We start from the raw sequence: 110,806 nt of genomic DNA on the forward strand, positions 1-110,806 counted from the left end.
CAAGATGTATAGGATTTATTTATTTAATACCTTCTCTACCTCTCACATCACACCACACCGCCCTAAGTTAAGTTTTGTTGTACCCATCCAAGTTTAGATAGCTGGCTAGACTAAATGACCAATTTAAAAATGTTAGCTGACATGGGCTAATTGAGTGACTGTCAGTGACTGACATAACAAGAGAAAATTTGCTGATGCACAACAAAATTCTAAATTGCACCTTGTGTATTCTATTATTCTACTATACAAACTCTCAACATTCATTTTTTAATTTGAGACCCGACAGAGTTCTTTTAAAAATACAAATACAATTTGGGGGGGGAGGTCCCACTACCGGCCGTGGGGCCTGAAGCGTGACAGCCATCACATAAATCAACCTTTGACCTTTGAGCAGGATGCTGAACGTTTATCTATTCAACAACACCAAACAGTGACTGGAATCATGAGGGGTGGAGCAGGTGTCCTATTAAAATCAGTATTCCAATTAAACATAGTATGTTATGAGCATATATAACAAGACATTGTAAGAGATTCACCCAAGGCTACTGTAAAGAGGTCATCTTGTGACAGCTAGATATTGTTCCTTTTGTGGGACCTCCTCCTTCTGGTCCTTCTGTCATGGCATAGCCATTCCTCTTCCACATTTAGAAAACCTATCTCATGGTTACCTAATGTGTCCTGTGAAAGTATGACAAGGTTATCCACCACCCATAGATCATGTAAGGCACAGGTAGGCCCAACTAAAGTTGAAAATAAAAGAGAGCCGCACACTCTAGGAGCTCAGATGCAAATATTTAATTACCAACGTTTTGACAGCCAAGCTGTCTTCATCAGGGTAATCAGCCCAACTAAAGACATCAATATAACAGTGGTGTTCTATGTAGCTAAATACAGTTGAAGTTGGACGTTTACCTTTGCCAAATACATTTAAACTCAGTTTTTCACAAATCCTGACATTTAATCCTAGTAAAAACACCTTGTTTTAGGTCAGTTAGGATCACCACTTTATTTTAAGAATGTGAAATGTCAGAATAATAGTAGAGAGAATGATTTATTTCAGCTTTTATTTCTTTCATCACATTCCCAGTGGGTCAGAAGATTACATACACTCAATTAGTATTTGGTAGCATTGCCTTTAAATTGTTTAACTTGGGTCAAACGTTTTGGGTAGCCTTCCACAAGCTTCCCACAATAAGTTGGGTGAATTTTGGCCCATTCCTCTTGACAGAGCTGGTGTAACTGAATCAGGTTTGTAGGCCTACTTGCTCGCACACGCTTTTTCAGTTCTGCTCACACATTTTCTATAGGATTGAGGTCAGAGCTTTGTGATGGCCACACCCAATACCTTGACTTTGTTGTCCTTAAGCCATTTTGCCACAACTTTGGAAGTATGCTTTGGGTCATTGTCCATTTGGAAGACCCATTCGCGACCAAGCTTTAATTTCATGACTGATGTCTTGAGATGTTGCTTCAATATATCCACATATTTTTCCCTACCTCATGATGCCATCTATTTTGTGAAGTGCACCAGTCCCTCATGCAGCAAAGCAACCCCACAACATGATGCTGCCACCCCCGTGCTTCATGGTTGGGATGGTGTTCTTCAGCTTGCAAGCCTCTCCTTTTTTCCTCCAAACATAACGATGGTCATTAAGGCCAAACAGTTCTATTTTTGTTTCATCAGACCAGAGGACATTTCTCCAAAAAGTACGATCTTTGTCCCCATGTGCAGTTGCAAACCGTAGTCTGGCTTTTTAATGGCGGTTTTGGAGCAGTGGCTTCTTCCTTGCTGAGCGGCCTTTCAGGTTATGTCGATATAGGACTCGTTTTACTGTGGATATAGATACTTTTGAACCTGTTTCCTCCAGCATCTTCACAAAGTCCTTTGCTGTTGTTCTGAGATTGATTTGCACTTTTCGCGCCAAAGTACGTTCATCTCTAGGAGACAGAATGTATCTCCTTCCTGAGCGGTATGATGGCTGAGTGGTCCCATGGTGTTTATACTTGCGTACTATTGTTTGTACAGATGAACGTGGTACCTTCAGACATTTGGAAATTGCTCCCAAGGACGAACCAGACTTGTGGAGGTCTACAATTTTATTTCTGAGGTCTTGGCTGATTTATTTTGGTTTTCCCATGATGTCAAGCAAAGAGGCACTGAGTTTGAAGGTAGGCCTTGAAATACATCCAAAGGTACACCTCCAATTGACTCAAATTATGTCAATTAGCCTATCAGAAGCTTCTAAAGCCATGACATCATTTTCTGGAATTTCTGGAATTTTCCAACTTAGTGTATGTAAAATTTGTGGAGTGGTTGAAAAACAACTTTTAATGACACCAACCGAAGTGTGTGTAAACTTCCGACTTTAACAGTATCTTGTGCTGATAATATATTAGAAATGTATATAGAAATGTTTTTCTAACCGATTTTGTTTTGTTACAGCCTGAATTCAAAATGGATTAAATATATTTTTGTTCTCACTCATCTGCACACAATAACCCATAATGACAAAGTGAAAACATATTTTGCAAAATCTTGGCAGTGGTGGAAAGCAGACTGAAACAAGTTTTCCTCTGGGATTTTGCCTGTGCTTAGCTCCATTCCATTTATTTTTCATCCTGAAAAATTCCCCATTCATTAACGATTACAAGCGTACCACAATGCTTGAGAATATGTAGAGTCGTAAACAATAATGTGTTGTATTGGATTTGCCTAAAACATAACACTTTGTATTCAGAACAAAAAGTGAATTGCTTTGCCACGTTTATGAGGTATTACTTTAGTGATTTATTAGCAAACAGGATACATGTTTTGGGACACTTTTATTCTGTAGAGGCTTCCTGCTTTTCAATTAGCTTAGAATTTTGGACTTCGCTACAGGACAGTTTTGCTATCACAGACTGGAATATGTTCCGGGATTCTTCCAATGGCATTGAGGAGTACACCACATCAGTCACTGGCTTTATCAATAAGTGCATCGAGGACATCGTCTCCACGGTGACTGTACGTACATACCCCAACCAGAAGCCATGGATTACAGGCAAAGTTTGCACTAAGCTAAAGGGTAGAGCCGCCGCTTTCGAGGAGCGGGACTCTAACCCGGAAGCTTATAAGAAATCCTGCTATGCCCTCCGACAAACCATCAAACAGGCAAAGCGTTAATACAGGGCTAAGATCGAACCGTACTACACCGGCTCCGATGCCTGTCGGATGTGGCAGGGCCTGCAAACTATTACAGACTACAAAGGGAAGCACAGCCGAGAGCTGCCTAGTGACACAAGCCTACTGTCAGGATTTGGCCAGGGTTGTTCCGGGTTTTGGTCACTAGATGCCCCCATTGTGCTTTTTGACCTTATGTTTTTTCCCTTGTTCCCCATTATTATTTGCACCTGTACCTCGTTTCCCCTGATTGTATTTAAACCCTTAGTTTCCCTCAGTTCTGTGCTCTGTGTTTGTATGTTAGCACCCAGCCCTAGTGTTCTGTGTTTTCTTGTCGATTCCGGTGGATGCTCTTGTGGAATTCTGTTTTTGTTTTTGAGTGTCTCTTGAGGCTTTTTTGTGCTATTCCTACCACCTTTTGGATTTGCCATTTTTGTATTTAAGGACTTCTCCTTTTTACTTTATTAAATACACCGTCTTAAGTACTGCTGTGTCTGCCTCATCTTCTGGGTTCTGCTGACTATTTGTGGCTCAGTTGGTTAAGTGACTGTTTCTCACTCCGGAGACCCAGGTTCGTAACCGGGTCCTGACAGAAACACAGAGCCAAAAATGAACCCAGAGGCAGCCAGTTCCCAGGACCTTTTTGCCATGCTGTCCCACCACCAGGAGACTGTCCAACGCCACGAAGCCGCCCTGGTTCAGCAAGAGGCCTTAATGGCTAGACATTCTCATCTTCTGTCGGAGATGCTGACTTCCATTAAGCAAATATCTGATCGTCTTACCCTGGCAACAGTTCCCGTCCCAGTACCTCAGATTCACGTACCCATGGCAGTTAACCCCCTGGCTGAACCTCGTCTTCCACCACCCCAACGGTTCTCAGGTGATCCAAGTGCTTGTAAAGGGTTTCTCACCCAATGTTCTCTCTCCTTTGAGCTACAACCCTCGTCGTTTCCCACCGACCGGTCTAAGATCGCTTATATCATCACCCTGCTGTCGGAAAAAGCCCTGGCCTGGGCTACTGCTGTGTGGGATGCCCATAGTTCCTGCTGTGCCAGCTACTCTGCCTTTGCTGAGGAATTCAAACGAGTGTTTCAAGGCCCAAGCAGTGGTTCTGACTCAGCCAAACAGCTCCTGACTCTCCACCAAGGTTGGCGCAGCGTGACGGACTATGCCATCCAGTTCCGCACGGTGGCAGCAGCAAGTGGCTGGAACAACGAGGCGCTCACGGTGTGCTTTCTGAAAGGCCTTTCCGACACTATCCAAGATGAACTGGCCACTCGGGAACCACCGGACAATCTCGAGTCCCTGATCAAGTTGGCCTCACGCATTGACCAGCGTCTGAGAGAGAGAACTCAACCGTAGACCTCTAGCCCCTATCAGTCCCTGCTCCGAGTCCCCACCTTTATCCTCGCTGGCTCCATCGGAACCCATGCAGATTGGACGCATCTCCCAGGCTGAGAGAGACCGCCGGATGAGGGAGCGACGCTGTCTATATTGCGGCAAACTGGGCCATTTCCGTTCCACGTGTCCCGGGCTCCAGGGAAACGCTCTGTCCCGTACAGACCGGGGGGAACTGTAACGGGAAACATAACCTCCTCCCATCCGTCCAACTCCCGTCTGCTCATTCCAGTCACCCTCTCCTGGGACAACCACAAGCTTCACCTTCAAGCCTTGGTAGACTCTGGAGCCGCAGGTAACTTCATGGATGGTGTCTGGGCAAAGGAGAATGGCGTTCCCTCTGAACTTCTAAGTGAACCCATGAGGGTCACTACATTGGATGGAAGCCCTTTGGGATCAGGACTTGTCACTCATGTCACTACCTCCTTGCGACTTTCAGTTTCACAACACCAGGAATTGATGAACTTTCATTTGATCTCCTGTTCCGAGTTCCCTCTCGTCCTTGGATACCCCTGGCTTCACAGCCATAACCCTCACATCGACTGGTCTGTGGGCACTATCAAGCAGTGGGGTCCTACGTGCCAAGCTACTTGTATTTTCCAGAATTCCCAGAGTTCTACTCCCGAGTCTTTAGAATCCCTCGACCTGACCCGAGTTCCCGAGTGTTACCATGACCTCAAACTGGTGTTTAGCAAACAGAGGGCCACCATGCTACCACCCCATAGACCTTACGATTGCCCCATCGACCTGTTTCCGGGCACTTGCCCCCAGGGGTCGGATCTTTTCCCTATCTCCACCCGAACGAGCTGCTATGGATACCTACATCAAGGACACTCTGGAAGCAGGCCTCATGCGTCCATCCACCTCCCGGCGGGAGCAGGGTTTTTCTTTGTGGCCAAGAAAGACGGTGGATTACGTCCTTGCATCGACTAACGGGGACTCAATGCCATAACCGTCCGTAACCGTTACCCGCTACCCCTTATGGCCACAGCCTTCGAGCTGCTCCAGGAAGCAGTTGTTTTCACTAAGCTTGACCTGCGGAACGCATACCATCTTGTGCGGATCAGACCTGGTGACGAGTGGAAGACCGCTTTCAACACGCCTACTGGTCACTATGAATACTTGGTGATGCCCTTCGGCCTGACCAACGCCCCAACTTCTGCCTCCTGGTCCGGGAACAATGGAGGAGCATAGCCAAACTGACACTCGTGCGGGGACATACCAGTGGAGGAGGAGCGCAAGGTGTTGTGCGCGTATTCGGCCCAAACAATAAAGGATGACCATGTGGACGGGTTGTCACGAGTCATACATCGGAGGGTGGTTTCCAGCTCTTGATTCATCCTCTCTGTTTGGCCGTTGGACTCCGGATGGTACCCTGAAGATAGACTGGCAGTTCACGTGGCAGCCCCTCTCTCAGCTTTAACCAAGGGTGGCAATGCAAGGTTTTTGTGGGGAAGAGAAGCTGAGACGGCCTTCCAAGGACTCAAGCAGCGCGTTCTCTCTGCTCCCATCCTGATACTACCGACTACGGATGAACCATTTGTGGTGGAGGTAGACGCATCAGAGGTTGGTGTTGGAGCTGTCCTGTCTCAGAGGGGTGAAGACAAGAAGCTTCATCCGTGCGCTTTCTTCTCACACCGGCTTACCCCGACTGAGAGGAACTACGATGTGGGGGATCGTGAACTCCTAGCGGTTAAGATGGCATTGAAGGAATGGAGACACTGGCTCGAGGGGGCTTCTCACCCGTTTCAAGTGCTTACGGACCACAAAAATCTGGAGTATATCCAGCAGGCGAAGCGGTTGAACTCTAGACAAGCTAGATGGTCTCTTTTCTTCAATCGATTCCAGTTTATCCTCACCTATCGGCCCGGGTCGAAGAATCTCAAACCGGATGCCCTGTCCCGAGTCCACGCTCCTGCCATTCGAGATGACACGGACATGCCTGTCCTTCCTGCTGCTAAGATTGTGGCTCCGATTTCGTGGCAAGTTGAGGATACCGTGAGACGTGCTCAAGCTAGCGAACCGGACCCGAAAGGAGGTCCTGCCAATCGGTTGTTTGTCCCCAAGGCAGTGAGGACTCAGGTCCTTCTGTGGGGGCACTCCTCTCGCCTCACCTGTCATCCGGGCGTAGGTCGCACCTTGGAGTTCATCCAGCGTAAGTTCTGGTGGCCTACCATAAGAGAAGACGTTGCCACTTTCGTCAATGCCTGTCCCGTGTGCTGCCAGGGCAAATCTTCTCACCTCCGCCCTCAAGGACTCCTTCACCCTTTACCTGTTCCCCACAGACCCTGGTCCCATATCTCATTGGACTTTATTACTGGACTTCCTCCATCCCATGGCAATACTACTATCCTAGTCATAATCGACAGGTTTTCAAAGGCGGCCAGGTTCGTCCCTCTGACTAAGTTACCTTCTGCCAAGGAAACGGCTGAGTTGGTAATTAATCATGTGTTCCGAGTCTTCGGCATTCCTCAAGATATGGTTTCTGACAGAGGTCCCCAGTTCGCCTCAAGGTTTTGGAAGGCCTTCTGCCAACTCATGGGGGCTTCTGCCAGTCTATCTTCAGGGTACCATCCGGAGTCCAACGGCCAAACAGAGAGGATGAATCAAGAGCTGGAAACCACCCTCCGATGTATGACTCGTGACAACCCGTCCACATGGTCATCCTTTATTGTTTGGGCCGAATACGCGCACAACACCTTGCGCTCCTCCTCCACTGGTATGTCCCCGCACGAGTGTCAGTTTGGCTATGCTCCTCCATTGTTCCCGGACCAGGAGGCAGAAGTCAGAGTGCCTTCAGCCTTGAAGTTCGTCAGACGCTGTCGGCTTATGTGGAGGAAGACCCGTCTTAATCTTATGCGTTCCTCACAGAGGTACCAACAACAAGCCAACAGACGTCGCGGTCCCGGGCCTACCCTGCGCCCCGGCCAGAGAGTCTGGCTCTCCACAAGAAACTTAACTCTACGGGTGGAGTCTCGCAAGCTGTCCCAAAAATACATCGGTCCCTTCAAGGTTGCCAGGAGAGTTAACCCAGTTTCTTATCGCCTACACTTACCCAGATCCCTTAAGATTAATCCCACATTTCACATTTCATTGCTAAAACCTGTTGTTTTTTCTCCCCTTGTCCCGGCAGACAGACCTCCCCCTCCACCAAGTGTCATTGGAGGCCAGCCGGCTTATACCATCCATCGGATACTGGATTCCCGCCGGGTGCAGCGGTCCTGGCAGTATCTGGTGGACTGGGAAGGCTACGGTCCCGAGGAGCGCTCCTGGGTTCCTGCCAAAGACATCCTGGATCCTGACCTCATTCGTCAGTTCAGGGCCCTCCACTCTGAGAGAGCTGGTAGGAACGTCAGGAGCCGTTCCTAGGGGGATTCTGTCAGGATTTGGCCAGGGTTGTTCCGGGTTTTGGTCACTAGATGCCCCCATTGTGCTTTTTGACCTTATGTTTTTTCCCTTGTTCCCCATTATTATTTGCACCTGTACCTCGTTTCCCCTGATTGTATTTAAACCCTTAGTTTCCCTCAGTTCTGTGCTCTGTGTTTGTATGTTAGCACCCAGCCCTAGTGTTCTGTGTTTTCTTGTCGATTCCGGTGGATGCTCTTGTGGAATTCTGTTTTTGTTTTTGAGTGTCTGTTGAGGTTTTTTTGTGCTATTCCTACCACCTTTTGGATTTGCCATTTTTGTATTTAAGGACTTCTCCTTTTTACTTTATTAAATACACCGTCTTAAGTACTGCTGTGTCTGCCTCATCTTCTGGGTTCTGCTGACTATTCGTGGCTCAGTTGGTTAAGTGACTGTTTCTCACTCCGGAGACCCAGGTTCGTAACCGGGTCCTGACACCTACCAGACGAGGCAAGTAACACTGAAACATGCATGAGAGCACCAGCTGTTCTGGACAACTGTGTGATCACTCTCTCCTCAGCCTATGTGAGTAAGACCTTTAAACAGGTAAACATTCACAAGGCAGCAGGGCCAGACGAATTACCAGGATGTGTACTCCGAGCAACTGGCAATAGTCTTCACTGACATTTTTAACCTTTCCCTGTCTGAGTCTGTAATACCAACATGTTTCAAGCAGTCCACCACAGTCCCTGTTTCCAAGAACACTAAGGTAACCTGCCTAAATGACTACCGACCTGTAGCTCTCACATCTGTAGCCATGAAATACTTTGAAAGGCTGGTCATGGCTCACAACAACACCATTATTCCAGAAACCCTAAACCCACTCCAATTCGCATACCACACCAACAGATCCACAGATGATGCAATCTCTATTGCACTTCACACTGCCCTTTCCCACCTGGACAAAAGGAACACCTATGTGAGAATGTTATTCCTTTATCCTCAACACTGGGACCCCTCAGGGGTGTGTGCTCAGTCCCCTCCTGAACTCCCTGTTCACTCATGACTGCACAGCCAGGCACGACTCCGACACCATCATTACGTTTGCTGAAGACACAACAGTGGTAGGACTGATCACTGACAACGATGAGACAGCTTATAGGGAGGAGGTCAGAGACCTGACCGTGTGGAGCAAGGTCAATAACCTCTCCCTCAACGCAATGATTGTGGACTATAGGAAAAGGAGGACCAAGCACGCACTCATTGTTAAACAATATTTTTTCATACAGAGTGAGTCCAGGCAACTTATTATGTGACTTGCAAATGTTAACTCCTGAACTTATTTAGGCTTGCCATAACAAAGGTGTTAAATACTTAATGACTCAAGACATTTCAGATTTCAGATGTTTTTTACATTTTTAAACATGATTCCACTTTGATATTATGAGGTATTATGTATAGGCCAGTGACAAAAAAAACTAAATTGTATCTATTTTAAATACAGGCTGTAACACAACAAAAAGTATAAGAAGTCAAGGTGTGTGAATACTTTCTGAATGCACTGTATAATAGCTTGCTGCAAGATAAATTAACCTGATGCTGTGAATACCAAGAGAAAACGCAAGTGGATGCTATGCTCTTTCACCCTCACATTGCTACCTTTACAGGAAGTGTGTAGTGAGTGACGGAACACTCTTGATGGGTCTGAACTCAGAGTGCAAATTTTGACGTCACAGCCTGGGCACATCTCTCTAAGCACATTTAGCTTTCTAATGTGTTGAAATACCAACGACTGTCTCCAAGGAAATGTTCTCCTTGCCAAAGTTACCAATAAATAGTCTGTGGATGGGTTCCATTGAGCCTTTGCTTTTGTGGTGGTCCAACAGCACTTTTTCATTTCAAGGCCTCATATACCCTTTACATGCTTGAAATAAATAAACAGCCTTGTTTCTATATTTATATGACAGCCAGAGACAGTAACTCTAGGTAATTTGAGGATAGCAAAGCTCTGTTACGTACAGCAAAAAAAATAAAGACATCAATATCAAAAACTTTCATCACATCCCAGGTTTCTGCAGTTAGTAGATGAATAGATAGAGATTTAATTGAAGTAGACCCTCTTGTTCAGTGTCATGTCATGGACAACCATGGAATAGGTTCAAAAGCAGTGTGATCAGCAGGGCCCTTGGCAGACAACTGAAAGCTGAATTAGTGGTGAGTGTTGGTGGAGGTGTCGTCATGCAGATGCCTGCACTGAAGGGGTGACATCAACATCAATAATGAAAGTGTCTCATCAATGACCAGGGGAGGGCTACTGTATAAAAAGGAGAGATACTCTAAGCACTTATAAAAGACTGATCAACCAGCTCGACTGGCCCCTCCAAATCATTACAGAAAAACATATCTAAACTTTGTGGAATACACTCAGGCAGAAACTGGTAAGTAAAAGTTTGCAATAAATGTTGTAATCTGGTATTGACAATCTAAGATACATTTAATAACGGTCTTAACGTTATGTTAAATGTGTAGCATTGTTTTACCACAGAGTTAAAGAGATAGACATGTTACTGACCTTTATGGAAAACAGATTACTAGTAATGAGTTAAACAAGTTCATAGGAAATTGCTGAGATGTGTTCTTAATTTTTCAGGCAATCAATATGCTTTCCATCAAATCTTTGGACAAAATTGTTTTAATAATTGTCCTCTGCAGTTTACACACAGAGGCGAGACCAATGAGGTAAGTTGACCAACTTATCTGTCGAAATGCAATTTTGTGTATTGCGTTTCATACCATGGTTTATTCTTCAATGGTATTTCATTGCTTTGTTGTATCCTGTATTCTAAGTCACCTCAATTAAAACGGGGTGTAATGGTTATTCTCTGACCAACAGAAAGAGGTCCATCACTGAGGTCCAGCTCATGCACAACGTGGGAGTACACAAGCAGGTGGGGGAGAGACAAGACTGGCTTCAGCTGAAGTTAAAGGATATAATTGCAGCTTCACACGCCAAAGCACAACAACATGGACAATCAGGGAAGATCCAGAGTCTGCTTCCTGATGATCTCACAGGACTGGGCCTGTATACAAGATAAGCCTCAGTACTGAGGGTTTGTCTTCTCTTCAGTCTTACAGAAGTGTTACCTCGTTTAAAAAAAACAACAACAAAGTTTTCACTGTAAATGTCATTTTGGTTTTAGACATTTTAAAAATTATTATTCTAATTCTTTTTTTATTAATGTAATTACTGTTTATTTATTTATTTATATTTTATATTTTATATATATTTCCTGGTTTTACTGCATTTGAATAAATAATACATTTTGTTTATGACCACTACCTGGACTAAAGCACACAGAACAGTATATTTTTTTTACATTGTTTTCCCACCTTATGTGTCAAATTACCGTTAACAGTGTCAAAAAAACGTTTGCTAATGTCTTTGATATGTCCATCTCTTTGACATTGCTTTATTTCAGTGTAAAGCACTGTTTACTTTAAATAATGTTCACAATGAGGACCATCTTGGTTACTGTTTGTACCGTTATAATCATAATGACATCACTGTTTACTACACTCACAGATGCTTTGTAATTTCAAAATAAGAATTAATGAAAAGCACAAAATGTAAAAAAAAAAAAAAAAAAAACATTTCTAGGTGAATATCATGTGAGATCATTTTTATATGCATTAATAAATAGAATGTTTGCAAAACAATTGTGCAGGTCTACATTTTGTGGGTTGGGAGCAGAGTTGCAGGGACTCAGGGACACCCTGAATGAGACATGTGTCCCCCTAAATGCAACAAAGTCAGACTTTAGGGGGCTGTAAATAATGCTAATTATATATTAATTTTATGCTGTTTGTACTGCTATAGTAGTAAATATTAAAGTAAAAGCTTATTCCAAATTAAATTAACACCCCCACCTCTGTGTCATGCTTGAAAAGAAATTCTTCCATGTATCTGAGCTAGCCATCCTGGGACAGTCCCGTGGCTCAGCTCCTTTCAGGTGTCCCAGCTTTTATTTCTACAAAATAATGTCCTTTTGACAGCAAGACATCAATTAATTAAGGCTACAATAGTGTATACCCAACGATATTCGCCGAATGTGTTCATGACAAATTAAAAGGTAATAAAAAGATGTCTTTACTATTAAGCCCATACATATGAAGTGCGTGCACACATAGGAGGACCGAATGTTACGGTATAATTCACACCCTTGGTGGAAGTAAGACAAGGAGTTGAGACACTGGAGGAAGAAGAAGAGTCTCTCCCTTCTCATGTAAAGTTAGACTTTGTGAGATACCCTAGATTATGTGCACAAACCCCTTCAGTGTCACAAATGCAAAAGATTGTCATGTGTCACGTGTATGCTGAAGGGAAGAATATTGTATGCCAGTGGAGGTGACAGTGGCTTGCGAAAGTATTCACCCCCTTGGCATTTTTCCTATTTTGTTGCCTTACAACCTGTAATTAAAATATTTTTTTTTATTCAGCCCCCCAAAGTCAATACTTTGTAGAGCCACCTTTTGCAGCAATTACAGCTGCAGATATCTTGGGGTATGTCTCTATAATCTAGTCACTGCTGCAGCTCCTTCAAGTTGGATGGGTTCTGCTGGTGTACCGCAATCTTTAAGTCATACCACAGATTCTCAATTGGATTGAGGTCTGGGCTTTGACTCGGCCATTCCAAGACATTTAAATGTTTCCCCTTAAACCACTTGAGTGTTGCTTTAACAGTATGCTTAGTGTCATTGTCCTGCTGGAAGGTGAACCTCTGTCCCAGTCTCAAATCTCTGGAAGGCTGAAACAGTTTTCCCTCAAGACTTTCCCTGTATTTAGTGCCATCCATCATTCCTTCAATGCTGACCAGTTTCCCAGTCCCTGCAGACGAAAAACATCCCCACAGTATGATGCTGCCACTATGGTGTTCTCGGGGTGGTGAGAGGTGTTGGGTTTGCGCCAGACATAGCATTTTCCTTGATGGCCAAAAAGCTCAATTTTAGTCTCATCTGACCAGAGTACCTTCTTCCCTATGTTTGCGGAGTCTCCCACATGCCTTTTGGCGAACACCAAACATGTTTGCTTATTTTTTTCTGGCCACTCTTCCTTAAAGCCCAGCTCTGTGGAGTGTATGGCTTAAAATGGTCTTATGGACAGATACTCCAATCTCCACTGTGGAGCTTTGCAGCTCCTTCAGGATTATCTTTGGTCTCTTTGTTGCCTCTCTGATTTGTTGCCTCAGTATTTCTCAAGTGGTGTCAGAAGTTCCAGAAAACCCAGCCACAGTGAGGAGTGCATGCATGCTATAAGATGGAGAAAGGTGACGTGACGCTCGAGTTGGTGAACACTGCTTATGACTGGTTCTGGTGGATGAGCACAGAGAAGGCCCTGTTTGAAGGGTCCTCTATCCGGTCATCAGGGCCTCTATCCATGAATTTCCACAGGCCGGGCAGCACTGGGCGGAGCTTACCTGGCCGACTCACCGTTGGAGCAGCTCTTCAAGGTGCAAAGGTTTCTACTGGAGGTGATGGGGGGAGGCCTGTGTCCGGGAAAGGAGCTGTGCGTCTGTGATACCCGCACCCCTAAGATAAGGTGTGCATGTGACTGTGGCCATGACTGGGAAGTCTGCCCTGGTGGCAAGGCCTTGTGTTATCACTGCAACAAGCACAGGCACGTAGCTACCTGGCTACCTGCGTGTTCCACCAGACGTGGAGGTCCGAGGCATCGGCTGATTCGCCACCTGTTGTAGAGGCCCCACACTCAAGCACTGTTACCGACGAGGAACTGTCCACTCTGTTCTGCGGTGCGCTCCTGGAGGAGAGTATGAGCTTTCCCTGTCTGCTGGTGAGGTCCCTGATCTATCTGTCCTTGATCTTCTGCTCCCTGCTGGGGGTGAGTTCGAACTGCAGGCTGGGGTGCCAGAGACTCCATCGGAGCTGCAGGTTTCTGATGCTGTTGATGAGCTGGTGGCTAGCCAGCTGCCCATGGCCAATACTGCTGAGCTGATGGATGGCGGTGGGGCGGAGTCTCTGCCGGTTGCTGGTAAGAGTGGAGAGCTCTCACACGCTATCTGCTGAGACTGATAATACTGAGTTGTGCCCTAGGCCTGAAGCTGGGGAGGGGTCTGACCCTGCCCTTGGTTCTGCTGGGTTACTGGCAGTCAAAACTGAACATTTCTTTCCTGATTCACCTGACTCCCCTTCTCTACAAAAGGTGTCTGTGCCGAGAAGGGTGGACACACCCTCAACAACCAAGCAGGTCAGCGAAGACCTGGGAGTGAAGCTGGTGGTCAAGATGTTCAAGATGAACAATCATACAGAGTGCAAGTTCTCATTGTTTCAGGTGATGTTGTTCATTCGTGTTTACCTGTGTAGGACTACTGCAATGCAATGTCAGGACTCTGGTCAGGTAAAAACCCAGCAAGCTCCGATTATGGTTCCTGTTTCTGTACATTCAACTTGGTTATGTAAATCCCCTGTTTTTGTGTTTAAATGCTTTTGACAGCCTTCTTTTCAAGGGAGGTTGTAAACCTATAATGGTTTAGTGCTTTTTCCCCGCACTTCGTGCGTCAAGGAGAATGGGGAGTAAACATGACACTTGTCAATATGTTATAGGTCACATAATCTAAATTCTTGCCTGATTATGTATGTCCAGACATTGATTAACACCTGTTTATTAGGCAAAGCACATTTATTGACTGTTAATGATGTGGGAAAATGTATCATGTGAATATATTACCTGAATGTGTTTGCATGTCATTGGCATACCTTTTATTGAAGTTGATTAACAATTAGGTAATTGGTAGGGTTTGTGATGCGTTCTGGGTAATGGGTGTTGCTACAATAAACATGTCTTGGCTTTGTTTGGGAGACAGGTCGGCATGTTTTGAAGCCTGGGTTTTCATTTATTAGGTCTACTAGCTATATCCACTTGCAAGTAAAAAGCCTCACATAAGCAAAATAAAAGCACATCTTCCTCGTATGCCTCCTCACTGTTAAAATCCTACCGCATAGTAAGCTTTAGTAGAGTCTGCACCAGTGAATGGGTTTGTTTGATGTTACATTAGACAGAGCAACCTTGGATCATAAATAACTACTCATTATTATTTGTTGATCAGTCAGTCACAATTTAACCATGACACATTACCGTTTTTCATCCTCTCGAACACGGCTAATGTTTCTCAGCAACTGAGGGATCATGTCATATTGCGTGTGAAAAAGGTGAACTTTGTATCAATAATTGCAATGTTCATAAACTGCACACCACAAATGGAAGGAATCTGAGAAAATTGGAAACATTGTGAGTGCAGCTGAACACTTTGGGACTGATTTTACAGCAGAAGCCTGCAGGGAATCCTGTTGAAGAATGTTCCACCATCACAGGCCCCCGAGCCTGTAGTGATGTGACTTGAATTGGATTGTGACTGAAGGAGTGAGATGGGGTTTTAATGTGTCTACTTTTTTATATTATGTCTGGGTTTTTTCTGCAATGTTTTATTTGTTATTCTATTGTTCACTACCCGGTACAGTAGGTGGCGGCAATACATCTTATAGGATGTAGTCTGCCTCAAACCTCAGATAAGCAGTGTGTAGGAGGGAGATTCCTAGATTTTATAAGTATGCAGGAGGACATGAGACAAAGGAATGTGTAGTATCAGTGTGTGTGTGTGTGTGTGTGTGTGTGTGTGTGTGTGTGTGTGTGTGTGTGTGTGTGTGTGTGTGTGTGTGTGTGTGTGTGTGTGTGTGTGTGTGTAAACTGTAGGGGTACCCATGGTGCTGGAGATCAGAACTGTGTCCGGTGAGAGAAAGGCAGGTTCAGGTTGCCAGGATCAGAGTAGTGCAGAAGGTGTTGTATGCTAAGGCAGTGAAGAGTAGTAGAGGAAGGTGGGTGTGGGATCCTAAGAGGATCCCTGTGAGTAGGCCAAGGCCAATGGAGTGATAGGAATGACGTGCTTCAGTAAGGTTGTTCTTTTTGGCGTTCAAGGCCATGGTTGTCAATTGTACTGCAGGGATGGAATGTAAATCACAGATGATAGATGATGTGGTAGCAGCTACTGAGAAGTACTTGGGTGTAGGAGATTTTACTGCCAAAGCGTTAATGTTTTTGAATTATAGTGTCCCATCCTCCCAGACTGCTGGCCTAAAGTAGGATCAGATGGGGCCAAAGTAGTGGACTAGTAGTGAGGTTTTAATGGGCGTAGGGTTAGTTGGAAGGGCAATTTTTTTTCACAGAGTGTAATGAATTCATACTACAACAAGTAGTACAACAGTAGGTGGCGGTATGCACTATTGATATTTGTTTGCGGACTGCCAAGAAGAAGAAGAAAAAAATGTGAAGAATTTTGTACAGCCAAATCTCGCGAGAGCGTCTGAGTAGCAGGGACAACATCACTTTTGCCTTTTAGGGGAAAATGCCAAACCAAGATCCATTATTTTACTAACGGATTGGACTGATCCTTTGAATTCCGTGTATATGTTTTGTATAGGTTATATGCTAGAAATGCGACTCACCGCAATACGTATAATTTAAAAGGTAAGACTTATTTTGGTGAATGTAAGTGTTCCTATGTCTGAGCTTGCTAGCTAACGTTTGACAGCGAGCAAGCTAGTTTACTGGTAGTTCCTCTGCAAATATAGCTTTTTGTAGCTAACGTAACTATTGCTTATCTATCAATACCCCGAACTAATGTAGCTAGCTAACTTGACATGAAACTAGCAAGGTTTTGTTTTGTCCAGTTAGCCGACGAGTCAATAGCCAACTGTTAGCACATCATATTTGCTCAGTTTAGCCACTGCACCTATGTGAAACTAGCCACAATAAGGATCAGCCACTATAGTGGAATTTTCTGTATGCCTTCAAAATAAAAGTCCCCAATTGACAGTGATGCAAACGGAAACAAAGTGGTAATACAATTATTAGTTATTTTGACAAAAAAAATCTAAAGTTAATAGCACTGTGGATGTGTTAAGAGTTCAGAATTGCATTGGGGGCATACTAACATGCACGCTACAAGCCTTACCCCATTTCGTGAACCCAAGATCCATAGGTAAGGCTGTACATTGCAATATGAATGTCATGGTCAATTCAAATTGTATTAGTCAAATATTCTGAATACAACAGGTGTAGACCTTACCATGAAGTGCTTACTTACAAGCCCCTAACCAACAATGCAGTTAAAATAAAACCCACATGAGAATAAGAAATAAGTAACAAGTAATTAAAGAGCAGCAGTAAAATAACAATAGCGAGACTATTTACAAGGGGGTGCCGGTACAGAGTCAATGTGCGGGTGCACCGGTTAGTTGAGGTAATATGTACATGTAGGTAGAGTTGTTAAAGTGACTATGCATAGATGATAACAACGGAGAGTAGCAGGGGTGTAAAAGAGGGGGGAGGTGCAATACAAAGAGTAGGGGTAACAATTTGATTAGGTGTCTTATGGCTTGGGGGTAGAATCTGTTTAGAAGCCTCTTGGACCTAGACTTGGCGCTCCAGTACCGCTTGCCATGCGGTAGCAGAGAGAACAGTCTATGACTAGGGTGTCTGGAGCTTGGCCCCAGTGATGTAGTGGGCCATTCGCACTACCCTCTGTAGTGCCTTGCGGTCAGAGGCCGAGCAGTTGCCATACCAGGCAGTGTTGCAACCAGTCATGCTCTCGATTAAGCAGCTGTAGAACCTTTTGAGGATCTGAGGACCCAGGCCAAATCTTTTCAGTCTCCTGAGGGGAAACGGTTTTGTTGTGCCCTCTTCACAACTGTCTTGGTGTGCTTGGACCATGTTAGTTTTTTGGATATGTGGACACCAAGGAACTTGAAGCTCTCAACCTGCTCCACTGCAGGCCAGTCGATGAGAATGGGGGTGTCTTTTACCTGTAGTCCACAATCATCTCCTTTGTCTTGATCACGTTGAGGTAGAGTCTGTTGTCTTGGCACCACACGGCCAGTCTGTCTCATCGTTGTCGGTGATCAGGCCTACCACTTGTGTCATTGGCACACTTAATGATTGTGTTGGTCGGAACAGGGAATACAGGAGGGGACTGAGTACACACACCTGAGGGGCCCCTGTGTTGAGGATCAGCATGGCGGATGTTGTTACCTACCCTTACCACCTGGGGGAGGCCCTTCAGGAAGTCCAGGATCCAGTTGCAGAGTGAGGTGTTTAGTTCCAGAGTCCTTAGCTTAGTGATGAGCTTTGAGGGCTCTAAGGTGTTGAACACTGAGCTGTAGTCAATGATTATAATCTCACATAGGCATTCCTTTTGTCTAGGTGGGAAAGGGCAGTGTGGAGTGCAATAAAATTGCATCTGTGAATCTGTTGCAGTATGTGAATTGGAGTGGGTCTAGTGTTTCTGGGATAATGGTGTTGTTGTGAGCCATGACCATCCTTTCAAAGCACTTCATGGCTGAAGACTTGAGAGCTACAGGTTGGTAGTCATTTAGGCAGGTTACCTTAGTGTTCTTTGGCACAGGCACTATGGTGGTCTGCTTAGAACATGTTGATATTACAGATGTGGAGAGGGAGAGGTTGAAGATGTCAGTGAAGACACTTGCCTGTTGGTCAGCGCATGCTTAAAGTACACATCCTGGTAATCCTGGTAATCCGTCTGGCCCTGCGGCCTTGTGAATGTTGACCTGTTTAAAGGTCTTACTCACATTGGCTGCGGATAGAGTGATCACACAGCCTTCCGGAACAGCTGGTGCTCTCATGCATGTTTCAGTGTTATTTGCCTCGCAGCGAGCATAGAAGTAGTTTAGCTCGTCTGGTAGGCTTGTGTCACTGGGCAGCTTTTGGCTGTGCTGTCCTTTGTAGTCTAATGGTTTGCAAGCCCTGCCACATCCGATGAGCATCAGAGCTGGTGTAGTTAGATTCAATCTTAGTCCTGAATTGATGCTTTGCCTGCTTGATGGTTCGTCAGAGGGCATACGGGATTTCGTATACAGTAAGCGTCCGGATTAGTCTCCCGCTCCTTGAAAGTGCGGATGTTGCCTGTAATCCCTGGCATCTGTTTGGGGTATGTACGTACGGTCACTGTGAGGACGACGTCATAGATGCACTTATTGATGAAGCAGATGACCGATGTGGTATACTCCAATGCCATCGGAGGAATCCCAGAACATATTCCAGTCTGTGTTAGCAAAACAGTCCTGTAGCTAAGCATCTGCTTCATCTGACCACTTTTTTTTATTGATCTAGTCACTGGTGCTTTCTGCTTTAATTTTTGCTTGTAAGCAAGGAATCAGGAGGATAGAATTATGGTCAGATTTGCCAAATGGAGGGTGAGGGAGAGCTTTGTATGGGTCTCTGTGTGTGGCGTAAAGTTGGTCCCGAGTGGGGGGAGGTTCTCCTCTGGTTACACATTTAACATGCTGATAGAAATTTGGTAAAACGGATTTAAGTTTCCCTGTATTAAAGTCCCCGGCCACTAGGAGTGCCGCTTCTGGGTGGGCATTTTCTTCTTTGCTTATGGCCTTATGGAGTTGGTTGAGAGCGGTTTTAGTGCCAACTTCGTTCTGTGGTGGTAAATAGATGGCTACGAATAACATAGATGAGAATTCTTGGTAGATAGTGTGGTCTACAGATTATCATAAGGTACTCTACCTCAGACGAGCAAAATCTCGAGACTTTAATATTAGACATTGCGTACCAGCTGGTCTAAGAAGAATGGTCTTGAACACTGAGCTGTCGTCAATAAACATCTTTCTTACATGGGTGTTCCTCTTGTCCAGATGGGAGAGGGCAGTGAGGAGTGCATCATCTGTGGATCTGTAGGGGTAGTATGTGAATTGGACTGGGTCCAGGGTGTCTGGGATGATGATGTTGACGTGAGCCATGACCTGCCTTCCAAAGCATTTCACGGCTATAGATGGGGCGATAGACATTTAGACAGGTTACGTTGGTGGTCTTGGGTACAGGATTTATGGTGGTCTGTTGAAACATGTAGGTATAAATAGACTGTCAGGGAGAAGTTGAAAATGCTGGTCAGCGCGTGCTCTGAGTACGCGTCCTGTTAATCTGTCGAGCTTCACAATTCTGTTTACACAAATATTAGCGTTGTAGCTCATAATAGGGAACTTTAACTGTGGGAAATCACCTCACTATTCAGCCTGTTGTACATACATATTGAACATTAATATTGCAATTTACAGCCTTACCTATGGATGTCCGGTACTTGAGGTTTTGGGGTCACAGTTTGGTTCGTTTACGGTACAGCAGGAAATTGAAATGCCAACAGTTACTGTAGTTCATTTTTGTTTTTGGCAAAAGACTCAAAACAAAAAGCAGCCTATTTGTGGCCAGAGTCCAGCTTCTGTAACAGCAATCACAATATTCCTGCATTGTCTGTTGTGACATTTATTTTGGGCCTCTCAAGTAGTCTTCAGGGGTCCAAAATGTTGGACCCATTCCGAAATGGACCTGGGGCTTTCCCACTCGATATGCATAAATAAAATGTTCAATATAAAGACCTGTTCCAAAGAAAACTAGACCAGTTCCGTATAGACCTGGTCGGATCTGGACCCAATCCGAGTGAGGGAGGCAGCAGCCGAAAAGTCCATTTGTAAACTACTTTGTTAACCAGAGTAGATAAAGCGTGAGGGAGAAAGGAGGTGCCGCTGTAGCAGATGGAGGGGCTGTGTGTGTGTGTGTGTGTGTGTGTGTGTGTGTGTGTGTGAGTGAGACACGGGGAGCAATGTGAGGAGAGTCAGAAACCAACCATACCAAGCCGACGCGCTCTAGTAGACTAACTTCTAGCTTGTCATAGCTAAATTATCATCCAATATGATTATGTTGTACCTGTCCAGACTGCATCAAACTGAGAAACGCTAGTTAGCTAGCTAGGCTAATTGAGGCTGCATGCACTTTTTACCTGTCCTACAGTTCAAAATATTACTTCCATTCAGATTAAGTAGCAGCCTAACTGTTGTCGCTTGGTCGTTGTAGCATATCCTTCTCATTCAACTTTTAGTTCCATGGTCCATTGATTTAAATCATCTCCGAACTTGCTTTGCCACACTGAGGCTCGGACTGTAGGGCCACTTTGATGACTTGTGATAGCCCAAAAACAACAAGCTACACATGCCACTCTGCATAGGCTAATCTCGATGAGCAGTGGTGACACTTAACGTTTTATCCACAACTCTCTGTCCATCGCTGTTGTAATCTACTGTGAAGTCAATGTTTCCAAACTGGAGATGTCAACGATGATGGAGGATCCTCCATTTCTGGTTTATCGACCCCACCACTCGCCATTGTACCGAAGTAGTTGCCGGTTGCGCCACACGAATGTATAGTTTGAAATATGCCAGTTAAGATTTGAATTTTGATTACAAGGCTCTAGTTAATGGAATAGCCTACAATGTTTTTTTCAGCTCAGTTTTACTCAGAGGTAGTGGCATACATCGCAGTGTAGGCGTAGCCTTTTAGTAGTTTAAAATGTATTTAGTATCTTTTTATTCAGGTTCACAGTATGGACCAAACCGAGAACCCCGTACCGAACGGTTCAGTATGAATAAGTGTACCATTACACCCCTACAACCTATGTACAATTGCATAGTTGGTTAGGGCTTGTAAATAAGCATTTCACTGTAAGGTCTACTACACCTGTTGTATTCAGCATACGTGACAAACTTAGATTTGTATTGAACAATTATATTGCAATGTATACCTTACCCTATTTCATGGACCCAAGATCCATAGGTATCAGCCTACTCAGTGACACACACAGATGACACTTCTGAAGTGTTTACACAAATATTAGCGTTATAGCGCATATTAGTCATCTTTAACTGTCGGAAATCATCTCACTATACAGTGTTTAGTCTCACAATAAGAGCTACGACGCTAATATTTGTGTGAACTCTTCAGAATTGTAATCTGTGGATGTCACCGAGTCAGCTGATACCTATGAATCTTTGGTCCTTAAAACAGGAAAAGGCTATACAGTGCATTCAAAAAGCATTCAGATCCCTTGACTTTGTCACATTACAGCCTTATTCTAAAATATATATATTTTTAGGTATCATTAATCTACACACAACACCCGTTATGACAAATCAAAAACAGGTTTAGAAATGTTAATTTCTAGTAAATAACTGGTCATATTCAGTATTTAGACCCTTTACTTAGTACTTTGTTGAAGCACCTTTTTGTAGCAATTACACCCAAGAAGACTTGAGGCTGTGAAGCTACAAGGTTGGCACACCTGTATTTGGTGAGTTTTTCCCATTCTTCTCTGCAGATCTTCTCAAGCTCTGTCAGGTTTGATGGGGAGCGTCGCTGTACAGCTATTTTCAGGTCTCAAGAGATGTTCGATCATCGGGTTCAGGCTCTGGCAGGGCCACTCAAGGACATTGAGACCTGTCCCGAAGCCACTGCTGTGTTGTCTTGGCTGTGTGCTTAGTGTCATTGTCCTGTTGGAAGGTGAACCTTCTGCGGTCTAGAGCACTCTGGAGCAGATTTTCATCAAGGATCTCTCTCTACTTTCCTCCATTCATCTTTCCCTCAATCCTAACTAGTCTCCCAGTCCCTGTGCTGAAAAACATCCAAACAGCATGATGCCGCCACCATGCTTCACCATAGGGATGATGCCAGTTTTCTTCCAGACGTGATGCTTGGCATTCAGGCGAAAGTGCTCAATCTTGGTTTTATCAGACCAAAGAATATTGTTTCTCATGGTCTGAGATTCCGTTAGGTGCCTTTTGGCAAATTTTAAGAGGAGTGGCCTCCATTTGTCCGCTCTACCATAAAGGCCTGATTGGTGGAGTGCTGCAGAGATGTTTGTCCTTCTGGAAGGGTCTCCCATCTCCACAGAGGAACTCTGGAGCTCTGTCAAAGTGACAATTGGGTTCTTGGTCACCTCCCTGACCAAGGCCCTTCTCCCTCGATTGCTCAGTTTGGCTGGGCAGCCAGCTCTAGGAAGAGTCTTAGGGGTTCCAAACTTCTTCAATTTAAGAAGGCTGGAGACCACAGTGTTCTTGTGGACCTTCAATGCTGCAGACATTTTTTTTTGGTAACCTTCCCCAGATCTGTGCCTCAACACAATCCTGTCTGACTTCTACAGACAATTCCTTCGATTTCATGGCTTGGTTTTTGCTCTGACATGCACTGTCAACTGTGGGACCTTATATAGACAGGTGTGTGCCTTTCCAAATCATGTCCAATCAATTGAATTTACCACAAGTGGTCTCCAATCAAGTTGTAGAAACATCAAGGATGATCAATGGAAACAGGATGCACCTGTCTCCTCCCCTTCATCTACACTGATTTGAAGTGGCTTTAACAGATGACATCATCCAATAAGGGATCCTTGCTTTCACCTGGATTCACATGCGCAGTCAATGTCATTGAAAGAGCAGGTGTTCCTAATGTTTTGTACTCGGTGCCTGTAGAAAAAGTCCACATACACTCCCTTGAACTTTTTTCACATTTTGTTGTATTACAATGTGGGATTGAAATATGTCATTTTTTCTCATTGATCTACATAAAATACTCTGTAAAATTGAAAAAAGAATCCTACAAATTTTTACAAATTAATAAAATATTGAACTAAAATATAGTCATTGCATAAGTATTCACCCGCTTTGTTTAGGCAAGCCTAAATTAGTTCAGAAGTTAAATGTGGCTTAACAAATCCCACTAAGTTATATGTGAAATAATATGGGTTGACATAAAACAAAAAATTATGACTACCCCCTTCCTCTGTCCCCTATACATACAGTAAAACGTTTGGACACACCTACTCATTCCAGGGTTTTTCTTTATTTTTACTATTTTCTACATTGTAGAATAATAGTGAAGACATCAAAAATATGCAATAACACATATGGAATCATGTATTAACCAAAAAAGTGTTTAACAAATCTAAATATATTTCATATTTTAGATTTTTCAAATAGCCATCCTTTGCCTTGATGACAGCTTTGCACGCTCTTGGCAAACTTTTGACTGGTACTGTATATCCATAAGGTCCCTTAGTCAAGTATTGAATTTCACAGATTCAACTACAAAGACCAAGGAGCTTTTTAAAAGCCTCATAAGGAAGGGCAGTGACTGGTAGATGGGTAACAATAACAGATCATTGAATATAACGTTAAGCATGGTTAAGTTAATAATTATGCTGTGGATGATATATTAAACCATCCAGACACATCAGACTAAGTTGTCATTCTGAACTGAGCTGCCTGACAGGAAGGAAACTGCTTAGGGATGTCACCATGAGGTCATCAGTGATTTTAAAACAGCTACGGAGTTCAGAGGCTGTGATCGGAGAAAACTGAAGATGGATCAACAACATTGTAGTGACTCTACAATATAATGACTTATATGACAGACTGAAAAGAACAATTTAAATACACAGAATAAAAAATATTCCAAAACATGTATGCATCAAGGCACTTAAGTAATACTGCAAAGAAAACACAGCAAAGGAATGCATCACTGAGTTAACTGCCTCCTTTATGTTCAAGCATGGTGCTGGCTCCAGCATGGTATGAGTTTTTCAGGATGAAAAGAAACGGGACAGAGGCAAAATCCTAGAGGAAAACCTGTTTGTCTGCTTTACACCAGGTACTGGGAGGGGAATTCACCTTTCAGCAGGACAATAAGCCAAATATGCACTGGAGTTGCTTACCAAGAAGAAATGTATGTTCCTGAGTGGCCAATGGTTGCTTTGACCTAAATCTGCTTGAAAATCTATTGGCAAGACCTGAAAATTGATCCCCAAATCCTTGACAGAGGTTGAAGAATTTTGAAAATAATAATGGGCAAATATTACACAATACAGGTGTGCAAAACTCTGAGATTTACCCAAGAAGACTAATAGCTGTAATCTGTGCCAAATTAGTTTCTAACGTGTATTGAATAAAGGGTGTGAATACTTATCGAATTAAGGTATATTAGTGTTAACATTTTCATAAATTCATATTATTATATATTTTTTTAAAGATTCTCCTTCCACTTTGACAGAGTATTTTGTGTCGATCGTTGACCAAAAATGACACATCCATCCACAACCTTTCGCTAACTGGTCCAACGCGCTAACCGCTAGAATACCTGTCGCCCCACAATTCTGAAGTCTTTGTTTCGTCAAATTAACAAATTGTTGTCTTTTGCTTAGATTATATAACAACATTTCGACCTTGATTAGCATTATATATGGACAGATTCCGCTATATGTATCCGTTTGCATCGCTTTCAATAGAGGACTTTTATCTTGAAGGCGACCCGCAAATTACACTATTGTGGCCAATCCTTACTGTGGCCAGCTTCACATAGGTAGCCACTGCCTGGCTAGCTAAACAAATATATTGCAAGCATTCTAAATCATCTGCTATTTACTAGTTGGGACTGGTAACTAATTTACTGCTGGCTATGTTGTGATCACATTAGTTCGTTTGGGTGCTAGTGTCATGATTGTTAGTTAGCCACCATTAGTTTAGCTCGTATTATTCGGGATCATCGTGACGTTAGCTGGGGAAGGGGAACTGATTTTAGTTTCGTATTCACTGAACCTATAACTTGCATTTATGTGAATATTTACCGCTGGTTTTGCTCTCCTGAATCAACCCAGTGAATGAATATCTAACTCGACTCCCTTCGTCATGTCAGATTATGAATGGTGAATAATCCGGGTTGGACGTCTCTGTGAACTGGTGATGGCAGCACGTCCACAGTCATATGATAGCAACTCAAGTGACACTGAGAATTGGGAACGAAAAACAACCGACCTCGCAAACTCTGCAAGCACTCGAGGTGAGGCAATTGCTTTGTATTTGATAGTGTGTAATGTGAGAAAGAACTGACACTAACCAATGTAGTTGGCATTTCTGTAGAGACATTTCACATCCATGATCATGTGTATAGTGCTATAGGTATAGGCCATCATATTATAGGCTAGACATATGTTTTTCAGCATAGTCACACACTCATTGTGCATTTTGCAAATATTTTCTTACAAAAAAAAAAGCTCTGCATTGTTGGTTAAGGGCTTGTTGGTAAGGTCTTACACCTTTTGTATTTGGCACATGTAACATACATTTTGATTTCATAAGGTTGACATTGTCCTTTGTGATTTCCAATGAAGGGATGGTTACTCTTGAGCCCAACATCATAAAAGGCTACTGTTTTTATCATAACTGTAAAGTCAGATGGGCTGTCATAACGCTCCCAGTAGTCATTCTTTTAGAAGTCCACTGTCATGACAGCACTATGTACACTTTATAACTACACTTTATAACTAAGTAAAGTGTTTATGCCCTTTACTGGCTGTTGTTTTGGCAGAAAGGAAGACTTTGGCATTTCTTGGGTAATTGTAGTTCAGTTATTTAAGAGTCCAAAGAGAGACCAGCTACCTAACTTGCAAAGCAAACTCTTGCAAAAACAGACCTTATTTTTCCTCATTTTTAAGAACTGGTGCAGAACATGACCATGCAAGTTTGTGTCTTTTGGCTTCTCTCCCAACAGGAACGTTGGCCTTTTTATACTTCCATGGCTCACTGATGTGATGTGCCCTCATATTAACAGACTGGGACAATATGTTCAATATTTCAATACTAAATGGGACACTATTACTCATGATTGTAGGCCTATATAGGGAAGTAACCATTTGTGATTAAAGACCCCGTTCCATTTTGATAGTGCTTTTAATGTCTTTTTTCTTTAAAAGATGTACAATTAGACAAGTGGTCCGCCTACAATAAAAGGGATTCTGCTTTTGTGTGTACATGTCTTTTTCCATTCTGTCCAGTTAGTCTTCTTGGGTTTGAGGGCTGCTTCTATACTGTCTGTCTTTCCAAATATCTGACTTTCCCAGTATAGATGCATTGTTACTTATTGCTTTGAGTGTGTGACTACATTGTTTCTCTTGCTCCAGGCAGTGCGTCAGGGCGGTGTTGTTATAATTACCTCTAGAGGTAAATACTGGTTCTAGTAAAGCTCTAGCCCCGAACCATGCTTTCACTGTGGTTCTGAGTGTCTCTTACGGTTACAACAGACACAGGATTTGTGACCTGCAATCTGTAATAATACATTAGGGGAGGAAGGACAACAGAGGGAGAGTGTGTGTGTTGTGTGATATCTGTGTAGAGTTTAACTGCAATTAGTATTTAGTGTGCTTTCTACTCTGGCCAGCGCTCAGTCGTGTGCATCTCGACTGGAGGCAGACCTGGTGAAGATGAGCCTGCATGGTGCTAGCGGGGGCAATGACCGCTCACGCGACCGCCGCCGCTCCAGCGACCGCTCCCGAGACTCGTCGCACGAGAGGGGAGAGGGCCAGCTCACCCCTTGCATCAGAAATGTCACCTCGCCTACCCGCCAGCACAACAGTGGTGAGTAGAACGTACTGAGAACACTTTCACAAGTCTCCTAAAATAAGATTTCTAAGAGAACATGTTGGATTCTAATGTTGACATGTAATAGAAGTAGTCTGTGAGAAAGGTCAGTTGTCATGCCAGTGAGTTAGTGTCTCTCTCCCTCCACCTCCAGACCGTGAGAGGGACGGTGGCTCCAGGCCCAGCAGCCCCCGTCCTCAGAGGATTTCCCCCAGCGGCTCCAGTAGCAGCGGGCTGGTCAGCAGCCGTAACAGCAGCCTGTCCAGCACTGAAGGCTGCTTTAAGAGCCTGGGGGTGGGAGAGATGGTGTTTGTCTATGAGAATAGCAAGGAGGGACTGGGCACGGGCCTGGGTACCCGCAGCATCCGGACCTCAGGCTCCGAGAGGGTCACTCTTATAGTAGATAACACACGGTTCGTGGTGGACCCTTCAATCTTCACAGCACAGCCCAACACCATGCTGGGCAGGTAGGGCTGACCTCATTGTTGTACTTTGTTATGGTGAAATCATCAATCCGTATCAAGTTTTGTTTTACCAGTGTGGTTATATGAGGCTATATCACCTACATTGGTTTTTTCCTTTAGCTTTTTTATTGTATGAATGTTGAACAACACTGAAATGTGACCTGTTTTGTGGTTTCTTGCAGAATGTTTGGATCTGGAAGGGAACACAATTTCACACGGCCCAATGAAAAAGGAGAGTATGAAGTCGCTGAAGGCATCAGCTCTACGGTGTTCCGAGCCATCCTGGTCAGTCAATAGCACTGTATTACCAAGTACAACACTCCCTTTTACTAGCTTGGTCAATTATTGACTGTTTTTACTTGAAGAAAACAATTCCTTGATCTAGCGTTGCAGTTGCTAACCTTTGCTCTTCTGAGCCACAAGGGTCAGCCTGCTACTCATAGTCATCCTGAATTGATTAACTTATTTGTAGCCAAAAACATTTACTCAAGGCTACAGAGTCAACCTTGGACTGTTATTATAGAATAGAGTAGAGTTGTCCACTGAGGCTATGAGTGTCTGGAGAACAAGTACAAGAATCAGTACCAGTGGCTGTAGGCTGCTGATGTGAATATGGAGGAATGGATTGATTCAAATGTGGGCTGTTGTTGACAAACAGGGATCTCTCTTAGAGGTATAGCATTTGATTTGAAAGATGTACCTTTTTATTTTTGCATTTGCAAATCTAATCCATGCCCAGCTCAACTGGCAGTAAACTGATATCTACGTACTGTAAGGGAGACGGCGTTGGCCATTTTGACCATTTTAGGAAGGGGGGGCTGATGTCTGAGTGAGGCAGTCTCTGTAATGGTTGCCTTTTGTGTTTTCTCTGTTTACTCTCTAACTGGCAGGATTACTACAAGTCTGGAATAATCCGTTGCCCCGATGGAATCTCCATCCCTGAGCTGAGGGAGGCATGTGACTATCTGTGCATCACCTTTGACTACAGCACCATCAAGTGCAGAGACCTCAGTGAGTATACCCCCTTTTTACCCGGTTGGCTCAGTGAACATAAATCATGAGCCCTTGGTTTTCATATCCCTTATTAGTGATTAATTAGGTTTCCGTAAGACTGATGAAAATGTTCTGGGAAGTTAGCGTGTTGGTTTGCGTCTCTGAACTGCTGTCTCCTGACTGACCATGTCCCATTGTCCCTAGGTGCCCTCATGCATGAGCTATCTAACGATGGTGCCCGGCGTCAGTTTGAGTTCTACCTGGAGGAAATGGTTGTGCCTCTGATGGTGGCCAGTGCCCAGAGTGGAGAGAGAGAATGCCACATCGTGGTGCTCACTGATGATGACGTAGTGGACTGGGACGAAGAGTACCCACCACAGATGGGAGAAGAGTACTCACAGAGTGAGTGAATCCACACACTCTCCACCCACCCCTATTTGACCTAGATATTTTGTGTGTACGTTATGTGGGCCGTTTTTAAATGTTTGTAGTTCTGTCCTTGAGCTTTTTCTTGTCTATTAATGTTCTGTATTATTTCATGTTCTGTGTGGACCCCAGGAAGAGTTTCAGCTTTCGCAAGAGCTAATAGGGATCCTAATAAGATACCAAAAATGTGATCTTCCTAATTAGTAATCCATGCTGTGGATTAAACTGTTGTTCACTTACCTAAAGGGACAAATTTAATTGACACTGCTTAAAAAGTTGTTGTTGATAATGAGTTGCTGTTTCACAACATTTTATTTTCTCTCTGCAGTAATATACAGCACAAAACTATACCGATTCTTCAAGTATATAGAAAATCGAGATGTTGCCAAATCAGTTTTAAAGGAGAGAGGACTGAAGAAAATAAGATTAGGCATTGAAGGTAAGATTATGGTTTTATCATGTATTTGCTGGGGTTCAGAGCAAAAATGTAAGATTTTGATTCAGCATTGCAAACTCACTGGCTCTGTTGTCTGCACCATGTATTGGTAGGTTACCCCACGTATAAAGAGAAGGTGAAGAAGCGTCCTGGTGGCCGTCCTGAGGTCATCTACAACTACGTCCAGAGGCCCTTCATCCGCATGTCCTGGGAGAAGGAGGAGGGCAAGAGCCGCCATGTTGACTTCCAGTGTGTCAAAAGCAAGTCCATCACTAACCTGGCTGCAGCTGCTGCAGATATCCCCCAGGACCAGCTGGTCAACATGCACCCTGGCCCTCAGGTGGACGAGCTGGACATCCTCCCTAACCAGTCCCCCAGTGGACCCCAGTACAGCTACAACAACGATGCTGGTGACCCAGACGCCCCCTCTCCCGCAGTCTGAGGACTGCCCCCTCCCTGACACCTCCCTTCCCAGCGTACTGCAGCATGGAGCGAGAGGGGGATCAATATAGAGGGGGATCATAACCATATTGCCTTGGCACCTCCTCCACAGCCTTAGAGCCTCAAGGATCTGGTCGATTGTAAAAACCCTATACGGGACAAGACTGGCAAAAGGGCATATTTCTCTTTTTCTTTAAAAAAATACTTGACCAAAGGAATTTATTTTTCTGTTAATTGTTTGAAATAAATTTAGCAAACCCAATTATTTTGTAGCTATTATTATTTACAATGGTTATCGGGCTGTGCACTGTGTGGTGTTCTCCCCCTGAGTTTTATTTGTTTGGGGGACAGGTGCAGATCGTGATGCCTGGCCCTGGAGAAAATCCTCTGATTTCATCACCATTCAGTGGAAATTACTGTTGAATTCCCCTCAGATATACTTTGAATCATGTAATGGTTGGGTTGGTTGACATCATAGGATTGGCAATGAGATTCTGTGCTCCCTGGATATTCAGCATGACATAAAGACATTAAAATCACTACATTGTATGGTGTTTTTATTCCTATCATTGTGCTTATTATCCATTAATAGCACTTGAGTTGAAAGAGGTTACTTTCACCTTATCCCTCTACATAGAGCCCCTACACTTTCAAACTGAAAGTTCAAAAAGTAGCCTAATACATGTGCAATACCTAGCCTGCAATTGTGGTTTGAGTTGACCTGATTTCAGATCAGGAGGAAAGTTTTCCTTTTATGGGTCATTTGGATAGTTTGCCTGTTGCTAGGGAACAACTATTTCCCGGGGGTCAGTAGTAAAGCACATCCCGTGTGTGGGTGGATGCCTCTGGCAGTGAGGTAGTCCAGGAAGGTGAGTGGGTGATGAGAAATGGTGTGCCCCCATAATATGCAAACATCACAAGTAGTGTGGACAATACCAACCAGTCTCCTAGCAACTCTGGCAGAGGAACTAGTCTGTGATTTGTCACATTTCATCTATTGTTGGCAAGCAAACGGATTACTCACTATTCCCACACAACATATTGTAGCAAAGTACCTTGGATTTCTGCATTGTAGCAACAATGTAAAATCCCGTCAGCTGATTTAGCAGTGATACTGTATGCCACTGGATGGTAACTTGATACAGGCCGCCCTGTTTTGTATTTTTGAAAATGGAAATAAGCAAGAGGAAGTTTTTTTAAATAATTCACTACTGATACAATACACTTTTACATATACATATTTAGAGAAAATTAGAATAAACAAGTATGATACAATTTTCTTTAGAAATATTGACATGTTTTTTTGTAGTGTAAAAACACACACAAAAAAAACAATGCCATTATAAAAGAGCTGGGTTCAATGCCTGTGAGGATGAATGGACATAGAAAAACCCGGATAACTGGTACAATAATACTACAGGGGTAATGAGGCAGTTCACTTTTCCCCAACTCACTGAGGTGGACTGTACATCATGGCCGATCCCAGGCCTAGTATTCCTTCCTTTTCAGGGCCCGCCTGCATTCAGCCTTACTGTGAGGCTACAGTCACATTAGCCCTGATGATATGGCTCTCTGGTACTGGTCACAAACTGACACAATGTGAATACTGTAACACCCAGCCCTTACTCTACCATGTTCAGCCCATTTAGGAGGACTTGCCTAAGCCTCACAGTGGCCAGGGCAAGTCACTGAAGTCCACTGGGCCTCCCAACCCTGCGTCTGCCTCCAGAAGGCTCATGATCACTGCCATGGCTGCCTCGTCATTACTCGGGCTGCTGGAGCCTGGCTCATCCATGATGTCAATGCCAATGTGAGAGTTATCGCCTAAACAGGGTAAGGACAAGGGTTAAATATCTAAGATTTTATGTGGATAGTTTCATTAACTGTAATCAAGATTAGATTTCATAGCGGGGGAAAATGCATACTTAGATTGGAGTTATTGGAGTACGGATAGCCTATGGAGTCTGGTCCCGGTATCAGCCCTGCTGAGGGATGTTCTGGGGTTCCACTGTTCTGTATCTGTGAGAGAATTGACATTCAGGAATCACCATTGCATCCTGAAGTATGAGCCACCAACAGACACTAAAAATATCCACCAGATGTGCTCATTACTGACTTCACATGGATGAGCAGTGGAGTGATTAGCAGACTTCCTCCCAGTTGGGAGGGGTTGAAGTGGAGGAGAATGGGAAGGACAGGTCGGAGCTCTTACCTTCTTTCCCCCTGGGGACGACATGTCTGGGGGTGGAGTGCTGGTGAAGTTATGAGGACTGGAGCCACAGCTGGAGGGCGAGGAGCCTCTTATTCTGGAAGAGTAAAGAAAACACAGGGTAAAAACAGCAGGACACAGCCCCATACAGTTTCAGTCACACACACAGACATTTTTAATATGCACTGGGGGGGGGGGGGTCGATGACCATGGTATGGTTATGACCATACAGACATGCCAATTTATGTTTGACAAGACAATCATAACACAATCCACATGGTTCCTCTCACCTCTGGATCTCCATCACCTCTTCTGCGATTATCCGGCCGATCTTTCCCGCCCCTGCCCTTGTGCCGCCGGGGATGCCAGGCACGGTCTGAAGGGCCCGCTTGCCGGTTCCTTCAACCAACAAACGCAAAAGTTCAGTCACATTTCAGAAAAATCAAACAATTACTTAGTCACAGTCATGCCAGGCACAAAGAAAATGTATGTCAACTCATCAAAGTACAGTCACGCTTCATCCAAGCGGGTGAACTGCTGTGTGAGAGCACAGCAGGAGGGCAGGCTTACCGTCTGTGAGTACACTATCCATGCTCTGGGGGGAAGCGGCGAGCTGAGGATAGATGCCATCAGATCCTTCAGGCACACTGAGACAGAGAAAGGGAGAGAGAAGAGAGAGTGAGCATCATCACTGAGCATGCTCGTGACTTCACACCTCATTGGGCAGCTTATTAACATCTATTGCGTAGATAGCCCAACAGCTCTAGAAAGACACAGTAATAAATATGCAAGAGTTCCAAAAATACATGCTTTGTTTTCTGAGGCAAGCCAGACAGCTATATGAGTTGGACATTGATTTAATGTTGAAACAATAGTGGTGGTGATAAAACAACTTTGACACAGTAGGCATTGTAAATGTAATCAGCTGTTTGAAATCTTACATTCATTATCCAACTTTATTAGGATATGACCCTAATATAATGAATACAGTGTTATATTATGCATTGACTAGTTAAATGAGGACTGTGGAAGAAAGTCCTAGCAGAAACAGATGTGTGTAGCTACTTACCAGACAACAGTGTTGGTAGAGACAATGTACTCCACCTCTTTGGTCCAAGGGTTCATAAAACTGAACCAGCGACTCCTCAGCGTGATAAAGGAGCCATCTTTTATTTTGAACTTGTAGCAGTTTGTATTGATCTTCTCCCTCATCTGGAGCACTAGGAACAGAGGTGGCAGCCAGGGGTGAGCTCAATAAGGCATGATATCTGCACACTTGGCCTCTGTGACATGCCAAATGGTAGCCTGCCAGGTTCTATATTAATTCATATCAGAGTCTACTCGCTATGTGACAGGCTTAGCGCAATACATTTTATATGACAAAATGACCAGACATTACAAAATTATTCACGTAAGGCCTGAGACTCAGGAATGTATCGCTGAGTCTAAAACTTTGCTCTTTGGTGTTATATTGGTGTCCTTGTTCAATCTGATACATACCTTGTCTATGACATTCCGCAAGGTGCCCTATGTCATCTTGATGAAAGTACTCATAAAACGATGTCCCCAGCAACTCTTGGGGTAGATAAGCCAAAATGGCAGTGGCCCTACAAAAGAGAACAGTATTAAGCACAAGTCCTGACTATCAATGCAGGCCAGTGGTATTTAGGACATTTTTAAGGTAACTCTAGACCACATCTTTTTTTATTGTATACAAATAAAATAATATTCTCCTCCCTGCTTTGCATGTTTGATCATAATCAATCCCATGACAATCCAGGGCTGGGCGGTATACCCTATTTGACTATATACCGGTATTGATGTACGGACCGGTTTCAGTTTTTACCTTTAACTTCTATAACGGTATTCCAATGTTCGGTTTGTTAAATGTAATACGCAACTCTGGCGGGTGTAATGTCTGTTTTTATAGTTTACTCCGTTTCCTTCTTGAGTCATGCTGCTAACCACACCAAGCCCTGCCCCGTCACTCAAGAAGAGCGCAGTTGCTCGACCATAGAGTCACAAGAACTTTCTTGCCGTTCACTCCGCAAGGTCAGATGGATGCAACAATGTTGGTGACATGCTACTTTCCACGAGCGTTCTATAATTACTCTATTCGTTTGTGTATCTTACTGTCTGCAAACTACTGTTTGCTAGTTGGTCTTCTCTTAGCAAGGTGTTGCTCAAATTTGTGTTAGCCGTTAATGCTTATCGATAGTTAGCTGGCTAGCTAGCTAAATGTACTAAGAGTTAGAGCAAACGTATCTAGTTAGCTAAACCTGCCTGGTACTTGTGCCGGTGTAAGCCAAGAAAAGCATGTTGTGCAACGGTATCTTATCAGAGGAATAGGCAAAGCATGAATATGTTGCTTCTTCTATGATATAATGGCGGTCCGCAAACAAACGTTAAAGGTGCATGCCCTCATCTACTATGCTGGAGTGTGTGGTCAATCACGGTTTACAACATTAGCTCCACATTTCTAAATCCTCCTACCTAACTCAGTACTTCTGAGAAAATATAAAAGAGCCCTACTAAATTCTAATAGACCGTTCCAAACCCAGTCTAACCTCAATGGCCTTACACTTCAATCTTTCCTTCTCCAACTCTTTTGGCTAACTGGTCTACAATTTAATTCCCTTCCACACCGGAGTTGAACTACTACAACCAGTCTCTCAATTCTCCATAATAACATTAATACCTCCAATAGTAGGTCACTCCTATTACATTTGCCAGATGATATACAGACAGGAAATCTGAGCATACTCAGGTTGTACGCCAACTGTTAAACTGAGTATATGTAGTCATCTACATATCTGCACATTAAATTCAGGAACGTAAATGCCTGCTCCTGTGCGCCCAAAATCTGGGTGGGCGCACAGGAGCAGGGTCCTTGGATCCACCTGTGAAAAGCGGTAAAAATGCATAAAAACTTCTACCAATGTAATTGTGAACCAGTTTCCCTATATCCTTGACTTCTGACCAATCATTCATTTTTTTTCTACCAAGTTTAGATCAACAACAGGCTCTGGGAGAAACCATGGAGAAACATCCCCTATCACCACAGAAGAGCCAACATCCAACTCACTCAAACCACTAATCAGCAAGCTTTCCAAATGCCCAACAAAAACCACTGCCTTGTCTACTAGTATATTCCCAACAGTCATCTAGAACAGTAGCAGTGGGATGGTAAAGAATATGTTGGCTAGCTAGCTACATGAAGCATGAAAACATGTCATGTAACACCTAATTAGAGTCACCTGGAAACAGTGATGAAAACTTTGGTTCTCACCCTATCGATAATTCCTCACTGTTGTCATGTCAAACAACAATGTATCCAAGGTGCTGCCCACTATATACCAACTATAGAATTAGAATAATCATTTCTATGATTTCAACTGTTCAATTAGGTAGGCTTAGATATCATGCAGCGTGGCACAGTGTGGAAATGATAATACAAGTGCAGGAAAAGCAGAAATGGATAAATGCTGAAAATCACTTTTGTTTGGATTGAACAGTAAAAAGGGAAAAAGCCCATTTGAAATCACTTATAATTTATGCGTTGCCACCCTAGGGTTATTACTTAGAAAACATTTAGAACTTTTGGTATTCAAAAACATAAAATACTGTCAAATACAGTTTAAAAAAATAATATTGTGATATGATATTTTGTCCCTATGACAATCACATAGCACCCTGTGACATTATCTAGAAATTCCCAGTGTACCAAACCGTATTAGTGACGTGGTGAGGTTATGGGATTGTTTTGTCAGGGGGCAGTGGAGTATTTGTTGTCAACATATCTACTCTGAATCCTGTCTGCCCTCTCTGCCTCCATTACACCTCCATCTGGAACATTTTGCTGATGCTATATTTGGACATTGACAAAAACCTCACTCACACATAAGCTGTCACTCTGCAGTAAATCCAGCTTTGGACTGCCCACGAGGTCCAGCCAGGTGTCAGAACATCACTGTCTAGGGGCCAACTGGCACATCCTTTGCTACATGTTTGTATGTCTGCATGCATGCCATAAAACATCTCTCACCTCTGATCAACAAAGACAAACTTCCCGTCGATGGCATGACGAGAGACATACTCAGTGGGTTTGACACGGATCTCATTGTTCATTGGCTGAGGAACAATGTGGGGATGCAGCTGTCCAATGGCCACCAGGCAACTGAGGTTGCAGCCCTCGTTGTCTGGTTCATTGTCATCATCTAGACCCATCTTGGTGGGTGGCCAGCTCTTCAGGTAGCCAGTACTGTGTATTGTGCAGAAGCTCTTACGGTCAGCTGTGGATACAGTGGTTGGATCATCATCAACTAGCTCTACTCTGGAGCTATCGCTGACATCAATGAGTAAGTAGTATATTGGTATGAAACCAAATGAACTGTTAACTAAAATGAATCACAGGAGATTAAAAAACACCCTTACGTAAGGAAAAGACAGGAGGCTAAAGTACCTTTCTTCTTGGAGCAGGTGGAAGGAAAGTCCTTGTCCTCCATTTTGATGAGGGGCCGATTGCACTTCATTCTGCAGAAGAAAGATCGCCTGGCTCCAGAGCAAAGTCTGGATGGGCCGGGGGTGATGTCTGTCTTTACTGGAAGGCCAGCTGAGGACCAGACACAACATAGCATTTAGCCTATGCTGCAACGACAGGAACCGTATCAACCATGATCCTTTATAAATATATACTGTATCAAGTCATACTCTGGCAAATAAAGCTACAATACATATATAATTGCTGAATTTACAGAAATTGTTTGACTGTTTATATTTACCCTAAACCTCATGTGTCTTGATGCAAAAATAGCACTACCCTACATTTAGCTACTGGCATTTAAATTGGCTGAATTTACATAAATGGTTTGACTGTTTATATTTACCCTAAACCCAGCATGTCTTGATGTAAAAATAGCACTACATTTAGCTTCGTACATTTAAATGATGAGGAACACACAGTACAGGGGTTATACATTGAGTGTCACTGTGCTAGCTATGCAGGGGACAGCAGGCTGATGATTACAGTCTGCTTTTCTACTCTATCAGACACGGTGTCCCTGATTTCCTTGTTCTCCACCCCCTGGGCACTTAGAGAAAGGCTGGTAACTAGTGGCCAGGGTGCATTACTTTTCGAATCGATGAGGCGCTCCCGTGGCGCCGTGTCCGACGAGGACAGCTGCTCCTTGACTTTGGCAATGTCTTTAGGATGCAGGTAATCAAACAGGCTCTGACCAATCAGGTCATTCTGCACAGAGAGGGAGAGAGTGCCGTAAGATAAGACCATGTTACATAAATGAGGCCAATAAAAAATACAAAATAACTAACACCCTTGCCTTTTGTGAACTAACACTTGTACTTGACTTTTTCTGACTAGCACAGACTGCTGATAGCTACTTTATTGTGGGAAAATGTACTGACTGATATGTAGTTGTCTTAGTGCATTCATCTTAAGATAAGTAACTAACTGTAAATCACTCTGGATTAGAGTGTCTGCTAAACGACTGAAATGTAAACATCTGTAAAGTAAATGTCTCTAAAATGTAAACGTCTGTAAAGTAATACCAGGTTACAGGGGGTCTACAATCATCAAAATGAATTAATAAATGTTATATTCATGTCATCAGGGTAGCTTATGAGGGTAAAAATAACTACAGTATCACCATTTAATGGAAAAAAAACTGCAACATATTGGAAAGGACGTACTTGGCTGTAGTTTAGGATTTTGTAGACTGACTCGGAAACAAACAGTATCTTCCCTCGATCGCAGCCAACAACAAACAGAAAACCATCAGATGCCTGTGGAGAGGGTGAGACGAGAGAGAGAAAGAGAAATACTGAGTCACACATGCATACTTATTGTGAAATGCACTCTGAGGACACCATACAGCCTATGGAGGTAAGGACACCCACCCTCAGTATTAAGTGCTTCAGTTCGTCGTCTGACAGGAAGGCTGGTTTGTAGTTAGCTTCAGTGTAGGGGTTAGCGGCACCTGTGAGTCAGAAAAGGCTAATATGTAAGACAAATGAATCAATATGTTATTTGTATTTCTCTGATGTACTTTATTGATCAGCTGAATGGTGGTGGTTGTCATCACTGTACTGTTCTGGCAGCAGTCCTATTGAAATCCTTCTCGTCTCACCTCTTAAGGTCTTCATGTGCTGGACAGCCATGCGCAGGACTGTTAGTTTGTCCAGTTTACGGGACATAGCATTGCATGTAGGCACTAGTGCGGCCAGCTCGTCTATGAAGCTGTTCATCTTGTCCCTGCGTCTCTTCTCAATCTGACTGTGGGCCTCTCTACCATCCAAACAATACAAAGAGCATTTAACACAGACAAACAAATCAACACATCCATAGTCTGCCTGTATTTACAGAAACATGACTAATCTCTAATTTTTATTCCATCGATTTTTATGTCATCCTATGGGAGATAGAAACATTTGGTTACCTGGCATTTTTAATCCGGCATTGATGATCACCAAGTCTATCATTGTCTGTGTCCATGCTATCCCTTTGAGGAGCAATAACATTAGTACAAAGAAATATAGTAAAACAATTATTTTACAACAAATATTAAATAATGATGTTACAGTATGCAATGTAATTATGAATAAAGCAAATTACTAAAGTGAGAAGTCGTTTGAAATTTGTATAATTAAAAAAACATGGAGAGCCTTTACTTGACATGAAACATCAACATTACTTATGCAAGCCATTCAAATATTTTCTTACCATCTTTGGTAGAATCTATATGAATAGTTATTAGAAATGTTCCTACAAAATTATGAACCTGGTTTCTTTGAGACCTTTCTTAGTGTAGATTCAGGTGAAATACCTTGTGCCTCTGATATTGTTCACAGCTGAACTCCTACTCTGTCATCCCCCTCAGCCTTACTGTCCTTTCACAAACAAGAAATTAAGCCATGACATTTTTTATTTAACCTTTATTTAACTAGGCAAGTCAGTTAAGAACAAATTCTTATTTACAATGGCTGCCTATGAACAGTGGGTTAACTGCCTTGTTCAGGGGCAAAACAACAGATTTTTACTGTGTCAGCTTAGGGATTTGATCTATCAACACTCTAACCACTAGGCTACCTGCCACCCCTAGAATGGTGGCACATATCCTGTGCCACTTCAAGACTTGTCAACTCCATACTATAATAGCATTCATCTTGTGCCACTTCAAGACTTGTCAACTCCAAACTATAATAGCATTCAACAGCCTCAAATAAAGGTTATTTCAAATATGATTGGCTCTACAAAATTGACCCAAAGGTATTCACACAGAGTTGTTGTCTTAAGTCTCACTAAGTGAAGTAAAAACAAATATGTGCCTTTAGTGAATGAGCTACAGACAACAATATAATGTACCATCCATCATACATCAAATCAGGGTGCCCTCTCTATTAAATTAAGGCCTGATCAAACTAAATACCAGCAAATACATTTAACACAACTGTAATACAGTCTTGGTGCTTCAAGATTGTTACTGCAGCACCCCTTCATGCTTTGATGTTTATCCTAATTCTAGCTATTCAAATCTACACTATAGCATGACTGGCTCTCCCATATTCACAGTGATCCATAGTGTACATACTAACTGACCAGTCACTCTCAGGGTACTGATCACCATAGCGCATTCCTTTTCATTGACCTAAATTAGGGATGAGGAATACATTAGTGTCTAACCTCTAATTCTAGTGGTAAATGCTAGAACAGTTTGTATAGGTTGATCAAAGAAGAAGCCAATCCTGACCAAACAAGGATCACACAGGGCCAACTAATCAGACACGGGATTGGCTCCTTTAATACCATGTACTTTAATGTTCATAATTTGATTTGATACTTACTCAAAAGAAAATCCATCAATTCTGTGAAAGCAAGGAAGTTTGTATATTACAATTCAAATTAAGTATACTGATTATTCTGATCTAATCTAAATCAAGGTTATGCTACCATTTATTCCTAATTGGTTGTTCATTTCTAGGTAGGTAGTTATCTTGTCAACTTTAAGTGGAAACCTTTGACACACAGTAAGAAAATATTTCCATCTAGTTAATCAAAAAGCTGCCAAGCAAACATACACATCTGTCAGAAAATGGCATAATAGACAAACAGAAAAATGCGATCTCACTAAACCAGAACTAACGTGACATTAATATAATAAAGATGATTGGCACATGTACTATCTTCAGGTGGCAAGTAGGACAAAGTCTATAAGCAGTTTTGAAGTCAGGCTTACTGGTAGTCTGTGGTGCTGCTTTTTCTCTTGCGTGTGTAGTCCATTCCGGGTGTGCCGATCGAGCTGATTAGATCAGTGGAGCCGGGAGACATGAACTCATTCATCGTGGAGGAAATGTCCATTCTTTGGTCTGCCATTAGATCATCTATAGAGAGAAAACACACTGATTTCAGCACTTATTATTATCCATAAGACACAACAAAAAGGTCAGTTGACGTGAAAGCGACTTCTATGAAAGAACACAAGATATTCAAATCTCCATTCCTAGACAAAGACAATTGATCAAAAAGTGAAATAAACTGTGGCTGTTTTAAAGATGGTGTGACACTCACCACAAATATTCATAAGGCCAGTTATCCTCAAAACATCTCACTCAGTTTCTTTCCAGCAGTGACCCAGATCTGAAAGGCAAGTCAGTTCAGAGTCAGACATCCTCTTTATATACAAGGCATGAGGAAACCACAGCAGCATCATATAACAAAGCCCTCTGAACCTGAGCAGCTGCCGTATGACCTGAACGTGGTGCTGATGTATACCGTAGATGGCCCATTTGGTAAAGGGGATGTAAGAGGACCGATTGATTTCTCTATGGTCTTACATAAGGTGAAAGCTATAGCAGAGTCTCAAGCCTTTCTCTCTCCCTTAGGCAACAATCAAGAGAATCTTTGAGAAGCATCATTCACTTGACCTCCAGCTAAAATGAACAAGAAGAATGATAGAATTTATTTTGTTGTCAATGAAAACCTTGGATTACTAAAAACGGATGGTTTGGAATAGTGTTCATAACATAATGCAGCATATGTTACATAAACCTAGGTGTCAGTCAGAGACATGATTTAGTGAGATTAGTCCTTAATATAAAGGCTAATTCAGATAAAACAACACCAATGTTACAGAGGAAGACAGATTGTCAGGAGGGGTCACATTCCCTAAAGAACCCATATCTGCATTGATCACTGTTTATATAATCCAACCAGTATGGCCTTTTATAATATTTAATATGGCCTTTTCCTAACCTCACTTAGACAGATTAAATTAGTCTCCTCTGCTAACCCATCACTTAGCGCTCCTGGTAGTTTCCCACGCAACGTCCTCAAATTACAAAACATTGTAATCCTGGTCAATTTGCCTCGATAGATGAGAAAGTCCATTTAAACCAATTAAAATATAGATATTTTTTGCCATCCTAGGGTCATCCACTACTTATAAAACCTATTTTCAACCTTTATTATTCAGAATAATAAAACACTATCAAATACCGCCATACCTTAAAAGAAATGGACTATTTTGGTCATATCACCTAGCCCTACCCTCACAGATTGCATGTTTCCTAGGCTTTGTAAATAACCTATTAACAATGCTACTAGCACTTTCAGGTTTACAGTAAATATAATCCGGCACACTCAAATTAGTATGATATGTTACGTTTGGTATGGATACATAAGACAGATGGTTACTTAATGTAAAAACAAAAGTATATCGCGAACATCTAGCAACCCAATGGCTGCGAGTTCGAATCTCATCACGGTCAATTTTAGCTAATTAGCTCATTTTCAACTACTTACTACTTTGCAACTAGTTAGTATGTTAGCTAACCCTCCCTCTAACCTTAACCATTTAACCCAAACCCCTAGCCTAGCTAAAGTTAGCCACCTTGCTAGAATATGTAACATAGCATGCGTTTTGCAAATTCGTAACAGTGTAACGACCCTGGGTTTATAAGCGCGGAAATTGACTCTGCCGCACGAGCATGCTTTTGCGGCAAAGTCGATAGCGCGTTGGGGCTAGAAGGTCGAGGGTTCGAGTCCTGCTCCCTGCTGTTTCATTACAATATTGTAGTTGTTTTGCAAATTCGTAACATATTGTACATTTCGCAAATTTGTCAAATATAATACAAAATTGTAATTCGTAACATATCATACGAATGAGTAATGGACATCCATAAATTAATACATACCATATGAAACTTAACATTTCATACTAAATGGAGTGTCTCGGGTTTTCATACAGAATAATTACGAAATGCTCCCAGACCAGGTTGCACAAAAATACCTTAAAAAGCACAGCTACCTCAGGTCACTGAGGCTTGTCCTGCTCCTGTAATCAGACCAGAACTAATGCTCTGCTCCACTGTGCCTGAAAGTCTTTTCACTGTAATTAGATTCTCCACTGACCTATTTTTCCCCAGCTCTTTTTCCCTATCCGTTTGATGTGACAGTTTCAGAGTTTAATTACATCGAACCACACCATAATTACACCCCGTAATTTCTTGCCTGCAGCAAGGAACTTTGTTATTGTCACCGTCACCATAGACAACTACACTACAACCTGACCCTTCACTCTGGTATATGTCACAACAGACATCCGAGCTGACCATGTAATCCACTGGGCAAAGAGGACTTGCTACACCATTCATCATCAATGGGGTTTTTTACATGTTTTTTTGTAAGCTGAATAAAACAGTACTCCTGAGAATAAGCCTTTTTTGTAAATGTTCATTTTGTCACCTAATCCAAAGGAAGGCTAAAAGACCTACACCGAGTGTACAAAACATTAAGAACACCTGCTCTTTCCATGACATTAACCAGGTGAAAGCTATGATTGATTGTCACTTGTTGATTGTCACTTGTTAATTCCACTTCAAATCAGTGTAGATGAAGGGGAGGAGACAAGTTAAAGAAGGATTTTTAAGCCTTGAGACAATTGAGACATGAATTGTGTATGTGTGCCATTCAGAGGGTGAATGGGCAAGACAGAAAATGTAAATGCCTTTGAACAGGGTATTTTTTTACCTTTATTTTACAAGGCAAGTCAGTTAAGAACAAATTCTTATTTTCAATGACGGCCTAGGAACAGTGAGTTAACTGCCTGTTCAGGGGCAGAACGACAGATTTGTACCTTGTCAGCTCGGGGATTTGAACTTGCAACCTTCCGGTTACTAGTCCAACTCGCTAACCACTAGGCTACCCTGCCTCCCCAGGGTAGCCTATGGTAGTAGGTGCCAGTAGCTGCAGTCAACACAGGCCAGCATCCCGGTGGAACGCTTTCCACACCTTGTAGAGTCCATGCCCTAACAAACTGAGGCCCTTCTGAAGGAAAAAGGGGGGGGGGGGTGAATCTCAATATTAGGAAGGTGTCCATAATGTTTGGTATGCTCAGTGTATACTCAAACACAAAATCTCTCACTCGTACTGACTAAAGAAGGAGAAAAAGGAAACCCTGCGTTAAAGTCAGCTTAGCTTTCCCGGATACAATGGTGCAGGAACCTCTTGAATGGTTGCCAATTAGGGAACTTTTCCCACTACACATAACCCACTGATAGCATGCAGGTCTCACCTCTCCTCACGCCACCACTCATCAGTCTAATGAAAATACTTTTGTATCATTTTACCATCTCCATGGCATTCACATATTCAGTAACACTCAACACCATCCATGTTACAACACTAGAAGATCACTAAGGTGGATTCTGATCATTTCTAATGTTTTAATGCACATGAACTCTGTGGTATCTAAGAGTCAAAAAGGTTTATGTTTAAGCTGTGCGGAAACAAAAACCTTGATCAGATGAGAAGAAGCAGAGAAGAAGCAGAACCAGGAAGCAGTAACAGGGTCAGGGTGAACATAGTGTGTCAGCTCAGCTGGATACGCATGGTTAGCTTACACAGCGCTATGATACTGTCTGCCGTGCAAGAACTTCACCCTTTCATAATGTTCTTAATGCTATGTCACTGTTGCGTTCCTATTTAAGCCACTCCTCTGACGTGATCCCATCGTTCTGTCACGTTCAGATGAAACAGAGTGTTCTGTGCACTCAGCAGCATCATCATAGGCAGACTGTAAGGCAGACTGTAATTCCCTTCTATTGTGTGCCGTCCTGGAAAGCTCAGGCTTGGCTCCTGTAATGACATGGCCTATGTTCGCTATGCAAGTCAAGCTGTCTGTTTCTCAGTGGGCTCCTATACTCAGAACAGAGCATTCTAAGACCCAGTCTAGAAAGATAGACAGGAGACGTTAACGCTTTGGTGGAATAGATGGTTAGAAGACATGTTTTAAAAAAAGCAGAAATAAGACTCCAGTTCAAGTTAATAAGATGCAAGATAACAATATTGATGAAACACAGATAGCTGTGAGAAAACCACCCTCACACATGACTGTGCTTATGTATGACTGACTGACTGTGCTCATAACTTACTTCATCCCTTACTGTTCTCCCCGCCAACTGCTCATGTGGTCATTTTGAAGTGAAACAGCAAGAAGCTGTGCGTCACAAATGTCAATGGTGATTCACTTCAAACGAAGGTCGTGAACTCATTTCAGAGCGGCTGTCAATTCTTATGAAATCACACAGAACCATGTGCGTCCACATACCTGGATGGTGGTGCAGGAAGTGGACTGGCCTCCTTATGTCAGAGCTGGGCTTTTTCTAACAGATGCACCGACCAGCACAGTACCTGGAGAGGGATCAGATAGGACAAGAGGTCAGGTCACAGCGTAAAACACACTGGCCAGCTGGGAGTGGCGACTCATCTAGGCCTATGATGTAAGAACGAGTGGTGCTCTGATTAAGTGGCTTGTTCAGAAAGCTCAGATGGGCGACAGATGGGAGGTGATCTGGAGATAGTGTGAGTAGAGGAGATGGCTACAGATTCTCCTCTATGCCAAGCCCCAAAAGGATAGTATTAGCAATGGGATCGCAATCACTGCCATGCTAAATCTCATGCCTATAAGACTAATCATACTGCAGTAGTTCTCCACAAAGTACAACATTTCAAACGCCACACAGTATACTATGGACAACAGACAGCCCAGTCCCTGATGTGATTCCTGTAATTAGGAACAGAATAGCTAGGCCTATATATGTTTATGTTTCCCAGACTATCATGGCTCTATGGGGAGATGTATACAAAAGAGACCACTTCTCAATCCTTTTAGCATGTGCTCTTATGGCTCCACACACACACCCCTTATTTATAGGTCAGTGAGACACATGCACACTTCTCCGCACCATAAACAGAACAACTTTCTGTTTCGACTTTTAACCTTCCTGCTCATATCATCATTGGAGTACAAGGGTAACAGCAATGCCTTCTTTTGATTTGGAATGTTTACACCTATACCTGCACTTAGCTACTCTCATAAACAACTCCAGAGGAAAATATCAAGCATGTCAGCAGAATGGACAAGACACATGCATAACTCAAAGGGAATGAGACCATTTTGGGTTAAAAAAATAATATTTAAAATCAGCAACAGAGATTAACAAGTATTGTGCGTGCCAAGGGAAAGGGCAAAGGGGACAGCTGGACAACCATTCACAATAGCGTAACAAAACATTTCTGCCCGGTCAGCTCTACGCTTAGGTGGCAGCTTTTGCTCTACCTAGCCTACTACGCTTGTGTCATCCTTTGACTTTGTGAATTATTATTACTGTATTATTACTCTATTATTGGTTGGAAAAGCTATTGCTTCAAATTATTGGGTTAGGTGGGTTAAGTGACATGAACCTTACTCTAACACCTAAAGCAGGGATCATCAAATAGATTCAGCTCGGGCAGATTTTTTTCTTGAACGGCTGGTCGGGTGGCATAGTTAGGATACAAATCATTTGTAGAATGCAAATCTCACTGCAAGTAGCCCAAACAGATATAATATTTGACATAAACGTAATCATATCAAACTGCTTACATTTGTATATGAGCACGTCTCTCTCTATTATGCATGGGAATACTTGGGAACAGATTTACTAAATTCAAATCACTTGGAGATGGATTCCTTGTGTTTTTACAGCATGTAATGAATATTGTAAAAAATCCAAATAACTTCACAGATCTTCATTGTAGGGTTTAAACACTGTTTTCCATGCTTGTTCAAAGAACCATAAACAATTCATGAACATGCACCTGTGGAACGGCCATTAAGACATTAACAGCTTACAGACGGTAGACAATTAAGGTCACAGTTATGAAAACTTAGGACACTAAAGAGGCCTTTCTACTGACTCTGAAAAACACCAAAAGAAAGATGCCCAGGGTCCCTGTTCATCTGTGTGAACGTGCCTTAGGCATGCTGCAAGGAGGCATGAGGACTGCAGATGTGGCCAGGGCAATAAATTGCTATGTCTGCACTGTGAGACGCCTAAGACAGCGCTACAGGAAGACAGGACGGACGCAGTGGCAGACCACGTGTAACAACACCTGCACAGGATCGGTACATCCGAACACCTGCGGGACAGGTACAGGATGGCAACAACAGCCCGAGTTACACCAGGAACACACAATCCCTCCATCAGTGATCAGACTGTCCGCAATAGGCTGAGAGAGGCTGGACTGAGGGATTGTAGGCCTGTTGTAAGGCAGGTCCTCACCAGACATCACCGGCAACAACGTGGCCTATGGGCACCGAGGCCTGTACTCTAGAGTGGGATCAATTTGGAGGTGGAGGGTCCGTCATTGTCTGGGGCGGTGTGTCACAGCATCGGACTGAGCTTGTTGTCATTGCAGGCAATCTCAATGCTGTGCGTTACTGGGAAGACATCCTCCTCCCTCATGTGGTACTCTTCCTGCAGGCTCATCCTGACATGACAATGCCACCAGCCATACTGCTCGTTCTGTGCGTGATTTCCTGCAAGACAGGAATGTCAATGTTCTGCCATGGCCAGTGAAGAGCCCGGATAAAATAAAGGTAAAATAAAGGTAAAATAACTCAATGTTTATATTCCAGGACAAATTAGCTAGCAACAGCAAGCATATCCTGCTCTTTCTGCAAATTTGCTGTTGGCTTCAAGCATGTTGTACAATATTCCTGACTGACAAAAAGCAGCTTGAATTTCTTAGCATGTTCTTTGAGAGCTACTGTAGGCTCAGAGAAACCTCAGTGAAAACACTGAGAGGATCATCATACTGGCAGGGCAGGCAGATATGGTCAGGTTATGGTCATATACACTGTAGGAGTGTGTTCAAATTCGATGCCTTGTTTGCTGTTCAATCCCCCCCTTGAAACCTAAAATTGGCTTTGGGGATGAGGGCAACATGAAGAAAGAAAGACCGAGAGACTTCAGAATAGAAGTGAAAAATCAAGGAGTGTGTAATTTTGGGTAGCCAACATAAAAGCTACTGCGAGTTGCACAGCTCCAGTGGAAACAACCAAGCACCACACATAATGCAACATGTTGCAACTCGCTAAAGTAAAGGATGATTACCAACATTTGATTAAGTAGCCAATAGAATCCACTTTTCCTGTGTTAATATGCAGTACTGACAGGTAAATATTTCCTAAAACAAAAACAAGACCTGTCTTATAGCCTACTACTGTCCATCAAGGAGTTAGTAAAGACAACGCAATCACAATTGAATTTTCTCTGACCCCAATGACCTCTATTTACCTTCATGGCATATTATGTCAAATTAAAACCCTGTAGCATCATCTATGTCATTCCTGTCACATTACTGATACACTTGTTGACTTTTTCAGGAATAGCTGATTCAGATTTTAAGAATAGCATGAAGAGTAATGTCCTTCTAAAAGTGAGCATTGGAATGTGCATTCCCTGAACATGGTGTACTGTAGCCATTTATTCGTCAGGAATATACAGCATATTGAGACTCTTTTTATAAATAGCTTGCCCAACTTCTATAGATTTTTTTACCGTTTTTTTTTTACAGCAGTCTGCAATTAATGGTGTACTTTTATGAGCAGAGGGATTTGCTCAAATTATAACAAAAATAGTATTTGTTTTCACTAACATTGGAGCTTGGAAGAAATACATGGCTATTATTAGACTATTCTGCACCATGATGTGTCAAGCATATAGGCCTAATGACAACGGTAAATAATGAAACATAATCGGTTACAAACGGCAAGAAATCTGTCAGTGAATGTCGCATTGATTTGATATATTCTGAAACAGAACAGAATCCAGTGCAGGATGTTTTCATTACATTGTATCAATATCAGCCCAACATCCGCATTGCATTGCTCATATAGAGGAGAAACATTGTTGCTGTTAATTAAAGGATGACTATACAGGCCTATAAAAGGCAAATGATTGTAACAGGTAATCAACCGCCCGTCACTAGATGTTTTATGCAACACAGCTATGACCTCGTTAAATCCGAGCCGTGATAGGGAAGTTCAGGCAAATCACGCAATGTACAAATAGAAAACAATAGCCTCCCAATCAAATACAATGACATACGGTCATTCCAGATGTGTAAATTAGGTTAGACACCTACAAATCGCATTTTTCCCCCGGCATTACATGCCACTGTGTGCCTTTAAAAGTTACACTGTAAACCGATGACTGCACCTCCTCGGGAATGGCTTTAGACAGCCAATTGAAACCATAATACGAGTAAAGAAATGCACACAGTATACCAAATTCACAATGTTGAATAATGGAAACATGATATAGTCCTTTTGCATAATATATAACAAAGTATATGACTTACGTGTGGAAAGGCAGCACATGTGTACTGAGGCGGATTGGAACGACAATAGGCAGGAGGAATACACTGACCTACTTTCTTCCTCCTGTGATGATCGTTGCACCACTAACCCAGTTTATGAACCAATTGGGTGCTTTCGAGATCAAGGCATTGAGCTTCTAGCAAATAGAATAGCTCGGTGTATTTATGGACCAATGAACATGGGGAAGACAATATAAGCTATATCCAATGAAATTACATGAAGCATCAAATGAAGCCACAGAATAACGCAACGATTCAGCCAATGGCAAAATAGAATACAGTCAGCAGGAATATATGTTGTATCACAACACATGTGGGCAGTAAACTCGAATCTTTGTGCTGGACTCATCTGTGGAACTCTTGTAATGGACCAAGTCAATAATGTGTGTTACAATGCATAGATGTGTAGCCTATTTATCTCAGGAAGATACAACATTCAGTGTGGCATGTAGGATCATCACATAGCAAACAAATAACACAAAACAGTATGTCTTTGACATTTTATTAGAAATATTTACAGTATTTACCTAATCATTACTGTTCTATTTCTTTAGGAATAACTTGATAAACTACTCTGTAACAATCTTGTGAGTATGTAATTATTCCGAAATAATATGTTTGTGTATTCTTGGAAAACATAATTACAATGCACCAAAGCATTGTAATTCAATGTTGTTACAATGTATATTTACAAAAATGTGTAGTTACAAAGCAAGTATCAACCAAAAATAACAAACTATCTAATCTAATAAAGATCCATCACTGCCTGTGTCTAAGTAAAATATGTTTCCATACCAACAGCCAAATTGAAATATGAGCCACAAACAGTACATTCTTACCACATCTAATTCTAATACAAGTACATATGAGACAAATACCTTCAGATGAAATATGGAAAGTCATTGTTACCAAAAACAGAGAAACAATGGATATTCAAAGATCTGGCATGGTTTTATAACATGTTGATGAGTGGGGGTTCTTAACTTTAGGGCTATTTCGTGCTTCCACCACAGATGGGCAGCAGAGTATAACGTATAGATGTGAAGAGGGTGGCCAGTTGTCATTTCACATTTACATACATATATGGCTGGCTACAGTATGTCTCCTTAAACAACTATGCAATTTGCATATATAGGCTATTCAAATGCAATAGAGATGTTTCATGGTCCCTTGGGATGGTTTCAGATGCATTGTAATATGACGTTTTCTGAGGCTTGCTGAGATTTCTGTTAAGGAAAAGTATTCATACTCTATTTTAATTTACATAAGAGGGGATTGTGTTAGGCAGATCTCAGGTAATACAGTAGACGTTCTTATATGGTAATCCCCAAATATGTCCCATTTCAGACGGACTGGATCAGAATTAGCCTGACTATTGGAGATGGGCAGGTCAGTGGTACTTGTGAAATTGTTAATAAATGGCAGATTTGGTTTGGCATATCCACTGACATCCACAGATTCTCCTTTTGATCTCTGCACTGTGGAATATGATGACATATTAAGTTGCACCTGGTGATCATTTCAAAGTGTATCAGCTGCTTGGAAAAGGTGCTTGTGTCCCAGCTTGACTTGACGTCTGCTGCATCACTGAAGCATTTATTTTCATTCGCCCCATGTGAACCCTGTCCCTGCATACCCCCCGGCTCTCTCCCTGCCACACAAAGGGGGAAGGCATCTTGTCATCTCCTGCCCATAAGCGAAGCAGCTACAAAAGCTCTTCGCAAACAGAGCCTTGCTGTTATCACCCAACCTGCAGCTGCCACCCAGCCACATATTCAGCAAAACATGGGCAAAAAGAAGAGATTGTGAAGGGCTTTATTCAGACTGCCATTGCAATGAGGGCATGAAAGCCCCTGTTCCCCTGCCCCGCGGTAAAGGGGACTTGCTGATCCCTCAGTTGCTGTTCCTGTCATTTGTGCTGCCTGACAGTCTCAGGGGATTTGTGTCCCATCCGTGATGATTCTGCATGTCTCTCATGTCTTTGAGTCCAGACACTCCTCGTCCCAAGAGGCTTAGGCAGACTGCAGTGGATGAACTAATGTACTTTTTCAAGAATTAAGAGCTGTAGTGGTATCATAATGCATCCTGTGTTTAAACCAGATTTTCGGTGCTCTTTCCCGTCTCCCTTCCCCTCTCTGCTCAGGGCAGTTGAAGGGGAGGTGGAAGAGTGTGAACTATGTGTGGTGTGTCACACAGTTTAGCTTGGCGATGTGAAGCAGCAGAGCGGCAGGATGGGCATAGAGAGACAGCTGTGTCCAGTCAGGTCATGCAGACAGAGAAGGTTCAGGGGAGGTAGTCAGATTTCTACACCTCTTACCTGACTCACATCTCAGTGCGTTATTGTTCCTTGACAGACACAGCCCCATAGTAATATCGTATCATGCATAAAGCTTTTTCTATGTGAACAAACCCAGATGAAAACATAATGCTAGATATGAGTAACTGCTATTACCACTCCGGTCATGTGAATGGTGAAGCTGTGTGGGGTTGTATGGCATAGGCCATGACCTGCAATGTGAAGACCTGCCCCTAGTAACGGCCACCCTGATTGCACTTTTTTCTTTTATTTTCTCACAAGCAGCTTGTATAGGAAGTGATTGTGAAAGGAAAGTGCTTGACAAAATGTTCTGGCTGCTGCAAGAAAACAAAAGGTCCCATTGCCAGACCTGTCACGTGCCAGTGAGTGCAACCTTCTGATAGGCTGTTTCCATTTTCTATCAATCAACCTTTCACCTCCTTGTGATAGAGGGGTCTCGTGAGGTGAATTCCCTCTCCAGTTGCATGCCTGTGCATTTCTCCTCCAGACCTCCATAAGGAAGAGTGTGGGAGGGTATTTAGCAAATCTTGGGATTCTCTGTTATACAAGATTTATATAACGACTTAGGAGCTTGTCATGTTTATCCATCGACTAACTAAATGTTGGTGTTATAGTGAATGTAACATTCAGATTTTGTTTGCTGTTTGTTATTAAGTCCGGGTTTCACAGCTCGTACAGGTGATTTGTGCTCATCATGCATGACTGGTCTGCTGGAAAACCGGCTCGCATTCAGCGCTGCTTTCTGTGCCACTGAACTCACACTCCTGAACTACGACTGTAATGTGAGAAACACTCATTTTATCAAATGTATACGGTGTGCTTGTTGTTCCTCTTTGGACAGTAGGGTGAGGGAGGAATGGGTTTTATTTTACATAAAGAAATAATTTTGAGTAAATGGGCCATGGACTCACCACGTATCTGGGGGTGATGAGGGAGTCTGTTGTAGGGCCCAAATGTTGAAGCAGCCATATTAAGGGTAGTGAGTAACAGGAGGCAGCAGGATCAGGTGCAAAATAGTATCCAGTTAATTCACAGTGAAAATGTTGTACAGCTGACGAAATGCAATGGATATTTACGTAGGTCTAGAAAGATATTTACAAAATAAACAGATTTCAAATACTGTCAAAACACTGAATGAATCAGGCTTACCCCAAGCCAACTATAGAAGATTGGAGCATACCAGCCTATTGCCCCTCAGCTTCCCCACAACTCACGTACCTGAGCTAAAACAGAACTGAAGTACACCTGAAAAACAGGTATCTTTATACAAATGGCCTCTATCATATGGACCAAACCATTAACCATCTATACTCTTAACCAAAAACATTCATTACATTATGCAACAGGCATATTCAATGTCTGCACATTTAAATAGAAATAGTGTAACATTCTAGGAGTAAACTCAAAGCAGGAACACTTTTAATAAATTAATATATTAATATACATGTCATAGTACTGCAGGAAAATAGGCAGCAAGGTAGGGCTATTACTAGTTGCACCTATCAGAGTCCAAAACGTGTACGCTTATGCACAGCGGCGTGCTATAATATTGGACCGTTGGCTTTTATACTTTTCGAATTCTCAGCGCGGCTCAAACAATTATTCCAACTGTGAACACATCCAAATGAAAAGAGGACGTGTACAGTATGTGGAACCGCGTTGGTTGGGAATTTTGGAGAGCTGCGCGTCCCTGCGGATGCTGTTCGAGCCACATTGGTGGGTGATACATTTAACAGTATTATAATTGTCTTTGATTTGTCTAGAAACAATATCTAATAATGGATACGATCGTACTATTCAGGAATGTATTTATTTTTGATCTTTTTCCCAGACAGCCATAGGCAAATGTCAGTTCCATGATGTCATTAAACATTCATTTTAGTTGGAAATGAAATATCATACAATTTATTTATAACACATTTTTTATACATTTGTACATACATTGTATTGAATATTCTTTTAAGTGATTTTTAATGTTTTCCTAATATTAATAATTCAACATGACGCCTGAATGTATCAACTTGCCTTAGTGACAGCTGAAAAATGTATTTACCATGAAAAATAAGATATTTCCACCCATCCATTTTGTGAGATTATGATAACAACCATATGATTTCCCTATCTAAAACAAATAATTCAGTGTAAATTATACATAATATACTAATTTACCTCGAAAATATGGGTTGTGATTGAAATGACATGTGGAAATGTGGATATGGAAATGACATAACATTATTTTATTGCAAACATGTTGAACAACAACCATTATTAAACATTTAATTAATATAAGCCAAAGTAAGATTCCAAAACACTGGCTAGCACCTTTTCAACATAAGAACACACACAGACATAACAACTAGAAATTCTAGCACAAATATATTGAGGGATGAGTTAATTGAGAGCTACACATGTTTTATTTAATGTATGATTTTATGTCCTGCTTTGTATGTACTGTATAGTGAGTTTCCAAGGGCATCTACGGTTTAGAAAGAGAGCTAAGTTGCTCCCAGACCAATGTATCCATCTCCATGTGCCTTTTGGTCACTGGATGGGGCTCAGGGACAATTCCAAGCTTATGCTGGGGTCTGTACCATATGATGTCGTCTCTCATCTGCCAACAAAAAAAACAGTTGGGGCCAACGTGACAAGAGCATCACTCTCTACGTGAACGTATTGCACGATGCCAGGGTAAACATCCTAATCATACTCCACCACACTACTTTCCGATGAATGCTTCACTTATATCTTCAATGAGCTGGACGGCGCTGTGAGATGTGTTGGACTTTCCATCTTGGTCTGTGTCTGTTTTGTCAACCAGAATCAGTATGTGGGCTGAAACAGCTGCAGTGATGTGGAAAGAAACAGAAGTATCCTCCAAGTTATCTCTCCTGGACTGTCGGTGACGATCTGGAAACACAGGAAATTCTAAAATATGTAATGATAGCATCGTCTATCATCGTCTATGATTGTATAACAAATGTGAGATTTGACCTAAAATGACCCATAACTATTACCTGATATGTCGTCATTGTCCCACGGATTGTCTCCGGGTGATCTGGTAGGAGGGCCTCCATGCACGCTATCTCCTCCTCTGAGATATATAACTGCTTGGATAGCTGACTGATAATTTTGACATTTCCTCAAATACAGTTCTTCCATTTGGGAGGTCCTTGCCTTGTGTCACAATTCCATCTGCTCTTCGTTTCACAGCTGCTCCTACCTCATCATCTTGGCCTTTTCCATGTCTGGCTTCTAGGAAATTCCATGTGAGTCTTTCACTTTATTTATTTTTTAACATTTAACCTTTACTTAACGAGGCAAGTCAGTTAAAAACAAATTCTTATTTACAATGACGGCCTACTCTCTGGAAGCCCATTTCAAAGGGAAGGGTAGAGAGATGGTATACATTTTTTTAGAGCTGTACTGGGTTGAAGGCCCATCACTCACAAAGTGTATAGCAGTAGCCAATGGGCAGAGCTCAAGGAAGTAGGTCAGTGTTTTTGAGAGATGGGCCCAGATAGCAGAGGTGTCATGCCACATAGAAGAGCTCAGTGAGCAAAGTGAAACTGTATCATTTTTGGTATATCCAACACAGGTGTGGAGAATCTGCTTGTGAGATTCAAAACTATCTGGATTTCACTGGTGTATTTACTTCTGCAAAGTCAATATGCATGATGATCTCCTCTTTCCCCAGAGTATCTTTTAACTTAAAGGATCGGACCCTTTTTTCCCCTAAAATGACATACCCAAATCTAACTGCCTGTAGCAAGGATACGCGTATTCTTGATACCATTTGAAAGGAAACACTTTGAACTTTGTGGAAATTAATGTAGGAGAATATTTTTTATTTTATTTTACTAGGCAAGTCAGTTAAGAACAAATTCTTATTTTCAATGATGGCCTAGGAACAGTGGGTTCACTGCCCTGTTCAGAGGCGGAATGACAGATTTTTACCTTGTCAGCTCTGGGATTCGATTTTGCAACCTTCCGGTTACTAGTCCAACACTCTAACCACTAGGTTACTTGCAACCCCAATACAACACATTAGATATGGTAAAAGGTTACATACATTGAGATAGGATTCTAGGTATAATTTAGATGTTGTCCACAAGATGGAAGCTGTGTGCAAAGTTTCAGGCCGATCCAGTGAAGAATTACATCACCACACAATATTTTATATCAAGTCTGCCAGGAGTTTGCTCAAATGTGCCTAATTTGTCAATGTATCCATTTTCAAGAACATAACCATAGAGAACAAAAATGCTATGGTAATAGGAAATGTAAGTTTACACACTCCCAGGAATGTCATACATAATGGATCATTAGCTTCCATACAGAAAAGACACTAACCTTCACACATCTAGTTGTCCGGGTGGGGTGGGTGTGGAGCCAGAGACAGCAGTGGGGTCAAACTGTACAACCCAGTTCCTACATTTGAATATAAAAATAGATTTTTTTTTCAAACAAAACGACACTACATTTTTTTTCTCTGGGACCCTCAGGATGGCAAATCAGAGCCAGATTACTGAATGTAAGTACATTATTTACCTTCAGAGGTAATGTATCAAACCACCTGCCGTGATAAAAGTGTTTTGTTGTTGTGCACTGTGCTCAAACAATAGCATGGTATTTTTTGCTGTAATTTCTACTGTAAATTGGACACTGCAGTTAGATTAACAATAATTTAAGCTTTCTGCCCATATAAGACATGTCTATGTTCCCCGGAAAGTTGACTGTTGTTTACAAAGTCATTCTAGTCATATTATTGCATATTTAGCCACAACTGTCCCTGTTTAGGGACACTGATCCCATAGAGGTTTTAATTCTCTCAGTTTGCAATGTTGGTGTTGAATGTTGTACACGTGCTTTCCCCAACTTCTCTTTCAAGCCTTTGTAGAAGTCTTCCACATCTTTTCTTTTACAGTCAAATGTACAGTGAACTTCTCCATGTTTCCGTCATTTTTTTTCTTCTCTCTATCTTCAGCTCTGTTTTCCACTCAAACCGCCATGTCTGCTCACCAGCATCAAAGTCATATGTTTTAAGATCTTTTGCTTGGCAAAGGGAGCACTCTCTATACATGCACTCCTTCTTCAGGTTCTCACAACACAAAGACTCAAAAAGGTTCTTAATCTTGGACTGCTGGCTTGGCAACAAAAAATTATTTTGCAGAATTCATAGTAGGAAATTTGAATCTCTGAATATGCCCTCTTCAAATTCTGATACAGGTTCTGAATTGTGCCATTCAATAAGTGCTTCTGCTTCTTTTCTTGTTCCTCGTTAGTGTGTCTTTTTTTTCTGTTGTTGCTCTACTGTTGTCATCACATTCATAGAATCTTGTGATTTTCTTTTTGAAGACTTGATGACCTGTTGTCATTTGCCCTCCTTGCTTCTGCCGAAAATCCAAATTCTTGACCAGTCCATACTAGCAATCATGCTAGAGAGTGCTACACTCTTAGGAAAAAAAGGTGCTATCATATCATACAGTAGGAGAACCCTTTGCTATCTAGAACCTAAAAGATTTCTTCAGCTGTCCCCATAGGAGAACCCTTTGAAGAACAATTTCTGCTTCCAGATAAAACCCTATTAGATTCCATGTAGAACCCTTTCCCCAGAGGGTACTTGGAACCCCAAATAGTTTTACCTGGAACCTAAAATGGTTCTACCTGGAACCAAAAAGGGTTATCCTATGGGGACAGCCGAAGAACCTTTTTGGAACCCTTTCTTCTAAGAGTGTACTTAGCCTGCTTGCTAGCAATAGCATGAGGGTGAAGCTAGAGTGGCTATCCGAATTACCGTGTTATGTGGAAATCCCCTCCCCTGTTCATGCTCCCTCTCCCATGCTCGCATCACCCAATGGTCCCCTCGCCCACTTCACTTCCCTCCATTGAAAATTAATGGCTTCATCTCCCTATCGTGTTCAACACAGATCAGTGGATCTCGGCAGTCGCTCACTCGCGAGCGCTCCTAGTACGCACCTGACAGACACTGACAGACATGGAGCCCCGAGATGCTCAAATTACAAACAAAGGAAACAAACAAATTGTATTTTTTGTAAGCTCAGAAGGTGTTCATGTCACCTAAATATCGCATCCACTTCGAAGATGCAAACAGGTAAATTACTGCATTTAATAATGAAACTGAAATTAAATTACATGTGCCAATAACCAAGCATTTCCTCAACACATGTAAATACTCTTGATTTGGGAGAAACCGTTTATAAGGGGATGTATTAAAAAGCGTGCGAGCGAGCATTCCATTCTCACTTCATTTTATGTTTAGGGCCACTTCATTTTGATCATACAATGAAAAATCTCAAAACTTAATTCCCATTGAAATATTTATTTTGAGTTTCTGACTAAAACCGTGAATAAGCCTACATCATCCATGGTGTGTGATCTTTTGCTCTATCTCTCTCTATCTCTCTATATCTCTTTCTCTCTCAACAGCTGGGCAATAACAGGCTCTTGTATCCTCTAATTCAATATTTCTTCAGACAGAATGATGAGAGCAAGCAACATTATATAGTTATTTGATTATGAGCTACTCCACCCATCTGCTCTTTTCTGAGTGAAAGTGTTATATTACCCATCAGGGTAACAGTGAACTAAGTGGCTTATATTCAGTTATAGATATTTTGTAACACACCAATCATACCCACCAGAAGCAATATTTAGAATTGCTTGATGCAACTTGTTGCAGCCCATTGTATTGCCATAGATACACAAGGCCTACCCATTGCATTGAGAGGCAGGTTTACAAAACAAGCCAGTCAGTGAACACAAAAAAGGGATTGTTAGCTGCAGGTACTGCCATTGGGGACCACAGGAGAAAATGAGATCCAGTGCACTTCTCCCATCTTCAGTTTCTTTTCTCTCCATTCTTACTTAGGCTCATCTCTTGTAAGAGTGCCCTGAAAGAAATGGCACATCTGAATGGCTTCATGTAGATAATGCTCTCATTCTTCCACCAAAAGTCCTATTAGCCAAGACCATCTTAAGACGTTAAGTTTGTCATTAGTAACACACTCCTACCTTACCATATAGTTTGTACACTATAGAAAGTATTCTAGGTAATGAGGCTTAGAGCAGTACCTCACAATGCATAACCAAATACAAGAATGGTGGACAGAAGTGTTCTCATGAAGTGGTCTCCTGTCCACATTTTTGTCTTTGGTGACCATGCCTTAGGTAGATTTGACAAAGTCAAGCAATGCGTTCAGCAGGCTCTATCTTTTCTTTATGTGGCTCTTTTCTCCCTGAGAAATGTTGAAGCCTTTTTTACATGACCTCTAGGGAGGCAGGCACAAAGCTGTCTCTGTGTGCACATTTGTTTAGTAACACCCAGCAGCACAATGGCAAATCTTTGCCTCAATAGAGCATTAGATGAAACATTGTTCTCTCAATAAGGTTTTCTACAGAGCCAACAATTATGTTGTGCATTCATGAGAAATGACATATGTTGTATGTGGAAATGTCAACTCTGATATTCTCTTTTGGTGTTTTTTTATCCTTGCGTTTGATGTTTTCCCCAGTCATAGATTTGTAGCACAGAAAACCTGTCTGGACAGGTAGGTTTGAATACAATGAGGCCCTCAACCCTTTTAGACCCCCCTAATGTCCATCCTTCCTAAGCCTCCTGCAGTACTGAGACCTTGCCTCCTCTCGCCCCCTAACCCTGTAAATTAGGACACATTTTGTTGGGAGGGATTTAGACAAGCTGTCAATAGAGATGGTCCCCAGGAGCTTTCAGGTGACTGCTCAGGTTACTCTGAGTCTGCACATCAGCTGCTGAGGGGATGTAGAGGGACACAATACTGCTTTTCTTCTCTCCTCATGTAGCTTGACTGTAGTTTGTATACTACTAGTTATTCTCCTTATAGATCTAAAGGACATTCAAGCTACTATGACAAATCCACAGATGGATAAATGTCTCTGCATGATCACGAAACACACATTTCAGACATGTAAAATGTGTTTCTAATAGGAGCGCAGTTTCCTGCAGAGCAAAGATCCTTAATGGCCTGGCTCCCCCTCCACTCAATATTTTTGTTAAACAGAAAACCCAGACATATGGCAGCAGATCCACAAGGTCTGCCATGAGAGGTGACTGTATAGTTCCCCTAAGGAAAAGCACCTTTAGTAAATCTGCATTCTCTGTGAGAGCTTCGCATGTCTGGAATACACTGCCATCAGACACACATACAGTGCCTTGCGAAAGTATTCGGCCCTTTGCGACCCTTTGCCACATTTCAGGCTTCAAACATAAAGATATAAAACTGTATTTTTTTGTGAAGAATCAACAACAAGTGGGACACAATCATGAAGTGGACCGACATTTATTGGATATTTCAAACTTTTTTAACAAATCAAAAACTGAAAAATTGGGCGTGCAAAATTATTCAGCCCCCTTAAGTTAATACTTTGTAGCGCCACCTTTTGCTGCGATTACAGCTGTAAGTCGCTTGGGGTATGTCTCTATCAGTTTTGCACATCGAGAGACTGAAATGTTTTCCCATTCCTCCTTGCAAAACAGCTCGAGCTCAGTGAGGTTGGATGGAGAGCATTTTTGAACAGCAGTTTTCAGTTCTTTCCACAGATTCTCGATTGGATTCAGGTCTGGACTTTGACTTGGCCATTCTAACACTGGATATGTTTATTTTTGAACCATTCCATTGTAGATTTTGCTTTATGTTTTGGATCATTGTCTTGTTGGAAGACAAATCTCCATCCCAGTCTCAGGTCTTTTGCAGACTCCATCAGGTTTTCTTCCAGAATGGTCCTGTATTTGGCTCCATCCATCTTCCCATCAATTTGAACCATCTTCCCTGTCCCTGCTGAAGAAAAGCAGGCCCAAACCATGATGCTGCCACCACCATGTTTGACAGTGGGGATGTTGTGTTCAAGGTGATGAGCTGTGTTGCTTTTACGCCAAACATAACGTTTTGTATTGTTGCCAAAAAGTTCAATTTTGGTTTCATCTGACCAGAGCACCTTCTTCCACATGTTTGGTGTGTCTCCCAGGTGGCTTGTGGCAAACTTTAAACAACACTTTTTATGGATATCTTTAAGAAATGGCTTTCTTCTTGCCACTCTTCCATAAAGGCCAGATTTGTGCAATATACGACTGATTGTTGTCCTATGGACAGAGTCTCCCACCTCAGCTGTAGATCTCTGCAGTTCATCCAGAGTGATCATGGGCCTCTTGGCTGCATCTCTGATCAGTCTTCTCCTTGTATGAGCTGAAAGTTTAGAGGAACGGCCAGGTCTTGGAAGATTTGCAGTGGTCTGATACTCCTTCCATTTCAATATTATCGCTTGCACAGTGCTCCTTGGGATGCTTAAAGCTTGGGAAATCTTTTTGTATCCAAATCCGGCTTTAAACTTCTTCACAACAGTATCTCGGACCTGCCTGGTGTGTTCCTTGTTCTTCATGATGCTCTCTGCGCTTTTAACGGACCTCTGAGACTATCACAGTGCAGGTGCATTTATACGGAGACTTGATTACACACAGGTGGATTGTATTTATCATCATTAGTCATTTAGGTCAACATTGGATCATTCAGAGATCCTCACTGAACTTCTGGAGAGAGTTTGCTGCACTGAAAGTAAAGGGGCTGAATAATTTTGCATGCCCATTTTTTCAGTTTTTGATTTGTTAAAAAAGTTTGAAATATCCAATAAATGTTGTTCAACTTCATGATTGTGTCCCACTTGTTGTTGATTCTTCACAAAAAAATACAGTTTTATATCTTTATGTTTGAAGCCTGAAATGTGGCAAAAGGTCACAAAGTTCAAGGGGGCCGAATACTTTCGCAAGGCACTGTAACTGCACCACATATCACACTTTCACAAAATGCTTGAAGACATGGCTAAAGGTCAATCAGATTTGTGAACATGGTCCCTAGCTGTGTGTTGCCGCTTTCCATGTTGTCTGTTGTCTGTAGCTTGTGAGGTGTGGAAAAACTTTGTTGCTTTTATGAATTTTGTCTTGATGCTTTTTGCTCTGTCTGTATGCTACGTCTTGCTTGTCCTATGTTGCTATGTCTTGCTTGTTCTATGTTGCTATTGTCTATATTGTAATTGTTTTTAATAACCTGCCCAGGGACTGCGGTTGAAAATTAGCCGGCTGGCTAAAACCGGCACTTTTACTGAAACGTTGATTAATGTGCACTGTCCCTGTAAAAATAAAAATAAACTCAAACTCAAAGCTGTGTATGACTTCCATCTCCTTCCATAGAAGCATCAAAGGATGCCAACTATCTTTATAGAAAGGTAAGGCCAGTAATTTTTGTATGAGACAGTGTTACAATAGGCCTAAAGAATTGTCTAGGCTAATTGTAACCTAACCATAGTAGCTTAGCTCACATAAAAATAATTGAACACAGTTCTGATTATATATGATCCCTTTAATGGTCTTTTGTATTCTCTAGATTTGGCAAACATACTGTAGCATCCCGGAGAAAACTATTCCATGCAGGAGTGCTCATGTATCATCCCGCCCAGACAACACATTATCTCAATGAATCCCCCTCATTCCATTTATTAAAAATCCTGCGCTGAATTCCCCCTGATATCATTGTGCCTTAATCTTTAGCAGGGACAGCAGTTCACACACTGTCTAGACAAAAAAGAAAAGTCCCAGAGGCTTCTCTTGGATTCCAAGGGCATGTTGGGATTGTGAAGCTGAAAGGGTTGTGGTGCTAGAAGAATCCTGTTCGCACAGAGCTATAGAAATGCCAGCTCTGGTACCTGGGCCCAAATTGTGCCCGATGAGTAAGCTTTGCTATTGTCTAGCATTGTCGGGCTTTGGGAGAACTCACTGTGATAAATCAGAAAGAATAAATTGTGCGGTAGACAATCTGATAAAAAGTCAGTGAGTCAGTCAGACTCAGTCATAACACAAACATCTCCTTAATGAAAGTGCATTTGCAGACACATGTCGTGCGATTTGCTTTGTCTTTGATTTCTTCCGTATCATATGGATTGGAACAATTTGATTTCTTCCATCTCGCATAAAACAATTCTGACGCAAATAGATTTTTTCCCCAGAGTATTATCAATTTGTGTTTTTCCTTACATGACTGCAAACAAGAATTTCATCCAATTTGGCTACGCATCTTGGCTTCGGAAGATTTAGTAGACTTGATCATCATATGTTTGACTATCGGTATGTTAGAACCAGAAGGAACAATGAGGAGTATGGTGATGAAGTTTTCAGCAGTTGCTTATGAGGCAATAGATGTAGTGTCATTGATCTCAGTGCTCTGAGAGAGATGTCACATAACCCAGCTGCCAGAGAGACAGGACAGGACAGCCTTGGTCCCTTTCCTTCTCTGCTAATGGGAATTCCTGATGAGATCACTCAGCAGACCCTCTCCAACAAGCCAGCTTTTATCAGGCTGATTACAGCCAGGCCTCACCTGCTGTGCAACAGGTCCATAGTCTCTTTTGATGTCGGCTCACCTTGAGCCTGCATCCCTGAGCTCACTCGCTCTCTGGAAGAGGAGTGTTGACTCCAGCTAGAGATGTTGTCTTTGACAAGGTAATGAAAATTGAACCCAGATTGTATATTTTACTGTCATTTAAGGATTTAAATAACAATCATTTTAAGTCAGCCCCATTATTTGCATATTTCTGTTTTCCTTTTTAATACAGCTACACACAGACACACATGGTACACTCGTAACCAGTCCTTGCCACTGTTTATAACACATGTCCATTCTCTTCAGCATATGGGTGCTTGAACTATTGCTTCAGGTCAGAACAAGGGCTTAAAATCTGCATTCTGCAAACGGCAATCTGTGCGTATTTGTTTCGCAACACTGATATGATAGAGAGTATTAGCAACGACCCTGCAAAGGCTATTGTTTTTGTTGGGGTTTAAGTAAAGAATTTAAGTGAATGTTATTGCTCCCAAATGAGAATGATGGAGATGTGCTGATCCCTTGAACATAATCAGATGTTTAAAACACTGAGAGAATGCACTCTACTGATATAATACTACTGTTTAAAATGGTCTTTCTCCCATAGCAGTGCAGGGCTAGGATGTTCACTCTTCAAAATGTATCCACTGGGTCATTACTTCAGATGAGTATTTAATAGTTTTGTTCTCACACCAGTGTTTGTGAATTTGGTATAATTAATTAAGAGATAATGGGTCAGAGACATTGATATACAGATATTGTGAAAATATCCCAGCTATGTGGTGCTGTTTGACCTCATACCAAAGGTGGTTTAGTGTGAAGATATGTAGAATCTGATTCTCCAATACAAACCCCTGATCACAATAGTAGCAATAGGTTCATGCGTAGAAACACGTCATCAGGTCTAACGGTTGTTTTTTGCAAAACTGGGCATGTGCAGGCCGTTAAATCAAAGGTGCTCCTTCAATATAAAGGAGTTTTGACGAAAATGAAAACGTGTCAGTTTGTCACTTTCACGAGGTTGGAGTAATAACATGTTCAGCTATTTTGCTCCAGTCTAGGTTGTGCCTTCATTGACTTCTCAAACCCCATTCTGGCCTGCCGAGTCTGCTTCCCAAGCGTTCTTGGAAGTATCACGATTTTGGGCCTCTTAGTTTAGAAACTCTTTGCTACTGCTTATACCATGCAAACCCCATTATATTTTTGTTTGTTCCCCCATGGTGTTAATAATCCTTCTCCGTGGGGTGGCCTGTTGTCTACCAGTCCCAACATATGAATGCAGGTATTAAAATGCTCTATAAAGACTGGGCGAGGCCTGAAATACAGAAAGTGACATTTGAAAAGCCAAGGCTCACTAAGGCATACCCTGGATATTTCTCCGGCCGCAATAGTAATGCTGATTTAAGTGGGTGGTGACCTTCTTCGGAGGCCTTCTTCGGACACACATTGAGTAACCATTTTATTTAATCTCTTCTATAAGTTCTCACAGATGTCCAGACAACAGGTTGCCAGGACAACTCGATTGACCTTTTCACCTCGAAGGAGGCCTCGGCTTTTAATGGCAACAGGGAGCTATGCACTCAAGCACATTGATCTGACAAAAGGTCCCAGTTCCCACTCAATACTTGCATTGTTAGTAGAAATGCTACATATGTGAGTCAAAGTTTCAAAGTATTTCTCAGCTATAGTATACTGGAGCCCGATCATAAATGTAGTACACTGTTTTTACAGAGGTGTATTTCATCAAGTATATTGGTGTCTGTGAGACAGATAAGTCAGACTTTTGAGAAGTACTGAGATAAATCAGATGAGTATTGAGCATTTTGTTGAACAGTAGAGCAGGATGGGGCAGAGCTGTTGCTGAAGTATCCTCTCATTTCATCATTAATTCCCATCATCAGAGAAACCAGCTCCGGATACCCCTTACCTTGGGCTTGCCTTCCACTGATTAACATGCACTCAAGAATGGAGATCAAATAATGTGTGGTACCAAGACTGTGAGAATTAAATTGAAACTGTAGCAAACTGGTTGAAATTAAGACACAAACAAGGCAGCGCAACAGGCACGAGAGGCAGCCCCCAAATGTTTTTTGGGTGGCACACGGGGAGATTGGCGGAGTCAGGCGATAGACCTGAGCCAACTCCCCGTGCTTACTGAAAGAAGTGGTCTGGTCAGGCACTGTGTTATGCGGTCAAGCGCACGGTGTCGCCATTACGCGCTCATAGCCCGGTGCGCTGTAGGCCAGCCCACCGCAAGTGCCATGCGAGAGTGGGCATCCAGCCAGGGCATGTTGTGCCAGCTCAGCGTGTTTGGTCTCCGGTACGTCGTTTCGGCCCAGGGTATCCTGCGCCGGCGCTGTGTGCTGTGTCTCCGTGGTGCTGGGAAGGTGCAGTTCGCCCGATGCCTGCGCTCCGTCCGTGCCGGGCGAATGTGGGCTTGGAGCCTAAGGGAGAGGTGCGAGTGGTATGCACTAGATCTCCAGTGCTCCCCCACAGCCAGTTCAACCTGTGCCTGCACTCTGGAGGGTCCGGGTTAAAGTGATCATCCAGCCTGGAGGAGTGGTGCCAAGGCTGCGCTCCAGTGCTCCCCCACAGCCTGGTCCATCCGGTGCCTCCTCCACGCACCAGGCCTCCTGTAGGTCTCCCCAGCCTGGTGGGTCCTGTGGCAGCCCCACACACCAGGCTGTCTCTCCGTCTCCTCCCTCCAGGTTCTCCCGCCTGTCCGGAGCTGCCAGAGCCGCCCTTCTGTCCGGAGCTGCCAGAGCCGCCTTCCTGTCCAGAGCTGCCAGAGCCGCCTTCCTGTCCAGAGCTGCCAGAGCTGCCCTCCTCTCTGGAGCTGCCAGAGCCGCCCGTCAGTCAGGAGCTGCTGGAGCCGCCCGTCGGTCAGGAGCTGCCGGAGCCGCCCGTCGATCAGGAGCTGCCGGAGCCGCCCATCGGCCAGGAGCTGCCGGAGTTGCCCGTTGGTCAGGAGCTGCCGGAGCCGCCCATCGGTCAGGAGCTGCCGGAGTCGCCCATCAGTCAGGAGCTGCCGGAGCCGCCCGTCACTCCAGCGCTGCCGGAGCGGCCGGTCACTCCAGCGCTGCCGGAGCTGTCCTTAACTCCGGCGTAGCCGGATGACCCTCGCCTGTCCGGCGCTGCCGGAGTCTCCCGTATATTCGGGTCCCACTGCAAGGGTCCCCAGTCCGAGGTCGGCGGCGAGGGTCGTCGCTCCTAGTTCCTTTTTTATGTCTCTATTTTAGTTTGGTCAGGGCGTGAGTTGGGGTGGGCATTCTAAGTCGGCCAAGACTAAGGTGGAGTGGGGTCCACGTCCCGCGCCAGAGCTGCCACCGCGGACAGATGCCAGCCCAGACCCTCCCCTATGGGTTTAGGTTTTGTGGCCGGAGTCCGCACCTTTAGGGGGGGGGGGGGTACTATCACGTCCTGACCTTAGTTCCTTTTTTATGTCTCTATTTTAGTTTGGTCAGGGCGTGAGTTGGGGTGGGCACTCTATGTTTTGTGTTCTATGTTTTCTATCTCTATGTGTTTGGCCTGGTATGGTTCCTAATCAGATGCAGCTGGCAATCGTTGTCTCTGATTGGGAACCATACTTAGGCAGCCTGTTTTCCCACTATGGGTTGTAGGTAGTTATTTTCTGTTTAGTGTTTTTGTTGCACCTTACAGAGCTGTTCGTTTGTCGGTTTGTTGTTTTTGTTCAGTATTCATCTTTATTAAAAATATTATGAATACGTACCACGCTGCACTTTGGTCCTCTTCTCCTTCTCACGACGACAATCGTTACACACTGCTATGTGTTCTATGAACATCTGTTGACTTGATCCTGGTAGGTCAGTGTGTTTGTGAGCGTGTCATAGTGTGTGTATATGCATGTGTCTGTGCCAAGGTTTGTGTTGCTTCACAGTCCCCGCTGTTCCATAAGGTGTTTTTTTAATCAGTTTTTTTTCAATCAAATTTTACTGCTTGCGTCAGTTACTTGATGGGGAATAGAGTTCCATGTAGTCTTGTCTCTATGTAGTACTGTGTGCCTCCCATAGTCTGTTCTGGACATGGGGACTGTGAAGAGACCTCTTGTGGCATGTCTTGTGGGGTATGCATGGGTGTCTGAGCTGTGTGCCAGTAGTTTAGACAGACAGCATGGTTCATTCAGCATGTCAATACCTCTCATAAATAAAAGTAGTGATGAAGTCAGGAGAGATTGACATGCATATTATTCATATTAGCTCTCTGTGTACATCCAAGGGCCAGCCGTGCTGCCCTGTTCTGAGCCAATTGCAATTTTCGTAAGTCCTTTTTTGTGGCACCTGACCACAAGACTGAACTGTAGTCAAGGCGCGACAAAAATGGGGCCTGTAGGACCTGCCTTGTTAATTGTGATGCTATTTTTTTTTTTTTTTTACTTAACTTTTATTTAACTAAAGACAGTTAAGAACAAATTCTTGTTTACAATGACAGCCTAGGAACAGTGGGTTAACTGCCTTGTTAAGAAGGCAGAGCATCGCTGTATTATAGACAGACCCCATTTTAGCTGCTACTGCATCAATATGTTTTGACCATGATAGTTTACAAACTAGTGTTACTCCAAGCAGTTTAGTTATCTCAATTTGTTTAAATTTCCACATTATTTATTACAAGATTTAGTTGAGGTTTAGGTTTTAGTGAGTGTTTTGTTCCAAATACAATGCTTTAAGTTTTCAAAATATTTAGGGCTAACTTATTCCTTGCTACCCACTCTGAAACTAACTGCAGCTCTTTGTTGAGAGTTGCAGTCATTTCAGTTGATGTAGTAGCGGACGTGTATAGTGTTGAGTCATTGGCATACATAGAAACTCTGGCTTTACTCAAAGTCAGTGGCATGTCATTAGTAAAAATTGAAATAAGAGTTTCAAAGAGAACTGGAGATATGCCCTCAAGGGCACTCAGGGACTCTTCAAGGAGGGCCTTGTGTTTATCTGTCAGAAGGCTTCTCTGAACTGGATGAGTTCAAGACCCTAATTAGTGTTCACCTATGGAGTGCACATCACTAAATTTGAACAAAACAATGCAATACCATAACGTCAGAGAATATTTTGCATTACATGTATTTGTTTAGGAGACACCCTTATCTAGACTGAGTTTTTTTTTTGGAACATGAAGGGAGTATTGTTGAATAGCGTCCTGCATGCAGTTTTCTTATGGGACTAGTGGTCCAGCAGACATCTGTATGTGAAGGATATGGATGTGGGCTGCACTACCCACTCTTTGAGGGGAGTGTGGATGGAGGTACTACAAACCTCTTGAAATCTGAAGTCACTTTGAAGTGAATATGCAGGCTTTGAAATCTTATCCACAACAGGGTTTTGTTTTTCCTTTAGTCAAGCCCACATGTGTACTTTAGATCTTTAACCATATCATTTTCACTTTCCTGCACTATTGAGACCAAAGAAATTAGGGGAGAGGATGTGTTTTGCAAGATCAGTTCGAATAATGCAAATGTGCTGTAGATAGTAGGACAACATTTGATAGTCTTCAAGGAGACTGATAAATTCATCATATCAGATCATCATTGGCCTTCTCCATGCAATGCATCTATACCAGTGTAGGCTGCTGAGAGGAGGATGGCTCATAATAATGGCTGGAATGGATTGAATGGAATGGAACACATGAATGTATTTGATACCACTCCATTTACTCTATTCCAGCCATTATTATGAGCCGTCCTCCTCTCCAGCAGCCTACACTGGTATAGATGAATTGCCAATGATGATCTGGTATGACGAATTTATCAGTGGCCTTGAAGACTAACTTAAGTCCATAGTTTGATGTGAAGAAAGGTGGGGCTGCAGTATCAAGCTGACAAAATGAAACCCATCCCAACCTGGGACACTGAGTGCTTCTATGCACGTATCTGCACGCCTAAACAAACACTCTTCTGCCCTGGGCTGAGGACATTTCTGTGTGACCAGGATAAAGGCTGAGCAAGTGATAGATTGGTCTGACGTCAGAAGAACCAACAAGTCATTCCGTCCGTATGAGTGATGAACATGGATGCGGAGATGTCTCTGTTGAATGAGTTCTGTGATTTATTCCTATACCTGTGCTTTGTTTGGTTGCTGTTTCTACCTCAACACTAGAAAATAACCCCTAATACAACTGTTGTGCTGGAATGGGTGAGACTCTAGCTGCAGTTTGCTGTATTTGCACTGTGGGTGGAACCTGATGTCAGGTGATAGATTCCTTTTTATTCACTGTTGGTAGGGACCTCAATGTATGTACAGTACAGCAGTCAGCTGAGATATACAAAATCCCCTGTTTCTAAGGATTAATGCATCACAAAATGTCACCCTTTCTCCAGTCATTGAGCTTGACATTAAAGGGAAATATTAAACAACTATATTTTGGTATTTGTTTCATTAGTCTATTGTTGACATAGTGTTTTGCTTGTCAGCACTCAAGTTTTCAAGATATGTAATGCCCCAGCATCAAATGCTGCAAAATGCATCATATGGGGACGATTTCTGTATTTTGAAAGTTCTTGAAAACTTATCTTGAAAACTTGAGTGCTGACAAGCTAAACATTTTGGGATTACATCAACAATGGACTAATTAAACAAATAGCAAAACATAACTTTTGGAAAGACTTTTCCTTGTGACATACAGTATACCAGATAGGTGCAGTGAAATATGCTGTTTTACAGGGTCAGCCATAGTAGTACAGCACACCTGGAGCAAATAAGTGTTAAATGCCATTCTCAAGGTTACATTAACCAACATCAACCAATGTTAGGCTATGTTAGCCAATGCTAGGCTACTCGTCACCTGAACAACCTACATTTTTCTCAACATAGAGACCTACATCAGATTGAGCCAGAGGTGAACACATCAAAGAGCAGGTGTGAAATTACAGTCATATAGAGAAGTGCCAAAGAGCCTTACTTTGACCTCTCTCTCTCTTCTCTCTCTCCCTATTTATTTATTTCTATCACTCTTTCTCTCTGTCCCTCTCTCCACCACAATCTTTTAAATTGCTTCTGTCTGCCTCTCTCCCCCTCTCACTCCCTCTTCCTCTGAAAATACAGGGTTTAGGCCAAAGCACCAGGCATTAATCCAGCTTTGTCGATGTGCCAGGTCCCCTCCGTCTCACCCCCCAGCCCAGATCCCAGATGACATTTAGGATGGTGAAAATTACCCATAGCATACACAGAGCAGATCACAGTGTTCCCACACACAGACAGAACAGCCTCAGCGCTCCTCATATCCAGCCACTACGGATTAGGACAGACAGAGCCCCACACATTAAGGTTAAATTATTCCAGAAGCCCAGAGCTTTCGCTTTTTAGCCCACTACTGTGCAGTGTTGTGGCTATGGCTGCTGCTGTCTGTCTCCCAGAGCCATGCATTGTGGAGAGGCTGCTGGGGGTGGAAGATACCCTGGTTGGGGATCAGGGGTCATTCATCAGTGTCAGCCAGAGCCATCTCATCTCTGGAATATGTATAATCAATCCAGTGCCATCCCTGCCTTCTTCGGAGGATTAATAATGAATGGAGTGATGGCTTGTTGTCTTCACTGGCCTACTATAATCATTCTTAGGATTGCATGACCAAGTTAATGTATGTTTTTCTATTGCTTTCATTAGAATGATAAGTATGTTGTCAGAGTTTCCAGAACTGGCTGGAATGTTCTGTATGCAAACATAGGGGGGCCATACTTGTGAGCATTAGAATAAGTTGAAGTTTAAACTTTTTCCCCGTCTCAAAATGCGCATCAGCCAATTAATTAAAATCATTGACGTAGTTGCATGTGATCAAACACTACGTTAGCTGTTCCCATCAGATAACCTGGTTGATTTAGCCCTATGCTAATCTACACAGCCATGATTATATCTGGTTCAAATTCCGTACCAGCCAATTAAAATTGTCTACGTAGTTGGACGTGATCCAACACCTGTTCATGAAAGCGTCCTTGTCCAACTGCAGGTTCTGAAAAGTAAAGCAACTAGATCATGTGTGTTTGACTGACTGGTCAAAAAGTCAAATAACTCTCTGTGGAGAGTGCCTTGCTTCATGTAATTGTCACAGATTGTGGCAAGGGTTTGAATCTCACATGATCCCCCCCCCCTTTGAAATGTAGAATTACATTTATTGCATCAGTGTGTTGAGAAGAGGAGTGTAGCCAAAACCTTGCAATTTACATAAGATTACAAATTGTTGGAGTCCCTTTTACAGACTGACACAGTCTACTAGATAAATAATTTTTGCTACAATAGGCTATATTACATAGAAGTGCCACCAGGAACGTTTAAAATATTCCTCTGGAGGCCAAGTTGTCCTATTTTAAGAAATGCCATTGGTTGGTGGATATGAAGTTTAAGATCTTTGATAGGTTGATATGAAATGTGTTAGTTTAGGGCTATGTGGCAGGTAACCTAGCTGTTAGGAGCATTGGGCCAGTAACCGAAAGGTTGCTGGTTTGAATCCCTGAGCTGACTAGGTGAAAAATCTGTCTGTGCCCTTGAGTAAGGCATGTAACCCTAACTGCTCCTGTAAGTCACTCTGGATAAGAGCATCTGCTAAATTACAAAAATTATGTTTTTTTAATTGGCCAGTTATCTTATGGGGGAAAGCTAGTGTTGGAGAAGCTACTCTGAAATCATAGTTTACCACAGTACCAATTACTTCACACTGGAAGGAATTAGGCTACACTAAAACTACCCTTAATAAAAAAATCTAGTTTACTTAACCAAAGCTACTTTGAAAAAATAGTTCACAACATCCAAGCTACTTCATGAAAAATTATCATATTTAAATCTGAAATGTCATAGACTACAAATTGCAAGAACAGATCACTCTCGAGTCAGATATGAACATAATTTGTACTTTAGCCTATTACAACCCCCTAGAGTCGACGTCTGCGCCCCCGCTGATATCGAATTAGCATAATAGAACAAATCTGTCAGTTTAAGCTACAGATATCTGTTTTATGGGCTGCGTCTCAATCCACCGCATCCGCCAATGGCAGTCTTCCGCACCTGTGGTGGAAGGTGGCCGAGCTACAGCGGTGGTTGTCAGACCCTGAGATATCCCGAAAATCGTTTTTCTCAGGAAAACGTCTGTAGCGTCCGAACGGTCTGGCCTACACACTAATATGACCCCGCTATGAAAAGGTAAGACTCTCACGAACACGTACATGTCAGTGGATGCTTTGCTGTAGGACGCCCACAAATCTCACAAGACTTGTCTGAAGGTAGCCTGGTACCGGTTCAAAAACATTAATAAAAGTATATATGGAATTAGTTTCGTGCCAATTTTTGGGGGTTAAATGGGGCTAAAAATTGGTTTAAAGGTATAGGACAGACACTTTAAAACAAACTTCCTTTTGATGTATTATTTTAATATCTGTTTTTCCATGTATGAATCTGCTATGCAATGTGTTTCTATGAACTAATAGCAGTAAGTCAAGTTCAATGTTTAATCGAATATTTTATTTATATACATTTTTATGCCTAAAAAAAATCTAAAGGCTAAATGATCCTTGCTATGACCATCTTAAAACAATTCAATATGTTAGCTTAGACTGTTAAGGATTAAACCCCAAAAATATGTTTCAAGTGAGAATTAGGAAGGTTTGATTAATACCGAAAAAATTATGGAAATTCTTGCCTTCTTCACCCATATTTAATTTAATTTTAGCAAAAAAGGAGTGTGTAGTTTCAGTAGTTAGCTAGATTGCTGCTACATGGAAATTACTTACTGAAAACACTACCAAGATTTGAATTTAGTTCAACTACCGCCAAGCTACTGCAAATTACAATTATTTTAACTGAACTACATGTACTTCACTACTCACCAACACTGTCATTTGATCATGTGCAACTACATCGATTATTTTAATTGGATGATGTGCATTTTGAGACAGAGAAAACGTTTAAACTTAAACTTATTCTAAATCTCACAAGTATGGCCCAATGTGTTTTAATGGCCTTTTCATTGGTTGTTATGTCTCGACAGGATGTCAGTTAACCCTACCATTCTTTAATATATGGGTAAGGTATTACTGTGATGCATTTATAAATCTTTCTTGATCAAACAGTCCCCCTGCATGTCAACATAACAGTCCACAATGTATTATACTGTACTTAGAGGGCTATTGACGTTGGCAAACATCTCAGTAAGGATGCTAGGTCAGTTGTGTTAAAGAAGATCATAGGCAAGGAAAGAGACATCTGAGTTTTCCCTTTCCATGAAAATATATCCTAGTTAAGCCACAAACCAAATATTGAATTTACAGAGGTTTAATCTGGCATACACTGTCTTAAGTCTTCATAAATCTGTTGCCTTTACATAATTAGTTATACCAGCAAAGCTCAATGGTGTAATTTACTATTAAGATTTACACATACAGATGTAGGATCATCATTTGATCACCCTGCAGCATGAAAACTTTTAACTTGCAGTGTATTTGAGGTTTACATTTGTTCAATTTGAGGTTTAAAAAGACTTCTGAAGTTTGTAATTTCCACTTAAAAATATCAGACTTGATTTCACGAAAAATGTATCAATCCCTACAAAAATGTCCATTATTATAATTCACATAATAATTCACATTTCCGGTTGCAGCAGGATTATGTTCCTGTTGTAGCAAACTGGCTCAAAATAAGATTGTACATCTGTACATTTTACTACATAAGACATATTTGACATTAAGCTTAAAATTGAATTAATCTATTGTCTATGAACAATTGTCATGTCTTGTTATGTCTGTTCCTGTCCTTTCTCTTCACTCTGTCTCTCTCTGCTGGTCTTTTTAGGTTACCTTCTCTGTCTCTCATTCTTCAGCTGTTCTACATCTCCCCTAACTAGCTCATTCACTCTTTCCCACCTGTTCTCTCTTCCCCCTCTGATTAGGTCTCTATTTCTCTCTCTGTTCCTGCTACTTTCAGTGTCTGATTCTTGTTTGTGTTTTTGATGCCAGAAGCAAGCTGTCGTCTCGTTTGCTTCCACCTTGTCCTATCCTGTCGGAGTCTGCCTGGCAGGTGCATCCTGCACTATACTACGTTCTTTTTGTTCCATTGTCAACGTTGGAAGAGGATTTATGCCATTCCTGTTTTTCATTAAAGAACTCTGTTTTCTGTTAAAACCGCTTTTGGGTCTTCACTCAAGTACATAACAGAAGAATCAGACCAAGAATGGACCCAGCGGCTCCGGACCCTTTTCACTCCGCCGTCGAGATCCAGGGAGCGATGCTAGGCAGACACGAGGAGGAATTGTCTGCTGCTCGACATGCCGTTGAGACCCTGGCCGTCCAAGTCTCCGACCTCACAAGACAGGTTCACCAACTCCACCTCGATCCACCGCCCACTTCCAGGGTTTCCGAGTCTCCGGAGCCCAGGATCAACAACCCGCCATGTTACTCTGGGGAGCCCACTGAGTGCCGCTCATTCCTCACTCAGTGTGATGTGGTGTTCTCTCTCCAGCCCAACACTTACTCCAGGAGCGCAGCCCGCATCGCCTACGTCATTTCTCTCCTTACCGGACGGGCGCGTGAGTGGGGCACGGCAATCTGAGAGTCGAGGGCTGAGTGTATTAACCATTTTCAGGACTTTAAGGAGGAGATGATACGGGTTTTTGACCGTTCTGTTTTTGGGGAGGAGGCTTCCAGGGCCCTGTCTTCCCTATGTCAGGGGAATCGATCCATAACGGATTATTCTATTGAGTTTCGCACTCTCGCTGCCTCTAGTGACTGGAACGAGCCGGCTTTGCTCGCTCGTTTTCTGGAGGGTCTCCTCGTCGAGGTTAAGGATGAGATCCTCTCCCGGGAGGTTCCTTCCAGTCTGGACTCCTTAATAGCTCTCGCTATTCGCATAGAGCGACGGTTTGATCTTCGTCGCCGAGCTCGTGGAAAGGAGCTCGCGTTCTCCGTTGCTCCCCTCTCCACATCACTGCCACCTGCCGCATCACTGCCACCCTCCTCCGCCGGCTCGGATGCTGAGCCTATGCAGCTGGGGGGTATCCGCATCTCGGCCAAGGAGAAGGAACGGAGAATCACCAATCGCCTCTGTCTCTACTGCGGCTCCGCTGGTCATTTTGTCACCTCATGTCCAGTAAAAGCCAGAGCTCATCAGTAAGGGGAGGGCTACTGGTGAGCGCAACTACTCAGGCCTCTCCTTCTGGATCACGCACTACCTTTCCGGTCCATCTCCGCTGGCCCGGTTCATCTGCTTCCTGCAGTGCCTTGATAGACTCTGGGGCGGAGGGCTGTTTTATGGACGAGACCTGGGCTCGGGAACATGACATTCCTCTCAGACAGTTAGGGAGCCCACGGCCTTGTTCGCTTTAGATGGTAGTTCTCTCCCCAAGATTCAGCGTGAGACGCTGCCTTTAACCCTCACTGTCTCTGGTAATCATAGCGAAACCATTTCTTTTTTAATTTTTCGTTCACCTTTTACACCTGTTGTTTTGGGTCATCCCTGGCTAGTGCGCCATAACCCTTCTATTAATTGGTCTAGTAATACTATCCTATCCTGGAATGTTTCTTGTCATGTGACCTGTTTAATGTCTGCTATCCCTCCTGTTTCCTCTGTCTCTTCTTCACAGGAGGAGCCTGGCGATTTGACAGGGGTGCCGGAGGAGTATCACGATCTGCGCACGGTGTTCAGTCGTTCCAAGGCCACTTCTCTCCCTCCACACCGGTCGTATGACTGTAGTATTGATCTCCTTCCGGGAACTACTCCCCCCCGGGGTAGATTATACTCTCTGTCGGCTCCCGAACGTAAGGCTCTCGAGGATTATTTGTCGGTTTCGCTCGACGCCGGTACCATAGTCTCCTCCTCCTCTCCCGCCGGAGCGGGGTTTTTTTTTGTTCAGAAGAAGGACGGGTCCCTGCGCCCATGCGTGGATTATCGAGGGCTGAATGACATAACAGTTAAGAATCGTTATCCGCTTCCTCTTATGTCTTCAGCCTTCGAGATCCTGCAGGGAGCCAGGTTTTTCACCAAATTGGACCTTCGTAACGCCTACCATCTCGTGCACATCAGGGAGGGGGACGAGTGGAAGACGGCGTTTAACACTCCGTTAGGGCACTTTGAATACCGGGTTCTTCCTTTCGGCCTCGTTAACGCTCCAGCTGTCTTTCAGGCACTAGTTAACGACGTTCTGAGAGACATGCTGAACATTTTTATTTTCGTTTACATGGACGATATCCTGATTTTTTCACCGTCTCTCTCGATTCATGTTCAGCACGTGCGACGCGTCCTCCAGCGCCTTTTGGAGAACTGTCTTTATGTGAAGGCTGAAAAGTGCACTTTTCATGCCGCCTCTGTCCCTTTTCTCGGTTCCGTTATTTCCGCTGAGGGCATTAAGATGGATCCCGCTAAGGTCCAGGCTGTCATTGATTGGCCCGTTCCTAAGTCACGCGTCGAGCTGCAGCGCTTTCTGGGCTTCGCTAATTTCTATCGTCGTTTCATCCGTAATTTCGGTCAGGTGGCAGCTCCCCTCACAGCCCTTACTTCTGTTAAGACGTGCTTTAAGTGGTCCGTTTCCGCCCAGGGAGCTTTTGATCTTCTTAAGAATCGTTTTACATCCGCACCTATTCTTGTTACACCTGACATCTCTAGTCAGTTTGTTGTTGAGTTTGACGCGTCAGAGGTGGGCGTGGGAGCCATTCTTTCTCAGCGCTCTCTCTCTGACGGCAAGGTCCATCCTTGCGCGTTTTTCTCTCATCGCTTATCGCCGTCAGAACGTAACTATGATGTTGGTAATCGCGAACTGCTCGCCATCCGCTTAGCCCTAGGCGAATGGCGACAGTGGTTGGAGGGGGCGACCGTTCCTTTTGTCGTTTGGACTGACCATAGGAACCTTGAGTACATCCGTTCAGCCAAACGACTTAATGCGCGTCAGGCTCGTTGGGCTCTGTTTTTCGCTCGTTTCGAGTTTGTTATTTCTTATCGCCCGGGCTCAAAAAACACCAAGCCTGATGCTTTATCTCGTCTCTTCAGTTCTTCTGAGGTCTCCACCGACCCCGAGGGGATTCTCCCTGAAGGGCGTGTTGTCGGGTTGACTGTCTGGGGAATTGAGAGGCAGGTAAAGCAAGCACTCGCTCACACTCCGTCGCCGCGAGCTTGTCCTAGGAACCTTCTGTTCGTTCCCCGTTCCTACTCGTCCGGCCGTTCTTCAGTGGGCCCACTCTGCCAAGTTAGCCGGCCACCCCGGCGTTCGGGGTACGCTCGCTTCCATTCGCCAGCGTTTCTGGTGGCCCACTCGGGAACGTGACGCGCGTCGATTTGTCGCCGCTTGTTCGGTCTGCGCGCAGACTAAATCTGGGAACTCTCCTCCTGCCGGCCGTCTCAGACCGCTTCCCATTCCCTCTCGACCGTGGTCTCACATCGCTTTAGATTTTATCACCGGACTGCCTTCATCAGCGGGGAAGACAGTTATTCTTACGGTTGTCGATAGATTCTCTAAGGCGGCTCATTTCATTCCTCTCGCTAAGCTCCCTTCTGCTAAGGAGACGGCTCAGATCATTATCGAGAATGTTTTCCGAATTCATGGCCTTCCGTCTGACGTCGTTTCCGACAGAGGCCCGCAGTTCACGTCTCAATTTTGGAGGGAGTTTTGCCGTTTGATTGGGGCTTCCGTCAGTCTCTCGTCCGGCTTTCATCCCCAGTCTAACGGTCAAGCCGAACGGGCCAATCAGACTGTTGGTCGCATTTTACGCAGTCTTTCTTTTCGTAACCCTGCGTCTTGGTCAGAACAGCTCCCCTGGGCAGAGTACGCCCACAACTCGCTTCCCTCGTCTGCTACCGGTCTATCTCCTTTTCAGAGTAGCCTCGGGTACCAGCCTCCGCTGTTCTCATCTCAGCTCGCCGAGTCCTGCGTCCCCTCCGCTCAGGCTTTTGTCCAGCTTTGCGAGCGCACCTGGAAGGGGGTCAGGTCGGCACTTTGCCGTAATAGGGCGCAGACTGTGAGGGCCGCTAATAAGCGTAGGACCAAGAGTCCTAGATATTGTTGCGGTCAGAGAGTATGGCTCTCCACTCAGAACCTTCCCCTTAAGACAGCTTCTCGCAAGTTGGCCCCGCGGTTCATTGGTCCGTTCCGTATTTCTCAGGTCATTAATCCTGTCGCAGTGCGACTTCTTCTCCGCGCTATCTTCGTCGCGTTCACCCGGTCTTCCATGTCTCCTGTGTTAAGCCCGTTCTTCGCGCCCCCGCTCGTCCCTCCCCCCCCATCCTTGTCGAGGGCGCACCCATCTACAGGGTTCGTAAGATTTTGGACATGCGCCCTCGGGGCCGTGGTCATCAGTACCTAGTGGATTGGGAGGGGTACGGTCCTGAGGAGAGGAGTTGGGTTCCCTCTCGGGACGTGCTGGACCGTTCGCTGATCGATGATTTCCTCCGTTGCCGCCAGGTTTCCTCCTCGAGTGCGCCAGGAGGCGCTCGGTGAGTGGGGGGGGGGGTACTGTCATGTCTTGTTATGTCTGTTCCTGTCCTTTCTCTTCACTCTGTCTCTCTCTGCTGGTCTTTTTAGGTTACCTTCTCTGTCTCTCATTCTTCAGCTGTTCTACATCTCCCCTAACTAGCTCATTCACTCTTTCCCACCTGTTCTCTCTTCCCCTCTGATTAGGTCTCTATTTCTCTCTCTGTTCCTGCTACTTTCAGTGTCTGATTCTTGTTTGTGTTTTTGATGCCAGAAGCAAGCTGTCGTCTCGTTTGCTTCCACCTTGTCCTATCCTGTCGGAGTCTGCCTGGCAGGTGCATCCTGCACTATACTACGTTCTTTTTGTTCCATTGTCAACGTTGGAAGAGGATTTATGCCATTCCTGTTTTTCATTAAAGAACTCTGTTTTCTGTTAAAACCGCTTTTGGGTCTTCACTCAAGTACATAACAACAATAAATTAACAAATAGCCTCCTGAACAGCCAGTTACTGCCATTGACATCTGTGTATACACGTTTGCTATCTATAAAACAGCCCAACACAGCCCCTATTCTAACCCATTTTAAGTAGATGGTTAAGGGAAGATAGATATGAGATACCATTGTGTATTCCTATTCGGAGGTGTCATGCCTGTGCTTTCTAAAGATATCTTTGTCTTGTCAGATGTGTTTGCTTATGACTGGGTTGGGTAGTCACCCTCTTTGTGACTGGGATAGCTTGAGATAATATATGCTTCTTGTGTAAATGAGATCACTGCAGACCAAAACTAGCCAAAGATTGGACTCCAATATTTCTCACAGATTTTGGCTTCATTCAGGTTAATATCCTAAAGGTCTTCTTTTCTTTTTTATCTCCCTATCAAATCCTTTCTGGGTAACAATTAAGAACCTTCCTGTGATTGTTTTTCAATTAAAATGGTCAAAAAGAAACAAATAGCTTCTTAGCAAAGAGCAATTTCTCAAGCAAGAATTTTGCTGGGACTGTCTGGGAGTGGTCTGAGTGGGGAGGGGGGAACTGAAAACTAGCTGTTATGGGCAAAGAGTTTGGAACTCTCTTTCTTACTGGTCTATTAAACAGGCAGACATTTCAGGCGGCCTTTTCAAACAGCTCTTACACTAAAAGGTCATTATCATAATATTCACAATTTCACTGTATTATTCAAGTTTCAAGTTTTAATGTCACATGCAGTGTACAGTGAAATGCCTTTGTAGCTAATTCAAAACCCAACAATGCAGTGATCAATAACAATGTAATACTAGAAGAAAAAAAACATAATGTAGAACAAAAACCCACAATAAATAAGAATAAGAACACAATAAAGTAAGTAAGCATACTATATACAGGGTCAGTTCCAGTACCATAGTTACAATGTGCAGGGATACTAGAGTGATGGAGGTAGATATGTATAGGGGTAAGGTGACGAGGCAACAGGATATAAGATAAACAGAGTAGCAGCAGCTTGTATGTGAGTGGGTGTGCGTGTGTCCCTCAGTCAGTATAAATGTACGTGCATATTATGTGTGTGTGAGCAAATGATGGAGCGAGTGTTTGTGTGTGCGTTGGAGTGACAGTGTGTGTGAGTGCGTAGGTCCCTGTGTGTGTGCATATTCCATCATCATAGTGTGGAAATATGTATAAAACACAAGAAAATCACGATTTTAACTGCACTGGGCCTTCATAAGGCAGTTCACAAGTGTATATGTATTGTTTCATTATTCACTTCAGAATAGAGTGTAATCCTACACGAACAACACCAGTATGGGTCTGGAAGATGTGGACACTCTCTAGGTTAGAACTTCATCAATGTCTTTTTTTTATCCTCCCTCGCAAAGTCAACAGACGGCAGAGGAGGATGATGAGGCCCTGGCTTATGGTTCTGTGTTCAGGCAGCCCACAGTCACATTTAGATTAAGAGCTACTGAATCCTCCCACAGGTGCCTTTTGACCCAGTTCGTTGACCCATTATGACCGTTGACATGATTTACCAACCTTTTGTTGTGTATCAGCACATTTCATAACAAGAGTGTTAAAATCTACATGGCTAACGTCAGGAATTTACAGATTGAACAAGTTGAGTGAACACACCATTCATTTAGCTAAACTGCCAATAGGCATAGATTAGGCACCAGTGGGAACTGTGGTTGACATCCTGGCTCCAGCCAAGCTTTCTTCTCCAGTTCCATCTTTTCCAGAAGGGCTGCAAGGATGTGTCTGGGGTGTTATCCACAGTCGCCCAATCCTGTGTCAATGTAGACTAGATGGATGAATTGGTTGCCATAGTGAAGGCATATCTGGGGCATTTACCCAGCAGGACCTTCCTCTCTCACAGACGGAGCAGATTCCCTCATTGAACCATCCATCAAAACAGTACAACCAGACTCTTACACATTCATAAATAGTTGTTTTTTCAAATCTGTTATGTAAAGCTGTGAGCAACTGGGCTCATGTGCTTGTATGGATCTTCAAACCTCAGTTTAACCAAGTCAAATGAGCTTTTGTCATGGGAGAATGTATTTTGATACAGCAACATAGACTGCTTGGTGCAGTCCAATGGTTTCTCTGTTTCACGAGCCCGCAGGAAGCAAGTTCTAGATGTCCCTCTTTCATAGTATGCCCATCAGATATCCAACAGTTTCCTATCAGTCACTTTCTATTTGAAGCATGTCCAATTCCACATACCTGTGTTCTATCTCAGAGCGGGACTTTTCATGGACAGTTGATGTGTGATCAAAACATAATTGTAAGGTAAACTATCTGAAATCGTTTGGTGAAAATATGAGACACTCGTATGTTTGTAAGAAAACGTGAGTATCTGGGAATGTGTGTGTGCTTGAATGCACCAACATGGTTCCCGTTACGGAGAACAAAGCCCTTATTTGTTCCCAACAGCCTCGTTCAGATGAAACTTCAGACTGTTATGAGAGCTACTGAAGGATTGGGGGCTTGGGTTAGCTACATGTGACTCTCTCGCTAGCAGCCTACCTTTGTCTCAGCCTATTGGAAACTATGCTGTGTATTTACTGTAGGAGAGTCGCACCAGAGGTCTTCGGATGCCTGAGAATCTAACACCTACCTATTAAACTTGACTATATTCTGTGGTCAGTCTCAATGTTTGGGAAAATGGGGCCACTGCCAGCCAGCCATACCAGATATTTTGGTGGTCTGAGCATGACATGCATGTCATATCCTCTCTATGACGCCAATAGCACTGTCTGCCCCACATCCAAACCCAGGAACAGCTGGGTCTTAGATCCATCAGGCAGGCATTGTGAAAGACTCCAACAATACAGCCATAGAGAGAGAGACTGAGGGCAAGAGATGGAGACGGTGTGTGTGTGGGGCTCAGTGTGTTCCCCTGCCACTGAGAGGCCCTGGGCTCCTGGCTCTCCTGGCTTCCTTAACAAGCGACACACACTTCATCTCAGATGTTTTCTCATTGCTGCTAAAGAGCTTTAAGCCTTCTCTCAAATAGAGCCCTTTAGGAGGGAGCAGCGGGGTCCGATTTGTCGTCTGTAAATACTATTTGGTATGCCATTGTCAACAGGGGCCTGTCCATCTGTGGGAGGCAGAAGGTCTTGATTTATCCCCTTTGTTACTCAGTTGCAGATGCATTGTCTTATTTTTAAGCGTGGGAACACCTCTATGGGGAGAACCTCTTCAGGAAAGGGCTCATTTTAATGGCTTAAGAGACTAGTCAGAATAAACAGTCAAATTAAGGTCCAACATGGAGGAAAATGAACAGAAGTGCCATTTCACTGCACCGAGAAGAGAGTTGAAGTAAAGGCAACTTCTCCAAGGAGCAGCCATGATGACAGCTCAATATGAATTTTGGAATTCAGAATTCCACTCTGAACACCAAACATCATTCCACTGTATCATTCCATAAAACAGAAAATAACATCTTCTGAAGGCTTCTGCAATAAAATGCCTCAATACTTTGAATTAGAAAATAAAAATGTCAGGCTGTTACGTTATCAGTTATAAGGGTGTGGGTCAGTTTCTTCTTTTACCATGTGTGTTATATTGTGACATATGTAAACTGGTTTTACATGTGTGGGATGACTTTTACAGACTCTGACCCTGGGTTTCCACATGCAGTTAGTTTGTTTAGCAGGAGGACCTTTGTGCAGTGTGTGTAGCTCCCCATGCTCTGTGACATGACAAATACGTTAAGGCTTATCTGAGAGGAAGTTTTGTGTTAATCTGTGTCTTGAACTGCAATAGGATGTGCTTTGACTGTTTAAAGAGAGGGCAAGTCCTATAAACCCCCACCCATGAAGAGCAAATGAGGTCCATAAACACATACAAACAACATGTTCTGGGACTAAGGACCTCAGATCCCCAGACAAAGTAAAGGCAGTGTAACTGTTTTATACAATGAGTATTTCACATTGTTATGCAATCTCATGTAATAATCAGGTGCGATTTTAGAGCAGCTGTTATTTGTTGGTGCCTGTGGTATGGCCCAGGGTTAGAGGTCAGAGCTGTCTCCAAAGGTTAAGCATGTCACTGAGGTGGTAAATATAGTTGTTTACTGGTCTCCATTTGTGTTAACCAGACTGTTATATTGACTAAACCTTTTAGGCCTACTGTAGGCCTATATCTGGAGCCTGCAGTGCCTTCAGAAAGTATTCACACCCCTTGACTTTTTCCACATTTTGTTGTGTCACAGCCTGCATTTAAAATGGATGAAATTGAGATGTTGTGTCATTGGCCAACACACAATACCCCTTAATGGCTGTCTAGCAATGATCAGCAACCAACTGGACAGAGCTTGAAGAATTAAAAAATATATATAATATTGTACAATCCGGGTGTGCAAAGCTCTTAGAGACTTACCCAGAAAGACTCATAGCTCTAAATGCTGCCAAAGGTGATTCTAACATGTATTGACTCAGGGATGTGAGTACTTATGTCAATTAAATACTTCTGACTTTCCTTTTCAATAAATTTGCAAACTTTTCTAAATAAAAAAATATGACTTTGTCGTTATGGGGTATTGTCTGTAGATGGGTGAGAGAAATAAATCTATGTAATCCATTTCAAATTCCAGCTGTAACACAAGAACATGTGGGATAAGTCAAAGGGTGTGAATACTTCCTGAAGGCCCTGTTTATCTGGTGTTGATGTTGCTCTTCATTTTGAAGTGGAAGAGCGATTGCATTGGTGATTGCAATACACTTCTGTCCAACATGTGTTTTCAGTTAATGCTTGTACAGCCATTTGTCCCTAACGCTCTTTGCAAAACATGTTGAAATTCTGTGGTATTTACTTTCTACTTAGCAGGTTGGTGTGATCATCTGCCACAGCCGCTGTAAAATGGCATCTTCCAGAGTTGTTCCAGAGTTTGAGTTTAAGCTATAGACTCAGTGATATTACGTAGATGCAGAAAGTAAACAGCATTGTGGGTTCATTTCCACAACAACTAAGAGCGCTTAAGCACGAGCATCAACGTCTCCACTGTTTTGGTGCCCTGGCTACCACGCTGTAAAAAAGTGTGAACCATGAGCACATACCGTGTGTAACTGTCTGGGAGCTAAGTCTTGCATCTCGCTCATCTCAATATGTGTGGTGCTGCACGTGGCAACGTCCTTTCACTGAGTCTACCTTTAATGACATCATAACCACGTGTGTATAATCCATATGTTATTCCTTTGAGAAATACTGAGACATATTTAATAGACAGGTACATCACAAGGACAGAACTATATACATTCTAAATAAGTATACACACGTTCATACATTTATGTCTTCATGATCATGTCATTCATACTGAATACAAGTGCAACACACACAAAAGGAAAATGGAAATGCAATAACAAGGAGGTGCGTTGCAATTAGGCAGGCACTTAGAAACCTTGTTTCGCTAAATTCCCTTGATGTGAATAAAGCTGCCTTATTTCCATAGCTATCGTAGTTAGCACCCGTAATGGGTATATTGGGGTAAAGTATAGATTTTTTACAGTTACCACCTATAATGGGTTTCCTGGGGTAAAATGCAAAATTCATGAACATTAAATAACCAGGCCTTGAATCTTAAGCCTGAGATATTGTGCTAGGCTTTGGACCTGCTCATAATATTAACAATGTCCCTGTGATTCAGATGGAATTGTTTTGCTCCTACTCATATAAAATGAACCAGCATCAGATTGGAGTTTCACCTAAGGTCATTGGCTCTCGCTGAGGCTTTCACCTCAGCTAGATCAGAGTTACGTGAACGCAGCAACCTTGAATCATGTGAAGTTCCTACTTAATGGTTTTCACCTCAGCATCTTGTCTTACATTTCCACCCTCATTCCCCGACACCACATTCACACCCAGCAACGTCCTCCAGTCACACACATACACACATATCAGTACACACTTAGGTATCAACTCAAGGACAGCACGACATACATTTAAAATAAGAATACCCACTTTATACACTTAAAGATGCACTATGCAGAAATGCTCCGCCATTTCCTGGTTGAAAAATGTGAATTGTTCAACTAGTTTCAGTTTATGTGACAAAACAAGCAAGTATAGTGTAGAGAACCAATGTACCAGTTAAACCGCTGTGAAATATATTTTTCATATCCAAAAATATAGTTTTTTCAGCTGTTTTAAAGCTGGTGTACAAAACCGAAAGTAAAAGTGAAACTTAAGAAGGTGAAGCGGAGAAATAACTAACATAGAACAAATCTATCCCTTCTTAGACTTGCAATCAATGAGAATAACATATCTGTGACTCACATTTCTATGTGAATTTAGTCGGGTTGTCCAAAAAGTTACATATTGTAGCTTTAAACCTAACATTCCATACATCAATAATACTTTGCTCTACTGAGGCAAGCCCTGATATGTTAATGTCACTGCACCATGTTCTTTAAACAATCTGAGAGATTCTCATAACACTAGTTAGTCAGTGAGCTGAGCTCTCATATCATACAGAGCATGACTGAAGTCCTTACCCTACTGAGGCTTTGCTTGCATGTTTTCTCTAAGCAGGCCCTGATATCCTAATGCCAAGGGCACATCTTATCTTTCATTTTAACCCAAACACCAGATCTGCTCAGGAGGGAGATGCTACAAGCTAATTAGGTCAGAGTGTGCTGTTTTAGTTTTAGTTTTTTAAAGCTGCTTTTGCTACTCCTTGAGTGATTTGAGATGGCAGGGAGTTTTATGCTATCACGGCTCAATATATTACTGTGCGTTGCCTTGAATTAGTTTTGGCTATAGGGACTTTGAAGAGACTTCTGATTGCATGTCTTGTGGAGCTGTCTTTCAGAGCTGTATGTTAGTTGATTGAATTAACAGTTTGGAGTTTTTAACACAATAATATTTCTTACAAAACAAAAGTGATGCAGACAATCTCTCCCCTACTTTGAGCCAAGAAAGATCAACATGCATTTTGTTGACATTAGCTCTATGTGAACAATGCAGGGCAAGATGTGCTGTTCTGTTTTGAGCCCTCTGTAGCTGTATTATGTCTTTCCCTATTACCAGGCAGTCGTCAAGATAGGATCAAACTAGAGCCTGTAGAGGACTTGTTTGATTGAGTGTGGTTTTAAGAATGATGAGCATTTCTTTATCACAGACAGGCCTATTCCCATCTCTACAACGATTGAATCAATATGCTTTGACCATGACAGTTTACAATCTAAGGTAGCACCAAGTAATTGAGTCTCCTCAACTCGCTTAATAGCTACATTTTCCATTATCAGATCCAGCTGAAGTCCAGCCCTTAGGGAATGATTTGTTCCAAATACTATGCTCTTAGTCTACTGACTAATCTAGGACTAATCTAGTCTCAGGACTAATTTATTAAAGACCACCCATTCTGAAACTAACTGCAACTCTCTGTTTAGAGTTGCAGTGATTTCACTAGATGTGGCCGCTGACGTGTATAGGGTTGAATCATCAGCATACATAGACACACAGGCTTTGTTGAAGTCTAGTGGTAGATCATTAGTAAAAATAGAAAAACAGTAACGGGTCAAGACAGCTTCCTTGCGGAATACCACACACAGCATGTTTTACTTTAGAGACGCTTCCATAAAAATCTAAAACTCTGTGTTCTGTTAGATAGCTTTCGATCCATGATATGGCAGAGAGTGTAAAGCCATAATACATACATTTTTCTACTAACAAATTATGGTCACTTATATCAAAGGCTGCACTGAAGACTAACATTACAGCTCCCACAATCTTCTTATTATCAATTTGTTTCAGCCAGTCATCAGTCATTTGTGTCAGTGCAGTACATGTTGAGTGGCTTTCTCGATAGGCATGCTAAAAGTCTGTTGTTAATTTGTTCAAAGAGAAATAACATTGTATCTGCTGGTCCAACAGTTTGCCAAGAGCCGGCAGTAGACTGATTGGTCGGTTGTTAGAACCAGTAAAGCGGAATTACTTCAGCTTCCCTCCAGGTTTGAGGACGAACAAAACATGATCCAGGTATGAGGTGGGTATGAGTTGGTGGTGTTAAGGAGGTGAGAACATGCCAGAGTAAATCACATTACAATGTTCACTACATGTTTTAATGCCATGTCTCTGTTGTTTATGTGAACAACATGCTGTGGGTTCTGCTTGGAGAGATGCTTCACCACTATCACCATGGTTCTGTTAAGTCTGTCCCTCATTGGCAGCTGCAGCCTCACACTCTGTGTCCCAACAAGTGGATTTGACTCAGCATGTTTGATACCACAAGGGCGTGTTATTGTGTCTCCGCCGTTTCCCCACGTACCAACAGAGATGGTTGTTTGGGCCAGATAAGATCCTGAAAGAATATCCACAGACCAGGGCAGAGCTTCAGTTAAGCCACCAATAACAGGACCATGAGAGAGGCCATGGAGCTGCTTAGGAAAGGGTCATGAAGTGGTCACTGAAGACCAGTAGCCAGTGGTGGTGTTACTGCTGCACTGTGTACTGGCTGTCATTACTGAAGTGTGCATTTAGCCATATAACCGTTACTGTAAATGGTTTTATGTTCTGCTATTCCTTTATTGTTCTGCGATGCTTTAGCATATTCCTCCAGTAATAACAGGTGCTCTCTGGTTGGCCGTAGCCATCCTTCAACTCTAAGGACTTCAGCCGTGTATGTCTCTTAACACCCAGGATTATGATTATTGAGCACTGCTTTACAACAAGGTGTGAATTGTAGAACAACTGTTTCTGTATCTATATTCACTTGTTTACATTTGCTTTCTTGATGCATGCAAAATACCCAGCTTGTCCTGCCTCATACTGAAACTAAAAATGATCGATCAATCCACTGGTGTCAGGAGATAATATATCCAAAATGCATAGCTAATATTTTCAAGCAGCTGAAGGGATATGATTTTCTCCTGTAATAAGAGGGTATATTCATGCTAATGACTGATATTTCCCATGTCCCCATGCTCCTCTACAAGAGATCTGGTGAGGTCTGCACCTGGTTAGAAAAGGTACAGAAGAGTGTGTGTCGCTCCAGGGGTTTGACTTGGACCTGTGACCTCTCTATAATAACACTAATCACCTACACACGCAAGGATTTGTTAAACTATTCATGGCTTAGTTCTCTCACCTGATTAGAGAAACAGGTGTAATAGTGTTGTAAAGGGAGTGTATATTACTGGAAACATTCAAAGTTTACCAGTAAACTACCAGAATTTTGGTAGCTTCAAGGTTTTTGGGTAATTTTATAAAAATGCATGTAGTGGCCTTTTTGGGTACTTCAGATTATCACAGGTGGCCTTATCACATGTACAATATATACAGTAATAAAATAAGATGATTTTAAAATATAACATTGAATGGCAAAGCTGTAAAACATTATCCTAAATATAAAGCATCAAGTTAGTGAATATCATTGGTGTTTAATATTAGGCTTTCAGCATAAGATATCCTTCAATATTTCTTTAGACTATTTATTTATTTTACTATGCCAATATATGTTTGTGGTAAATGTTATGTCATTAATTCGGGTATTTTCTCTTGAACCATATGGTCTGTCCACTAGATACTCATGGACAAATATATAAAATGTATACTATATAAGTTACCATAGATTACTGAAGATTCTGGTAACTTTGGTAAATTACCGGTAACTTTGCAACCCTAGTCTGTAAATAGGACACTTAAGTAGTGTCTTAACAAATGCTTTTCCACCCAAGTGCAGTTAGGATTTCTTTGCTTGATTATGCTTTTCACCCATCTGTGGAAACTTGCCTCAAGCAAATCCAAGTAACCTTCAGAAATGTGTAAATCTGTTTAATAAAAATGTTATTATTTCACTTATTTGAAACAGGGACAATATACAACAAAACATAAGTCTCAGAAGTGAGAAGTGATGTGTTAGCTAACATCTATTGTACACTGTGCATACAAAGTGTTTTATGTTGTTGAAACTCTCAACCTATCAATTGTAAGTAAGCCTGTCCCTTGCTCTTGGGTCTTTCTAAAATACACCTTTGGGGGATGAGTGTCCCCAGCATCTGCAGCCAAAATACAAAAGCAACAAGAACATTTTCACTGGAAACCATCAAAGGTAAATACATTTTTATTGCCGCATTAGTGTTTAACTTTTACATCATAAAAAAGGTACCACATCCACCATTTTGGGATCCTATTTCAACCCTGCCTGCACATTGTCAATGTCCCTGACCGCTAAAAGAATGTGCTCCACAAAAATCTTTGCAACATGATACAATGTCATTGTGAGTGAAACCAAACGTTTCCCCATCAAGTGATAAACATGGGGGCCGCAGCAATTGTTCAGGTGCAAGATCTTGTGAGTTTTGCCCCCGGACAAACTCTATACACTTTTATTATGGAGAGGAAGATCATTCTGTGAGGTTGAGAAACACCCAGAAATATTCATGTGTTTTTCTGTAACTTATACCAAGTGCACCCGTGGAATCCTCTGTTATGCATGATAACTGTACACCTGTATGTTATTGGAGGAGATAATTCAACCAAATGTTCAGCTGTAAAATGGCTACAATCAACCTTTCTTCACCCATGGGTGTGGTCACCAGTCTGTTACACATGTATCTTCCTCCTATGGGCTGTCAGTGTATGTAGTCTTTAATCAGACAACAGTCTATCAAAGAGAATCCATGTTGCAGCTGAACGCTGAACTCGTTAGTCTCTAAAGAAGCTTCTGCAGCAGAATTCCTTTTCCATAGAGGCGGGGATAGCGTTTGTTCTTTTCTTGAGTATTTGATCCTGCTAGCAGAGAATGGCCATAGCAGATGAGCCCTTTAGCCTTGTTGCACACATCTAAGAAGCTAGCTCGTGTCAATGGGTGAGCTGGAGCAAAAGCCTACAAGCTGCCTCAGGCGTGCATACAAAAACATACTGGCTGTGTTTCAGTATTTAAATCTGATCTGTAACTCTGACCCGTAATATTCTCAACATTCAAAGCTTGGGAAGTCTGACAACCCCAGTGAATAGGGTAACACAATAATGATGAAACATGAATAGGGCCTGGAGTATTTCCTTGTTAGGTCACAAGGTCAGGAAAGACTTGTGGCATTACAAATGATCAAATACTTCTCAACTGAGATCAGTACTACCCTTCCTTCTGCTTGATTGAACATATGCATGCAGGTGTATTTTTTCTTTTGGCACAGGCAGTAACACTCTCTCACCATAGCAGGCACACGTCTGTGAGCACAGACAAAACATCCAGAGTTGGCCGCTTCCGAAACAGGGCACATACCTGACATTCCCGCTCGTTCCCATGCCAGAGTCGATGAGTGGCGGAAATGTCCTAAATGAGGAGCGGGTCGCTAGGGGTCATGTTGAGGATTATTTCAATTGGGGGAAACAAAGATTTAGCTCCTCTGGCTCATGGCAGTAAAGCCTTATTTGTTTTTCAGCACAGTGGCAGTCACACAAACACTAATAATATTAAGTGTCTTAACCGCTTCAGAGCATGCTGCCCACTGCCATGGAGGGCTGGGCGACCACACAGTGACTTAGTAGGGTCTAGTGAACTAATCACAGATTACATTAACAGGAGAATAGAGAGTGACCACAGAGAGAGTTTGTGGAGAAAACATTATTTCCTTAACCTGCCTTCAATGATGCTCATTTGAAAGAGGTCCTCTGTGTTTAGTAAACTCTGGGTTGCTCACAAGCTTGGAGGCTGGTTTATAGTGAGCTCTAAAATACCCCCATAAACTCTCCTCTCCATTTCATTCAGTAGCCTGACCTCTGGGTCTGCACCAACTGCCCTGACCAGAGCTGCCCAGTGAACGAGGCCACAGCCTGGGGCATGACCTCCAGCGTTGCAGGTGCTGCTCCTCCCCTCCGCCTGGGAGCCCTACATTTTAAGTCAGTGCTCCAATACTAAATACGGCGCCACAATGAGACCCCTGAGGCAGCAAGGGGAGGGTGTCAGTCAAGACAATGGTGAGAATGAGTCACGGCCGTGAAACCAAGCGGCGTCTGTGTTTTGGTTGGCCCCACCTTGTTGTGGCCTGTGTTTTAGCTGTCATCTGTCATCTGTCAGCAGCATGTGCAGTTGATTCATTAAATCGAGCATTGAGTGAGAGGCTTTGGGGTGGTAATTGGGAGTGTTCAAACTTGTAAGTGCAGGTTACATCAGGTGAGCACCACTTGGCACTCGGATGACGCTAGTTTCCCTGCAGCGGGGCAGTCAAGTGGATCTGCTGCAGTTGACATTCAGTCATTGTAAATGGGGAGTGTTGCATTCTAAATAGGAGCTGTGCTAATTGCCCCAGGTAAGAGACTGTGTTAAGCTGATTAATATGTAACAGCACATTAGAGATGTGAAAGTCTTAGTCATCCTAACACGTGGCTTTTAATCTCCAACTGTCCTCTCATGGCAGGCATCACACACTGCAACAAAGTTTCACAGCATCTCTCCCCTCTAGGATGACAATAAATAGCCTTTGTTGATGAGTTTGTTTAGATGTCAATTGTTTACTGTAGACCAGAGAATGAATGACTAGTGGAACCAGCGTGGTTGTGATGCTGTCAGTCAGTCAAAGCAATAGGGTTTTCGTCCCTCCAGTATTTTAGACATGAATCACACTGATGAAACATCTTTAATTGCTTATCGGTTCAAAGTGATATGAGTCATTTAAAAAAAGTTACATCACTACAGTAACAATGAAATCTGGGTCCATATAACAGCATTACTGGGCCCTAATGTCCTGAGAGCTTCTGCAGAACGTTTAATCAAGGTATAGAACAGTACAGAACAGGTCGACAGTGTGTGAGGTCAATACTGCATTGCCCATACACCCTGTACCTATAAAACCCAGTGAGACGTGGGCCAGTGGGCCTGGCTGTGTCGGTGGCAGGCCTGGGACACGTCTGCTCCTAACGGATGTGACAGCCGCGGTGTGAGTGGGAGGGGCCGTATAGCACCACACTGTGCTAGAGGTCAGAGGTCACATCACAGGCCTGCTTGATTAACACACCTGTCGCTGGAATAACTAGTCTTAATGAGCATAGTACCACTGGTTCCAGTCTGATACCGGTGGGCTCCTGAGTCCCTCAGTCCAGAGTGCTTGGGCTGAGTGGCGTTTGGTGAAACCTTAATGGAAAGCTTGGCTCTCAAGTTCCTTCCTTCATTAGTGACTCCACCGCAGGGCTCTTTCTGCAGGGGAACAAAGGGACCTAGCAACACAAAGTGACACATTCCTGGGGTTAAGGAGTGTTGAAAGATTGTGCCGTTAAAAGAGACACAATATCTCCTGACGTGAGAGGCAATTTCTTTCATAGGTTGTTCAATTTACCTCAGTTTAAGGGGCCACATCGTTTTTTCTCCAATCTACTGTAATTTCAAGATGTACACTATATATACATAAGTACGTGGACACCCCTTCAAATGAGTGGATTCGGCTATATCAGCCACACCCGTTGCTGACAGGTGTATAACATCGAGCACACAGCCATGCAATCTCCATAGACAAGCATTGGCAGTAGATTGGCCTTACTGATGAGCTGAGTGACTTTCAACGTGGCACCGTCATAGGATGCCACCTTTCCAAGTCAGTTCGTCAGATTTCTGCGCTGTTAGAGATGCCTCGGTCAACTGTAAGTGCTGTTATTGTGAAGTGACATCAACCCCATCGAACACATTTGTGCTGAATTGGAATGCCAACAGCGAGCCAGGCCTAATTGCCCAACATCAGTGCCTGACCTCACTAATGCTCTTGTGTCTAAATGGAAGCAAGTCCCCAACACAATGTTCCAACATCTTGTGGAAAGCCTTCCCAGAAGAGTGTTATGACAAAAATAGGGGACCAACTCCATATTAATGGCCATGATTTTGCAATGAGATTTATCAACAAGTAGGTGTCCACATACTTTTGGTCATGTAGTGTATACGCAGCAGGAGAAAGCCATCTCTAGCCTATATGAGAGAGTTGTTATAGCCCTGTGGTTCATTTTCTACCTCTGAATGGGCCTCAACACGGGAATAGCCTTTAAAGTGTAGTTAAAATAGCTATGGAGGAATAGGACAATATGTAGGGGACCTGGGTCTCAAAAGGCCTATATCTGCATCGCTGTCCTGTGTCTGGGTCAGGAAAGCTGCGGGAGTTTGGTGTGGTTCGAAACAACCCTGGAAAATGACATCAATCCCTCTTCCCATGCACTGATTTCCTTTTAGGTTACACCTCCATTAGATACTAAATGGACTTGGATTCTCAATTTAGAACCAAAGGTGACCTCATCCTACAAGCACCATGACTGGCACAATGATTACCATAGATACTGGCCTTTTAAAAGCATTATTTTATGATGTTTTCTCCCTGGCTGTCATCCTAATGAGACAGAGTGGAGCGTAATAAGTTCCTATCTCTCTTTTAAAGAGCTGATAAACTGACATGATGAAGTCAGAGGGGTCCTGGCCCTCAGAGCATGCTGCCATTATACACCCCCATTTCCCAACTGTTACCCCCAATGACCCTGGAGCAAATAGAGGCTCAGGGCTGACCTCTGCCTCTCAGACCAGATCCCAGAACAAAGCCCTGTCCTGTACCATTGTGTGCGCCTCCCATTTGTGCATGTGTGTGGAAACTCGCGTGAGTGTGTGCATGCGTGTTCGTACGTGAGTGCAAAAGTCTGAGCTTATGCCTGTGTGTGGGTAGAGTTAGAGTATAATGCCGGCAGATGAAGGGAGGTGGAGAGGGTTATCAGAGAGCCCACTGGGGGAAACACTGTTGAATATGATTCGGTTGGAGGCTGCTGGGAACCCCAACCTCATTAAAGCAGCCCAGTATAGAGGAATGTCTGAGAGAAGAGGACCAGGACCCTCAAGATTCCTCCACTGCCTCTCAGGTGGCTGTAGTGGTCTACAGCCCCTGCCAGATGGGACCACCCTCTCCAGTAGCGTGGGAAACAAACACCAGAAGAGTCACACCTGTAAAACAAAAGGAAAAGAATACGCTCATTTTTCGCATGGGTAAAATAATGCATCTTAATCTGACATGACACATAGAATATTTCCTTGCAAGTCCTGTGGCAAAATTATGTTCCTATGTGTAACAATGCATGCAATGGAAACAGAGCCACCTGAGAGAGTTCAGTACAGTGAAAAGCATTTGGATGTTTTTAAGAAGCAGGAAGACTACCATTCACATGTCATGTGATACAGCACTTCCTCTTGTCTGATAATGATGGTGCTCCAGATTCTCCACCATTACCATGCATTTTAGATGGCTCAGGTTTCTCTGAGGAGGCAGAGAAAGGAAATGAGAAGCCTTGGTTATGTAACGCAATAACTCACAGGGCTGAGGTGTTTTCTTCAAGATAAAAACCTGGGAACATGAAGTTACTTTGTTCTCTTTATAAGTGCTAGGGAGAACAATCAAGCTGCAACCCTTGCAGTATATATACAGTAAACACAAAACATATGTGGACACCTGCTCGCCGAACATCTCACTCCAAAATCATGGGCATTAATGTGGAGTTGGTCCACCCTTTGCGTCTATAATAGACTCCACTTTCAGGGAAGGCTTCCCACAAGATGTTGGAACATTGCTATGGGGACTTGCTTCCATTCAGCCACAAGAGCATTAGTGAGGTTGGGCACTGATGTTGGGAGATTAGGCCTGGCTCGCAGTCGGCATTCCAATTAATCCCAAAGGTGTTCGATGGGGTTGAGGTCCGGGCTCTGTGCAGGCCAGTCAAGTTCTTCCACACAAATCTCGACAAACTGTTTCTGTACGGACCTCACTTTGTGCACAGGGGCATTGTTGTTCTGAAACAGGAAAGGGCCTTCCCCAAACTGTTCCCACAACGTTGGAAGCACAGAATCATCTAGAATGTCATTGTAAGCTGTAGCGTTAAGATTTCCCTTCACTGGAACTAAGGGGCCTAGCCCGAACCATGAAAAACAGCCCCAGACCACTATTCGGTCCCTTCTGTGAGCTTGTATGGCCTAGCACTTCGTGGCTGAGCCATTATTGCTCCTAGACTTTCCACTTCACAATAACAGCATTTACAGTTAGCTGAGGCAGCTCTAGCAGGGCAGAAATTTGACAAACTGACCTGTTGGAAATGTGGCATCCTATGACAGTGCCACATTGAAAGTCACTGAGCTCATCAGTAAGGAAATAGCTGAATCCACAAATGCGTGTCCACATACTTTTGTTTATATAGTGTGTATATATACAGTTCCTGTCAAAAGTTAGGACACACCTACTCATTTAAGGGTTTTTCTTTATTCTACGTTGTAGAATAATAGTGAAGACATCAAAACTATGAAATAAGACATATGGAATCATGTAGTAGCCCCCCCAAAAAATTAAGTAGCCATATTTTGCCTTGATGACAGCTTTGCATACTCTTGGCATCCTTTCAACCAGCTTCACCAGGAATGCTTTACCAAAGGTCTTGAAGGAGTTTACACATATGCTGAGCACTTGTTGGCTGCTTTTCCTTCACTCTGCGGTCCAACTCATCCAAAAGCATTCCAATTGGGTTGTGGTCGGGTGATTGTGGACACAAGGTCATCTGATGCAGCACTCCATCTCTCTCATTGGTCAAATAGCCCTTACACAGCCTGGAGGTGTGTTGGGTCTTTGTCCTGTTGAAAAACAAATGATAGTCCCACTAAGCGCAAACCAGATGGGATGACGCATCGCTGCAGAATGCCATGTTGGTAAAGTGTGCCTTGAATTTAAAAAAAATCACTGATAGTCACCAGCTAAGCACCCCCCACACCATCACACCACCTCCTCTATGCTTCATGGTGAGAACCACACATGCGGAGATCATCCGTTCACCTACTCTGCGTCTCACAAAGACAAGGCGGTTGGAACCAAAAATCTCAAATTTGGACTCATCAGACCAAAGGACAGATTTCCATCGGTCTAATGTCCATTACTCGTGTTTCTTGGTCCAAGCAAGTCTCTTCGTATTATTGGTGTCCTTTAGTAGTGATTTCTTTGCAGCAATTCGACCATGAAGGCCTGATTCACACAGTGTCCTCTAAACAGTTGATGTTGATATGTGTCTGTTACTTGAACTCTGTGAAGCATTTATTTTGTCTGTAGTCTGAGGTGCAGTTAACTCTAATGAACTCTGGGTCTTCCTTTACTGTGGGGTCCTCATAAAAGCCAGTTTCATCATAGTGCTTGATGGTGTTTGCGACTGCACTTGAAGAAACTTTCAAAGTTCTTGAAATGTTCCGCATTGCCTGAACTTCATGACTTAAAGTAATGATGGACTGTTGTTTCTCTTTGCTTATTTGATCTGTTCTTGCCATAATATGGACTTCTTCTGTATACCACCCCTACCTTGTCACAACACAAATGATTGGCTCAAACGCATTAAGAAGGAAAGAAATTCCACAAAATAACTTTTAACAAGGCACACCTGTCATTTGAAATGCAGATGGCTACCTCATGAAGCTGGTTGAGAGAATACCAAGAGTGTGCAAAGCTGACATCAAGGCAAAGGGTGTCTACTTCAAAGAATCTCACATATAAAATATATTTTGATTTGTTTAACACTTTTTTGGTTACTACATGACTCCATATGTGTTATTTCATAGTTTTGATGTTTTCACTATTATTCTACAATGTAGAAAATAGTACAAATAAATAAAAACCCTTGAATGAGTAGGTGCATCCAAACTTTTGAATGCTACTGTATGTATGTATGTATGTATGTATGTATGTATGTATGTATGTATGTATGTATGTATGTATGTATGTATGTATGTATGTATGTATGTATGTATGTATGTATGTATGTATGTATGTATATTCTATAAGAGGAGTTAGAAGTTCCACTCTGGGCCTACCATGCATGTCTTAGACCTCTAAAAGCCACAAGGCTGTTTCCCCACATTCCCTCTTCAGGCCAGGGTAACATTCTCACAGGGTTGGGCAATATATTGTGAATACTGGTATACCGGTATGGATTTTTACAATATGAAAGTTCAACAAATTGGACTACTTCACTGTCAGTTTTGGCCTAGATTGGTTGAGAATAAAACCATCAGAATGGAGAAAGCCTATTAATTCATTTGTTACCATTCTAAGGTCACGCACTGCTCATAAAACATACTTGGAACTTGTGTTATTCAGAAGCATAAAATACTGTTGTCGTGTCTTTACTTTCATTAACGGAAGACTTATAGTTTTTATCAAAGGTTCTCTGTAATTAGCATTTCGTGATTAACTAATCAGGCAAATATAATTAACTAGGAAGTCGGGGCACCAAGGAAAATATTCAGATTACAAAGTTATAATTTTCCTAATACAACTTTTCAGATATATTTTAATATCTGATCAATTAGTCTTCTTCATTAATTAATTATTTATTTTACCTCACATTAGTCTCATTCCAAACGTCGTAAATTCTTGATCTGCAGGAACCCAGTCTTTACTATGAGTCATCCATATATCAATTGTCTTAAAATCATTTATTTATTAACTAACTAAACAATCACAGAAGTGCACACAGAAGCAAACAAAGTAAATATGGTTACAAGAAATGATAGGGGAATGTGCCCTAGTGGGCTAAACCGGCATGGCGGCTTGTTAGACAGAAGGGAAGTGGGTGTCGACAGATAAGACACTAAAGATGATAATTATAACAATTGAAATGCTAATCCTTTGCACATGGACGCTCACTCATTAGGGAATAATTGCAATCAATATATATATATTTACGCTCAGTGTGTCGTCGGGATCTCTGTTGAAAAGTTTGTTTCTGTTGGAGAGTCTGTCCTCCCTCTCGCTCTCTCTGTCATGGTTAGGATGAATAGTTCAGAGTGACATTCATTCATGTTGTTGTAGAATGGATGTTTCGGCAGTTGTCGGTCTTCGCATTCAATGATACCCGAATTTCTAGCTGCAGACTAGTAATTAACATCAAAGATTTGTTCTTATTCTGTCTGTATCAATATTCTAAGAGTTTAACCATGTGTGGAGGCAAACTGGTCTGGTCTCAAACCTTGGTCCCCTCGTGGTGAGGTAAGCTGGTCTCAACCTTAGTCCTCTGGTAATCGAGAGAAACGTGGTCTGGTGATAGAAAACCCGGGTGGGGGTTTTATTCGGAAGAGCAGAAAAGGGCCTGTCCCAGGATGCCGGACCATAATTGTGCTAGTGAGCGGTCCTCTGATTTAGTAAAACCCCAAAGGGAATTGGAGTTTCCTTCATTAAACAGTCCAAAATCACATTACACAATTTCACAAACAGTATCATCCACGCTCATTCATCTTATACAACAATTAGATGTAAGCCTCATATCTGAGGCTATTTTATAAACAGCGTTATGGTAATGTGGCCGTATTGTCTCTCATGAGTTTCACAAAATTGTACCAAACAGACCAGTTCGTAGCTGGATTCTTCACCGATCTTTTATACCTTCTCCAGAACATAAATGTTGTTCGAACCTCGAGTTCTGTGAGGTGGAAGAAATTTCTTTGTTCTCTCTATGAAAACTCTCTCTCTCTATACTGTGGCCATGAGGAGATAATCTCCTCCAGGAATTTACAACCTGAGGTCGCAGCAGCCTGAGTGTAGGAGACAGAGAGAGGGGGATTGTGCTCGCTGTACCCAAAGAGGGCAACGTCATGACACTGTCAAATACCGCCATACTGTCAAAAACAGGGGGTAAAGAATGTCATATGATATTATTTTAATTTTATTTATTTTAATTTTACCCCCCCTTTTTCGTGGTATCCAATTGTTGTTAGTAATTACTATCTTGTCTCATCGCTACAACTCCTGTACGAGCTCGGGAGAGACGAAGGTTGAAAGCCATGCATCCTCCGAAACACAACCCAACCAAGCCGCACTGCTTCTTAACACAACGCGCCTCCAACCCGGAAGCCAGCCAAACCAATGTGTCGGAGGAACCACCGTGCACCTGGCTACCTTGGTTAGCACGCACTACACCCGGCCCGCCACAGGAGTCACTGGTGCGTGATGAGACAAGGATATCCCTACCGGCCAAACCCTCCCTAACCCGGACAACGCTATGCCAATTGTGCGACGCTATGCCAATTGTGCGACGCCCCGTGGTCCTCCCAGTCGCGGCCTGCTGCGACAGAGCCTGGGCGGGAACCCAGAGTCTCTGGTGACACAGCTAGCGCTGCAATGCAGTGCCGTAGACCAGTGCGCCACCCGGGAGGCCTGTCACATGATATTTTGGCCATATCGCCAAGCCCTACACGTTTAGGGTGAAAGCTTTCCGCACAGTCATCATAAAAGCTTCCCTGTCACCAACGAGCTGAGATGTTTGCTCTAAAAAGAGGCATAGTCATTATTCTCTAGGTTTAGTATTGTATACTGCATTCCTACCTGGCTATAGGATGTTTGAGGCATTGGAAATGTACATCTTATGACTACATCTCCTCATCCACAGGATGTAACCTTGACTGAACCTAAACAAATGCAGCTTCTTTTCAAGATGAATTCTGTCCTGATCACAAAGCAAAACAGAAATTGCTATAAAGATCATGATGATAAATGGATTGAGGCATTTCTTGTAATCCAGCAGGATCATTATTTAAGTTACTCCTCTCTCTGGTCTGGTCCATCGAGGGTCAACAAAGATAGCGGTAATGTTCCTCTACTCCCCCGGCTTAACTGCCAGATTCAATATATTGTGACGTGAGTTTGTACACAGTATATTGGTTTATTGATGAGGTTATAATTCTCTGGGACATTCTCAGCGACATGAAGATCCAAACAGACAGCCCACCCTGTCTGCACTGCCTGTCCCAGTCAGATCCCATATGGCCAGGGAAATGTGTTTGGGTAGAGTAGGACTGGATTCTCTCCCCTTTTCCTAGTCGGTGGTGGGACCAGGTCTGTCTCTGTGACTAAATACGTTTTTTGGCTGTCAGAATCCATTCGGTTTTCTGTTCTCTCATTTCCACCTTTTACTTTTACTTTTCTTATTCTAATTCCCTTTCCATTTCTCTCTTCACAGAACAATTGGATTGGCTAGCAAGTTGAGCTGAGCTCTTGTGGTCCATTCAACAGGAGCAGATGTGGAGCTCTGCACTCAGTCCATCAGCGTCAGGCAGAGGTGTGTCTGGACCTTAGAGTTTGTAGTGGTATTAGAGGCTGTGTGTATTATCCATGTGCTTGGTCAATGGCCTGTCCTGCTTATCTACCTGCAGTGGGCCTGCACAGCCTGCAGCTGAAGAGCAGCTCAGCATGGTCATTTCTGCATGGTCATTTCTCTTCACATACCATGGACTGCCAGACAAAGGGCAGGCAGGCTGCAGCAGCTGCTTAACACGACACAAGGCTGCAGCAGCTGCTTAACACAACACATTATCAAGTCAGAGAGTTGGGGCAAAATAGTGTTTTTCCCCCGAGGCCAATTATTCATGAGATGCAGCAGAGGAAGCAGTCAGGTCTCAGCAGGCAGAGGGGATGTTGGAAAACGTAGACAAACTGAGCTCTATGTGCAGAGCCTGTGACAGGTTTCCACTGCACATGGGTTGTTTTTAACCCAGCTTTTATGTGCATGTCCTGTATGTCACCAAACGAGTTCATTCATAACACAGGGCCATAAATGAGGGAGAACATTCATAGCCTACTGTAACTGTGAACTGTTGAAACGTGTTATACTAAACAGGACAGTTGGTATATAAGATGTATATAATGTCAAGTTCCACCATCTTGTTCTCTCAACACTCTCACAGACATTAGTGCAAGTTTTATTGATTATTATTACACAAGTAGAAATAAGGTGAAAAACAGCCCATGTGACAGTCCTTCTAGATTCTAGATATAGGCAGTATTATTATGATTCATCTAAGATCTAAGAGGAGTAGTGGAGTGAACCCCAAATCCCCAAATAAACCACACATGATGAAATCCTACCTTTAACTCATCATTTGGTTCTTTATTTCCTGTTGTCTCCCTGAGAAAAAAAATAAGCTATTTCCTGTTGTATTTCTGAGCTGAATTTCATATTCAGTGTCTTTCAAATGCATTCTGCATTATGTTGAAGTGCTGTTAGTGCCTGAAGGGATAGGACACCTCGGGACTTCAGTTCTATGTGCCTTCTATTATTCAGGGTGGTAATACAACCCTTTATTTCAAGCAACACTAAGACTTTTCATTGTCTTTATCTCTGAACTAAAATAACTCTTTACTTCAAACATCAGGTGCCTTCACTATCAAGAAGTACAAAATACTGTACAAAAGATCCATGATACTCCAACATGTCATTTTATTATATTGTCTATACTTAGAACCACTTAAAATAGAAAAGGAAATGGAATGAATTGATAGCATAAGGTGGATGTACCTGTATTGACTGGTATTGACTGGTATTGACTGCCAGTGTGGGATCCTAAGCTCTGACTCAGCCATGCTTCGTGTGCATTCCTTTTTCACTGAGAGGCACACACAGTATCTCTCTGGCGCCACTGAAAGCCACATCCTTTCATGCATGTTTGCCTGTCGCCCCTCATCTTCTCCTACGTGCTCTGCCTTCAGCACACGTTTAGAAATACCCTGTTTGCATGCACTGCAATCACTACCTTTGTTGTCCCTTTTATACAGAGCTGTCACCGAGATGGCAACTGCTAAGCGAGACAAACAACACATCCCAGAATCACCCCAGAAGTCACAGGCTCTGAGACATGAGGGGTTCAAGACACATTGTTCAGAATGAGCTGCCCATTGCACACTCCCCAAACTCTCTTCAATTATACCACACAGTGAAGCTGCATTGTGAGGTTCCAGTAATGTAATCCCCCTAAATCAAAATGCAAATCAGGCCTTTTCTCAATCCGCTCCCCTCTTTTTTGAAGATGGCTAGCTGTGATGGTGTTCTTGTGCTTTGTGGGGGAAGAAACCTTACTTTCACTGTTTATCGTAAGTCAAGACACAAAACAGGTCATAAACTCTACAAGTTCACTCCCTATGCCACACAGTTGTCAGTATGGGAAAAAAACGAATTCTAGTGCATCGTCTGGATGTATGGTAATATGATTATTGATAGTAGCACATGTAAACAGTATATAATGTTACGGTATTGGAATGTTTGCCATAGAATGTAGTATGGGACATAATATCACATTTGATTCTGTCACAAAGAGATTAAGATTAACATACCAATCATTTATTTTTTATTTTTTTATTTCACCTTTATTTAACCAGGTAGGCTAGTTGAGAACAAGTTCTCATTTACAACTGCGACCTAGCCAAGATAAAGCAAAGCAGTTTGACACATACAGCAACACAGAGTTACACATGGAATTAACAAACATACAATCAATAACACAGAAGAAAAAGTCTATATACAGCATGTGCAAATGAGGGAGGACAAGGAAGGTAAGGCAATAAATAGTCCATGGTGGCGAAGTAATTACAATATAGCAATTAAACACTGGAATGGTAGAATGTGCAGAAGATGAATGTGCAAGTAGAGATACCCAGGTGCGAAGGAGCAAGATAAGTAAATAAATACAGTATGGGGATGAGGTAGTTGGAGGGGCTATTTACAGATGGGCTATGTACAGGTGATGTGATCTGTGAGCTACTCTGACAGCTGGTGCTTAAAGCTAGTGAGGGAGCTAAGAGTCTCCAGCTTTAGTGATTTTTGCAGTTCATTCCAGTCATTGGCGGCAGAGAACTGGAAGGAGAGGCGGCCAAAGGAAGAATTGGCTTTGGCGGTGACCAGTGAGATATACCTGCTGGAGCACGTGCTACGGGTGGGTGCTGCTATGGTGACCAGTGAGCTGAGATAAGGCGAGACTTGTAGATGACCTGGAGCCAGTGGGTTTGGCGACGAGTATGAAGCGAGGGCCAGACAACGAGAGCGTACAGGTCGCAGTGGTGGGTAGTATATGGGGCTTTGGTGACAAAACTGATGGCACTGTGATAGACTGCATCCAATTTATTGAGTAGAGTGTTGGAGGCTATTTCCTGCAGTTAGCATTCCAATGCCGAATAAACAAGAGATGTTGTTGTTCCCCATACAGCTCCAAACTTCTCCAGAGTGAGAGGACCACCAGACCTCATGACAGGCCATGCGAAAACTGTAAACCTCCCATTCAGCCAGCCAGCTATTTACACAACTGACTGAGGGGCCAGGCCCGGGTGTTTTCATACACTGATAAATGGTGCAAAGACGTGATGAAAAGAGAGGGGAGATGAACCCTGCACCGCCTCATGTATTTCTCTCAGTGGACCTCATGGTGTATGGCACCTCTGGCAGCTCCTTACACTCAGGTCCTAATGAGCTCCATATAGTGAGGGGCCTCTCCCATGCCTGGTCAGGTCCATAGGGTCTCTGGTTGTTGTTTCTGTGTGTGGGATGTTGTGCAGACGGCCACTGTAGCCATGTCAGAAGATCATTAACATGGAAGCCAGATGGAATGGATGTTTTGCCATGACTTTGTAACCCTTTATGTCGGATCTGTGGTGGAATTACTGTAGATTGTTAGTGTAAACCACTGATAGGATTAGATAGATTTGATTTGACTATTAGTCACATGCACAGTCGTAGGTTTAATCGCAGGGTACAGTGAAATTCTTATGCAGGTTAAAAAAAGAAGTGAATGAGAGTAATAAATCAAATAAAAAATACAATACAAATATATACACATTTACAAATGTGGCAATGATAAATGCCTATTGGGGGGTGGGGGCAGGATAAGGGTCCATTGGTGGGTGGTGGCAGGATAAGTGACCGTTGGGGGGGGGGGGGTAGAATGTCCATAGGAGGAGCAGCAGGGGGGAAAGTGAGGGGGACAGGGATATCAGATAGCTGCCTAGTGGCTATTCAGAAGCCTGTTGGTCTGGGGGTAGAAGCTGTTGGCGTGTCTGACAGTTTTTGCCATGATTCTACCATACAGTCTGAGCGATGGAAGAACAGGCCGTGGCTCAGTTGGCAGTGGAGGTTGTGCTGTCTAGTGCATGAGTTCTGGCTTTATGGGTTTGGGGAAATATTGCATTTGTTGGATTTGATAAGCACAATGGATGGTTGTCTTCTCTTCTAATACAGCCCATATACTGAGCATAAAAACGTTCAACCTGTTTGAGGTGTGTCCCAGTCTGTTGGACCACTCTGAAACTGATTCATTGTTTTCTGAGGCAAAGGTATTACAATGTCAGCATTACCTTAGGGCCTGTGTGTTCTTTCAAAATGCAAAAGCCAAACAGCATAGTAAGTTATGAGAAATGTCAGATGAGCAGAGAACTGTGAAAGACAGGGAAGAGGAGGGAAGAGGAGTCCTTGTTCCATTTACAGTTTTGGCTTCAGACTAATCCCCCTCTGACATGTTCATAAGTTTGCTGGAGTGTCCAACTTTTGTTAAATATGCAAGCACAAAGGAATACAATTATGAAGCATTGTATTTTCCAATACATTTGTTTAGACTGGGAACGTCAGGGTGGCTGTCTAGATCTTACAGATAGAAGTCAGTTCTCTCATACCAACATGCTAGTGTGAGACTTATTCAGCAACTTAGAAAGAATATTTTTAATGCTCTCGTACACTCTTCATACAATAAATAAGAAGTGCATTGTACCATAACAGACGTCGTCTGCATAAGAGCGTCTGCTAAATGACTTAAATGTAAATGTTAAATGAAATTATAACCTTGAGGTTCTCATTAGACATCCAAAAATATTTACAGAACTTCCTCATAGCACCTCTGTGAATTTATATTGTCACACCCTGATCTGTTTCACCTGTCCTTGTGATTGTCTCCACCCCCCTCCCGGTGTCACCCAACTTCCCCATTATCCCCTGTGTATTTATACCTGTGTTCTCTGTTTGTCTGTTGCCAGTTCGTCTTGTTTGTCAAGTCAACCATCCCCTGCTTTTCCCCAGTCTTACTTTCTTGTCCTCCTGGTTTTGACCCTTGCCTGTCCTTGCCCTGAGCCCGCAAGCCTGACCACTCTGCCTGACCCTGAGCCCGCCCGCCTGACCACTCTGCCTGACCCTGAGCCCGCCCGCCTGACCACTCTGCCTGACCCTGGGCCTGCCTGCCGTCCTATACCTTTTTCCCACCTCTGGATTACCGACCTCTGCCTGACCTGACCCTGAGCCTGCCTGCTGTCCTCTACCTTTGCCCCTGTTGCTGTAATAAACATTGTTATTTCGACACGGTCTGCATCTGGGTCTTACCTTTATCCTGATAGTACGAACTGGCCATGACTGACCCAGCAGACCCCGGCCAGCTGCACGACGCCATCTCCTCTAATGGAGCCACCATCGGGAGGCATGAGGAACTGCTTCGTAGTCTCATTGAGCACGGCATGACAAAACATTAAGTACACTTAGCATCAGGTAGCTTGGTCACGAAAATCAGAAAAGCAATCAAATTAATTGTTTACCTTTGATCTTTGGATGTTTTCACTCACGAGACTCCCAGTTACACAACAAATGTTCCTTTTGTTCCATAAAGATTATTTTTATATCCAAAATGCCTCCGTTTGTTTGGCGCATTATGTTCAGAAATCTACAGGAAAGAGCGGTCATGACAACGCAGACAAATTCCAAATAATATCCGTAATGTCCACAGAAACATGTCAAATGTTTTTTATAATCAAACCTCAGGTTGTTTTTAAAATATATAATCGATAATATATCAACCGCAAATGTCTTTCACAGTAGGAAAGGGAAAAGCAATACCTATCAAAACTCATGTGACCACTTGACGCCATTTTAACGTTCTGGCTCATTTTTCTAAATAAAAGCCTGAAACTAGGTCTGAAGACTGACACCTTGAGGAAGCGATAGGAAAGGGAATCTGGTTGATATCCCTTTAAATGGAGCAATGGGAGGCTATGGAACATGGACTTTTCAAAATAGAAGCCACTTCCTGGTTTGATTTTTCTCAGGGTTTCGCCTGCAATATAAGTTCTGTTATACTCACAGACAATATTTTGACAGTTTTGGAAACTTTAGAGTGTTTTCTATCCTAATCTGTCAATACACATATTCTAGCATCTGGTCTTGAGAAGTAGTCCATTTACTTTGGGAGCGTTATTTTTCCAAACATAAAAATAGTGCCCCCGAGCTTCAAGAGGTGAAAGAGATCAGGCTCACTGGTAGGAGCGAATACTCTGGTGGGCCAATTGAGAATTTTCCTGCTTCCCTTGCTCGCACCCCTGTTCATGCTGTGTGGAAACCAGTCTAAATCTGTCCAGGTCCTCATTGACTCTGGGGAGGATGAGAGGTTTTTTGGATACAACCTGGCTTCTGAGCTGAACATCCCCACTCAGCCTCTCTCCACTCCCATGGATGTTAGAGTGCTGGACAGGCGCTCTATAGGCCGGGTCACTCGTATTACCACTCCTATCAATCTATGGGTGTCAGAGAATCACAGTGAGACTATTCAATTCCTGCTCATCAAGTCTCCTCAGATTCCCGTGGTATTGGGATTCTCCTGGCTCAGGCGAGACAATCCCCTCATCAACTGGTCTACTGGTGCCATCATGGGCTGGAGTTCGTTCTGCCACACCCAGTGTCTGAAGTCAGTGCAACCTGCCCCGGGACGGCTTTCTGGGGACTCAGAATGTGCCCCGGAACTCTCTGCCACTCCCACAGAGTACCAGGACCTTCGGGAGGTGTCCAACAAGGCCTGGGCTACTTCGCTTCCGCCACACCGACCATATGACTGTGGGATTGACCTTCTCCCTAGCACCACTCTGCACTGGGGACAACTGTACTCCCTGCCGGGACCGGAGACCAAGGCTATGGACACCTACATTGGGGACTCCCTAGCTGCAGGATTTATGCATCCTTCAGCCTCTCCCGCCGGTTCTTCTTTGTGGAGAAGAAGACCCTGTGCCTGTGCATCGACTACCGGGGACTCAATGACATAACGGTGAAGAACCGCTACCCGCTACCACTCATCTCCTCTGCCTTCAAGCCGCTCCAGGGGGCTACCGTGTTTTCCAAGCTGGATCTACAGAACGCCTACCATGTGGTGCGGATAGGGGAGGGGGTTGAGTGGAGGACCGCCTTTAACATGGCCAGTGGCCACTACGAGTATTTGGTCATGCCAGTTGGCCTCACCAATGTCCCTGCTGTGTTCCAGGCTCTGGTAAATGATCTCTGCAACATAATATTGAATAGCCACTGTTAGTCCTCTGGTTTTGATTTTACCAATCATAATCAAGCACATAAAACAGAGAACCTCCTGCCAGGCATCCAGGATAGAGGCAGTAATGTATACTGCTGCTATGTCTCAGATCCAACACCTGACACTGGATACCTACTATATACAGGTACAGTGTGTATACTAAACACTGGTTGGTTTACAGTGTGTGTGGTATCTAGGAATCCATACAGTAAGGAGTTTAGTTTAGCCATAATCCATACAGTAAGAAGTTTAGTTTATCTATAATCCATACAGTAGGGAGTTTAGTTTAGCTATAATCCATACAGTAGGGAGTTTAGTTTAGCTATAATCCATACAGTAGGTGGTTTAGTTTAGCTATAATCCATACAGTAGGGGGTTTAGTTTATCTAAAATCCATACAGTAAGGAGTTTAGTTTAGCTATAATCCATACAGTAGGTGGTTTAGTTTAGCTATAATCCATACAGTAAGGAGTTTAGTTTATCTATAATCCATACAGTAAGGAGTTTAGTTTATCTATAATCCATACAGTAGGGAGTTTAGTTTAGCTATAATCCATACAGTAGGGAGTTTAGTTTAGCTATAATCCATACAGTAGGGAGTTTAGTTTAGCTATAATCCATACAGTAAGGAGTTTAGTTTAGCTATAATCCATACAGTAAGGAGTTTAGTTTAGCTATAATCCATACAGTAGGGAGTTTAGTTTAGCTATAATCCATACAGTAAGGAGTTTAGTTTAGCCATAATCCATACAGTAAGGAGTTTAGTTTAGCTATAATCCATACAGTAAGGAGTTTAGTTTAGCCATAAACCATACAGTAAGGAGTTTAGTTTAGCTATAATCCATACAGTAAGGAGTTTAGTTTAGCTATAATCCATACAGTAGGGAGTTTAGTTTAGCTATAATCCATACAGTAGGGAGTTTAGTTTAGCTATAATCCATACAGTAGGGAGTTTAGTTTATCTATAATCCATACAGTAAGGAGTTTAGTTTATCTATAATCCATACAGTAGGGAGTTTAGTTTAGCTATAATCCATACAGTAGGGAGTTTAGTTTAGCTATAATCCATACAGTAAGGAGTTTAGTTTAGCCATAATCCATACAGTAAGGAGTTTAGTTTAGCTATAATCCATACAGTAAGGAGTTTAGTTTAGCCATAATCCATACAGTAAGGAGTTTAATTTAGCCATAATCCATACAGTAAGGAGTTTAGTTTAGCCATAATCCATACAGTAAGGAGTTTAGTTTAGCTATAATCCATACAGTAAGGAGTTTAGTTTAGCCATAATCCATACAGTAAGGAGTTTAGTTTAGCTATAATCCATACAGTAAGGAGTTTAGTTTAGCTATAATCCATACAGTAGGGAGTTTAGTTTAGCTATAATCCATAGAGTAAGGAGTTTAGTTTAGCTATAATCCATATAGTAGGGAGTTTAGTTTAGCTATAATCCGTCTTTGTAGGAAAACTGCTGGAACCACCAAAGTAGCCGACTGTATATGGTGGAAAAACAGAGCGTCATAAGAACCTGGTCAATCTGGACTCCTACTCCAGTATGTTAGAAACAAAAGAAAATGTGGAACACCTGAAGTAGTTACTCCTTTTGAGTTAGTACGCTCAGTATGCTGTCGATGCTTATGGATTGGGGTGCATTAGTGGTTGAGTGCATGCTATGCTTGGCTTGTATGTTGTTGTCATGGTTCCTGTATACAATGTTCAATGGCTCTGAATGCCAAATATGAATTCTAGCCTACTGTAAAGCAGCCAAATCAGGGAAATGGATGATTGTAGTGAGTGTCGGCATGATTGGAGCCTTGCTTATTGGTCTGGAAAGTCAGTTTGGCGCTGAAATTTTTTCTCTCCCTCTTGTTTAAAACACAAACAAACATCCCCCCCCGAGCAAGGCAGTGTCCCATGACCATGACTTGATTGACACCTGCGCCCTATTTTGGGTTCATCTACTCTGGAGTCACTGAACCTTCAAATATTAGAGTTCTGATAGTGTAGTTCTATCTGTGTGTGTGTGTTTGTGTGCGTGTGCGTGTGCGTGTGCGTGTGCGTGTGCGTGTGCGTGTGCGTGTGTGTGTGTGTGTGTGTGTGTGTGTGTGTGTGTGTGTGTGTGTGTGTGAGAGAGAGATAGAGAGAGACAGCAAGTAAAAAGGGGGAGCAAATCAAGTGTTTTATCTGGTCTGGTTCTATCATGGGGGAGCGTGTCCCTGTGTAAAGTGAAGGTTTTGGTTCAGACTGTCTGAAACCTGGACCACCTGGGTCAACAGTAATGACCCTGTCCTCTCCTCGTGCTGCAGTAATGAACTATTTATGGGAGGGGTGGAGCTAGAGTACCTGTCATCATCACCCGTTGATACAAACCTGCCTCGTTCAGGACAGGGGAAGGAGTTGCAGGGAGTCAGTAGGGCAGGGCCTCCTTATAGCGGGTGGGGGCTCGGTGCAGGAATTGAGAGATGAAGGAGCCCCCTGAGAACCTCCTCTTCTAAATACACCTCCTCCCCAAAGCTACAGCTCAGTCACCACAGTGTTACTCACTTTCCCACACTCCTTTGAAGGGCTTGTAGAATTCATATAAAAATGATCATGTATACTTCAGGTGTGTGTGTGTGTGTGTGTGGGAGTTTTACAGCATTCCTCTTCACTGGTGCGTCACGGAACCTTGACTTTATTACTGAGGAGGATACGAGAGGTTCCCATAAAATCTAGCCAGTGTTTCTGGGTTGACATTAAAAAGGGATTAGCATTCTCTATCTGTTGTGACCTCTGAGTGCATCCACTAATGCATCCAGATCACATGCTAGTTCATTCAGTGTTGTGCTGGTGGCATGCTAATATACATTTCTGAATATATTTAATGTAATTGAGAGTGATTGGAATTATAAAATCATTTCTGAAATAGCATGGTTATAGAGTAAAGTAACCCTACCACTGAGACTGGAGGTTTTCATTATGACTGGTCTTCGACGCACATTATAATCCAGCCCTATTATGATCTTTTATAATTTTGTCATCTGGAAAGGCTATTGGCCAAACGTACAGTATGTTGCTTTAATCCATGATTGCCCTGCCCAAACCGAGGTGTGGTAATACTTTAGTCCAGATGTTCACTGGCTGTGATAGACAGACAGAAACATTCGGGCCATAGGAGCATATTACACCCTCTCTTATTCACAGTTTTTTGTTATGAAATTCTGTGGCTTATACATATGTAATAACAACATTATCTGAACGATTAAAATGTTAATATCTGTTAAATGTTCTGCAGTGGTGAATGTGAAGTAGAGCCAGAGGTAATACTCTGACATTAGCTTTGCAAACACCCCTGATGATGTTATATGTGACAGTATGAATGTATCTGCAGCTCTGGCTTTATAGCTACAATCCCCACACTGCTAAACAGACCAACCAGATTAACGCCAACAGCAGGCCTCTGATTACAGCTGATGCTGGTTTGATCTAGTGTTCAGGGATGTGTTAAGAGTGCACTATAGCAGGGGTACAGTAGGGGTGGGCAGGGGGAGGACAAGGAGGGGATCCTCTTATGAGACCCTGGCTGAGAGGGACTGGATCTGAAGCCTGACGGAAGGCCAGTCAACAGTGAAATACTGCAGCATCATGTGATACCCCACCTGTGTCAGACAGCAAGCCTCACACTCGCTATTGTGGGGAAATATAATGTATTGCCATACTGCTGTATGTCTCTCTGTCAAAGGCATCTCTGCTGCTTCTCCCTGTGTGGTTTATGTTAGAGGATGTTTTCACCCCTAGAATCTCCTGAAGCCCATGGATATGAGCCCAAATCCTTCGTGCCTTCCCTGACCTTTCTCACTCACACTGTGGCACAAGCGTCCTGTATGTATCCCTGATCCGTTATGTACTGTACAGGCTCTGGTTTGCGCTGTGTGAGCCCAGCATCTGCTTGGAGTTTTCATCCCATTGCGTAATGCTGCATGCCACCCCTTACCCTACCTACCGTGTCTCTAAAGTACAAATGCCACCCCTTACCCTACCTACCGTCTCTCTAAAGTACAAATGCCACCCCTTACCCTACCTACCGTCTCTCTAAAGTACAAATGCCACCCCTTACCCTACCTACCATCTCTCTAAAGTACAAATACCCTACCTACTGTCTCTCTAAAGTACAAATGCCACCCCTTACCCTACCTACCATCTCTCTAAAGTACAAATGCCACCCCTTACCCTACCTAC

General features: G+C 43.0%; 2 protein-coding genes and 2 long non-coding RNA genes across 8 annotated transcripts; 3 read left to right on the plus strand and 1 right to left on the minus strand.

Annotated features, from left to right (window-relative positions):
- The first annotated feature begins 25,515 nt into the window (after positions 1-25,515).
- On the plus strand, positions 25,516-30,531 carry LOC135548601 (BTB/POZ domain-containing protein 10-like). Of its 2 annotated transcripts, none has more exons than XM_064978376.1 (8): positions 25,516-25,655; positions 27,033-27,229; positions 27,387-27,699; positions 27,879-27,981; positions 28,587-28,707; positions 28,894-29,091; positions 29,444-29,554; positions 29,665-30,531. In XM_064978376.1, exons 2-8 carry the CDS (start codon positions 27,076-27,078, stop codon positions 29,991-29,993), a joined length of 1,329 nt encoding a protein of 442 aa, XP_064834448.1. In that variant the 5' UTR covers positions 25,516-25,655; positions 27,033-27,075; the 3' UTR covers positions 29,994-30,531. The 2 variants fall into 2 exon arrangements, with proteins under 2 accessions (XP_064834448.1, XP_064834442.1); XM_064978370.1 differs by having other exon boundaries at positions 25,528-25,655; positions 27,012-27,229.
- On the minus strand, positions 29,392-48,995 carry LOC135548390 (basic helix-loop-helix ARNT-like protein 1). Of its 3 annotated transcripts, XM_064977939.1 has the most exons (19): positions 48,901-48,995; positions 44,822-44,904; positions 40,783-40,851; positions 40,451-40,595; positions 40,059-40,079; positions 38,654-38,716; positions 38,345-38,502; positions 38,115-38,194; positions 37,908-38,000; positions 37,332-37,449; positions 36,664-36,813; positions 36,247-36,493; positions 33,702-33,808; positions 33,271-33,421; positions 32,772-32,848; positions 32,492-32,600; positions 32,205-32,298; positions 31,918-32,011; positions 29,392-31,816 (listed from the first exon to the last, which is right to left on the minus strand). In XM_064977939.1, exons 3-19 carry the CDS (start codon positions 40,793-40,795, stop codon positions 31,659-31,661), a joined length of 1,878 nt encoding a protein of 625 aa, XP_064834011.1. In that variant the 5' UTR covers positions 40,796-40,851; positions 44,822-44,904; positions 48,901-48,995; the 3' UTR covers positions 29,392-31,658. The 3 variants fall into 3 exon arrangements, with proteins under 3 accessions (XP_064834011.1, XP_064834020.1, XP_064834030.1); XM_064977948.1 differs by lacking the exons at positions 44,822-44,904; positions 48,901-48,995 and adding an exon at positions 43,349-43,519; XM_064977958.1 differs by lacking the exons at positions 40,059-40,079; positions 40,451-40,595; positions 40,783-40,851; positions 44,822-44,904; positions 48,901-48,995 and adding an exon at positions 39,041-39,104 and having other exon boundaries at positions 31,215-31,816.
- Positions 34,203-36,763, plus strand: LOC135548662 (uncharacterized). Of its 2 annotated transcripts, none has more exons than XR_010456868.1 (3): positions 34,203-34,272; positions 35,208-36,559; positions 36,678-36,763. It is a non-coding gene; the product is annotated as an uncharacterized LOC135548662 (long non-coding RNA). The 2 variants fall into 2 exon arrangements; XR_010456869.1 differs by having other exon boundaries at positions 34,210-34,272; positions 35,213-36,559.
- Positions 48,996-52,862: 3,867 nt separating the features above from the next.
- Positions 52,863-99,723, plus strand: LOC135548678 (uncharacterized). The gene is made up of 3 exons (XR_010456871.1): positions 52,863-52,951; positions 54,446-54,501; positions 99,459-99,723. It is a non-coding gene; the product is annotated as an uncharacterized LOC135548678 (long non-coding RNA).
- The last annotated feature ends 11,083 nt before the right edge of the window (positions 99,724-110,806 follow it).

The sequence above is a fragment of the Oncorhynchus masou genome, chromosome 1 (genome assembly GCF_036934945.1).
Source record: "Oncorhynchus masou masou isolate Uvic2021 chromosome 1, UVic_Omas_1.1, whole genome shotgun sequence".
Classification (NCBI taxonomy): Eukaryota; Metazoa; Chordata; class Actinopteri; order Salmoniformes; family Salmonidae; genus Oncorhynchus; species Oncorhynchus masou.

Excerpts from the sequence above, each read along its gene's own strand:
- LOC135548390 (XM_064977939.1), bottom strand. Across the intron at positions 38,001-38,114 it reads TGAAGCACTTAATACTGAGG|GCATCTGATGGTTTTCTGTT; the intron begins GTGGGTGTCCTT and ends CCCTCTCCACAG. Across the intron at positions 32,299-32,491 it reads GAGGTGATGGAGATCCAGAG|AATAAGAGGCTCCTCGCCCT; the intron begins GTGAGAGGAACC and ends TTACTCTTCCAG.
- LOC135548601 (XM_064978376.1), top strand. The coding sequence starts at position 27,076 with ATGAGCCTGCATGGTGCTAGCGGGGGCAATGACCGCTCACGCGACCGC. Across the intron at positions 27,982-28,586 it reads CGGTGTTCCGAGCCATCCTG|GATTACTACAAGTCTGGAAT; the intron begins GTCAGTCAATAG and ends TCTAACTGGCAG. Across the intron at positions 29,555-29,664 it reads AATAAGATTAGGCATTGAAG|GTTACCCCACGTATAAAGAG; the intron begins GTAAGATTATGG and ends ATGTATTGGTAG.